Source organism: Argentina silus (assembly GCF_951799395.1).
Source record: "Argentina silus genome assembly, chromosome: 17".
NCBI lineage: Eukaryota > Metazoa > Chordata > Actinopteri > Argentiniformes > Argentinidae > Argentina > Argentina silus.
The window spans coordinates 9,084,207-9,228,385 of record NC_139671.1 but is presented as its reverse complement, the minus strand read 5'-3'; the positions used below and the strand labels follow the sequence as shown (position 1 = coordinate 9,228,385).

General features: G+C 41.6%; 8 protein-coding genes across 9 annotated transcripts in view; 4 read left to right on the top strand and 4 right to left on the bottom strand.

The window, feature by feature from the left end:
- The window catches only part of nkx2.2b (NK2 homeobox 2b), a gene marked incomplete at both ends in the record, with an annotated part of 1,286 nt that extends 741 nt beyond the window's left edge, over positions 1-545 (bottom strand). Inside the window, one exon of the mRNA XM_083689479.1 lies at positions 305-545. Within this exon, the coding sequence (XP_083545605.1) occupies positions 305-545 (241 nt within the window). The remainder of the gene's footprint in view (positions 1-304) is intronic.
- An 8,053-nt stretch (positions 546-8,598) lies between these two features.
- pax1b (paired box 1b) lies at positions 8,599-13,170 on the top strand. Its single transcript, XM_083689304.1, has 5 exons — positions 8,599-8,826; positions 9,154-9,777; positions 10,704-10,837; positions 11,137-11,347; positions 12,561-13,170. Exons 1-5 carry the CDS (start codon positions 8,823-8,825, stop codon positions 12,650-12,652), a joined length of 1,065 nt encoding a protein of 354 aa, XP_083545430.1. The 5' UTR covers positions 8,599-8,822; the 3' UTR covers positions 12,653-13,170.
- Positions 13,171-59,691: 46,521 nt separating this feature from the next.
- On the bottom strand, positions 59,692-61,829 carry LOC310817814 (forkhead box protein A2-like; the record flags this gene model as incomplete). Its single annotated transcript, XM_083688527.1, has 2 exons — positions 59,692-61,141; positions 61,761-61,829. 2 exons carry the CDS (start codon positions 61,827-61,829, stop codon positions 59,981-59,983), a joined length of 1,230 nt encoding a protein of 409 aa, XP_083544653.1. The 3' UTR covers positions 59,692-59,980.
- Positions 61,830-67,050: 5,221 nt separating this feature from the next.
- Positions 67,051-68,592, top strand: LOC310818231 (protein CEBPZOS-like). The gene is made up of 5 exons (XM_083689081.1): positions 67,051-67,075; positions 67,350-67,467; positions 67,569-67,613; positions 68,005-68,089; positions 68,215-68,592. The coding sequence occupies exons 2-4, from the start codon at positions 67,350-67,352 to the stop codon at positions 68,085-68,087; spliced, it is 246 nt and encodes an 81-aa protein (XP_083545207.1). The 5' UTR covers positions 67,051-67,075; the 3' UTR covers positions 68,088-68,089; positions 68,215-68,592.
- cebpz (CCAAT enhancer binding protein zeta) lies at positions 67,640-74,068 on the bottom strand (the record flags this gene model as incomplete). The annotated part of the gene is made up of 17 exons (XM_083689080.1): positions 67,640-68,279; positions 68,709-68,790; positions 69,049-69,113; positions 69,203-69,301; positions 69,410-69,442; positions 69,591-69,778; positions 69,934-69,994; positions 70,139-70,245; positions 70,427-70,493; positions 70,589-70,657; positions 70,777-70,879; positions 70,986-71,039; positions 71,201-71,289; positions 71,427-71,583; positions 71,701-71,932; positions 72,089-73,587; positions 73,889-74,068. The coding sequence occupies 17 exons, from the start codon at positions 74,066-74,068 to the stop codon at positions 68,131-68,133; spliced, it is 3,234 nt and encodes a 1,077-aa protein (XP_083545206.1). The 3' UTR covers positions 67,640-68,130.
- Positions 74,069-74,435: 367 nt separating this feature from the next.
- On the top strand, positions 74,436-79,386 carry ndufaf7 (NADH:ubiquinone oxidoreductase complex assembly factor 7). Its single transcript, XM_083689496.1, has 10 exons — positions 74,436-74,789; positions 74,958-75,118; positions 75,209-75,289; positions 75,725-75,835; positions 76,023-76,236; positions 76,366-76,424; positions 76,543-76,656; positions 77,441-77,584; positions 78,177-78,350; positions 78,538-79,386. Exons 1-10 carry the CDS (start codon positions 74,705-74,707, stop codon positions 78,751-78,753), a joined length of 1,359 nt encoding a protein of 452 aa, XP_083545622.1. The 5' UTR covers positions 74,436-74,704; the 3' UTR covers positions 78,754-79,386.
- A 1,518-nt stretch (positions 79,387-80,904) lies between these two features.
- On the bottom strand, positions 80,905-108,832 carry LOC310818207 (serine/threonine-protein kinase D3-like). Of its 2 annotated transcripts, none has more exons than XM_083689037.1 (19): positions 108,633-108,832; positions 107,320-108,141; positions 93,755-93,893; positions 90,607-90,738; positions 89,893-90,050; positions 88,657-88,849; positions 88,384-88,461; positions 87,792-87,975; positions 87,429-87,552; positions 87,092-87,169; positions 85,547-85,826; positions 84,624-84,676; positions 84,322-84,394; positions 83,951-84,057; positions 83,540-83,701; positions 83,325-83,423; positions 82,931-83,198; positions 82,206-82,291; positions 80,905-82,052 (listed from the first exon to the last, which is right to left on the bottom strand). In XM_083689037.1, the coding sequence occupies exons 2-19, from the start codon at positions 107,662-107,664 to the stop codon at positions 81,879-81,881; spliced, it is 2,733 nt and encodes a 910-aa protein (XP_083545163.1). In that variant the 5' UTR covers positions 107,665-108,141; positions 108,633-108,832; the 3' UTR covers positions 80,905-81,878. The 2 variants fall into 2 exon arrangements, with proteins under 2 accessions (XP_083545163.1, XP_083545164.1); XM_083689038.1 differs by having other exon boundaries at positions 88,657-88,846.
- Positions 108,833-113,342: 4,510 nt separating this feature from the next.
- On the top strand, positions 113,343-137,063 carry LOC310817944 (connector enhancer of kinase suppressor of ras 3-like). The gene is made up of 21 exons (XM_083688702.1): positions 113,343-113,500; positions 120,846-121,009; positions 123,736-123,938; positions 124,661-124,748; positions 125,406-125,447; positions 126,346-126,465; positions 126,585-126,644; positions 126,747-126,815; positions 127,062-127,211; positions 128,259-128,371; positions 128,559-128,740; positions 128,952-129,038; positions 129,397-129,708; positions 133,237-133,406; positions 133,705-133,778; positions 134,349-134,420; positions 134,717-134,772; positions 134,889-134,980; positions 135,267-135,507; positions 135,691-135,872; positions 136,077-137,063. Exons 1-21 carry the CDS (start codon positions 113,449-113,451, stop codon positions 136,272-136,274), a joined length of 2,727 nt encoding a protein of 908 aa, XP_083544828.1. The 5' UTR covers positions 113,343-113,448; the 3' UTR covers positions 136,275-137,063.
- Positions 137,064-144,179: the final 7,116 nt, after the last annotated feature.

Genomic DNA, 144,179 nt, shown 5'->3' with positions numbered 1-144,179 from the left:
GCTGTAGGCAATAATTCAGGCTACTTTTAGTCTACCATCACTGATTACGCATGGAAACGGCGTGGTATAGTTGACAGAAGGAGACTATAACGATTTTAACGATAAGTATTTTGGTTAACCATTATAGCAGTATAATACAGTATGAAAACATTTAATCCAATATTTGCACAATTACGCATGGAGGAGAACTGATAAATAATTCAAAACGAAGACACAATAAATGAACGAAATAATAATATTTTGGTGAAAATTATTTGGCAAATAAATTACCGAGTGTAAACAATGACTTTTTAGAGATACTTACATGAATATTGGATGTTGTTGGAGGACGCAAGCCATCTTGTGTAGGGCTTGCTACCGTTATCACACAAACGGCTCTTAAAGGGCACATTCACAGCGTTTTCTGATCTCTGATTTTGTACTAAAATCTCACTAGTGTCCTCTTCGTTTTCATCTTCAGTCTCTGTTCCAGTTTGCGCATTCGTGTCAGGAAGATCCAAAATGTCCTTTACAGAGAAGCCTGTCTTTGTGTTACTAAACGACATGATCTGAGAAAGTCGATAGGTTATAAACAGAGTTCGTTTTCCTTCCTTGAACAGATACTTGAACAATAACTATTTTGAGATGCAATTAAGATGATGATCAGGATGTGTACTCTGATTTAATTCAAATTAACTGAGACTATCCTGACGCGCAGTTATTTACCGTTGACTCGTCTAGAGGGCTCCAATGTTGGTCATGGAGGAGCGCAGGAGTTGGAGAGGCTCATGGATGCTGCACTATGAGCATTGGCATAAAGGAAACCATCGCCAGACGGATTGGTATATATGAGGTTACTAAACACACTAAACCTGCAATGGAAAATTAATCGGAAAACGCAGAAAAGACTAAACGCATGTAGGCGGGTCCTTGGAGTCAAGTGGATGAAGACCGTCAGTGGGTGTGAAATGGTGGAGTTTGTACACATCCGAACCTCTATCATTGGTTGTTCAGAAATGTGATGAGTGGTATTAAGGGACGGATAATTACAGGGATGGGGAGGGGCATTTGTTCTTGTCATTAACATAAACTATTCATCCTTTAAACACAATTCAATGAATGTGATTCAAGCATAGATCCTTATTTGAAATATATGTCGTTAAAATAGATACATCACTTTCAGAAGCTTTTGTTTATCAAGCAACTTTGTAGGCTACTAAGGGGTGATATAAAGTTTCACATTTCGTTGAGTGAATGGGGAGGCCAATTCACGAAACCCTTTTAGGTCAATATTTTGATTCGGGCTTAACTCAAGTAGCATGGATGAAACATGCAGGGACTCTTGTTTGCATTTTCAGCGTCTTATCTCTGAACGGTGTTGTAAAAAGCTAAATTAGGATTAACAACAAGTCCTGAGAATACATACAATGAATTCAAATACTTAATTGTGACAATCAAAACAAAAGTTGTAGGCCTAAGACCTATTGCATAATACGTTGCATACTTACAGATATACTTACAGATATACTTACAGATATACTTACAGATATACTTACAGATATACTTACAGATCATACTTACAGATATACTTACAGATATACTTACAGATCATACTTACAGATATACTTACAGATCATACTTACAGATCATACTTACAGATATACTTACAGATATACTTACAGATATACTTACAGATATACTTACAGATATACTTACAGATCATACTTACAGATCATACTTACAGATATACTTACAGATATACTTACAGATATACTTACAGATATACTTACAGATATATTTACAGATATACTTACAGATCATACTTACAGATATACTTACAGATCATACTTACAGATATACTTACAGATCATACTTACAGATATACTTACAGATCATACTTACAGATATACTTACAGATCATACTTACAGTATAATCATTATGATTACAATGAATAGCCGATCAATATGACAATAATAACCCTGTAGCATCCTAATGGTAGCCTGGTATAGGCCAAACTATTTATAATTGTATCCTCTATAAATGCATATTATTATTAGCATCATTATTACAAGATAGCCCACTATGCAGGTAAACCTATCACATATACACGTATTTATGCAAAATGTCAGGACACTAGGTCTATCAGAGGAAATATGACATTTCTCAAAGTAGTGGCAACGTTCATTTTATTGCACTGTTTCAGCCAATATGTATTATTTTCACATGTGCAATCGAACTATATATATAAAATCGCAATGGACAAGGCCTAATTGCTGTTCAGATTTTCTCCTTTTTAGATGTATTTATTCTGATGTGTCTCAACTTCTCTATGCTCCACTGCCCTCATCTCGAATGTGATGTGGGTGACAATGAATCCCGTTCTCAGCGAATCCTCCGAGCGTCCTGGGTGGTCGGACTAAGCAAACACACGTACAAACCGATTGCTAAGCTGCAGACAATGGGCAAATGTAGACAAATGTCCGGCTTCTTTTGGAAGTTTTTGTGCAGGCTGAGTTTTTGCATTTATTTCGTGGGCAAGATAATAGATGATTGACGCCCCCTCACAATGTGCCGTAACTGTTTGGAATAAATCCGAAGTTGCTCCTAGTTGTCATGGTATTCAACTGCTTTCAATGGACTATCTCTTCATTCACCCCCCCCCCCCTCCGCACATACACACACACACACACACACACACACACACACACACACACACACACACACACACACACACACCACAAAGCGGACTTCTGGTCTCCCTCGTTATATTTCGCGAGACCTATATGTCGGCTACTAAAATACTGGAATAATAATAAACACATACTCTAATAATAATCATCATCATTAGTAGGCCCAATTATCGTTGACTGGCACGTGAGTGTTACCACAACAAATTGCCGATTTGTTTGACCAAAGGGGTTCTCAAACGAATGTACACAAGCTGAGAGGCTATGTACTGCGAGACTACTTCACTGGTATTTACATGTTTACTCTCTCAATCCGTGAAGGGCCTAGAGAGCGCTGGTGCACGTCCTTGCTTACGCAATCACTTCAAAATGTTCAACCAAAATCACATTGGTATGAAAAAGGGTTTGGTTTCTCCAGGACAAATAGGCTATCTTAATGTAACTCATATCAATTAATGGATAATGAATAGGGCAACTATTCATAATCTAGTTGTGTGATGTCTAGGGCATCAGTCAGTGTTTGTATCTTACTGTAAGTAATATTAGCATCTTATAAGGTTTGGAATCAATATTTGAGTAGTTGGTTGTAAACAATGGTTGAGTATTTGGCAACCACTCAACAGTTTTCAGCATTGTAATAATGCTCAAAGGAGTTGTGAGAATGGAAATACAATAGAGACAGTACAAGAGTCATGATGGTCATGATATGACCAAACTGTCTCAAAAACAAAGTCTTATGCCATATTTGCATTCTAGGCAGGGTCTAAGACAATGGTGATGGTTTATTCCACTTAGGGTCCAGGTTCAGACATTTTAAAATTCATGGATGCCACGGGAGACGGCATTCTGAATGCTGGTGGATCCTTGTTTTAAAATCAAATCAGCCAAACCAGCCACCTGCCAATGAAATGTTATCAGGGTGTAAAGCACTACGATGTACCACCAGTTAAACACTGCAACTACACTACTGGTAAAGTATTCTCTTTTCACAGCCACTGACAATGTGTCTTACAACACAAAGTGTGTTCCACTTAAGAAAACAGCTACATACCAAATCAGGACGCTCCAATCATGGTCTCTGAGCCTATAGGGAAACTCCTCCCCCCCGGCCAAATTGGGGTGTATTCAGTGAGGTGAAACGTTGTTGCAAATGGAAATGTTATGTATAGAGCTGACATGACTCCCTCGTCTAGGTGTACATGGCAGACTCTCATATTTCCTCTACATAATAAATTTCTAGCTTAATGCTCCATCTACTGTATGTTACACCCTCACAAACAGGCCCCTGAATCTCCCTCCCTCCTCCTCCTCAACTCTGTGTTTTGAATATGTGATTAGTTTCACAATCTCTCAGTTATTTAATTGTGAACATCAATGGCTCGCCCACATTTGACTGCTCTACAGCCCCTCTACACATAAAGTTTGCCATATAGTATAGAGGCCATGAATGTTGTAAGCGGGACTACTGGTTAAGTGGTAGCATGAGAGAGGAGTAAGTTTTTCATTTAGAACTGCCTGACCCAGTGAACTCACACCTACATGTAAGCAGACACTCAAAGTCTCCCATCCCATCCAATCCAACCCGAGTTCCTCAGAAGCACTGCTTCATCAATACTAGGTAAAGAGTGCCACCTACTGGTTGACATGTTCAGTATCCTATATATTAAATCAAATTTCTAAATATCCATACACTTTTAAAACATTTTATGTTACAATTGTAAAATACAATCATCTCCCAACATTGTTATTTAGAAGGGCATCATGAGGTCCTTTTTTTACATTAAAATGCCTTTTTGGTGAGGGTAGCTGAAAGTCTAAAGAGCTTTTGCACCTCATTAGTAATCAAACAGTTAACCTATTTACTCTGCAGTGCAAAAAAGGTATGCAAACTGAGGCTCAAATGGCATATGGTAGGACTACCCTTTGATAAGAACTGTAATGCAAACTTTTGGCCAGGTGATGGCGCCTTTGCATCAATAATTCACTATAAAGATAGGTTACACACCAGCAGCCAGGTAGAAAAAAAAGAGTATTGCAATCAAGAGGGCTGCAGTCAGAGGTCTGAATCGGAACACTGCAGTAATTTGCTTTCAGATTGTATACTGGCTGGAGGTTGACATTCATAGCAGCCTGCGATGGCAGTATAGCCAGTTTGACCTGACCTACCTTGACATGTCCTTAGCAACCCGCATCGTATGACAGGTTGACAAGGGAAAAATGTTATCACTTTAGTCTACCTTATCGACATGATCTGAGTTCACCCCTCTCTAAACACCGTGATAAGAGCACACTGAAGGGAAAAATGGACATGAAGGTTTTTAAAGGTGAGGTGCCCTGTTCCTAGGCATAATTATAAGATTTATTTATAAATGGGAACTATTCATATATGCTGCTGTTGCCATGTAATCTACGTAGATATACGGTACCAGTCAACTTGCCAAGAGTGTCATCTGTCATCAAAGCAAAAGGTAGCTACTTTGAAGAATCTAAAATACAAACCATATTCTGGTTTGTTTAACACTTTTCTGTTAACTACATAATTCCATATGTGTTCCTTCATAGTTTTGATATCTTCAATATTAATCTACAATGTAGAAAATAATAAAAATAAAGAAAAACCATTGAATGAGAAGGTGTGTCCAAACTTTTGATTGGTACTGTACATTTAAATTATAACTAGAAGACCAATGCATGAGGTAAAGACTACTGATCTCTGACCGTCTTGGGTCCCAATTCAATCAAACGCAAATAACGGGTTTTCAGGATAACACAAACATATTATTATTATTTTGCAGCAATGAACATGTTCCATTTGAAATAGTTTGCTTTGGTTTCACACACACTGTAAATAGCATTTTGTCGCGGATATGAAGCCACACATTTATCATTGCCATGCAAGAATCATGTGTTTGCGGTATCTTCGGGACCCTGTTATCAGCAATTAATTCAATTGGGGTCTTGGCCTTCCCTGTGGATGCAAGAGTTAACTGAGTAATGAGCTGCTTTCCACCAGTAAATATTTCTATTTTAGGTGCAACTGTCAAAAATAAAATAGCAGTCTCTTCTGTATTTTGGATTAGGGTGGAATAGAGATTGATCGTGCACTGTCTCTGCCCAGCAGCTTCAGGTTAGGGGTTACTCACCGCCCGCCATGTCCCACAGTAGGCGAGGACAGCAGACACAATACTGCTGCTGAGAGGAGAGAAGAGGAAAAATCACACATCCATTTTAAAACCTTTTACCCTGGAAATTACCATGGTGTTTTTTGTGTTGTGCACAGAGAGCAACTAAGGTCATAATAGTGATAGAAAATTGAGTGTCTAAAAGTGGTCACGTGGTGCACTGAGAGTGAATCATATCACACCAAAGTAATTATGTAATGAAAAGTAATGACAGACCTACTGTTTATTATAGTGTAATTACTATTAAAGATCCAGTATGTCGATTAAATGGCCATGATAAATCGGTAGTCATCAAGGAATATGAAATGAAAAATGTTCAGAAAAAGCGCTGTATTCTTCCAAACAAAGCGTTTTCTAAAATCTGCTGTCGTAGTAGGCCTATGACACTAGCCTGTATGTGCCTATTTTACGTGTGGTTTGTTTAGAAGGATATGCACATGTTTATCTGTAATTTTGTGTATATTGAATGTTATGTGATATTATCCTAGTTTTATTATAAAACGCTTGGCACATAAAACGTAGGCAGAATATAGGTTACCAAAATGTCCATTGTGATGGCATGAAGCTCGAAAACCCGATCTCCGACCTCTTCATATGAAGGTCATTGATTGCATGCCAGTGTAATCACCATATCAATGACTGACAACTAAAAACCCATAAAGCATGTTGTGGCTTTGCATCATCTGAAATAGATTAAACTAGTTATCTATCAAATTATTATGAAGAGATCTGTTGTCCAGCAACTGGTAGAGCTATTTGGGCCCCAGGTGTGTGGATAGACCAATGATCTAATGATCAGTGGGCTATACTACCTTGCATCTCGTCTGACAGAGCGATGAGATCACCATCCTCACAAACTTTATACCAAAGAAGCATGCCAACTACTTTCTCAATGAAACAATAAAGAAAACATAAAAAAATCAAAATAAAACATAGCCTACCTGTTTAGCCGGTATATGAAGAGAAATATAGATAGATAGATAGATAGATAGATAGATAGATAGATAGATAGATAGATAGATAGATAGATAGATAGATAGATAGATAGGTAGGTACTTTATTGAACCCCGATGGGAAATTAAGGCGTTACAGCAGCTCACATCACAAACAACAACAACAAAATAAAGTGACAATAGAATAATAGAATAAAAAATAAAATAGACATCTGAAACATTCTATACAGTAAGAACAGTCCAGTATGATTTAACATCCCCCAGCCTGACTCTCATCACCCCGATCGAGCCAGCCGGAGGAGTTGTACAGTCTTATTGCGGCAGGCAGAAAATATCTCCTATAGCGCTCCTTAGTGCAACGCGGTTGTACGAATCTGTTGCTAAAGGAGCTTCTCTGCTCTGCCACAGTGTCATGTAGGGGATGGGAGGGATTGACCATGATGGCCAGGAGTTTGGTCCTTATCCTCCTATTGGCCACCTCCTCCACAGTGTCCAGGGTGACACCGAGGACAGAACCAGCTATAGTATTAACAAAAGCAAAATCTAGATTGCTACCTCGAAGTGGATGTCTCACAAATAAAATAAAAATAATAATAATAATGTACTATTCTTTAGCTAGCCTACAATTAAATTGAGAAACGTACGGAGACAGATACCAAATAAAGCCTAATTTGAAAGTCCGAGTAAATTTAAATACATAACCTAAAACGTTTTTGACTGATAGTGATTAAAACTAAACAAATACCAGCTAGTCTAGCCATCGAAGATAATAACACAACGAAACAAAATAAACAATTTAGGCTTTAAAAGCACAAAGCCTAAATGAATCGTGAAATTAAAAGTGATAACACAAGCAAACCAACAGTGATGAGCATTAGCTTATTAAGATTATTTGTAGTGAGCATTGAGAAAACATTTTTCACCAAAAATGGAGGTGGGAAATGACAGTGGGCCTATTTTTGTATTCCCTGGCACACTTTGGTTCAATACGGCAAGCCATGGACTAAATTAGTCAATCTTGCCTGTTTGTCAGATATCTTAATTACACGATAGGAGACCAAAGCCATCACTCGTTTGTTCAAGTGCATGATTATCTACAAGAGACCGCTCACATGTTTCTAACTATATTGACTATTGAAATTAGACAGCCAGCAGTGTTAACCGCTCTGCGCGTAATCAATTAATTGGGATAGAATCCTTAGCCTATGTGTTTTAGTCCAAAATGAAAGATATTCGTGCTTACAGAATATGCCTCGGCTATGTCAAACCATCTCGTTTCTAGAGGCTGTACGGGGTGATTTTCCGTGTGGATGCTTGTTTTGGGTAGCGTGCAGGGTAGAGACAGTTAGGCTACACTATTGAGAATAGGAGCCTACCAATGCAAATTATATCACGGCCGAAATTTGCAAAGACAATCATCGATGTACATGAAAAGGTGCGCTCAATAAATACAACAAATATCCATCACAATGACTTGCCAACAGACTTATAGCCATTTAATCAATAATATCAAAAAATCTTTAGGTTGTATACAGAGCCATCCTTGTCGTGGAGAGCAGCTTTAGTTTCATTTGGATTTCCAAGCGCATACTCCGAGTTCGAAGTGTGTAGCCCTATATGCGTAATTCTCCGTGCGACAAAGGCCCTCTTGACAGAAGTTGAACTCCAAAAGCCGGAAAAGATTCTGTGGAGTAGGCTTACATAAACACACCAAGTAGGAGACCAATGAGATGAGGAAAGAACCTTTAGCGCAGCCAACGAGATTGACGTATAGTGGACGCGTCAAATTAATCTGCGCGCACTTTAGCCTTCGGGATGGACACATTTCCTCTATGGGACAAAGATCGTTTTAGTCCCTTTGCCCAAACTCACCGTCTTAGATCACCTTAACAGAAATGCAAGAGTTGAGCTGAAGGAAAAACGAACAGCAAACCCATTTTCCTCATCTCGTGCACAGTGAGGAGTCAGCACTTTTCGGCCATTGGTAACTGGTGAAAGAAGGCATCTCGAACCAGAGGCAATGGGTAAGCACAAGTTTATTTCGCATGGATCATCTGCAGGAGGGAAGGCAGAGTGCTTGACGTGCTTGCAAGAACAGAGATGCGCTTTAGCCTTTAGCTACTATTGTGGTATCTGTACATTCATGTTTCATTTTTAGAAATTGCAGTCAGTTTTAGACCATCATAAACGGAATTTAACTTAATGGACAAAATGGGAGGAGAGTGAGCGTTATTTGTTGAATAATGCGTGCAGAGGCTATTGTAGTTATCATCAGTGTTTAAAACAGTGAACATCGCATGCGTGTACTTAACTTCAATATCGCCACTTAATTCATTATTTGTTTCCTACAGATCAAACATACGGTGAAGTAAACCAGCTTGGCGGGGTATTTGTCAATGGACGGCCACTCCCCAACGCAATTCGTATCAGAATTGTGGAATTAGCTCAACTTGGAATACGTCCCTGCGACATCAGTAGACAGCTTCGAGTCTCACATGGCTGTGTGAGCAAGATACTAGCGAGGTACAACGAGACGGGTTCGATATTGCCTGGTGCCATAGGAGGGAGTAAACCTCGGGTCACTACACCCAATGTAGTGAAGAGCATAAGGGATTATAAACAAGGAGACCCTGGAATATTTGCTTGGGAGATCCGAGACAGACTTCTCGCAGATGCAGTTTGTGACAAATATAACGTTCCCTCTGTTAGTTCCATAAGCCGCATTTTAAGAAACAAAATAGGAAATCTTTCCCAGCCAAGCCAATATGAGAACAGCAAGCAAACCCCTCCCCAGCTCTCTTATAACCACATGTACCCCTACTCATATCCAAGCGCAATGTCACCCACTGGGACTAAAATTGGCGGTGCTCCCGGAGTCCCCGTCACGGCAGGCCATGTCAGCCTCTCCCGGGCCTGGCCCTCGGTCCACACGGTCAGCAACATTTTAGGCATCCGAGCTTTCATGGACCACACAGGTTGGTGACCAAACGTCAAGTTTTACTATGCATGAATACTCTTGAATCCCAAAGGTTTATTTAGTGGCTGCAGCACTGTTTATTGAACACTTCTTAAAATTATAATATGCGTAATTGTTCGATATGTTGACATAATCAATGTGGCTCCTTAACCAAATAGATATTTATAATAATGTCATATGAGAAATAACCTATTACAGCAAATGCAGTAAGTATAGCAACATGGGGTAAATTCAATCACATTGTGTGACTATTGACATACTGTGACATTGTGTGTTTAGTTAAGCCTTTGTAAACATATCCTAGGCTACAATATTGTTTCTACATGTGCTAAATGACATTTAGGCTATATCCATCGATGCCAGGGTCAATATGAAGCCTCGTCTGGTTGATAGAGGCCTATTTAGCTTGTGTTTCTACAATTAACATTTTAGTCTTAAAAGTGTGTTTGTCGTCTTATGTTATGTCGGTCATTTTGTTAGTTATATTCCCCTTCTATAGATATAATGTAACGTTAAACAGGACTGAAAGACCAGATAGTCCAACCACCCAAGTCACAAACAGACTGGGGAAGGCTACAATAGCAAGCATGTTAAATATAAGTGGTCGTTCTAAATCTCAACTAAACTAATTTCAGTTAAGGCATGGTGACTATCACATTCAGATCGTATACGAATAAATAGGGTTTGATTTAGCGTCTACATAGCTAAGCATTTCGATAAGAATTAGCTTGAATCAAAAACATCTGTTTATCATAAAATTCCAGGCTAGCCTACACTGCACGCGTGTGTAGCATACACAAGGAATGTACTCCATAACAGAGCTTGAATCCAACGGTTATGGTATAGAATGTAGACTACATCGAATAGAGGCTTAAACGATTAGTGATCATTTATTGAAACTTTGTTACTGAAACCTTTTTACAGCCATGGCAGGAGCCGAGGGGTACCCACCAAAAATGGAGGACTGGGCGAGCGTAAACAGAACGACGTTTTCCTCTGCGCACTGTGTCAACGGAATAGAGAAATCTGCCATAGAAGCAGACATGAAATATCCTCAGGTAAATAAATATGTGTGAAGCGAAAACTATTTCAAACAAGTTGGGTATAAAGCATGCCAACAGGAAGGACTATTTGGGTAAACAACATATTTTAAGAAGATTCTAAAGTGATTCTAAAGAGTTTGATATTGCTAAACAGCCTGCATTAGTCTACTAGATCTACTAGGCCTGTGATTGTAAGGCCTGGCCTGTATTGTCGAAAAGAATAACAAATCAGAAACTCTTTCACCAACATTTTCACACTGAATTAAATGCGTAAATTCCGTATGGTTTAAATGTGTCCTTTTCTCTTTACACAGTCTTCATCAAACCTATCAAGTTATGTCCCCGCTTGTGCCTACTCTCCCCCAAATCAGTACGGGGTGTATGGTGGGCCAGCAGGTAACTACATGACAACTGGTCACCACTGGCAATCTCAGAGCGCAAGCCTGGCCCACCCGAACAGCGGTGCAACGATGCAAGGCGGAGACCTCCACACGGCAATGTCTTTCAAACATTCAGCACGAGAAGGTAGGTGCTCTTAGTTGTCAAATCGTGTGCTTTTATTGCAACAATTTGCATGAAGGTCAATGGCAGACGGTGTATCATAAACACATTTGTAGGCTAACATATTCGTCAAAAGACATTAAAGATCGAAACCTAGGCTAAAATTACCCAAATAGATTATGTCGACGATGATAATACGTGACAGCAAAGGCCGGACAAATAGCCTATGCCCAAAAACCAGAACAGCCTTTACTAATTCACTAGTCAACATTGCTGAAATGAAAATAGTGATTAACTCCTATAACCTCAGACCACTGTGAAGTTGATATTGTCTGCACAGTAGGCCTAGGCCTACCCTTACTGTTTTTTATTCGATGATAAGGTGATCTTGACGAACCCAAAACAAATGTAAATGCTAAAATCATTCATAATCTATAAATTCGTTTCTTTTGAAAACGTTTACGCATTCAATTCATACATCTAGATCCAATTAACATAGACCTAAGCTTGGTTTTGGAATAGCCAATCAAAACGGTTAACCTAGAATTAGAGCAAGGCCTGTTCGTGAAAATAATGTTGAAAGCATATGTCTATTGAAGACATGTTGAACCATATATCTACACAAGTTGCCGTAATGCATACAATTTTGCTTACTCATTTCACTATTCGTTAAATATTTATTTGGCAAATTAGACGAATAAGTTGACTGTCTACTTAAATCTAACTGCGAACAAGCCCTATAATTCGCTGTGTCCATTTATTACTAAACCCCCCTTAGTCAAAAAAGAAAAATGGCTGAGAAAACAGTGGGCTAGCCTACCAATCATCATTCAAATGTCTGAGTAAATGAGACCTGTTACAAATGGATGATATAATAAAGTGATAATATGATAATAATGATAATTGCCCTTTTGTGTGTATTTGTTTGTACATTACCTCTTTTAGCCCATGCATCATATGATATCTTCCAAGAGTCCAAATAGTATATGTAATATGTAATGGCCTTATTTGCTCGAATATATTTCAACGCGATGCACAAGCCGACACAACTTCCATATGCTTAACCATACAGCTCAATCTTGATCTTGAGCTCTGCCAGATGAGACCACTTATCATAACATCTTCAGGGCATTGGGACTTTGCAGACGCAACTTGTGTGTTCATTGTAGCCTACTGATGATCGAAAGAATTACGAGTTATTTGTTCTATAAAAATATCTTTTGTTTGTTTTTCGCAGGAGACAGAAAACCTCACACTCCCTTAAGCAAGCACCAGCACGAGGCGTTGAGCGGCGTCCACGGACACTCTCTCCCAACCTCAGCATCATAACCCGACGAACGGGACCATCAAGCTCACTTGAAAAATATGCAATGTACAAAAGTGCCTAAATTAAGTCAACATGTAAAGAATTTCACGAGTAAGTGACAAATCTACGCTTTTGTCTTTCAATGCATTGTATCGTGTGTCCATTCAAATATAAAAAGTATCGAATAACAATCGAATGTAGGCCCATGAGAATTTTGGATCCTCTCCACCTGCAACCTACGCAGTGGGGTTGGATGTTATAATGTGTTTATTACATTATACTGTGGCGTTTTCATATCAAGACTCATCCCATAATCGAAATTGTAATTGTCTGGAGACCACATTGTTCAGAGTGTCAAGAGATAGGCCTATTACCGAACTTCATTGACTCGTTATATTGCCTAAAGGGGAAAGTTCAAAATGTGAACAACAAACAGCCTATAGCATATGTATTTGTAATTTTGTAAATTATATCCGCAAAAGCTGTAATTATATATATATATTTTTATATCTGTGCTTAATAAAGGCATGCAAAACTAAAACGCCTCTTTTAATACCATCTGCTATGCATAATGAGTTGCATATTTCAACTCTTCAACGCAAAGAAAATATGGATGTTTCCACAAAGATCAGTAGATCAGACATATTACCCACCGTTGGATTCTTCCAATTATTGTCTATTGCTAAGATGATTGCTGATTTTCCTCATACAGTTCTTTTGGCGAACACCTCTTTTCGATGATGTGACACTCATCATTTCCCTTCAAATTTGAGCAAACCAAGCTTTCCTGGAGTTAATGATGCTGCGCACTTTTCGGCGCCTCTCGAGATGGTATCTTGGTGTACCTTTGGCCAGGTGCCACAAGGCCAGGGATCTCTCACTCGACTTGGAAAGGGAATAGAGTCTGGTCGCCAAATAATCAGTAAAAAATAAAGAGCTATGCCTACTCTTATTTGATATCACAGACCATAACAAAACCATAGTTTGAGGATTGTTAAAAGTAAGCGACTAACCAAGCAGTTTTCAACTATGTTTTTGTTTTTACAGTTCGTATTTTTAGTACTGTTGCAGGTATACTAATTCGTAAATTGCTCTCATTTTATGCCAAAACACAAACCAGGCCTCTGCATTCAGCTTTAAATGTTGTCAACTCCTTGACCTTAGCAAAAATGTGTGTGAAATGTGATAAACAGACAAGAAGCTAATATTGTTGTAAACTTGCAGCTCAAGAATGTTCTTTTGTATTAAAGAATCATCAGGTAATTGCTGTGGACCATTTTAACATATAATTTTAAGTCAATACCTAAAGAGCTAGGCTCGTGTAATTTAACAACAACAACAATACTAATATAATTTTGATAATTATGATAATTATAGTCAATGCAAAAATACATATATTTGTTCACTTCTGTACGAAGTCAGCCTTTTGATGATTGGATTAAATGTGCGAATAGGCCTACTCTTTCGAATAGCAGTCTCAGTTGAAATATACAAATTCTAAAAATATTACAAATATACAAATTCTATCTGTTGTAGAATTTGGTATGAGGTCCCTTCCTTTTTTACCTGTAAACTACGCATTTGTTAATTATCAAGGCTTAGTCCCAAATGTAGGTACATTTAAAGTAGGCCTATATCAATTTTAATGAATGATGCCCTCGGCGAACAGTAGCATTATTAACTTTAGCTTTACATTAAGTTTGCCTTGAATCGCTCTTTAATTATTGATGTAAACGGTGCGTAACCGCAGTTGCGCACGCATGATTTGTATCCCGGCGTGTTTGTATTGATCAGTCGCCCCAGACGACTGTGGATTGTTATTTTTGATGTGTTCATTTTTGGATTAATGGGTGTTTCATGTTTGTTTTAGACTATAAAATGAAGTGTAATTGTATTGGTTTGAGCGGTGGCTGTATCCCAGTCTAAAGCCTTGCCACAAGATTAGTGCACACAAGGTTAGTATGAGCACATGAAGGCCTAACAGGATATTCTACATAACATACATATACAGTACTAATACTGTACGAATAAATGCTGAACACAATTCACCTGGTTCACCTTAATTATTTGAGTTTGTTTATAGTTATTTTATCAATATTGTGTGCAACACATCTGAAATGCTCCCTGATTGCATGAAATACTATGATTCAAGATTGGATTTCATATGTACCGTTTGAGAACTGAGATTTAGAAAATGTTTGAAGGGTCTAACTTGAGTTGAGGAGGCTTAGGGGTACAACCAGGAACTTGACATCTTCAGTAGCAGAGGCTTGCAGAACTCAGAGCGTAATTCATGCGGTGTATTGGAAATCCTGATGGTAATTGACACAAAGGGATATGGCACATACATCTTAATCAGTCACACAGTCCTATATATCTCCTCTGCAATCAACACCACCATATCACACACACTACCTGAGATATTCCTGAGGCAGATGTACAGTAAGCCAAAATACTATATTCTGCTCATTTGTAATTTGAGCTATGGCGACTGTCCCACTTTTTTACATGTGCTTATCATTTGTGAACCAAAATATCTGACCCTGTACTACACAGAATTCATGCAGCTAACTTACAGACCAGTCTTAATGTTAGTGTTCAATGTCTTTTATGTACAGCTGTCCTCTGTGTTGAAGCTACTATGTGACATACTGTACAGGTGTAAATACATGGCATTATCTCTCTGGGAGCTCCCTGATTGCCTCATTGGCAAGAGAAAACTGTTTGGTTTTGGACCTACTCTAAGTTTTCTCACCATTCAAAGGTGTACTGTTTGTTTGCTGAGACAAGTCTAGTAGCCTCCTGCAGGTAATGGGAAACGTAAGGTGATCCAAGAGCAAACATCTACTGCTGAATGGAGTGATGCCATTACTGGGGCGAGTCTAAGCCTTACTGGCCTGAAGTCTGACAGAGCAAACATTGGTCCTGAGATGAAGCACTGCACCATTGTTTAGAATAGTCTCTGAGAGGGGCTTGAGTCATTGAGGATGTTGATAAAGCCCCTCTCTCTCAAGCACAGAACATTCCCATTATCTACTATGCGCTATGTCAAAAGTGAGTCAGCAGCTTTCAGTTTGACGAGACACAATGTGGACTAACTACCGGAAGAGGTCAAGACATAATCTCTGACGGTTATTATACACGTCAGCCTGCATACACACACGCGCAAACACACACGCGCACACGTACGCACACACACATACGCACGGCAAGCACACACACACACACACACACACACACACACACACACAAACACACACACACACACAACATGCAGACACACACGCAGACACACACACACACACACACTGACACGCAGACACACACACACACACACACACACAGATGTGTTTGTATTGCAGAAAATATCTATCATGTGAGAACATCTAAAAGCATGTCTCAAAGTGATTAATAGCCAGATAATAAGTGGGAGATAAAGATTGACTGGCTTGTGTAACAAATTGTTATGTTTTGGTTGCTGACATATCAATGATGATGTGCTTTTATGTACAATTGTAAAGAACTTGTTTTGACTTCCCCAATGATTGGTTTTTCTCCACACCCTGAGGCAGTGGCACATTAATCTCTGTCATGTCAGACATGTATTACTGTACAGTGCACACCTCCATTCCAAGACACAAGGTCTAAATGTCTCACTCTTAGAAGCACAGAATCAAGGCGCCATGGGTAAGACTGAAGGCAGAGCATGAAACCACAAGCGCCCTGCTCCACACTGGAGGACACCCAGTCACACTCACGCTACCTTAAATCTGCACTCATTGGCCAGGATTAAGTTATCATCAGTAAAACATTGGTAGAAAATGTACTTGGTCTTTAAACATAATTGTAAAATGGTTTTAAAATAAAAATGAATGTATATCTCTGTTTTAGTTCAATATACTGACAAAGAAATTTGGCAAATTGAGTTCAATACAGATTTACTTCGCTCACATATTTTTTTTTTAGAACATATTTCTATGCAGAGTGACCAGGCTCCAAGTCTATGTGCTTTAGCCAACTCCTCTGTCTTTGTCCCAGCCGTATGGCATGGCAACAATAATCCTAGAATTTGTTTAATGTATACGCAGATATGGAGCCAGGCAAGACGTAGCGTCCTTTGCATTAAGAAGTGTTTAATCTAAACTAGTATCCACGTGAGGGTTAAGAACTTTGAAGCAAACACACTAGAATGCAAATGAGGTTCTTCATGGGAAATGCTACCAACATTCCCTCAGCCCCCCCACCCTCTCAACTGACCCTACCCCAGCTAGGATTACCTCATCCATTTTCTACCCTCAACAAAAGGTGTGTGTCAGGTGTGCTGAGGAAGTGCTGTCCACATCATCCTGAGTCCTTTTCACGAAATGTCCAATGTTCAAATTTGACTTTGACAATCCCCTTTTTTCTTCCTTTCCTGCGGATATCTGAGAAGAGAGCAAATAAACACAGGTGAGTCTACCAAACATCCCAAAACCAGCGGTCAGTGTTCTGACTTTGAATATTGGGATAAATGCTAGCGTTGGTTTAAGTTGTGCTATTATGTGTAATGCCTACAGTGTTTTCCCAAGTAAGAACACAGCGCTTGCTGTATCTCATTTATTAGAACCAGAACCACATTGCTTGAGATAGCATGGTGATCCACTCCTTCTCCTTTCTTATAAATAATTTAAAAAAAAAGATAATCTGCACAGGTATTGTTATCCTACTGCTAGCATGAGCCAATAAAAAACACAACTCTATGGGACGACTGCACAATGTGCATTCATTCAACTGTGTGTATGTGTGTGTGTGTGTATGTGCACGCCTGTGTGTGTGTGTGTGTGTGTGTGTGTGTGTGTGTGTGTGTGTGTGTGTGTGTGTGTGTGTGTACATGCACAGACATATAAATGAGCTATCATCATCACTATATTCATCAGTAGAATTGCTAAATCTCTACATATATAGGCAAATAATAACCAGTTTGTCTGACTGTATGGGGTTGGTGTACTTGTTGTAGTGACTGTTAAATGCGTGACTAAATGGTACGTTGTTCTGTCTGAATGCATGACTGATCGTCAGAAATGGAATACCTCTCAAGAGATTAATCTACCCCAGTGTTCGGCACCCCATCCAATTACGGAATATATACCATTTTGTGTTGTATCCCCTGGGCATCAGGAATCAATTATGATGGCTTAACCTGTCAGACGAAAGAAAACTCTCTCACTTTTTTTCCACAGGCTGATGGCATCTTGGTTTTTGAAATATTGCATTGCCAACGTCATAATGTTCACCCATATACAGACATATACAAGGAGAAGACAAAGGCTCAAATCCTGTTTTAATTCGCGAGGAGATCCAGCGATATGTGTTGGATTTTCCTTTTGTTGAAATCTGCCCTGAAACTACCATGGCCGTGTATGTGAAGCAATGTGAGCCCCCTTATTCTCTCAGCCTTTTGTAACATACAGATGTTCAAGAGCTCACACCCAGTCTAGCACCACCCACTACACCTCCCTCTCTCTCCCTCCAACCACCCAGTCTAGCACCACCCACTACACCTCCCTCTCTCTCCCTCCAATGAATGCCTCCACTTCTGGGATTCATGTATGACATCATTTCCTTTCGACTCTGAAAGTTCTCTGATCTCCTGCTCAGATGCCAACATTTGTCCAGTAAAAGATGCACCGGGGTTAGTACTGCCCTATGTGAGTTTTTCCTTCTAATAAACATAAGAGGCCAAACTTAAGCAGTACTTTGTACCATGTTGAGAAAGAAGTTAACAATCCATTAAAACACGAGTGAAATGATACTGAATGAGTAGGGACAGAAGTTCCGAGACTATGTTATTTGACCAGGAATAACTCCAGTAAATAAGGTCTGAACATACATGTTACACATCGTGTATGCGTGATTGTGTGTGATGTTGGCATTTGCTTATTTCTGATCAGTTTAATTTTTCACTCAGTAGGACAATCAGTTAGGGTTAGCATATTGCATGACCAAACCAGGCCCAACTTGTTTTTCAGGCTGCCCAAATCACATTAAGCAGGGTTTGGGAGCTCGTCTGAAGTTACCGGTCTTGTGTGCAAACACAACAGGCTTGCAAAGGGCAAAGGCAGATTCGGAGATGGTGTCCATTGATCTTGCCTTGGTTACTGCCCCCGAAAACCCTCTCAAATACCTCTGCCGGCTGATATCATCTTTAATGAATAGCTGCATGTACACATGGGGCTGACTGATAGCCATCACACAAAAGGGAAAAGAGTTCAAGTTTTAAGGACAATCACAAATTCCATCTTAACTATCTGGATGTCTTCCACATTGCCACACGCCATGTGAATGCCCCTGTAATAGACCTCATACTCAAAAATAATTCCACGCCACCACCCAGGGTTGGCCCGCCAACATGTGAATGATCCTTGTTTTCTCCTATCAGCACCTCTTTGTTGCCATGCCGATGGCAGTTGGAGATAGTGCCGTGTGAGTGGCTTGCCCCCCATGGCTAGATCGCCATCGGGCCAACCCAGTTGCACAGCTGGCACATGAGTTATATGTCAAACTCAACAGTGTAAACCATTTACCAACTCCCAGGAGGACATTATCACTAACTGGAGCCACAATTAGCAACATACTACACTGATACTGTAAACTGGTGTAACAGCTGTGAGGTTTGGGTTCCTCTATTGTTTACGTTTGCAGGTAGAAAACCGGAGGTAGAATCAGCACTTTAAACTGCAGAATGGAATCACCAAGCAGCCTAGAACATGAGGGCATTGGAGGAGTTAATGTCGGAAGCACAAGAGGCACAACACCACAGAAACATATTAACAACCCACATGGTTATTTGAACATTCGATTTCATATAACGTGAGCTGTTCAGACTTAGAGCAGAAGGATTTGTCCAATCTCAGAGGACCGAGCGAGATAACCCCAGAGATCAGTCCACATCAGAGGGAGATCTCCTCATGCCGTATGACAGCGTGACCAGCTGCTACATGCCCGATGAGAATGAGCACCACAGTGATCACTCATCACGCTTGGTTTGGCCTGTAAGGAGTGCTTCACTGGAGGTGGCTGTCTTATCGGGCAGCAGGGAGGTTTGAGGGCTACAGTAGGCCCGACCATGTCCACGTCTAGCACATGCTCTGTAAAAAGCAGTTAAAGGAGGAGAATAATACAAAAAAAGTAGTATGTAAAGTACACAATTTTCATTAAAAAAAAAGTGGTACCGTATGTACATGATCGTGGGTAAATAATTTGATTACACTACGTGTCCTACAACTGATGTTTTTACATGGTAGTTACATGTGCACATGGTAGCCGGGTACAGAGTAACTAAGTATACATTGTTACTTTGTACATACTGACAGCAACTGATATGGGTTAAATCTTTCATACAGTACAGGTAGTGTAAGGAAAGATATGTAAGAGTGTCACTAAGGGGTTCATAGAGACCAGGGGGTCAAAGTTTACAGCATGTTAGCAGAGAACATACGGGTCTCCGGGGGGGGGGGGGTTCTACCTTACCTTTGTCATGAAACCTGAGAGCTTCACATGGCCAGAAGAGCCGATTCTCCTCGTCCCCTCATCCTCAGCACAAGTATTTTAAAAGCTTTGCACTCTTAATCCCTAAGCCAAATATTTTTAGAGTTTCTCTTGATGCTACAAAGCCCGGCTCCTCCAGTCGATCCAAGGGGGGATTAAAAGATCAACAGCCTGGAACAATGATCTGGTGGTCGCATTGGACAGAGGGCAAAGAGGTCAGGGACTAAAGACTAACCAATCCCATAGGCAAACCTAACCAGAAATGACAGGTTGGATCTAATTTGTTTACATTCATCTTTTGTTAAAGAGTGCTTAATTGCAGGTGCTGAGCTTCCTAATAGGCAGTGTGATAATGATATAGATCTCTATTGGTTGATCAAACTCTTGATGCCACACATTATGTTTGGTACTGTATTACCTGCACTGTAATAGTGAGCTGATGGAGATTCTAGATCTCCCCTGCAGATTTGATATCTAAACCACAAGCATCTCGTACCTGTGCCAAACCTGTTCTGTTGCACAGTCCACCCTCGTCATATTATGGCTACAATGCCACACATATCCTGTCCATCCCTCCTCTGTATTGACAGAGGTGTATAGCCACAGTGAATGTGGATGCAGCATTTCCTCCCAGATCGCCAGAACTGAATGGACTTTGTGGCTGGCAAAAGGAAGACTTATCTGAATGAGGGTCCATTTAAGATATGTGAAGGATTAGGATGTTTTCATCTTTGAACCATCCCACTTGGGTGGTACCGTGGAAAGCCCCTGATGAGATAGCATTGTGAGTGTGAAAAGGTAGCATGCTACAAAAATAAGGTTAGGAAGTAGGTACGGGTGGCTGGATGAAAACATAAAGGATTGGTTCTCTCTCCTCTTTCTAAGGCCTCAATCTGCTATTCCAAGGTAGTGCAATATGAGACCATTTGCGTAGTCACAGTCAAAGGTCAGAGGGAGAATTTTCGGAAAGCTTCTGCTTTCCATGGAAATTATGGCTAAAGAAAATAAATAAAAAATAGTTATGTGGTTAAGAAAATGAGAAGGTTGTCATGCTATGGGCTACCTTTCACCTAAATAAAAAATCTTTCGACCACACAGGTCAAAGCACGATGTCGTCAGCACAATTCTGTCAATCTCACTGTTAAACACTCCTCAAAGGAGGAGGGGTCATCAGGTCAGCCCTGGCAATAGAATAGAACACAGACTATCAATACAGTTTTTTCAAAATATGTGACAAGGTGATGGTGGTGTAATTGATGGCAAACAACAACAGTGTCTGTATGCTGCATCTTAAATCAGGTCTGTCTCAGATGAACACCAGTCAAAATAACCTGTAAAAAGGGGCTGTCAACCTGGAGATGATCAGTCAGTGTGTTTCAAAACACAGCTGTTTCAGCAGCATTGCTGCGTTTAAAGAAGGCAGCAAAGCTACTTTGGCATGAGAAGAAAACCATACCTTTTTTCTCTCTAGAACAGCTCAGCAGACAAGCTACTGTCGCCAAACAACTCATAGCAATAGACAAAATGGCCACTAGAGACAACGGAATCAACAGAGGGAAGACAACTAGGGTTTGGATCAGGCCTGCCTCCCTGCCCTCATCCATGTTGATCTTACTGTGTCATGGTGTGTGAAAGTGAGCAGGGTCATGGTGGCCAGAGCGATGGGTCATACCCTGGATATCCGCAGAGGGCAGCTCCCAACACGGCAGGGGAGACTTCCATGTGGATTCCACTGGTACTCTCACTGCCCTCCTAACTGACAGCAGATGGCCACAATAAACACCTCCGATCCACTGGGAATTCCACTATGCACTTGTGACAACTTCGCCACTGACAGCCCAGGATGTCTATGTGTCTAATTTGGCCAATTAATAAAGGCACAAATTGTTTTCTCAAAAATAAACTAACTTCACTAATCCATCACTTTTCCTCTACGGGTGGTCTCTTTTGAACGGCAGCAATGATCTGCTATTAAAGAACACCCGCATCAGATAAGAGTCCTAGTCAATGCAGAGCACAGGCAATGATTACAGTGGAGATCACACAGTGGAGAACATACATATGTTCTCGTGACTTGCTTCCTAAATGTTCTGACCATAGGTGTTTATCTATTTATCTTACCATAGATCAACTGCCTGAGCTTCCGCTGACATAAGGCCATGTTCCCGTTGGTGGTCTGGCATTGGTCACTGTCAGTAGGGCAAAGTTTTCCCCTCCAGATGACCTCTGGTCATGTCCACGGCCCTGGGGTGCCCTCTCTGGGGTCATTAGTGTAGAGGAAACAGATGTCACAGCCCTCTTGTGGATCCACTCCCTACTCCTGTTTAACACTGTCTGTTTGTTTTCAGAAGTAACTCAACATATGTACACAACTATGTCTGAGGTGTTAGGATGTCAATAGAGGGATACCTCAGCTCTACAGTCTCTAACTCCATGTGCAAAAGTGAAAAGGCTGTCCGTTTCATTCAACAGTTGCTTTTTTCAATTATATATTATTTTAATTAATGTGACAATCTGTCCATGAAAGTTCATACTGGAATGTATATCAAGAATGATCATTCTTGTACAAGCAGCTTTGCTCTCAGTAATTCATTCTTGCAACAGACTCAATATCTGGTCTTTTTAATCTGCCCCTTAATGCAAGAGCCCATAGTCCTCATCAGTATGTAATAACCTCTATTCATTGTTGCTCTAATACACACCAAACAAGAGCTGCAAATAAACAGATGAGGCACTCCCACAATGAGGAAGTGTTGTGTGTACACCAAGAATATATGTTCCTCTTCTTGAGCCCACAAAATGTTGTCATTTGATCAAAAGGTCTGGAAAGGTAGTAAAAATTCCTCACCTACAGTAAAAGGTACGGTGGCACTCATTAGCAGAAATAAAACAGATTAATGCAAGTGCAGTTAAATATGACCTGACGATATATATCCATCTGACTGACTACAGCATATCCCTCTTTGTTCTCTGATGCTATCAGTTCTGGGCTATGGGAGAATGGCTTCAATCAACACTTAAACCAGACAAGGTGTGTGAGTGAAGAATGTGGATGTTAAACTGTCTTTACAGCCTTTGCAGCCTTTAGACTGGATTCGATACTCCTCCTAATTGGACAAAATAAAGGAGACTTCCTTGAAAGAACTTCTTCAAGTTTCTCGTTGAACATGTCAGAACACGTCTGATTGCACACATTATAGATTGCCAGCCTCAGATTTAGGTAGGTCAGAGACAATGTTTTTTTATGTATTGGATTATAAAGATATTAAATAATAAAGAGAATATGACATACTGTACTGTAAAACGGTTAAGATTAATACTTTAAAGATTAGTTAAATAATCAAAGGAGAACTACTATAGTAGTAAATAGCTACATACGGTGAGAGACAGGTGAGACTAAATGTCTTATCACACGCATTAAGAGGGCATTTACAAACAGGTTTACAACCCAAATCCACCTGAACCTGACTCCCAGGGACTCTGCAGGAGGGAGGAGCAGTAAAACATACAGTCAGACATTAAAAGAGATGACTGATTAACAGCAGATGAAAAGAGTGACACTCTGATCCAATGTTGCATGTCACTGGTTTTAAATGGGTGGGTGAAGCCCAGAGATATGGCGCCATTTATGTCATAAACCAGCAGGACATTGATTAAACACTGGACGTGTGTGTAGCAATGTATGTACTGTAGGCATTTACAAAGAGAGAGACAGAAAAAAGTCAAACTGAACTGAACCATACTGATTGCCACAGAGTAAGAGTAATTACCTAAACAGGACAAATGTACAAATGTATCATGGTAAAACAAAACACAATTATACACAGTAGACAGATACCCTAATATATTATTAATAACATTACATTTTCATGTGTTGCTGTTTACAATGATTCCATCTTTGAAATATGCAAAATGACCTGAGATGGTGAGAATACACCAATAAAAGGCAAACTGATTTACAATCTGGCAACATGAATATGTTGCTCTTAGGAGAAAATATACAACGACAGTTTTGCTGCTGATATTTCTCTCCATTTATGATACACATTGCGCTCATTGTAATGATATGTATTGGAGAGTCGGGGGCAGACCACCCACCCCTGCAGTGTTGAAACAGGGTCCACAGAGGGCAATAAAGCCGTTTCCCTGGGTCACTCAAGTCCGACTTGTTAAAGTTGTGAACTTGGGGAAGAGGGGTGGACCCCACTGCCGAGGGTCCAAGAACACCAAGACGACACAGAGAAGCACGGGCCAATGATATTTCTTTCCGTAGACGACGGCTTCATACACCACATAGTGTCTCACTAATGAGGTAGAGAGTATTATTCAATCATCTCCTCTCATGTGTATGTTCCCTATGTGTGAAGGATCGCTGTGTGGATTCAGGATGAAGACTTTCAGGTAGGGAGGCCATTTGTCATTTAAAATGGATGGAAGTTTTGATACTTAATATAAATCATCCAAGTCTCTGAGAGGAAATTCAAGATTCACAAAGCTTCATTGTCCATCAAATTTGAAAACAACAGAGTTTGTATACTTGTAAAGCTGAAAATAAAAGCATGTATGATACATTTTTTCAGTCATTCTAATTTGCTGGGGTAATCCGATACAAACCCATACTGACTTTGAGAGTGACAGCACAGTCCCATAAATCTCCACTATGTAGAACACAAGAGATGAATTACTGCAGTTCAGGGACAAGGGATTGTTGGACGGAGCTGGCATGTGAAAATAGCCCAGATAACGACTCTCTCCCATCCTTTATGGAAAATAGCCAACATTTAACAGAAAACGGTCCCACTGAGTATTTTCTCTTCACTGACATCCCTAAAAACACATGACCTTCCCTTCATGAGAGAGGAGAGCAGTTTTAATGCCACCAAGACTAAAGGTGATTGCCGGCGATCCAAACTGCTGGACCTTCCGCAGTGTTGCAACACTGGAGCAGATGTAGACCGAAAGCTGTAATAACAAGATGGCTGCCAAACTTGCGTGGAGTCTCTTACATCAGCAGTTCTGGTCCTGTGTGTATTGAGCATGGAGCCAGAGGTGAGGGGGTGAGGCAGACAGTGACAGACCTGCAGGGCTGGCCTTGCGCTGAGGGGATTTTCTCACCCTCTTGTTTTGGCTATGATCTTCCTCAGACACAGACATCACTGACTGGCCACTCTGTGTTTGACGTCGATGGCACTGGTGTGGTCATGGACCGTGGAGATCAGCGGCACATTTATGTAACTGTGATCAAAGAGGCTATAGCAGTGTTCCTCTCACCCGCTGGGCCACTCCTCAGCAGACAGTAGTAACACACATGGGTGGAACTGTCTTCATTACATCACGTTGGAATACTGGTGACGCGAGTCATATTCTCCTCTTTCCCTTTATCTCCTTCCTTAGAAAGAATAAAAATTATTGCTTTGTCTTTTAAGGGTGTATGTAAACCCCACAGATGTGTGCAACAGTATTTCTATTTTTCTTTCAGATGCAGACTGTTCATGCAATACCATTTGGAAAGCTGTCTCAAACGTGTTTGTCTTCTGCCGATGGTTAATCCTGACAGAAAACACTTAGGAGCAGTAGCAGTGTTTCATTTCAGACAGCAGAACCTTCCAAAATGCCTACAACAATGGTGCGTAAAGTCTGTCAACATTTGCAGTGTCATTATCGGTCACCTCTGTCACAATGCAACCATTCCTGTGTGTCTTTGTCTCGCAGCGTGCGTGCGTCACACCCACACACTGAAAATACATGCAATATGAAAAAATACACAGAACTGTGCAACTGAAATATCAAGCATTGCATTCAATACGTCAATGATAACAAATAATTACAACATCACATTTCGAGTCGATGACTTGAAACACAGTGGAATGGCTTCTGAACGGTCCGGAGTGCTGTTGTAGCAAGACAATGGGTTTGGAACCGCAGAGCTCACTGCAGGACCTGTCTACTGCACACTGTGTTCAGTAGAGGCTTCCCACAGTCCCCAACCATTATCGAGGCACGCCATCTCCCACTTATCAACTCATCATGTGGCTGCAATGGCTGATAAGCATGTCGATGTAAGATTACTGTAGTATAGCGAGTAATGTTAACCTATTAACCTACGTACCTGTCATCTATTAACCTACGTATGTCCTCGTATTGAGCATACAGTCTCACAGGGAACCTGGGAACCTGTGTAACTGTGCTAATGCTCAATTGCAGGTGTGCTCAGTCTCATGAGCTAACAGTCCTGGTTTCACAGGTCTAAACCAGATGTTGAATATATATTATTCAACTGTGACATTCACCTACAACTCTGAGGCACTACTTAAAAAAATATGTCTTTGATAATTTGGAACAAACCCAATTCTTCAGCACATTCTAGTTTAGGTATTATTTGAGTGCTATGTTCCCTAGATACAGCCCGCACTAGGGGATGATGTGGTGACGTAAATGGCCCCTTTCCCTCCCTTTTTTCAGGTGGAAGTGAAAAAACATGCTACCAGCATCCCTCTCTTGTTTGTAAGCACAGAAGGGTAGACAGATAATCTGGCTCTGAGAGCTAGGGGCTGTTATAAATTACCTGCTGATGAGATTGATAAACCCTGTCAAAACCACCTCTGCTCCTCCTCTTGGAGGTGAGAAAGTCCTGCAAAGACACATCACGTACAGGTATGAAGAGATAAATCATCTGGATCTGGTTGACTTAAAGGTAAGACGATGCACCTAGATCTAATGAGCATTAGTTCACACAAAAACCACAAGGTTTCTCTGTTGGGAGACGATCCTTTATCAAAAGACTCTTGACTAACACAATCCACAAACTTCAATGGAATCAATCACTACTACTAAAAACAAGTTTATAGGCATTATAACTTCAAGCCTACATTAATCTTAATATAAGATCTAATGTAAATATATTTACTGAAAATACAGTACCACCACGTCTGGAGGTAAACTTCATTATTTCATGTCACTGAGGAAGAAAATATGTTTTTCAGAACCAAAATCAACAAATCCAAAATATCTCATACTCTGAAAGTCTCACCCTTTAGTTCATCAGCCCTTTTACACAGGCTAGAGCTCATAATTGACACTATGGTTACAGATGAAAGCAAATAGCTGATTCAAAATTGTTTCAATTGCTGCAATTAAATAACTGTGGCTAGATGATAGTATCTCCCCACCCCTCCACCCAGGAAAGACTCAGGCATTAAATAATCAGAAAGAGACTAACTTTGATGTTGTTGTTTTAGAAAACGGCAGAGCTCTATTAGGGGCAGAATTGCCATGGCAGTCTGTCTGGGTAGGCGCCGGTCCTCTAAAGCACAGGGCACAACTAACTGTGTGGGCAGGAGATTAGTGCCTGAAAAACACTGGTGAAAGCAAGGCAAGGTACAGAGAATTAACAGTGGTTTAAGTTATAAGTTAATGAATACATGTTTTGATAGACTTAACCCTAAAACAAATACACAAAAAAGAACACTAGTTCATATGGCATCTTAATGGAAAATAGGTTTGCTTCCATGAGTGTGTTTAAACATCTTATAAGTTGTGTGTAATTCCACATACTGCATAGCATTGGGACATGAGATGATACCTTGAAGTGAAAAAGTACAAACTTCAAACATGGGTGTGAGTTATCAAGATCTTTCAGGAAATCCCTCATTTAACATCTGCAAATTTGGCAGACTTGCAGCTAAACCCTTATGGCTTAGAGACGGTTGAAGAGGCAATGATGTACACCACACAGCACACACCAGATCAACTGGCCAAGTGCTGGAGAGTCGGTCAGAGTTAACAGGCTTAAGAGCCAGGACTAAATTCCAAACCAAACAATTGCCCCTTCGATCTGCCCTTGATGATTTGCCCTTGTTGATATGAAGGGACTGGATACTGTTGGTCAGAGCAAAAGAACATTGAGAGCTGTGAGTGGGAGTGAGTTATATGTCTATGATCAAACTCTGCATGATTTTAAGTCAGATTGGACAAGCAGCAGTTCAAGTTTATTATTGCTGAAGTCTGTGGCAGTAATCTTGTAATCTCACATTAGGATCCCTTGGGATTGGCTGCAGCTACTGTAAAGAGAGTGGTGGGGAGTTCCAGGGGTAATTTTCACGCTGTTTACATGACCAGGTCAGCTATTTGGATTGTTTATTTCAGAGCTAACATGTGGGTCACAGCACTTCACTAATTCAGTCCACTTAATTGTGTAATGGGGGTTATTTGTTAGTTTATTTTCATTGAAGCAATATCAAAAGCGTTGAAAATTATCTGGGTAAATGTACATATTAGCGTTTACAAGAAAGAAGCATATCGGACAAATATCAGAGAAAATAGGTTTGAAAATATAACAAGGTGGCAAAAATATTTATAAGAGCTAGTGAACAGTTTCCATCAATAATACATAAAACCAAGATATGAAAGTTACAAACAACTACAATATTGAGATGAAGGCTGTATTTTCACATACAGAAAATAAGTTATACTGCTTTAGAAGAGATGATTGTGACAAAGACATAGGCCTGTTGAGAAAATAGGACTCACTATAGTTGACTCAATTATGATCCCCATGTGCACATGTTCCAGATCTGTCCAAATTTAAAACATTCCATTTCTTTTTAGTAGCACATAAAAAAACATACAGTATATCAAGGCTGGATCCTAGTGCTCATTTGAGTCAGGTGAGTATATGGTGCATCCACCTGGTTCTCATTGCCATGTAGTGGTGTGTTTAGGTACAGTAAGAGCTGGATTAAATATATATATATTTTTTAAAAGAGTCATAAGTGATGCTGTCAAGTCAAACTGTACCTCTATCCTGACCACTGCTGTTTTACAGCTCTCCTACTGTACCACTGAAATACAATAGGAGTAGCTCCAGAAGGTGATTTTACAAAGTCAACCTTGTGAACAATTAGCGAAGGAAGCTGCTGCAAATGAATACTTCTGCTGCACCCACATTGTGTGGTCTTGTTTTGACTATTTTGTCTATACGGGGTACAACAAATTGTGGACTCTAATGCCTGATTCAACATTTATATTCTGCAAATGATTGCTTTTAAATTAGCATGAATTTGACAGAAAAAGAGAGGTTTCCTGTACAATAGGGAGGGACTGTTCACTCCTAAACGCCTGGGATTTCATATCTCAGTCTTTCATTGTGACAGTATGGAGCCCCATATTTTTCAGGCTGAAAACTTTCAGGGTCTGCTGAGCTTTTGGAGTTGCATTTTACTGTGAATGCATGCCTTTTGCCTATGCTTTGAAGATGTCATTAAATAAGGGATACGTCTGGAGCTCTTTTGAGTGTGGAGATCACAAAGCCAAAAGAAACATAGGAAAAAGGTAATGTTTTACAGTATAAGCCTGTTCAGAAAGAACAGCTTCACCCCGTGATGCAATCTCATAACACATATTCCTTGAATACAGTATATTCATACCCTAATAGGATGACAGGCATTTAAGAGTCATTCATTTTGCATCTGCAATTAAGAAATATCCAGCACGACCAAAAGCAAAGCTTCGCAAGCAAAGCTGGCACTGTATTTCTATTCCTAATGGATTTAAGATGAACTCTTCTTTTAATAGGCAAACATTATTTGCCAGTCCAGTTAAAGCAAACATACATCTGCTCTTGCAGAGTTACTGATAGAGATCATAGGAGTCACACAGAGTCAGTTAACCTAGTGGGAACACAGCCAGAGCAAAAGGCATGAGTGTGACTGGCAAGCAGCTGGCCACAGAGCAGGACACATACAACATCAATGGCACGTCTAGAAGCAATATACTATGGGTTTGTTATAAAATACATATTCAATTTACTTTAGACTAGAGAAAGGACGTCTGTGTGCCTAGGTGGAGAAAATGCACTTTTTAAAATGAAGAACAGACAATGATCTCATCCATAAAGAAGTGGTCTTTTTAGTTTAATTGGCCAAAACAACATGGATGAAAAAAAGCTTTATTGTTATTCTTAATTAACAGTAAAATCAATCTATATCTAAGGTGTATTAGTACACTGGTATTAGTACACTGGTGTTGCTATGCCGTGACTAATAGACAGTGCCAGGTTTAGTCAGACCATCAAATCAAGCACTTGTCTTTAGGCAGCTTGTCTTTTCAGACAGCCTGTCATTCGTGACAATGAATCAACGATCAAGGAAACCACCTTTAAAAACAATGGCAGAGACAGCTAGTGTTGCTCATCTCTACGCATGGCTACCAGTGAATGGCCACATTTCCCTGTGCTAAAAGACTCCTCCTTGCCAAGGAGCTGCTGAGCAGGAGGAGGATTGGCGCCTGCTCTCACCCAACTCCACACCATCGTCTCGCCTAGCTTGCCTCTCACCTACAGAAATATGGAACAAATACATTTGTGGGTGTTCCATTAAGGTGCTTTATAAGACTTGTATACCTGCATTTCCTGAAAAGTTTAACATGAATAGAAAGGTTTAAAGGAGTGAAAATCTGAATGATCCTCCTCTCTATTCTTGGATATCAAAATGCTTTAAATTCTTATTTTTTATTTTCTTCCTTTAGATTACAGTCACATCTTGAAATAACCACACAAGTTATTTTAAGTTTAAAGCACAAATTAAAAAAATATATAGTGAATTTATAATCAGCAAACATTTTGTACACAAAATGATGAAATTGACAGGCCAAACAACTTAAATTTCTGTGGTCTCAATCTTTAACAATATATCATAAAAGTCCAACAAAAAATAAATCACTATTAGATCCTTACCTTACACAGTGTGGCTTTGTTTATTTTCAATAGGCTGGATAAGAAGAGCATTTTGTTGTAAAGGACGGAATTTATCTCTTATAAGGGTTTGATTCCGAAGAATTCGGTCTGGACACGTACAGCTTTTGTTTGTGGTGTGGAAATGCTTTTTCCATTTTTCAGGAGGAATTCAGGGACAGTCATGCATGGAGAATTTCACTCTATGTGGATAATCTGATCCTTTCCCCTGAGCCAAACCTCACACATCTTACAGGCAAAGATAGGAGGGGCTTTTAGTGTCTTTAATGTGAAAAAGGACATTACAAATGTTGTCAAGCATAATTAGTCTTTTACACTTAAATTGTGCTTTTCCCACAGAAAATAATTGTTCACATGCCCTATACATTTTTTGCCAATACTGTGATAGTATCAGCATAATTATTGGTATCAATCATCTTTTAAAGCATACACTTTCAAAACGTAATAATTCATAACTAATCAAGATACACGTTATTTATTTATTATTTAAGCCATACATTATAATATCAGTACACAGACAGCACATTTTGTTTTCAGTGAAATACAATGCGTTTTTTTAGCAGATATTTTTACAGTGACATTTATTTTAGAATCCACAAATCAAAGTCACCGACTGACTTATGTTTCCTGAAAAAATATATTTCTAAAAGGGTTGTTTCTCTAGTCCCTCAACAACAAACACCTTACTTCACAGGAGAGGGGGTGAAGCTCCTTTTTCCACATATAAATCTACGCAGAGGCCTGCAGGTGAGACGGCCCTGCCAACAGCAACATGACCACGGAGCAGCTACTGCAGTCCTGCGGCTTAGTTAAGGAAGACCGACCCCAGCTCCAGACGCCCGCAGGCTGCTGACGACACTTCAGACAACCCCACAACCAGGCCTGAATATGAACGGTCTGTAGGATTTCAAGAATAATCATGTAATACATTCTCAAACCGTCACTTGTATCATCAAGGTAGTGAGAGTGTCAGGCTAATTTAAATGAAACAGTAATGATCTCTACAAGGTAATGTGCTAACAGTGCTTATTCCACAGCAACACTGCCACCTACTGCCTAAGAGATGGTTTCAGAATGGCCATCTCATATTGGGCAATTAAGCACAATATGAGATGGTATATGGTAATGTGTATATGGTACAAAGGTATTTTCTACATTACATCAAATTATGTTGAGGCAGACTGGAATACAACAACATCATAAAACCATTAGAATATTTACAGCTAATAGTAAAATATATGATAACAATGGTATAGTGTTGATAATAGAACTCCAAAATAATGTAGCTGGTCCTCACTCAAAACAGAGATTTAAGGTTTCTTTTTAGTATTTCTTTCATTCAGGGATAGATAAACAAACATTTTGGCCTAAGCCTTTGTCAGTGTCATCCATATTTGGAGTTCTATTACATTTTGGTCGCACCTGTTCTGAGCGCAGTGGTCACACAAACTTCCATAGTGTTGATAATATTCAGCATATTATGAACAGCATGTTCATAATATTGAATAGAGTTTATATTTGGGAACACCGTGATGGGACCCTAGATGTGTCAATGGGATGCCTCTGTCTTTGACAATCTAACTATTTGCCCAGAGCTGATGACCACCGGCAGTAATACATTAGAGTTCCTGATGCTTTACAAGGCATGGCTAGACTCCCAAGGGACCTGATGCTTGGCCGGTTTGAACTCTCCCAGGCAAATGCACAATTAACTCAGGTAAGCTCCTGGAAAATCACTTAATGTTCCACTGGCCAGGATAAAGACCACTATGCTCATACTATTCATTCCCATTTCTTCCCATTGATTAAGCTTGGAGAGACTGGAGAGATTGAAAGCAAAAATGTGTAAACAATGATTTAACATATTGATTCCACAATTATCATTTACCAAGTACTATTACATAGAAAATGGTAGGTGACAGGTATTTGTTATCCCTCTTTAAGACGTCCGCATGAATGATTACCAAGCTTGTTAAGAACATATATTGAAACACAAAGACATGTACTCTTGTTAACATGTTTCACAGTTTCATTTATGACACAATATAGTGTGAGATTTGACAAAGGCACCTGCAGCAATGGCAGAGAGACATATTCAGGGGAACATCTTGTGAGGGCTGAGCGGGCTTTCTTCACATGCAGCCAAACGATCCGTGAGGGAATTAAATGGAAGTTGTAAAAATAGATGAAAAAAAGTCCCTGTTCAGCTGTTGCGGTGGTCTCTACTTCTCCCGGGTGAATAGTCTACAGCTGAAAACACTGAAGATGTTTGTGTTTAGAGGAAAAATTTCACATCTATCATTCATTTGGGGGGTAACCGGCGGTCCTGCTTCCACAATTGACATACCACTCAGTAGAGCACGAACAACAGGGGGAAAAGGGAATCCTAGAAGGTACTCATCTTACAAAGTATTTTCTGTATCTGTTCTTATTGATTTTCCATACTCATACTCTCATTTTACACTATTATTCATACCATCTTTTCACTTCGCTTCCACAAGTGCTCTTCAGCATACTAGTGCCCTCTAGTCAAAGCTTGAGAACACCAGATCAGGTTTGGCACAACAGGTTGTAAGTGAATAATCACCCCCACCAACAAATAGGAATGAATTGAAGAACAATGAATTGAGGCATTCAAAAAGAATAACAACATGTCTCATCCTTTAAACTCTGCCGTTATGGACCTGCAATATAATTTCCAGAGTGAGTAGGCTAAGAAATAGCCTACAGTAAGCACCAATATCCTAGGCACCTTCATCATGGGCCAAATCCACAAGCTCAGCTTGTTTTTAGACAATTCAGGCCTGTGATGAATATGCGGTGCTCATCTGAAAAGGCATAACATTTCACAAAGCTGGAGTGTACAGTCATCTACACAAATATCTCGCCTGAAACTCATGGGCGACACCCATTGTATATTTTACTTGGCCACAAAATGTGCCCAGGGTGTAATACGTTGTGTGTCCTTTGGTACTATTTAATGTAGAAACTCCAAAACTCACAAATGCAGTATAACCAAATGGAATGTTCCAAATACAAACCAATATAGCAAACACACCATATATCTTCCCTCTTCTCCGAACACAGATCGACCTCATTGGATTGATGAGTAAATTCAGGCCCAGATTTTCTGTTGGAGCTTGGTAGGGTTCCTACTGTTTTTCTGTCTGTTGGTGGCCAAGGCCCTAATCACCTTGGCCTCCCTTAGAGACCATAAATTGTTCAGATGAGATGAAGTCCTTGTGTTCCTCACACAGGCAGCAAGACAAAATCTGCCGGGCCATGTTTTGACAGCCCCGGACTTTAAATCATGGTTTTATGACGGCTGGGGAAAACGTGTCCATGTTCCTGGTGCTGATTTATGCTCATTGGAGTCTGGAGGATATGATAATTTGGCCTCAAACAGATGGATAGAGAGATACCAAAGGGCATTCTATTCCAGACATTCTCACCACTGAACACAAATGGAAGCCACATGCTTCAGAACATGCCTGGGTAACAACTCTGTTCATACTATAAGTGCTCATCAAATGAAAAAGGCACACTTTAGGGATGGGGAGGGGTGCTTCAATAAACATATTCATGGGCAATCCTGTTAAACACATGAACTTTCCTAAATGAGGCCATAAATGGCCAGCGAAATATTCCATGCAAAAAAATTCTATGAAATATTTTATCGCAATGGCGAGTGTGGTCTGTGGTCCATCATGTTCACGTCGCTCTCTGTGATGAGAGTTACACTAGGAGATGCTGTGATTCACTCAGGACCGCATTACCCATAAATCTAATTGAAGCATGGAATGTGACAAATCACTGCATACCACCAAAGCACAAATCATGTAACAAAAAAAAAAATAGATCAGCAGCCATGAAATACATGAATGCTGAATAGTCCAAAATGTCATTGAACAGTGCTCTATAGTCTCCACCTTGTGCGTCTACACCTGGAACATGTTGGCAGTGCTTAAAGCCAAGCATGCTTCAGTAGTGTGACATAATCATATACACCACCATGTGAGCCTCCTGAATGATTTACAATAGCTCTGTGGGATGATCTCAGTGAATATGTGGGGTTGGCAGCCATTTTTGTTTCTTTTCCATCCCTCCCTTTTTTTTCGTCTGCATGGGTCCCTGAACATTATGAGGTCAGTTGGATTGAAGGCCAAGCAGTTTGAATTTGGAGTGCAAAAGCCTTGGTCTTCAACAAAAGAAAGAGAGAAAGAGAGAGTTGGTGTGTGTGTGTGTGTGTGTGTGTGTGTGTGTGTGTGTGTGTGTGTGTGTGTGTGTGTGTGTGTGTGTGTGTGTGTGTGTGTGTGTGTGTGTGTGTGTGTGTTTGACCACAGCTACACCCAATTAGAATTACATTGATATGATCTTTTACTGAAAACATTTACTGTATGGACACATATTCCATATTAATCATGAGGCTAATACATTAGATACCTTAACGCAAAGTTTAGACACTTGTGTTGTTTTACTGTGTGAAAGGTCATAGCCTATCTGAAGGGAGGACAGCGGTATGACCCAAAAGACCCAATTCACACTGGCACTAATTTTCTTTTCTAAAAAGCTCCACCACATTGTGTTGCTAAATATAGAAAGGTGGGACGGGAAGTAACAGCAATGGGTCATGTGTCAGGTGACAAATAATAAGAGATAATCATTTTAGTTCACACACAACACATTTGACTAAATACAGGTTTTAATGTATCACATGTCAGTCAGAGATAGTTCTCGTGCAGGCAGGCATGGTAGGGGAAGTTTTTTGTTCTTTTACTTGCTTACCTGACACAAATTAGTGGCTTGTTGAGCCTCAAATTACACGTCTTCAAAGTTGTCTCAGGTATTGAAGACTATGATGGATGACTCGCATCGGCAAAGGTTAGAAGCTTTTGTAACTGGTCCTCTGTGGCTCAGTTAGCGCATGGCGCTAACAACGCTTAGGTTGTGGGTTTGATTCCTGCTGGGACCATCCATATATACTGAAATGTATGCCTTCACTGTAATGTAAGTCGCTTTGGATAAAAGCGTCAGCTAAATTGCATATAGATATACACTCATCATACAGTGTATAGAGGGTTTACTTAACCACCCCCTTCCACTGGTAACGCTAGTTGAATGGATTCTCGTGGCGCACACATTACTATTTTTTGTTTCATGTTTCATCCAATTACCGTCGTTCGTAAGAAAAAGGCGAAACTTAACTGGTTTTGTGATTTGATTGCCGATTTCATGTAGTAAGTAGGAAACGTATAAAAAAAATTGCATTATCTATCTTTTCGAATATTTATTTGGTTATTTTCAATGAATGCATGCTTAACAAGGAGACAGTAACAACCACAACCAGCCACGTGGCCATGTATTAGCCCCTGGACTATGTTCCTTTAACGTATTTTTGGTTACAACTTCCAATATGCTTACTGCCTCTGTCTTCTATAACAGCAAAAGTCAGACAAACATTTCCCTGAAGTACCACCCACCTGTTTAACTCTCAACAGAAAAGTGGCACTTTGTGAGGATTTTTCCTTCTCTGTAGACCAGCAATACAGTGGGCCCTCACATCATGGAAAAGCATTAGGAGTAAGCCTAGGCCCCGTTGGTGGCCACCCATATCTGGCTGGGGCCCTCTGGCCGGCTTCTGCAGATGCGTTTTCCTCATCAGTGGCCAACAGACAGCACAGGCCAGCTTACTACAGAGACCAGGGAAAATCTTGCTCGCCCCTGCTTGTGTGGCCCCTCTGACTCACTAGATCTGACATCTATTGATGGGGTCAAAGGTGAAGGAAATGGGGATCCCAGCTGAGAGCGTGGATATAATCTATTATGGCTCAGAGACACTGACACTCTGTGAGGAAGAGAACAGAGCCCAGAGCTGCTTTTAGGGAGCTTTCCTCCTCTGCTCTCCTTCCAGGGTGGGTGGGATGCTAGGGGACCTCTCTGTTATTGTTAACTATTGATGTATTTCAAATGGAGTGAGGAATAGTACAGACTGTCTTGTGGAAAAGGGGGAATGGTGCGGATTGAAGAGGAAGTGATTTGACTGTTAGAAGGTCTGTGATTTTGAGCAATGCTTATATATGTCACCACCACATTTGCTGTATTTTTTTCCCCTGCAATATGTTACAGTGAAACTCTGATCATGAACGGGTCGAATGTCACATCTTTGCAAAGAGGAGTTTGTGTCCCTTCACCTCAGAATCAACTCAGAAAACAAGGTCTTTCCTGTAAGGTTAGTACAGTATATCTGTTAAGGACCCCTGCACACATTTGTTAGCCCATGGTACAGTATATAATGAATCAAATGGCCTGAACATATTAGGTTACCGTGTTTGACATATTTGTTATTGTCTCTCTTTACCGATACACTCAATTGGAATTAGTCACTTTGGCTACGCAGTTGATATAGTCCCACCAGACCTACAGTAAAGCATACACTGTATATCCTGAGGGAAATTATGATGTTATATTAATAGACATGTATCCACAATGGCTCTTTGTTCTTTTCTTAGCTTTAAGTAAAGTACTAATAAGCAAGTACTCCACATTTCAAATAAAATGATTTCCTTCCCTGGAAAAGTTGGAAATAATGAGAGACTGAGCAGTGACTTTTTCTACAAGGGAACTGTCTCTTTCCATGAGCAAGATATTTATTAGCAATCTGTAAAAAAAAAAATGTTGACCTCCCCCATCAAATAACTAGGCAATTACCGTCTCAGTGCGTGAGAGAGAGAATTATGTATGTCCCTGTGTTGTACTGTGGGACAAATACCAATATCCATTAGAAATGATAATGCACAAAAAACCTGTGGGTAATGTTACAATAAAGCTTCCCCTGAGGATGTGGCAACCAACAAGAATAAGTGATAAAAAATACTTTAGATTATGAAACATTTATGACCAGATTATACTCAAGCAATGTATGCAATTTATGGCTGATGTGCTTTCATAAAGAGGAGAGGTTATTATGTTATTAACAAGTCAGTCAGGTTGTTGAGGTGATAAAACCTATTGGATTCCCCACAAGGCCATGCCTCTGTTAATACACACAATCATTGAGGTGTGCTGGTAAATATTTTGTCTCTAGGAGCCTGGTGACCTCTTGTGTTTGCCCTGTGTGGAATATCTTCAGAGTCATGAGATATTGATGTGAAAACTGAGCCGGGATTTATTGGCAGAGACAATGCTGTCCCCTCCATGTCGAGATATTTTGGCAAGAGTATTCAGTGATGTCTCGGCTGGGGCAACAGTATCTGCTCTCTTGCTAGTTTTCTGTCTGTTGTAGTGCCCTTGTTTGCTCCATTTGGAATTATTATGTACCTATGTATTATTATGTAATTCATATTTTGAAGGGATCAAAAGACTGCAAAGTGAGAGATTGTATTACACATACAGTACATGGTATGTATATGACTGATATTTAACTGTGAAATGCCTCTCATAAGGGCACAGTTATGCTAGTGCCTACAATCTGAATATCATGAAGAGTATTTTTTACTTCTGCACAGAAAACACCAGATGGCACTATGCACTTAAAATCAATTGTCCCTACGACATGCAGTGTTATCGTATATGTAATATCAATGAGTGTTATTCAGACATAATATGAGTAATTAAAGACAATGCATGGAACACCTTAAAATACATAAGGTGTATATATATATTTTTTTTTGAAAATGTTCTATTCTAATGTTTAGGGGTATAATGAAAATTAGAAAGCTGAAATAGCTTTTACCCACACAGGAATTGACTCAGTCAAAACACAAGGGGGTGCTCTGGTAATGTAGATGTGATGGACGTTGTATTACCATAGTTACAAAGCATAATGTATGTTTTCACGACCAAAACATTTTAAAGAAGTCACTTGCTCTTTTATGCTGTGAAAAATAAAAAACGAGTCACACTCTCACATATAAGGGATAAAACACCCCTGCCATGGTTTTAACATAATCAATCTTCCTTGAAATTCCTAGTCTTGTTTTAGTGGCTCATTGAGTTTTTTGTCTCTGAATCAGACTTGTCTTCCGCAAGGTCTAGTGAGAGTAGGTGAGAGTAAACTTGAAAACTGATGGTGAGAAAAATATGACTATAGGAATTCAGAACGCTCCTAGTTGAGTATAGACAGCTGTATATCGGTTGTAAAATCAGCATAGAGTTTATCAGTTTGATAGGTCTTTCAGTCACGTAGTTCTCATGGCTGAGTGTCTTTTCCCTTGGCTGTCTTGCTCAGGTTGAAAATATGCAGGTCAACTCCGTGACCTTTTGTCAGCATCATCTCTTATCAGGTTAATCTCTTGTTAACAGATTACTTTCATCTTTATACAGATGCTAAAACTGTCAACATCCCACTTAACATACCAGTATGTCAGATGATACTGTATGTTTACTCTGACTACGCATGACCCTTTTTAGGTTGATTAGTTATGGATAAATGAAGTGCCACTGGCACTGAGTTTCCTGTAGATGATGTCACACTCCCAAATTTTGGTGCATGGCCCATATGAGCACAATGGCTTAGTACATAGAGCAGAAAAGAGAATAACAGCCTTTGCATGGCTTTATGAAGCTTTACTCTTTCTGGCAGAAAATGCCTCTGTGGCTTTGAACATTAAGGCATGATTTGGATGGGTGACATAGCAGCTGGCAGTAATAAAAAGCTGCCTAACCCATGATCACTGCAGGGTTACAGACTTAAAGGATTTTTCATCCAGATTCTCATTTGGCGGACATTTTGAAAAGTTCAGTGCTCCTGAACTATGTTGCGTGAATACCAAATGTAGTGTGAGAAGTAGCATGCTACCTTGTGTAGCACTAAATGTTTCATTTATTTGTATAAAAGTGGTAAAGAATTAATGAATCAGCTTGCACTGTTTTTTATGGAAGGAATGTACATTGTTGTCTGTAGGTTTAACTTAACTTTTAAAAAAAACACCAGATATTGTTGACAGAAATATACTACAAACGCTCTTAATTCCTCTTTTTCTTTGAATTTTCAAGCCTATGAATATGGCAGTGCTGCAAGAGATCACTCAACAGGTAATATGTTTTCTGGCATGGCATGAAAAATCACTTAAAGCATTTTTCCATTTTCTATCCAACTAGTGAAACAAAAAGGCACACAAACCTGAGCTGACAACATATGTGTTGAGAGAGGGCTAGGTCAGGAATGATTGATAGTTTTCGCAGGTAGTGTAGTTCTCCTTTCAGCTGTGGTTTTCCTTTCTATGTCATTCAGTGTTCTTTTGAAACACCATTAAGGCATTACAATATTTTAATAACTTATTCTCTGCTAGCCATTGAACTAAGACCAGGTACAGATATGCCATTAAGTAACCTAAAGTAAAAATCGGACCTAGTACTGATGTACTAAATTAATTCATATTAATAAAAAAAAAAAATCTAGAATATTTCCCTGTCATAAATTATAGATATGTCATAACATGATGGCCCACAGTTCATAAAGAGAAGTGTAACTTTGTCAACTTCCCACCTCAGCTATTCATCTAAGCATGATGAAAGGAACTCAACCTGAATCAGTCATACATTAACATGTATGTTCCGCTTCACAGTTAGCGGTTCTCTCACTAAAGACTACGGTTGAAATTTTTTGGCGTACTTTGGCGGTTGACTAACTATTTCATTGTGATTGAATACTGTCAGTGTTTATCTAAATTCCAACTTGCATTTTTGTGTTGCTGTATACTGACCCATAGATGGCAGCACCAGTTTATTCTCAATTCAACTCTATTTCATCAGTATTTGAGAAAGCAAGTTACTCATTAATTCTAATCTTAGCTACGACAACATTTTGTCTTTATCAAGTTTGCCTTTTTATTACAGGAACATTCAAATTCAGAGCCAAAATTCAAGAAACAATAACACAATTAGTTTATTAACCTTCATACCGTGCTGCACATTGCACCCTGATCAAAATGAAATTGCAAGGTTTTTTTCACTCTGTGTTTTTATTTATTGAAATGATAATGGAGTTCACTGAGGCATGTATAGATCCATTTTGGGGTATAAGAAGAGTCGTTAGCAAAATTCAAGCTAAAATATATATCCTCATAATTTGTATTTTTATTTCATTTGAATTCAATGTTGAATTTCAATTTGATGATAGGAATTTGGTTATTTATATTTGGATAATGATAATAAAGCAGCCCAATAAGCATTATGTGATCAATTTCTAAAAGTGAATAAATGTTTACTATTTTAAAAACAATATATGCACTATATTATGGCCCTCTAATGCATTTTCTCTTACTAATGCATTTTTTCCTCTGCAGCATCAGAGTATTTAACCCTGTTTGCTACGTTACAGAGGCTTTGTTTACAAGTTCTACTTGTGCAAATTGTATACAAAACAGTATATTTCATTTTAGCATCGGCTTCGGTCAGGCTGGTTTTATATTCTGCGGAAATCATAAAGTGACACTCGAGATAAACAGAATGTTTACTCTGCCCGTGTGAGCTGAAGCTGATATGTAAATCCAATCTTATTCTTTCGTCACATTTGCATTCACCCTCTTAACCAAACACCATGGGGCTCCAATCCAAACAACTTGAATGATGGTCACCTCTTTATGGCTGACTGCTATGGCGAGGAAAGGGGAAGGGCAAATTAGATCGGGATAAAAAGGAAAGAATCATGAAACCTCTTGTTGCACTGTTCACAATAATTGCATCAAGGTTTTTCTATGCCTGAATGGGCACTGTTTTGATTCTCCAGTGCCTAACGTACGATTGCACAGCTTTTCCGCTATTTATCGTCACCTTTTTATCTTCCACCTCCAGCCCTTGCCTTGACGGTGGCGGCTGCTGTTGCAGGTCCTGCGTTCCAAACAAGTTTAATAACTAAATAGCCCAGAATCTTCGCAGGCCCACAGTATATGTGGAGCACCTTTGTTTGAAGGGTGACTTTTAATTTTTATTCCATTTTAGAATTTGAAAGTTAGAATATATGAACGAGCATTGTTTATTACAACGGCTTTCTTATTTGATTTAAATCATGCAAGAATAGTTTAATATTCATCCACTTGCAGCTCATCTGCATGTGTTTGTACAGTTATTGATTGATTTGATATAAAGTGAGCTTGTTTATTGTTTCATCCTCTTCTTGCTGTATTGTGTATCACATCTATCAAAGATAGGTCATACATTTCAAAGGTTATTTTTCAACTGGTGAGTAACGCCCAGTAATATGTCCTTGCTAAGACCATACAGCAACTGGCAAAATGACTTTCTTGCATCCTTGAAATACATCAACCTTTTTGAGCTTATCACTGAGTGTCTGAGTGCCTAATAAGTGTTCAGATAACACAGTTTGAACGGGCCAGCGTATTTACAGTCCTAATAGGTTCATGCAATAACAATCTGCCCATGGCCATAGTGTTCATTAAGTATGTATTTCTTATGTTAGTAATTCTGTGATTATTTGAGCATTATAAAAACCACCCCAGCCGTCTGATGGGAATCTACTAATATTGACATCTAACACTGAGAGTTAGCCTGAGGCTCATGGGAGGGCAACAGGAGCAAGTGTGAAATGAGAGAAGACACGAGAACAGAAAGAGGGCAGAGAATGGGTAAAGGACAGGAGAATGGCTATCCCAGATCCTATAAATCCTCAGTGAAAAGGAGAAGAGAGGGAGATGTTGGTCCTCACAGGGTCACAGATGTTTACTGGAATGTAATGTTCCTCACCGCTCCATCCTGTCCTCGTTCTCTGTCTACACTGTCATTCACAGGTTGGTCTTAGAACACCAAGCTCATGTTATATATTCAAAATCTTGCAAAATAACCCCAGCTTTTCTCCGGAATAGCTCTTAAATCTAACGGTTGCAGGGTTGCAGCGAGAGTGAATCTGGTTTCCTCCCCCTTCCTGCTTCCCCAGCAAAGGTTCCTGCCATTCAGAGAGCCGCGCCATGCCACACACATTCTGTTTGTTCTCCATGAGCAAACAGATTGTAAACTGGCTGATAATTTTTGCACTGACAATGTCATTTACGGCTGTCAGCCCCTCTCGTCTGGCCTGTTTGCTTTATTCAAATATGAGGGGAGTGGACCTCCCTCTGAATTAAAATCACATCAGGCCACTTCCATTCGGCGTTATCTAAAATTCATTGCAGGCAATCACTTGGTTGACTGCTTAGCTGTTGTCATGGAAACAAAAAGTCTCGCTGTGGACTTCAGAAGAGGACAGACAACTTGGAGTCTTGGAGTGCAGAGTTTCTTTTTGTCTCTCAACCGGCTTGAAACAGTGATGATGGCCTAATTTCATTTAAAAAATAATAATTTCCTTTGTATATTCAAAGATCTATCCCATACATGATAGTTGTTTGAGAGCCGCAATGTTTTTGTTTGCTTTGAATTGAATATTGTCTATATTTTTAGTACTGCATATTCAGCCCTCTTCTATTAATAGTTTAGAATAGAGATTGACATGCAGGTGTACAATTAACACAAATAGTTGTCTATGTAGTGGCTGTTTACAGCAAAGCCTAATGCTGAGGAGCATGCTGCTACATGCTGATGTAGTGCCGCATATAGGCTTCACTGTATACCGGTATCTAGGAGGCAACTAAACCACTGCTGAATGCAGAAATGTCTTGTTGTTTTTTTAGGTACAGGTGAGGAGGCTTTCTGATTCCACGCTCCCTGCATTGTGTCATCATGCTTTGAATTCGGCTTCCCCTGGATTCTGCTCATAATATATCACTGTCATTGTGCTCAGGTTGCTTTCATTGTGTCGCACTGTGTAAGATGGTCCATTTTGATGGGATTAACTGTAGCTAGGATCTCTGTCATAGAAGACTTAGTTCACTAAATGAAAGCTTTATGGTGTTAGTGGGAGGGGGCTTAGATAGCTGTGGCCACCCAGGTTTGGTTGAGTGTGGTGACTGCCTGCCACACGCACAAGGCTGCAAATGAGACCTCAGAGTCTGCCAGAGCCAGGGCTTTCAAGCCATGAACTCATACCTGGGTTGAATGGTGGTAACCACTGGTGCCAAATGGCCTAATTAACAGGCATTTGACTTAATAAATAGCTGCCAAATAGAATTCTTGACATAACACTGACATAACTTGTTCTTGTTAGATTTTTTACTTGAAATTATTCTCAGTCTCAGCATTTGCTAAAACGCTGTCTGTTAGTAAGAGTTCACTCCCGAGCACCCTATAGTATTGTGTATTTTTGTTTGGGTATTTGCATTTCACAAATATCCATTCACATGTGATTTTGAACACCCTCATTGAACCAGGTTATCTGCTTGGATCAGATGCATTGTTCATGACGACAGCTTAAGCACTGATCATTGTGGTCTAATTACAATTGTGCCATTTATCTCATGATAAGATATAGATTAGATAGAACACTCCTTCATCTAGTTTAACATTGAATAGCCTGTTATCTTGTGTTAGTTAAGTGGAGGTTGGCAGGGTGAGATGATGCTTTTGGGGGGGCTGTGCATCAGGGGCTCTTTGTATGCAGAAAGGGGCTTTATCTCCAAGGTTTCTGCTGAGCCCTGGACCTGACGTCCCAGACCCTACCCCCACCTCTATCCCAGCCCCTCTTCTGAGGGAGGGAGATGCGGAGGGGGGGTGGAGGATAGGATCACTACCACTGGGCCTCCTGCTCTGCTGTTTGTTTAAGGAGCGATCACTAATTTATGAATAATAATGCCTCTCTCTGACCAAGACTAATGGAACTGCTGCATGCCTCTCAGGCAAAGGGGAAGCTTTGCGGGAGAGCCTAGCCGTCAATGCCTTGTTTGGACAAGGAGCATTTACCATCATTGATCAAGGGCTACACACACACACACAGACACACAGACACACACAGACACACAGACACACACAGACACACACACACACACACACACACACACAAGCATGCTGCAGATACCTAAAAGTAGGGGGGAAGAGGAAATTTGCTTACAGTTATCTCAGTCAGGCGTTACATTTTAGGGCACCGGGTCTTTGCATGATGAGCATTATTGTTAATTTTGTGAAGGAGTGAGGGAGGTCATTCAGATTATCTGGTAACCTCTACGGACCCTGTTTAGTAATCCAACCCCCAGGTACACACACAGTGAGCACCTTTTCTAGTCACGGGTGTCCTTACCATGAATGAAGAGTTTTGTATCTTTTACCTGATTCTCTGTGACTGTTTTTGTTTTCCTCCGCCGTAATCACTCCATCTCCCCACTGCTCTGCCAAGCTCAGCCCCCTCTCCTGCCTTCAAAGCATATATACACTCGCTCACACTGAGCAAACCTTGACATGTGGATGGCGATCTTCCTCATATTTGCAGTTGGCTTTATCAAGCCCTGATTGTTTTCCAGGACAAACTTTAGGAAAGGAAAACATTGCGGACAGGGTGTAAGCCAACAGACACGGCGTGTTTCTAGTTGAGGTATTTACATGGACATGGACTGTTTTGCTAAGGCTCATTTGAAGTGATAGGAAGAATGAGACCATGCCCATAGCGGTCAAGATGCAAAGGTCCTATGAAGGTCCTGACCGAGGCGTTTTAACCTGCCTCGGTTACTGTGCTGCTCTCTCAGACTGTTTGTATTCAACGTGTAGGGGGCATAGTGTAATAAACACTGTTGCTTGTATTTCACAATGTACAGTATGTCAATGATGACAGTCCAGGGACCCACATTATTTGCCTGAAACAAATACTATGACCAAACAAGTTTAGATAACTGTACATTTGACTGTGGTCAATCTGGGACATGCACAGACAGACACAGACACTCTCTCACACCCACACACGTGTGCACGCGCACACACACACACACACACACACACACACACACACACACACACACAGTAATTACTCTGCACCTGTTCACTTTATTTCATAATGCTCTCAATTACTCCCCCTCTCTCCTCTGCCCTGACATGCAGCCACTTGACACGTAGGGAACACAGTGTACTGCCCTTTGTGCATATCTGCATGTGTGTGCATGTGTGTTCAGTATTTGTCTAAATATCCAAGTAGAGAAAAATGGATAGACACTTACTGGTAAAGACAACTCCCTTTGTGAAAACTGTAGGAGACCCTAACACTGCAGTGAATGTAGGCGAGGAGTCATTGAAAGGGGGCTTTTGTGTGCCAGTTAAGAGAGATCATACATTTCTTCCAAATAGCCCTCCTTTTGTGAGTAGACATCCAACAAGGCTCAACAACTTATTCTTGCTATTGTGAGAGTGTATTCTGTCATTGTGCTGCCGGCTTGGTGTCAGAGTTATTTTTACAGCCGGTTGTGTTGTTCATTTTGTGGCCATGGTTGTAGTCAACCACCTCTACAATGACCTGGAAAAAGTGCCTCCTCATTACCTGTCTTTACGGGGGCCTAACAAACTTATCTGGGCCGGTGTGGGTGCTGTTTGCGTGCTTTACGTGCCTGTCTTATCTTATCTCCATCGTTATCTCACAGTCTGGGTCCTGACCCCATACCTCTCCTGGTTAATCAGTCATGTTGGGGTTCTCTCCCCAAAGACTGTATCTGGAGACCTTTATGGATCTATACTTCTAGCCACATTTGGGCACATTCTATCCTTTGGTGATCCTTTTCTTCAAAGCGTTTTTCACGTTGCACTCATTCTGCCTCCACCCTCAAACCCCTTGAATGGTTTCTGCAACATTACCTTACCTGGAGGTTGCGATAGTGCTCATTTTTTGAGGAGCGTGAGGACACGCTGCAATGTGTTTGTCTTATATCATCAGGCCCTATTGTGTCACATACACAGACAGCTCCCAGACAAGTAGATTGGCATTGAGAGCATTTCCTCTTTGTTCTGCTCCACTCTGCTCCAGCCCAGGGCTCTGCAGCACTGCAGCAGCTGGCCCCGGGATGGCGGGGAAGGACAGGCCATGTTTACCTGGGAGACAGGTGATTCCCAGCAGCTGCCTGCCTCTGCCTACGCACACTCCCCCCCTAGACCAGCTGTTTCCCTTTCACTTCAGCACTACACCTCTCTGTTGGGATGAATGGGATGAATCCACATAGGGCTGTGCATCTGTATAATATGAGGGCACATTCTTTCGGCTCTCTAGTATTCTCAGAGACAAGGCAGGCCATCATAAGTTAAGCTCCTAGTTGAGCTCCTAGTCTTCTAAGTGTGTGTTTGTGTTATGTTATGCCTGGGAGGCTTCTCTCCATTGAGCACCCATCATTGGCTAGAGCTCGAGCATGACCATCACATCTGTCATGTCTACCTATACCCAGACTTCTGGCACTCTCTCTTTGTTTCTGTGCAGATGTATTTCAAACCCTAACTGTGTTCCTGACTATATCCTGCTGGGTTACAGTGGTAATCCCTCTGGTGAGGAACTCTTTATCCCGGTGTCCTAGTTGCAGTGACCCTTGGGGACGGACACACTGGCTGCCTCAGCCCTAATGCACTCAGAACATGGAGAGGTCTTGTTAGAGGTCTTGTTAGAGGTTAATGCAGACTAAGAGGGTGAGACCACACACAGGTGAGGGCAATGAGAACTTGCTCATGAATGCTCTGCTTACAAAGTCTTATCAAAGTGTCCAGCTTCTATGCTGAATAGAATTGGTTCAAATCAGACACATCGCTTCTGTATTCATTCGATATTAAGCTAGCTAGTGAACCATTTTATCTGTGAGAAAATGCCACATTGATGAACAGTTAAACACAACATCATAGTAGAATAACAACAGTAATCATTCATAAATGAAAAATATTCTTTATTCATCAAAATTGTGTATTGCCTATTGGAGACAACAATGACTTGCATTTTAGTACAGTTATTGTAACTTTGAATCAACTTTTTGCTTGGTATCCTGTCCTTCCTGGGAGCCCCCATTTAATTACTATCTCCGTCCCAAATTAAGTCAGACCAGTTTTTGCTGGCGACTCAATGAGTTAATAACAAACCTGTTATCTTTTGTCCTCACCCTACAAATGGCTGTCAATCTGCTGGTCATTCCATGCTGCAAGATCTCCCCACAGCCAAGCAAGGCTCAGAAACCACCATTCATGGGAGTCTATTCCAATCATGCTTCTTCTTGGCAAAAATCGGCGCATTTCTCTTTGATTGGTCTTTGATTTCATATGACCATCTTAAGAAATACAAAAACACCTCTTCAAAAACGTCACTCACTACTGTGCAAAACTCATGTATTCGGTGATAAACTAAATTCTTGATAGTCTTTAAGGTGTTGGTTAACACCAGCGATAATGTGAGTGTGGAGACTGTCCTCATTCTAGCAGACCACCATGGCCCTGCTTACTTCCTCTTTCTCCTTCTTTATAACTTTACACCCTCTCTTCTGTTTATGTCAAACACCTTTATCATCTTTTTACTGATAATTCACTGATTTATAGCAACTGTGATTGCTGTCAATTTGAACATGGATGGTAGAAGTACAAACATTAGTATTTGAACAAAACAGATAGCCAGACTGTTTTGTATGCGTGACAAAAAAAATTGTGTGTTAAACAAAATCAATAGAGCCCGTTCCCTAATACATGGCCACAAATCTTTTATTCGGAGTGAAATTATGAAAAGCAGACATTTGCAATTCTGAAAATGTACATTATGGTATGGTATTTCTTATGTAATGTTTATTGTTTTAATGTTTTGTTTGTATTCAAATGGTGTATGTGTTTGTATTAAGCTGTGAACAGTGTTGGTGCAAACCATGTGGGTGGCTCTGGGGACTGAAAGGAATATAGATATGGATATCGCCCCACTTGAGTAGAATACATTTGTTTTATGTATTTGAAAGCGAGGGCTTTTACACCATAAATGAGTTTGTTCAACCCCATCGTTTGGCCATCCAATGCTCCTGTTCTAAAGCATTAACGTGCCTGTGCCTGTGCCTGATCCTTCCCAATGCTCTTTTCTATTTTCGAACGTGCCGTGTGAATAGTTGCAAATGGGGGGCAGAGGCAAAGCGGTTGGACTTGAAATGTTGGATCACCAGGAAGCACCACGCAGGCAAACACTGTGTCTCATTGGAGCAGGCATTATGGCTCATGTTTGCGGTTGTCCCTGACAGCGCCACTGACTCCAAAACACCTGTGTTTGCTCACTGGCTTTCCCCAATCTACTAGAAAAAGGCCCTGGCATGTCACATGGCAGCCAGATAACCCAGGCACCAGGGGAATACAAAGGACCAGGCTTTTAGTACAGTTAATGATTAATGGACACCTTCCCTTTTGCTTTGTCCCATTCAGTTCCACTGATGAGAGCTCTGATATTTCATATCAGCTTTAGATGATGCATGTTTTCCCCACATGTTCCAGATAGACAATGATAACATTCATAGTGTAATAGAATTGACCCTATCAGCTCATACAAGGAAAGTTGACAACTGTATATAACTATAAATGTATGTCCTCATAGTGAATGAATCCCATCCCATTGCGTCAGCTAGTCCATTTTGTTGTCCGCTTCCAGCCTCTTCTACTGTTCAGCAGGATCAGCATACAAGCCTGTAAGACAATAGATATTAACCAATCAAGCAGTAGTCACTCTGCTGGCCCACCAATCATACACCTCAGAAACAAGGTGAACGGAATATTCTTGAATAAAAAATAATAATAAACCACATAAACACATTACTTTGGTTTCTTAAAAGTAATAAGGTCATTTACAATGACAATCCTTTCCATATGTGGTCCAGCCCCTCACTTCATGTGTGCCATGATTGAAATGGGTGATAGTTCATTCTACAGTGAGTGTGTGTTAATTAAAAGGGGCCCTCAAACTCTCTTAATTCATGCTGTGAATGAGAACTCTGATGCTCATTTCCTTGCTGCCAAGTGCTTTTATTGGATGGAGGAAATGAAGCTCGTAGAAAAGGCCCCATTCATCTGCAGAGAATCCACATTCTCAGTTTCTGTGTGTCTTTGTCGCTGTGGCAGCAATCATCCTTTCTTATGTCCCGGCTGAACTTAACGTTTGTTTTTGTTTTCCCAGCAGAGGCAGTTTGAGTGGTATGTTGTGGAACTTGAAGAGGGGAGAAGTTAAAAACATGGTGAAACTCCGCTGAGTAAATACACCCTGCCAAACACTGCAGGACTCTAGTGGGTGGGAGTGTCAGGTCAATCATTTACCACAGTGATCTGAATGGCCCACCCTCGGAGGGTGGAGGGACAGAGAGTGGCAGTAGGAGCAGTGTCGGTTCATACTGAGGAATATGAAGTGCTGAAATACATCTGAAATACAGTTGTTGTATTTGTCTTCCTGAAAAAACATGTTGGCTAAGTGTGCAGCTCTTGCCTGAGATCTCCATTAATTTCCATTAACTATGTGTGTAAGGTGGCAACATGTAGCCATGGATACCACGACTCATCGGATATTTTATTAGATAGTTAGTATCAGTTTTAATAAGTTATGGTGAAATAGTGTTGACACAGACAGGGAGACACCTGTCTGGTTTGGTTTATAGGTCTTGGATCTTTATGAGAGCACACCCTTCCTTATCAAAGAGCACCTGGCCATCCGTGCTCCATGAAACTACTGTATGTTCTTGTAAATAAAGCCTCTAGGACAGTAAATGTTGTCAGCTCGCTTTAAACGCATGCATCCTGCCTGTTAGCTTCTTGTGTTGTCTCCCAACACCAAAGAAACAGAGGGTACTCGCTCGCCTGTATATCTGCAGCAATGTTCCGTTTATTAGGTTTAACAGTCTATCAGCAGTGGCCTGGGTCCAGAGTCATTGGCACAATGACAATGAGTCAATGAATCAACATTTCTAAAATGTGGAACCACTGAAATCAACAACTACGCCAGACTTCAAATCACCCTGATAATTTCTACCCCTGTTCAATATTGTGTCTACATTGTTACAGAACTGCAACTCATCGGAATAAAAAGTCTGTCGTTTGTCAAACCGCAGCCCCATCCTTTTCGTAGTGCCTTATTTGCATGTGCATAACTTCATGTTTGTGAAAAGCACATAATGCACAAATCAAACAAACACATGACAAAAGAGTCACATAAATCCCATTCCCTGTGAGTGGCATCTAAGGTGAGTTAAAAATAGAACCCTAATGACTGTATGGTCCAAACAAAGGTTCTTGTTTAAGAGGCTCAGGTAAGATGGATGTCTTGTTAAACATTGCCCACATACCTTGCTGGTGCCATTGGGTGGTCATAACCTAGTGGGCCTTAGGCATTGTCTAAGGGTTTCTTTCACACACAGAGGTCTGTACCTTTCTCTCTTTTTCTCATACTCTCTCTCTCTTTTATGCTCTGGGAGTATAGGCTCTTTTTTTATACATCTGTCTTATCTTACTCCAACATTCTCTCTGACTGCATAACCCCTGGGTGTACGGGGATGAAACCTGCTTTGGGGAAAAGAGCGCTCTTAAGACCTGGTGTTTAATCTTTCATAAGCGCGTCCCATCTTCTATCCTCTGAGAGTACCCACTGCAATAACATTCACATCCGCTCGAGGTGCAGGTAAATATAAATAGCAATACGCTATTTTGCCATTTTAAAAGCATCACACCCTTTTGTCTGGCCTGATCCTAGAATGACTTTCCTCAGTAAATACATTTCCTCAGCTGCATTAAGTGCCTTGCAGGGAATGTAAGTAAACGCTGAGACCTTATATCTTGAGAGAACATTAACTATAACATTTTAATTTTGTCTAATATTGCCCAGTTTTACAAGGCTCCCGTGAGGCCTGTACATTTGAGCTAAAATGGTCAGTCAGTCCTATTAGGCTGGAAACCTCCACTCAGTAAAGCCCAGGAATGTTTGAATCATCTGCCCCTCACACCCAAGACATTGTGCACAATAAGCTGTTTACAGAGACCCCACACTCACAACTCAAGAGTGGAAAATTCCAGAATGGAAAGCCATATCAGTAAATCACTGAAAGCTAGTGACAGAAGATTGTAGGCTATATTGGGTCCTATATTTGTCAGTAAATTATCCCATACTGATTCAGCCTCACAATAGAGAACTACTATTATCCAGTTAAAATCCTCTTCTGTCTCATGAACTAGTTGTTGGTAACTGTCACGCTGAGCACAGATTCTTTGTGAATGTTCTAGATTCTTTGGCACCACCAAGCTTTTGGTCCCAATTAATGTCATGACAGTGAGGACTGTGAATGAGTGGTGTGGTCTTGTGAACAGAGCTGTGTTTCAGCACTAGTGAGGCATGAAGCAGGAGTCCTGCACCACCTCCCAGTAGCCTAGCTCACTCATGCAGCCGAGAGAATACACCTACTGGTATGGGTCTCCTTTTACCACAGGTTGAACTGGTACACAATTATCCCAGAATTATCAATGAGTGTTTTAAAAACATATCATACACATCATACATGTACTGTACCTGACAAGACATTGTCTCCAAATGTTTTGTTAAAAAACATTTTACAGATTTAGTGATGAAATTGTTTTGGATAGCTGTACAGTTGGTGTGTCTATGCTTATGATTAGCACGATTATCTTTGGTCAGTTTTTATTATATACACAGTACGTGTACAAATGTATTCAGAATACCCATTTATATTCAACTGACATCATTTTTTCTCCACTAATATTAACCTCTGCTATTTACCATTATTATTGATTGATGATAGACTGAGTAGAGATGCATAGCCTTTGTATCACAAGCAGTCACTCCTTTAATCTAGAGCACTCTATCTTGTGTTTTCCCCTTATGTAGTTTGCCGTTAACACAATCTTTAAAGGCCTGATAAGAGTCTTACAACCCTATTTTATATTGGGTTAATCAGTCATCAGTTATGTTTCAAATGATGGCTTATCATAAAGCCTTCCTGCCAGTTAATTAAAATAGCCAAGCAAGTAATGGGCCAACATCAAACAATACAGCACCCCAGAGCCTGTAGAATCAGCAAGATTTCTTCAAAGCATTTACCTGCTTTTACCTCTGTGACTTCATCAAAGACAGTGCACCTTTTTGTATGCTGGCAAAAATTGATAGAAAATTAGTAAAATGGGTTTTGTATAGAGGAAAGGTAGCCTCAAATAGGCACTGAGATCTTTTTGCAGTATCTGTATATTCCCAAACTCTGTAGAGTTCTCTCTAGATAAACAGCTGTTGGCCATTCATTGGGATGTACAATGTCGCTTTTTAAGGCAAAAAGAGCTTAGACGGCGATCTGTATGCTTTTCAGACCTCAGGTCTGGCCACCCAGAGTGATCTGGGCTGGGGGGCTTTGGTGGGGATGAGCGGGTGGATAGGGCTTCCACTGTTAAAAAAGTCAGGTTGGGTACACAGATATGCATCTATACTACAGGTACACATGCATGCTGTGCATTTGCTTGGTGCACTTTCAGAAAGACTCGCACTGCTTCTGGTGCTTGGGAAGGCTAGATCAGCGGAAAATCCAATATCATTCACAACACTTGGCACATCGAAAACCAACTATAGCTCATGTTAAACCACGGCACGTGCAGGGCTCAACTCAGCTAATAAAACAATGGGTCAGTTTGCCAATGTTCCAATGGAACAGAATTAGGGCAGATAATGCAGATGTGGTCACATGACCATACAGTTTTACAGAGAAAGGGTTTTAAAGGCATAAGGCATCTGTAGTCTTATTAAACCGAGGGGACGCAAACCCACTGCAACAAAAGGAGGCTAAGACACCGCGCTTGATTCATGGGAAAGCCATCGGCCGGCCTTTGTGGCTGCCCTTCTGCTGAGCAAATAGTCCAAACTGTTCATTCGCCGTCTCCCATTCTCTTCCCCGGCACATTGTTTGTGTCCTTGCATTTCATTCTGCCTGGGGAAGATTGCTCTCAGGGCCAGTGAGCAAACAGTCTAGAAAGGAGCCTGCCATCTTCCTCTGTTCCCAAGAGAACTAGCATTTTTATTTCAGCTCCAAGCTGTCAAAGGAGCCGAGAGTTTATGTCAGGATACTGAATTAATTGCTTTAAGCCGGAGGGCTGGCCACCTTTATCACCAAATGTTCCCTTAAATGTTGCTTAGAGATTATATGCCTCCTCCCCTACATCATTCATCCGCTGCACAGATTATCCAAACATTTGTTATTCGATACAAACTGAATGAATGCATCAAACAATGATTATTATTTTCATGTGCGTTATTGTCACGATATTAATGATTGTTTCAGTATGGCTTTCATGGATTTAAAAGGCAAATAATTCACTTGATTATTTGTTGTTTTGTGCATCATTTGCTGGTTGTGATGCAAAGAAATGTCGAAAATATGGACAATCTGCCATTTCTGAAATGGCGTCTAAACTCCAAGAGAAGCAAGAACAAATCCCCAATCACATTGATACGTTTGTATTGCATGAACATCTTTGGAGTGCTTTCTTGTACTGCACCTGATTGCGTAAATCTATCTACAAAATATAGACATGAGTAACAGACATGCAATATCCCTGCCTCAAGGCCTATGAACGAGAGCTATCGATCCTGTCTGGGGTCCAATAGAGGGCTGGAGTTAATGAGTAACTCACTGTGTCTGTACTCACCCTTAACTGACCATTCTCTAAGGCAGGTCAAAACCTGTTCCCTGTCCTTTTACTGCACTTACAATTTCTCTCAGGCAGGTAGCTACCGCCCAGTATGCCAGGATGCTGGGCCTTATCAGGTAGTCTATATTCCAGGCATTTGAAATGTGTTTCATGCATTCTTGCTGAAATTGCTTCATTGTTCAAATATCTAGTTCCTTTTCTCACATTTTGCCTTTGAGAAATTGGAGATTAGGAGGTCCCCATATATGGCCTCCAATCTCTTATCCTCAGCATCTCTATCTGGATCAGGCCGTTTGTGTATTGGCAAGGTCTCTCCACTCAGCAAGGGTCCCCTGTGATCCATACAGTGAGAAACTGAGCTGGTCTTCTGTGGGGAACACCACCTCTTTACATGGAGAACACTGTTAATTCTCCCTCTTATGACAGCCTTGTCATTGTCTCAATGTCTCCTCTGGGGGTCTTTCTGTTGCTAATGGTAAAACAAGCTCAAATCACATCAGATAAATCTGGATTTGGGTGCTATGGGTGGTAGCATTACAATAGCCTATTCCTTTAATCTTACAGATAATTAAAATGCCCTCGACACCCTTTAATTGTGAACCTCTGGAACATTGTGGGTATCAGGGGAGTTGTCTGAGGGGCACCTGTGGCCTTTCACCCTTTAATACAGCACAATACACATCTCCAGGCTTTGAAAATTATGCCTGACTTTAGTGACTTAAACACCAACCATAACTCATTCCTTCTTCTAGGCAAGGAGTGAGTGAGGCAATGCAAGACAGACTAATGAGTGACACGGGAATTGCTGATCTGTTGTTAAATGCTATGGAAATATAGCATTTCTTGTAGCTTCTCTGATCTTGATTGGGCTACACTTACAATATTACAGCAGCCAGAGATCACTCATTAATGACCAAAGTTGAATGTACCAGCTGGCATTTGTTCCCCCTTACTTTACAAAGCATAAGGTTCCCAGGGTTTATTGCACACAGCCTCTTGACTGGAGCACTCTCAGCAGCTTGAGGACAGGCATCCCTGTCCCGTGATTGATAGATGGATAGATTTATTGATGGATTGATTGACTGTTTACCCAGTGTAAGAGCCATGAGGAGGACGTGAAGGGGAGCTGAGGGGGTCAGGGCCGGTTCAGCCTGTAGGCCTCTCAGCCTAGTCAATGGGGTAGTGTTGACACAGAGCGCTTTGAGAGGGGTCCATCCCCGGGTGTAAACGCCACTGTGCCGCCTGCCTATGAAAGGCTCCCCCACAGCAGGAATTTCGCACCAGGCTGCAAGAAAGATCAACCTGGCAAATCAAGGCCTCCAACCCAGCGCCGAGCCATCCAACTTCTCCAGACCTCGGTTTGCCCTTCTCAGTCATTTCAAAAAGGAAGAGATGCCTTTTCACTCTAAGCAATAAGAAATTAAATGATCATTGGAGCAATGTTTTGATAATAACATTGTGAGAATATGGGCAATCATGGGACTGATTTTGTGCTTGATCAACCACTATGATAAGTTTGAAGTTGAAAATGTTACTGAATGAAGTAAGGACCCATGAAGCAACAAAATTGAGCAACAAGCTTCCAGATATTCAATTTTCCCCCACAAATCATACTGTAAATGTAAGAAGTATGAAGTCATGAAGAGTAGGCTACCTTTACGAGCAACTGTCCCTTTGGTCCTAAAGATTGCTATCAGAGAGGATAGTGCACTTACCAGTATCTCCTCTCCCTGGACAGTCTGATAGGAATCAGATTAGGTTTCACACACACTAATAGGGAGAGGACATCCAACCAACCTAGACAACTCTATATCTATGATAGACTAAGCAAAATACAACTACAATTTTCCGTTGTCGACTGTCCTTCAATTTTGGAATTCAGATACAGTTGGTGACAATATGATAGCATCCAGTCCAAGAGGTGTGCTTGTACATCAAGCTGCCTAACATTTCTGGCTAACACAAAGATAGGTTCCTGCCCTATAGGCCGTTCTGGCTCATCTAGCTCGCGCACAAGGCTTACTTACTTACTGGCCCGGCCCATAGGCTGAATAGTGCCTCAGAATGTCAAAAGGGCCCCCAAATGTGACATAAAAATATGTTTTAAATTTATAAAAATGTTATATTAAAATGTTATAATTTTTGGGGTTCAGATCACATCAAGGTACCTTCACACAACCTGCATACAGATGTGGTGTTATGTAATGGGGTTATATGCAGGTTACCTGCAATATTTCAATTGTTTGAGTTTTTGTTCTCAACTGTTAATAATACAGATCTATGTGTTTATTGTTATTGTGGGGAAGGTAGTGGAGTCTAGATTGCAGGAAAAGGGTGTTTAAGAAAAGGTTTCAGGTGTTCAAAAAAGAAATTCAAAAACCTCAAGCTTCTGGCAGACCTCCCCCTCCATCCTCAAGAACTTTGTGGGGTGGGCCTTTCAACCAAGTTCTCACCTTGGGCCCCCAGGACTACGGCCGGCCCTGTTACTTATTATTGTTAGTTTATAGGATCAGTTGTAGTTGCAATATAGCTCCCTGGGCAATATTGGATTTCAACCTGCTATGGGGTGATGATTTCACTGGCCAAAATATGGGATTAGGACTATATCTCTGATAAAGGGAGATTTAAATGAGAGTGAAGTGTGTAGTCCCACCCCTCCAATTGGCCAAAGCAGTATTACAGTGTGTAAAACTGGTAGGCCTATCAGAAATCACCCGGGAAACCGCTACTTGGGTGTTCTAAGTCCCGCCAAAATATCCTACGAGGGCATCATCGGGTAGTGTCCTTCATGGAATCTCCATGGAAATTGACATATGAATTTCCATAGCCACGTAAAACAGAAATCTATGTGTGGCCATGCAATGTTCCTTGCAATAGGCCTAGGCCTGTAAGTTATATTTTTTGTTTGTCGAAGTAAGATGATCTATCTGAAAGCTATCGTCTTGCCATTAAAACAAAGAGCAGCGAATATTTATCACATGGCAAATGTACGATAGCCTGCCATTATTTTAAACTCATTGATTTAGTCCTTCACGCTTCATCCAGGTGTCAGTTAAATGCAATTGTTAGGGCTATTTTAAAAGGTTTCGTTCAATTAAATGGATGGTAAATATAATCGTGCTAATGAAAAAAAGACTTGACATTGGATCTATAGGACCTATATTTTCATCTCAGCTCAATCGTAGATTATGAAAATATGAGTCCTAAATTTCACAGGTCCGAGTAACTTATTCCTATTTCATGTCGAGAACCCATTCAAACGGCTATATTTATCGCCTTGGGGTGAATTATTCCAGCCAAGGCTCTGAGATGAAGTTCGTGAGCATACACTTTTAAAACCAAGTGATTTACAACTCCAGGACCTGCATTACCAGTGAAATGGGAGTGAATTAATAATAAATTATTTAAAGACGATTATCCGGTATAGCCTATGCCATCTCATGCTGGAGATAAATTCAACCAGAAAAATCCTGACAGTATAGCAGGTAGGAGATCAGGAGAGCCTCACTTTTACATTAAAACGTGCCAGTAAGCTTCTAACATTAGGCATACATATATTTTGTTTTCTAACATAGGCTTATTGTTAATATTCATATTGATAATGATGATGATAATAATCATTAATTAATAATACTACTACTACTACTACTACTACTACTAATAATAATAATAATAATAATAATAATAATATCAATCCTATAGGCCCCTATCAATATGCTATACATGTTTTTATCCAAGCAAAATTTTAAGAATTGTACATGTTTTTAAAACTACAGTCTCGCGGTGGGAGGCCCTTTGGGCCGGGGCATATAGCAGCCGAATGTCTCTGCACCAATACAATTCGAATGACTGCACCTCTCTCGTCAGCCTCTTGAGTCAATGCAATTCTATATGATATTATATATATGTACAGTATATTATAACTTATTATAACTCTTCTTCGCCCTGACTCTTGTATTTTCATTTCACGGCAATAATTCAATCGCAGTCTACTAAAAGACCGACAGCTAGTGAAACATCGGGGAGTGGAATGTATCATTGGTAGCCTACCTCTGATCAGAAGCCGCAGTGTCGAGATCCTGTGAGGCTATATCCAACAAACTGCTGCTGCCGCTGCTGCTGCTGCTGCTGCTGAGTGAGGACTGAAGTCAACACAGCATTTATTTGAACACAAACTCTGTCACTGTTGACTCAGACACAAAGCAAAGATTTCACTCCCCTACTAGTTTAAAAAATGATTGTTTTACACTGATATCGATTTTAAAAATCAGCTTTGCACCATGACTAGAGAGACAATAGAATTGCCTGAGCAAATTTACTGAGACACACTAAAGATCGCATTTGACCTTGCGTTTACTGTACATGCCCGTGTCTCTGTGACCCACTGTTTGCAGATGATTATCGTATTATGCACCGATCGTTGATGATGATGGGTCACAGGGATGCTGTTAAATTAAAGTGTATGTGAGTGTGGACATGATAGGCCTTCAGATGGAGCCCTTTTGACAGACAGACGCTCTTTGTGTTTTCGGGGAAAGTGCATGGGCTAACATCTTGAAGGTGTTGATGCAGGCCTATTCGGAGGGGGTATGACATGACATCATCGTTCATCGTATCAGTTATAGGATCAGTGGTGAGTCAGGCGTTAAGTGGTAACCCCATGACAGAGATGTGCGATTCACAACAAGGCAGGTTAAAGCGTCACATTCGTTGCCCATTGTTCTCTCTCATACGTATTCATTTAGCAGTCCAACGGGGAGCTATTAGGCCATGCGATAATGAAAAAGATGTTCCACGTTAAGAGCACAATTAAGTTCCATTCAGGAAAGAATTGGTGGGGAACCTGACAAACCGTGAAAACAAAATACACTAAATATAATAATAATAATAATAATAATAATAATAATAATAATAATAATAATAATAATACATAGTAGTAATAATAATAATAATACAAGTAGACCTAATTGCTATTAGCCTATTACTATTTTGGTGTTGGTTGATAAGACCAACACGAAATAAGACCACAGTAGGCCTAGGCCTAATTGCTCTTGTATATTGGTCGATGGACTTCCGAGCTGCAATTAAATGATGCTACATTCTTAGATTAGTTCGTCTAAAAAAACGTATTCATTCTTACTATGTTCTTAGTAAAACCATACATGTTCTATGTTTTCGATTGATTGCACAATAATACCACGTAGTTTCACATGTTTATGCCTAGTGATGATACAGAGAAATAGTAAAAAAACAAAACAAAAAAAAACAATCAAATAATACTTTAATATAGATTTTCGTCTGGTACACGAATAGGCCTACACATTATACGAAGTTATAAATAAGGGATACACAAACGATATAGGCAGGAGCGCGGATGTCTCACAATGTCCAAAGCAATTCCGTCGTGAATCCCTCAGTTTTGCATGTGAAAGTATGGAAGAGGTCAAATCATTTAGTTCCATACCAACATTCTTCGAATGAAGCTGAATGAGTCACTTTAATTCAGTAATGTCCATAAAACATGGTGGTGCATAAAACCAAACTACCTATTTACAAATGTACAAATTGTAATTTCTGGAAAATGTCCATTGTAGGAAATTCAAGATGAGTTCATTATTGGCCTAGAATATACGCCTTGGTAGTAAGACGTGTCTGTTGGTGTCGAAGTATCTATCCCCGTTTTAGACATTGAGCCCATCGACAGTGCACCTGTCATCGGTGAGCCATAGCCGTACTGCATCACCTGTTCGTATGTTTTCAAGTCCATTTTGTGATGATGATGCTGCTGCTCCGACGACATAAGATTGTTGATGGAAAATGGGTGATTGAAAGAATAGTGGTGTTCAGGCTTCAGGTGCGCCTCGTGCACGAGCACTGAGTGATGCTGAGACATGAGATGATGCGTCTGTGGGATAGGAGATGGTGCGTGCTCGGGGCTCATTGCTTGCCGGGGTTTCAGATCGGAGACGGACCTTTTCATCTCTTTAACGGTGGGGGTTGAGTGGGGTGACTCGTTGCCGTTGCAGCTCTCTGAGCTGCTGTTAGATCCACCCTCGGACGTTTTCTTGCGCGACTCCTTTGCTAGCTCCTTCTCGCACTTGAAACGCTTTTGCCTCCTCAGATAGCAGCCGTTCTCGAACATATTGCCTGAGTCCGGATGAAGGATCCAAAAAGAGCCTTTGCCTGGTTTATCTGGGGACCTGGGCACTTTGAGGAAACAGTCATTGAAGGACAGAGAGTGGCGGATAGAGTTCTGCCAGCGCTGCTGGTTCTGACGGTAAAAGGGGAAAAGGTCCATGATCCACTGGTATATTTCATTCAACGTGAGCATCTTTGTGGTCGACTGTTGTATGGCCATGGTGATGAGAGAGATATATGAATATGGCGGCTTGGCATGCGTGTAGCTTCTCCGGTAAGTTTTGGGGTCTCTCGACCTAATGTTGGACTGTCCATACATGGGGCTCATAACGCCCATATTGCTGTAAGACGTCAGGGAATTCATCGATGGCTGTGTGCTTATTGGGCTCATGCTTTGGTTGAGCGCAGCGCTCATGCCCGCCATCCCTGCTCCCATACCGTGCATGGCCCCGGAGCCCGGTGACATTCCAGCCATCGAGTGGTTCACTCCCGTGTTCACGTAAGACATGTTCATGGGGCTGCCTGTCATGTTGCTCGTTGATGTCATTCCAGGCATACTCATGTAGGTGCTCATCGAGTTCATTCCCAGACCGGAGTTCATGTTCCCGACTGTGGTGTAGCACTGAAACATAAAGAAAGTGTAGGACGTCAACAATTACTTTATTATAGGCTAATATATATGGAATATTTTGTAATACACTATCGAAATAATTCGTTTGTAATTCGTTCTCACAAAAAGGAAAATGTGTTTTTAATAAAGGCTGTGTTGGTCTATTATAGCCTATTCATTCGATTCATCACTTAATAATTGGGCCAAATACATACATACAACGTACATAAATCAAAAGAACCTATGATAAAGCATAGGCCTTTTCTAAACATCGGCCTTTTTCATATTCGGTCTGATTATAGCAAAACCAACGAAAACGATTCTGTGGAAAAGGGGAAACAATGAGTCAACGAACAAGGCAGATATAGCAGCCTTTGCATTCGATAGAAATAAAAGTCTAGGCTACACTGAGACAATACACATGACATTTAAGAATAAGTAGCAAACAATTTTCTAAATAATAAAGGCAATTAATTTGGTATGGTTGCAAATGTTCTTACGTGAAATTGTTCAGTAGAGCAAAGAGATCGTGGAAGTGTCTCAAGTCAATATTTGATCACAAAGTTAATATTATCTCAAGGCTAATATTGAGTTGTATAGACAGCAAAATACATATATAAACTCTACCCACCTCAGGCTCTGCGTAGTAGGCGCTCCAGTCAGAATGATCGTGTCCTTCCATTTTAACAGCGCTCAGCATTGTGGACGATCCAAAACAAATTTCCTTAACAGCCTCTCACCAGAAGATAAACTGAGAAAGCGCCCTATATCGATGTAGGACTACGGACAACTCAGCAGCGTCAGTCTACTGGCTTCCAGGGACTGGTGGTTCATGGGTATCTTTCTGTCCGGTGTGCCTCCACACGCTGTAAAGTGACTGACGATGACAGGAGTTGTAATGACGTTAGCTCCTCGCCTTGCTGTGGTATAGCGCTGTGTTCTCCGCGAACCTCCAATCCTCACTCCTTCACTGCCCTATTTGAATAATCTGCTCACACCTAGGCACGAGACTCCTCCGTTGGCCCTCTATTGTAGGCCTACACCTGCTCTCGCTGAAGAAGAAAAAAACATTTGAAAGGATTCAATAAGTCAAATCTGATTGTTTGCACCACAAAAAAGACAGGGAATTTTCAAATCCATTATACCCTTTCCCCTTTCTCTATTCATTGTGTTAGCCGTTAGGAATGTGATTTGTGGTCTTTTGAGTAGGCCATCATTTCCCCCAAGGAGTGTGGTCCGCTTTTTACAGTTTTAGCATGCAATAGCCTACAACAAATATGTCAAAACAAATGAGGAAACTGGATATGTTTATACCACTTTTTGCACAGAAACAAGATACAATGCTATACACCTACTGTATGTAATAAATATAAGGCCCATTGAGATTCTGTCGACAATCGACAATAGTCCTATTAGTCAATAGCGGTGTAGAATGCATCATGGAACAGTTTATATTTGAGCAGTAGCCTAAGTCCAGGGGTCGATCGATTACATTCTGCAGTGAGGGGGCGATAAGGGCACACGGTGACAGCAAAGCAGAAATTCGCAGAACGTTGTGTTCCAGCATTTCGACACATTGCAAAAATGTTAGGGTCAACTCAACTCGAAGAACGTTTTTTAGTATTGGATCTCTTAGTGTTTTGACTTTATAATTGCTTTACATATACAGCCGAAATCGGATCACAAAAACGTAGCCCTTTGTGTGCAATTAATGATAAATTAGTTCTATTTCAAGAAATATCATACACATATTTTCACATGATACGTGTAGGCTATCCAACTATATAAATATTTTGATTTCCTCTTATTTCGACATTTGTTTGGAGAATAGAGATTACTCAAACATAGAATTGTGGCTATACACAGACTCTTTTTATTGACTTAAGTGGGGGCCTGCCCTATGTTTGATATCATGGCGAAGTAAAGTTTATCTAACGTGTTTGATCACCAGAGATGTAATGGATATCCACAGCAATTGCTGATATACTCAGTCTCGGAAAACAAAGGAGATTCTGTTTAGGGTGATATTAATGAGGATGTTTAGCTCCTAATGCATTTGCCTCATACAAACTCGCGCTCGCGCACACCTAGACCTATACCCATACATGACGAAGGAACTACATCGCGGCGTAATTTGAGGAATGTGCCACTGGTATATTATTATACTCCTGATATATTGTTGCGATAATAACAACTCTAGTAATAACATTATAATAATGTAGTCAAAATGGTATAACGAAAATCTGTCTACAGCAGTTTGTGTGGAATTAATGGAGTCGCAGACATACCGTGTATTTAATGTTAGATAGGCCGATAGACATTTCCTTTAATATTATATTGTTAATGGGACATCTTTGACACCTGAGATACTGTAGGTGAAGCAGCACATTCTCACAAGCTGATCGCTTACCCAATTTAGCTGGTAGTAAATGCACATGAGCTGAGGTTGATCACAGTCACGATTAGTTCTGATGAAGCCACATATTACTGCCTTAAAGCCAATTATATGTTTAAGGAATAAACCATACAATTAGAAATCCTGATAATGTTATTGACCAAATGTCCCCTTACAATGTTCCTATCATGTATTTGATTCCCTGTCTGTGAATTTGAACGAGCGTAAGTGTAAGTGGGTGAGAGAATTCATTATTAGTAGGCAAGATGTCGGATGTGTTGCATTCAAAAGAACAGCAAAATCTAACATCCATTTAAATATCCAAAGAGTGGAAACAGGAATGTTTCATTTCATTACAACGTTTTCCACTGTGGCATTAGGAGGTTGCCAGTTACCCCTGTTTCTGAACAACATTTCTAAAAACAAGGGCAAGAGGTTAAGCTTGTAATACATCAAAGCAAAATTAATAAAGAGTCTTTTCAGTGTCTCACCAAAAGTGTTTGCTGCCAATTGCCTATAGTGACAGCAAACATACCAGAGTGAGGCTTGGGTTGGGGCCTTTATCCTGTACAGCTGTGACAACGCCTCCTGGCTCCAGGTTTGCGGCCTGCCACAACACACAACAGTGTGTTTACCTGGAGATGAATCTGAAAGGAGGCGGGACAGGGAGGACACACAACCAAGGTGAAAAGAACAAGGGACTGTCTGTGTCAGATCTGTTGAGAGCAGTTATTGCACTGGACCACCGTGCTCTCTGCACACACCAGACCCCAAAGAAGTAAAGGATCTCAATCAATACACATCTTTTCATATTGAGAGCATAGCAGGTTGAAATGCAATACAATTTACAGTTCACAGTATCCAAGACCATGCAATTCTTGTCTGCTGAAATTGATCCTTATCATGTAAATACCTGCTGATTCAAATGGCTAGATACAGTGTAACTGATACAGTTATACAGACATAACTGAAACAGTTATACAGACATAACAGTTTTTTTTTGCTCATTATGTTTCAGCAAATGGAAATTACTGATGTGACAATGCAATTACAAGTCTGATGGTTTTTGTCCTTGACATTAATTTAGTTTCATTCTCATTCATCTCTGTGAATCAGGGAAATGGCTTACACCACAACTATTCCAGTAACATCTTTCTCCCTTGGTCTACCAACTTGTAAACTGGAATTTATAGTGTTTACTAAGAAACAGTGTGGGGTGCTTGGTAAAAACCAGTGAACTCAGTGAGCGCATGTCACTCTTGGGTCCATGACAAAGCACCCTGCCAGCAAACAACACAAGTGTCCAATCTGTGTTTGTCTACCCGAGAACGCCCCTTCCAGATCCTAATAAATCGGGCTCTTTACAGGCTCTGACAGCTAAACAGGCTAACCACAGTGGAGACCAATGGCACGGCCACTCTTCACATTAGCACCTCATCAGCCTCCTGCAGCTTCAGACAAACATTTCCCTCCCTCACATGAAGCACAATGGGTTGCAGGGTGAGAAACAGTTGCCTAGCGGGGGAGCCCTTGCAAAACTTCCTGGCCATTCTCATCTACCCAACCAGATGTGGGTAGCACGTCTCAGGTGAGCAAATATTGTCACTTAGTTAAGACTTCTATGGTCCCCTCCTTCGGAAGCTGTGTATTCCAGAGGTCTGCAGGAAGTGCAAGTGGCCCAATGCACTGTGAAGTTCCATGCCATGACAATTTAGAAGATGCACAGCAGGGACCAGCTAATTAAGATGGAGGATGCTCCATTGCTCCCCTCCTTAAATCTCCTGTCTCACTCATGCCCGTCATATATTCAGTTTAGTGCAACTTATACATGACTACTGGCTCAACAGATCAGGTTAGCCTCTTCCTGTTCTGCAGGTGCATATGAAGACTACCTACCATCAATATGAAGTGGGCTGTTATTTTGCTTTGCACACAATTTGCTTGAATAGTGTAAGCTGTGCTGAGGTTAAACTTGCCTCCACTGGCAGAAACAAAGCTTTTTTTAACCTTATAAAAAAGGTCTCCTTATAAACTTCTTACATATGTATTATTTGATACATTTTGATACATAACTCATAGACAAGGCAAGGGTTTCAAATATGTAGAAATGATTCATATCTATGAGTGCAGTGGGTGGTCTGTGACCTCTTCGGGGAAATGGAGCATGGATCTGAAGTGCAAACAAGATCTGTTCTCTCTGAACAGCGCCTCTGACGCATAGGAATCGTGTTCACCTGAGACATCTTGTTTGCTTAGTGTGTTACCTGGGACATTGTAACAGAGGTGGGCTGGAGACCTCACTCACATGATGAGTAAGCTTGCCTGAAACCTGAACACTTGAACCTGAACTGAAACCTGAACACACATTTGTTCCCCATAATACCTAGACTTTAGCAGGCTAAGGCAGTTTTGTGATGCACGGACACCCTGGTTCAGACCTCAACAGTTACACTTGCTAAGGGGAGGATCAGCACAGACTCCTCTTTGATCCCTATGCTTGATCCCACTACCTTTTGTCTAAGCCTTTTTTCAACAAAAGGATCCATCTCTCTATGCTGGTCACCCCAGATCAGTTTGAGCTACACAGCCAACTCCCATCACGTGTTTGGCATAACAACAGTAGGAGTTGGCTATAGGCTACAGCACAAACAGATCTGGGGATACAAGGCTTCTACCTGGTCTGTTGCCAAATACATTACTAGGAATATCAATGTTGTTTTTCAAGCATTCATGTTCATTCTTGGAATCGAATGACAGGTTTCTCATAGCGAGAAAGCTATAGTGACCCCTGCTGGTGAGTTCTCAGAGCAGCCTGGTAATGAATTGGTCACTTTTTACAATAAATTGCCCCTATTCCTGTGTGGTAACCCTGCAATTACTTGAGTAACATTGTATTAATATGTTGCTACATACCAAAGTTATTGCTTTTTTTTGCTTAGCAATAATCAGTTTGTTATTACACATGAGCGACAAACGACTATTACACAATCTATCAATCAATAAGACTTTATTTGTATAGCACATTTCATAAACAAATGCAACACAATCCAATTTACAGGAGAAATCAAAACAAAGGGAGATATTAAAATCACAACATAAAAAAGGAAGATAATAAAAGGATTGCAGCCATAGAAATTCAAACGGTAAAAACAAAGATCAAGTCGAATATAAAGGTATTCCACTTATGCGATAACACAAACCGCTCACTCCATAAAGGCTACCAATTACCATTAGACCTACTTTATAGAAACATAATAAAATAGTGTTACTAGAGTAATTAGGCTGCAGCTTTACCACAAAGGTGCAAATTATTGTAGTTACCAAATAATTTCATGATTTTTCCACTGTTTAACAAAAAAAAAATGCACATTGAACATTTTATCATGGTTAGTATACCATAAAAATCTATATAATATGCACGTTATGGAGTGGCGAAATACACTGAAGAAATTATAAATATTTTTTTCTTTCCCCTTGCTGTTTGTCACAGCCGGGCCTCCGTATTGAGGAAGTGAGGTTGTACAAGGGCACGAGAGGACCGAGGAAGCAAGGTAAGTTTGATCAGAATTACACATGTATCTGGCCAGCGACACCGTTCTGTGCCCTGTTGAATCTATATTTAAATCAAATTGGCAGGCGCACTTATATATACCATACAGACTGACTTAAACGTTTGCGTTATCTAATGACTGCTTTTTGTTGTCTGTGAGCAGAACAGAGATTCATGTAACCTCTGCTTGCAGTGAATTAGGTGAGTAGGCTAGCTTATACATGCCTCTACGTACAAATAAAATATAAATCCTCCTTTCCTTTCTCTCCCTCTAGATGGCCCCTAAAACATTTCAGCCGTTAGCCAAGAAAATCTTCAAGGGAATTATACTTTTGGAGGTGGCTGGTTTTCTTGGTGCTTATGGTCTTTTTTACAAGATGAATACAAGTCAAGGTACCATTAAAACTTTATATAGAATGGAAAATGTTAAACATTTGTCATTTACATTGGAGTACGCATACACACTAATTAATGTTAACTTTTTTTTTTTTAAGATTTCAGGAACAGTATGAACAGGAGGTTACCCTCAGTTCTGGAAGGTAAGGGTTGCTGTGTAGATACTACAACATCTGGATGAATTGATTCAAAAACTCACAACTGCATAAGCTTGGTATAGTTATTGCAATAGAATGTCATCAGCAACAACAACAATTGTTACTGTCTTCAGTTACAGACAGGTATGACAAACCAGAAATGTTATACCTTATTATGCAAATGTTCCCATTGTGTATCTTTAGTACAAAATATGAAACGTATTTAGAAATTGAGAATTCTTGATTTCACACAAGCTTGGAGCTTCAATGTTAATACCATGATTGCTTCAAACCAGAAAAAAATTACAGCATTAAATAGAGGCAATATGTTGCCCACTGAACCACTTAATAGTGTGTTGAATGCTGTCTTACAAACCATCACTTTGTTTCCCGAAAGCGTATTACAAGTCCAATGAATTGGCAGGGGTTCATGGAATTCGGGAGAAAGACCTTGAGATGTGGTCCATCAAGAACGAGTAGAGGTGTGTTTATTACAAACATTCATAACCTGAAGTCCCAGTTGTTACTTCTTCTTGAAAGTCTTTTTGCCCAGCTTTGCTTTACCAAACTGTTTCTTCTTGTTAAACATGGCCTTTTTCTTCCGTAGGGTCTTGACGTCTCTGCCTTGGACCCAGTCGTCCCTCTGGACCTCCCACTTGAGCTGCCTGACACCTGGAGGAGCAGAGCAGAGGAAAGGGAGCAATGAGACCAATGAGCCTGTACTGGCAGAAACCACACAATTTCATTTTCTACTGAAGCTTGACTGCCTTGGGAGTATTAAGTGCAAACGAACATGAATTGAGTTGTGTGTGGCTGTCCATTTCTTCAATATTGGGAGAGAATAAAAAAAACATACTGGGCCACATCTCGTGGAATACTGCAATATGACTGGATGCATGCTGCAGCTGTCATACTGCCCCTCCATGAAGGACATGTAGTGTTTCTGGCTAGCATCTAGCCAACTGATTAAAGTAATTCATTTGAATGGGTTGGCTTTGTGTATTTCTTTTTCTCCTTTACTGTCAGATGGCACTTAATATATGGACACATTCACTAGATCTTTCTTACTGCTAGGATAAAATGACTGCATTGAAGACTCACCTGCTTTGTCTTTGTTGGCCATAGCATTCATGCCGATGTTATCAAACACAGAGCCAGCATTTTCATCCAGCAGATATCCAAACTAAAAAATAATAAAACATTTGGCATTAGCAGTGGTATCATTTTGTTTCATAGAAGAAACTCACTCTTCAACAGACTGGTGGATTGCCATATCAGCACACCCCAAATCACTTGTTAACATTGCATGTGCCCTGTGAAGAATTGTGAAACCAGACATTTCTCAGATATTGCAGTTCCCCGAGAGGTGATGTTATATACAGTAAATATCATCTTGTCTATTCTATTCCTCAGAGTAATATGATAAGCTTGACAATCCCACCTCTTCAGCAGAAGCAAACATGGCTGCATCCTTCTTTCCTTTCTTTTTCTTCCCTGGTACTGAACCTACAAAGAAAGAATGTAGACACATCAAACTCTACATTTCACATATAATGGAGCAGTTTCATGGCACCAACAGAGGACCCACTACCAACCTGAGGAGCCAGTGAAATCAAGCTTCTCTGATGACTTCCTCTTTCCCTTTTTAGAAACTGGAGTGATATCTGGGACCTCATCCATCTCATCTCCGGAGTCTTTAAGGCAAAATTATTTGTTTAATATCACACATCTTGGAAACAGATTTCATATCTTGTTCTGTAGTCTATTCTAAAATTATGCAGATAATATTTCAATATACCTACCATCAAATGCAATATCATCTTCCAGTTCAGGTACTGAAAGAGAAATGTTAAGTTAATTAACTTTCTTTTGTGACAATATACTCAGACAATGCCACAACAACAAATTGAGGGATAAACTAAATATTCCTTGCATTCCTGGAATGCAATATGCAGAGAACAGAGATTTAACGGTTAGCCATACCATCTTCGTCCTCGTCCTCTCCACCAGGGTCCATGAATGCCCCTCCCTCCTCTTTCAGTTCATCTCCAAAGTCCTCCTCATCCATACTGCCCAGGGACACCTCCTCATCATCCAGGTCATCAACATCAGAGCCAAGGTCTGATTCTGACTCCTCTTCACCCTTCTTGCCCTTCTTTGACTTAACATTACTGTAACACAGAAGCACAATATCCTTTGGTTAAGAAAAATACTGTTTATGCAAATCAAACCATTGGGAACCATTTCAATGCAATGTTTGTGTTGTCCAAAAAATGAATGAATTAATGTACTGATGATCTCTGACTGCAAAGCTATATGTGCTTACCCTGCAAAGTCTAGACCGTCATCGGTCAAGTCTGTGAAGTAACTGTCTTCCTCGAGTGAATCTGGATGGGGAGAGAGAAAGGTAACAAGGAGATGACTTATGTTGAGTTACACCTGTAGTTTAGCAGATAGTAGCCTATTTGTTGAATTACTGCCTTTAATAGTTAAATTCCCATTCGTTATCATTGGCAGTGTTATGCACTTACTGAGGGCCTTCTCAAACTCATCATCATCCACGTCATCCACACTCTCATTATCTCCATCCCTTCGAGGCTTACGCAGCTGCTTCTCCTTCTCTCGTTTCTTAAAGAATCTAGCATGAGATGAGCACAGGGCATATAAAGTATCACATAAAAAGCAAACAACTAAATGCAATCAAACAAGAGATTCAAGGAGCATTACTATCACACCTCAATCATTCCAAATGAACACATCTTAAACAGTTGGTCAGCCTCGAGTCACAAAGGTGAACTTTTTTTCTTGTTGGCTCTTACCGATAGAAGAAGACCTCATCCACAGGAATCTGGCTCTCCTCTTTGGACAGGAACTCCTCACAGTTCACTAATGGAGAGATGTGAGACAGTCAAGGTTATGTTACTTTAACTCAATATAGAGTAGCCCAACTATTCTTCAAAATCATTCCGAAGGAAACTCACCAGGTAAAGAACGGATGTTGTTCATAGTTAGCTTCTGTTTTGGCTGCATCACAGTGGCGTCTGTATTTTCTGTGAATGATTAAGAATACGCAAATGAGGAAAAGAGGTGTGGAGAATTGAGTAGGGAACTGTACTAAGACCAGACAGTTGATTCAGAATGTAAAGTCAGAAATATGAATATGTATTACGTTTTCCCTTCATTTGTTTGGGATTCCTGAAGACGAAGCGATCCAAGAACCTGATGAGAGTGAAGTCCTGGAGAGGGTCTCCTGTGTACTTGATGAATTCTCCCTAAGGGAAGAGGGTAAAGAGGCAATACATTTATGAATACAAAACATGTTCTGTAATGAGTATTCTATTTTTCAATGCAAATTAAATTGTAAAAAAGAACTCTTACCTCTAAGATTGTCTTGGCAAACAGTGACACTGAGGGGTGGAAATGTGCTGAGAGCTGAGGGGATAAGAAAACAGATAAGATTGATAACTGATAACAAGCAGTTTATCCTCAGGTACATTGTACAAATACATTGTACATTGTCTAAATGGAGGCCCAGTTAAGAGAGATACATAACAACTTTGTCTTATCGTTGAGTACAGTCATGAAACTCTTACCCTTTGCAGCTCCCATAAGGTGGTGTGGTCAGCCCCACAGAATAAGGGGTTTCTGTGTAAGGGATCATATGTATTCATGGTCTTCCCACCTAAAGAACATAGAAGTGAAGTGCATGAGGAGGGAAAGATGGCTGGTGAATGTGGTGTGAATGATTAATGTGGAGGATGACAAGTAATTGAGTGTGTAATATCGCAAAAAGGGCATGGTTTTAATAGTAAAACTGACCTTGCACGTTCTGATGATGTACCCACGATGCTGCAGGCTTGGGCTGTTCTGGTTTCTCAATCTGTCCTTCCTCCACTTTATCAGCATCTACAAACCGCTCCACCTCATCGTCATCATCTTCTTCAGCAAGATCTTTGAAATTCTCCTCCTCAGCATCCTATCAAAAAAAACAAAAAAACAATAATGGAATCATGACAAATCAACGGAAGGATTTATGTGCATCAGCCTGGGAATGTGAAAACGTTACTGATGTTGATGTGTAATGTGGCCTCACCCCATTCTCCTGTAGGATCAGTTTGAGGCCTGGTTTGGCCTTGATGACCTCTGACACCAGGAAGAGTGCCCCACAGGCAAAGGTGGGGTTCTGCTCACAGCTGACCTGGAGCAGCCTCTTCACAAAGGCTTTGACACGCCGCAGGACAATGTCCGCCTTCAGAGACTTATACAGAAGGTTGAGGAACATACTCTGCTTGGAGCACAAGGACAGACCTGGGTCCAGGAGCTTCCTGTAAATCAGAGAGAACATACATGTGTTAAACATGATAATGCTCATTATAATTAAAGGCATGTTAACATTTATTTGATTAGGAAAGTACAAAATGAACTGGCTGACTTGATCAACCACAACTTGATCATCAATAAAACCAGGGAGTGCAGCTTACCTGTAAAGAGCCACATAGTAGCGGTCTGAGATTGTCTGCTGAGAGTCCATCACCTGGAAAAGCAGCATGAGAGCCTGGATGGCTGTGTTGAATTTAACAATGTGCACGACTTTAAACAGAGTGTCCAGCTGCTCTTTGACCTTCTCGTCCCCAGCCTTGGCATACGGGTAGGCCCTGTTCACACCTGACAGCAGACCGCTGAGCATCTTGGACTCCACGTCCTTTTTCTTGACACAGGCTCGGAAAAAGGAGAAGTAGATGGTGATGAGCTTGGTGGCCAGGTCAGTCTCCTCATGGCTCAGTAGCACCTGGTTGAGAAAGCAGACGGCATAGTACTGAGCCTTTGGGTTGATGTTGGGCCTGAACATGAGGCGCTCCACCTCACTGCACACCACCGCCTTCATGTTGGAATGCTTGTGCAGCAGGGTCTCCAGCAGGTAGGAGGCCTTGGCTGCAGTCTTATACTCTGGGTCTCCCAGCTTGTTGACCACCTGGATGAGCAAGGCCCTCTCCTGTTCAGGCCGGCTGCACAGAAGCTCATGTGCCGTGGCCAGAGCCTTGGACTTGGTTGCCGCCACTGTGTCATGGGCGAGTGCGTCAAGAGCCACCACAAACTCAGCGATGTGGTGCTTCAGGTGGTGCTCAAAGTACCAGAGGATGAGACGGCGGTCACGGGCATCCTTGTTTCCGCTCGCCTTCTCTTCCAGCTGGTCAAAGGGATGCTGGGCAAACGTCCTGAGCTTACGGTTCATTGGGAGCAAGTCAGACATCAGGAGCTCTCGGAGCGTGTCCAGGGCCATGAGGCTCAGTCTGCGGCCACCTTTCTTCTTGACCATGGAGACAAGGTTCTCCACATGCTCCAGGCTCTGCACCGGGGCATCCTGTATAAGGACTGTCATGGCTGCCATCCTGTCAGCAAGTGTTCCTGTGGATACCACAGTTTTCATCCAGGCAGAGTTGGCCCCCTTCTGCATATTCTTCTTACTCTTGTAGAGCCCTGTCTCAGCCTCGAACAGCTTCTGGGCCAGGGCCTTATACTGGGTGACAAGAGACTCATCCTGTGGGGTAGAGGTACCCTCTGTGGTGTAATCTAAGTCAAACCATTTACCACCTGGTTTGATCAGCAGCAGCTGCCTTGGCTGAAACTCAAACAGGTTGACATTTTGTTTAGCCTTCTTACTAGCATTTCCTGTCACATCAGATTTTTTGGTCTTCTTCTTCTCTGTGCCCTGCTTCTCCTTTGGCTCGGGCTTGATTTTCGGAGCATCTGACTTATCTGTCTCAGCTTGAGCCTTTTTGCTCTCCTTCTCACTTGCCTCTGCAGTGTCTTCATCTGAGGGCTCATCTGCTACAATCTGGTGTCCAATGTATGCACGGATACCGAGTTTTGTGATGAATTTATCCAACTCTCCCTCCTCCAGGTCATCTATGGCTCCCTTCTTACCACCATCTATGAGCTCATTCGAATCGTTGACGTTTTCGAGCAGAATGTAGTCAGCCTGCACAACACAAAAAGGACAATGAGAAAAAGGATTATTTAATTTGGGTGTATCTCGCTTGCTTTTATGACAATGACATGTTGACTAGCTACCAAATGACATACCTAGGCTACATCACAGCGCAAGCAAATCAATAAACGGTAGCAAACACAAACAAAGAACGCTATTTAGTTCAATCATATCTTAGTTCATGGAACCTAAGCCTGTATTTAGAGATCAAAACCCACGTGTCTACACCAGAAGAAGCAGTTGTGGATGTGGTTGTGTAGCTAACATAGCTACCTAGCTCTGGAAAACTTACTCGAGTTCCACCCAAACGTAAAACTTCCTCCAAATTAAATTCATCTTCATCAGGTTTAGACTTTTTTCCTTTTATTGTTGGTTCTTCGTTTCCTTCGTCGGAATCATTTTCAAATTCTTCCTTTTCGTGTTGATCATTTGTTGTGGCTTCTGCCTTACGGTGCTTCCCTTTCGGTGCCATGCTGAAAGCAGCATGTAAAACGACAGAGGACTTGGAAGGCAACTGTACAGTAAAACCAGCGATGTTAGATGTTAAAGGACGAATTATTCAGATAACAACATGACCGAATGATAATAATTCACGCTATAATTTAAAAATATAATGAGACTATAAAATATTTATTTTAACGATTGCATTAGCTATCATGTCAAGAAATGCATTTATTTTATTAATCTGACAGGACTGTACAGAAGAGTTCAAAGTTCAGAGGTTCATACGATCCAATGAAAAGCCTTTGTTACCAACTACCCAATTCATGTTGGCCAATCAAATTGTTTGTTGCCGTATTGCACAACCAATACGGAACTCGTGGGTTCAGATTGAGAAATGACCAGATGCACTTAGGCAGCTGTCATATCAGAGATTCCTCTCTGGTCATGTCTCTCGATTCTAAAATGTTATTGTGAGTTTGACACGCAGTTAGCACAATCTCGGGGATATGTTTTCAGTTTTCTCTCCTGCCAGAGGTACAGAAAGATACCAGAGACACCCAGGAGACATAGCTTGCTAGCTAGCTACTTTACTATCTGGCAAACAAAGTCATCACTTTGTGTGCAAGTACTGTCACAGTTGAGCCTTATTATCTTAGTATTGTAGATGCAAAAATGTACAATGAGGGCACTGAAAACACTGAATAGTTTTAGAAGAGCTCTTGTCTGCCCTTGTCCACAACCATCTTCAGGTAAGGGCAAGTAATCTACTACTTAGTATGTCTTGTCGACTATATCTTGTACTAGATACTTTGCAGCGGCAAATTAGAATAAGAGATGGATCCATCACGTATTTAAAGATTCCTAAGTTGTCTTCATTTGTTATACGCCCTGCCCTAATGTTTACTGCGTGTTCATAGTGAGATGGAGCGCGGCACAGAGCAGAACCTGCTCCAGCAGCGCAACAGAGGAACGAATGCCAAGGCACTCAATGCTCCGACACCTGACCTCTAAAATGAAAGCCACAGGTCCCATCCCAGTGGCAGAGTACATGAGAGAGGTTCTCACTAACCCAGTCATGGTAACAACCAGTTAAAAATAACAGTAAATAGAACATTGTCAATCACTGTCATTTATTTGTTTAATATTCTCTATGCCATTTACTTTACAGGGTTATTATGTGAGGAATGATATGCTTGGGGCAGATGGGGATTTTATCACATCACCTGAAATTAGTCAGATCTTTGGAGAGGTAAGCGTCTTATTCCAATTCCAACATACTTCGTTCAAGTGGGCCTATGTTGTCGTTCAACTAGTAAAAATCACTTTATGCAATGCAGATGCACTGTGTAGATGTTGCATGTACTCACTCGACCAATACTCATCATTCCGGTCTTGACCATATCAAAGGTCTATTGATGTTCTTGTTTTTCTTCTCAATGGCTTGAGTGATGAGAATAGGTTAAACCAGGACACCAGAAGGCCAGTGTGGGTGCAAGCTTTTGTTCCAACCCAGGAGTAACACACCTGATTCAGCCGATCAAAGTCTTGATCGAAGACTATGCTGATTAGTTGAACCAGATGCATTTCTGCTTGGTTGGACTAAAGCATGCAACCACACTAGCCGCTTGCACACACGATGGCCACCCCTGGGTTGAACATCTGTTTACCCCTACTCTGCCTGTAGCTGCTGGGGATCTGGTGTCTGAGTGAGTGGTTGGGAGCAGGAAAGCCCAGCCAGTTCCAGCTGGTGGAGCTTGGCCCAGGAAGAGGCTCCCTGGCCAATGATATTCTCAGAGTATGTATATCCAGCCCAGTGTATGTGCACACTGCAGTATTTCTTTCCGTTTGATTAATGACCAGTAGATGGAGCCATTTCCCTATTTGTGTGTGTGTGTGTGTGTGTCTGTGTGTCTGTGTGTGTGTGTGTGTGTGTGTGTGTGTGTGTGTGTGTGTGTGTGTGTGTGTGTGTTTTTTCTCTCCAGGTGTTCAGTCAGCTACGCTCAGCCCTGGGTGATGCTACAGTATCGGTCCACCTGGTGGAGGTGAGTCCCAAGCTCAGCGAGGTGCAGGCCCAGTGTCTGACCGGTGAGCAGAGCCAGGTCTCAGCCAGCGAGGATGAGCCTGTGTACCGCTGTGGGACCACCACCACAGGCCTCCCCATCTCCTGGTACCGCAACATAGATGATGTCCCCAGAGGTATACAGGAATAAACCTATCCTCAGCATACTAATAATACATGTTAATTGTTTTAGCTTTGATATGTTTGAGAAACTCAATACGATACTGTTTGGGAACTTGCTCATGGTTGTATTGTTCTTTACCTAGGTTTTAGTCTCTACCTCGCTCATGAGTTCTTCGATGCCTTGCCCATCCACAAATTCCAGGTAAGTAAAACAAAAAAAATACCAGTTGTTTTAATTCTATGATCATAAATAATTTATTGGCATTGTTGTCATTTGATTTAACCATGTGTTGAACTGTGGACTGTTCTGAATGGCTTAGAGAACAGAGAAGGGCTGGAGGGAGGTGATGGTGGATATTGACCCAGAGGAGCCAGATAAGCTGAGGTTTGTCATAGTGCCATCTCCCACTCTGGCCTCCTCTACACTCATACAGGTGAGTGCTGTGTTTTCATGATTTTGGGAGATTTTGCATGTATTCTAGAATACATTTTGTATTTTGTATTCTAAGACTTTTTTTATCCACTTTTTTTTATATTCTAAGACTAATTTATCCAAATAAAAGCAGTCTTACAGTCTTTAAGTCTTTGTTATAGTTCAAATATACATACACAGATTGCTTAACAACTCCTTTCCTTAAAACTGAACGTCTGCGGAGCATCTGGCTTTTATTACCCATGTTTATGCAATATATACAGTACCAACCTATTTGATCTGGCTTCTCTGCAAGAGTGCAGAGACTTTGAACAGTCTGCCAAAAGGCTTACATCATAAGTGAGCTTGGGTGAAGCCCCCTGGTTTTAAATCCTGGCTAATGGCTGGTGTGCAAGCCTGTGCATCTCAGGTTCCACATAGTGTTTATTAACCTTAACGTACCCTACAAGTTTAAAGCCATTCATAATCTTATCTGCTGCTCTGTCGTCTCTTAGACTAATGGAGTTTCCATTAGAGGTAGGTCTAGGTTTTAATAACGCTACAGCCTTTTGCACAGAGACTCTGAACATGTGTTCCCTGATAGTCTAACCCATTCAGGCAAGCCCCTCCTCATTTGTTCCCTGTTGCCTGAGGGCTTGGAGCCGGTGCTAAGGAGAGATGAATTGGAAGTGTAGTCATGTATGATTGATGATGTGTGTGTGCTCAGCCTCTGTGTGTTGGCCTCCACACAGACAGAGGTAAGCAGAGCCTCTTTTGTTTTTGTTCTGAAACCCCTCGCCTCCTAGGCAGATGAAAAGAGACGGCACGTGGAGGTCTGCCCGGAGGGAGGGGTCATCATCCAGCGGATAGCCAATCGAATCGCAGAGGACGGGGGCGCGGCACTGATTGCAGACTACGGCCATGACGGGAACAAGACGGACACATTTCGAGTGGGTGTCTCAAATATTGCCCATTTATCAGCGAGTTTGAACACTAGCTGTGCATGCATGTGTGTGGTAAAGTAATAAGCAGAGACGGCACAGCTCAAGGAAACAGATGCAGGAAGCAGGCATGCCTCGTTTGCCCTGAGCTGCTGACACGCGGAAATCAGGGTCAACTGCCCTCCAGTTCTCTTCCTGGGCTCCACCCTAACCCAACCCCATCTGTCACTTATTAGGAGTGGTGGGCTCTGCCTGGCTCTCTAGCTCTGGCACTCACTGATGTATATGATGAAAGCGCACTGGAGGAGATCAAACAAGCACCCCCCACCTCAAAAGACACGTGTGGCAGGGAACCACACAGACACATCTGTGAACAAGGCAGCCATGTCTCACACAGACCCACAACGTGTGATGTCATAATAAGGCAGTAAATTAAGATATGTTCAGCCATTCACCAATTTTACTATTCATGCATGAGGCAAAAATGTAATGTAAATGTATTGTTGCATGAATAAACAAATAACTGTTATCGTTGATAACATTCGGTAACAATCATTACTGCCATTGCTGCTGTAAGAACCCCTCCATTGTTTCGCCCCAGGGTTTTCGAGGTCATAAGATCCATGATGTCTTAGCTGCCCCAGGCTCTGCTGACTTGACCGCTGATGTGGACTTCAGTTACCTAAGAAACAAAGCGGGAGATACGGTGGCCTGTATGGGCCCTGTGTCTCAAAGAAACTTCCTGAAAAACATGGGCATTGACACACGCCTACAGGTAAGAACCCTGTATGCACATTGTACCATATCTCTTACTCATGGTGCTATGGTAATAGTTGTATCACGGTAACATCGGTCAATACTAAAAGAAGCAATGAGTTAGGTGCATGTGCATCATGATGAAAGATTTTTGTAACTTACTCATAACTCATATTTAAACCCTTTGTCTCTTGAAATCTCTTTAGGTACTCCTGAGGAACTGTGCAGACCCCTCCACGAAGGCCCAGTTGATCAAGGGCTATGACATGCTGACCAACCCAGAGAAGATGGGTGAGAGGTTTCAGTTCTTCAGCCTGCTGAATCCCAGTCGGCTGACCAGGCCTGAGCAGCCTGAGGGGGTGAAGAAGAAGGCCCCGGCCCCCCTGCCTGTGGCTGGCTTCAGTGAGCTTAGTTTCTCATAAAGACAAAGAAGATGCACCATTGGCTCCTCCAAAGACTGTCCAGAGACTGTGAACACTGGGAACATCTGTAAAAGCACTGAAACGTTGCACACATGTATCAAGTGCTGTACCTTGTTCGTACATGACTATCAGAAGGGTTTGCATTTGGTGTAAAAACTAAAAAAAAAACTAAAAAAAAACGCTGCTGAATGATGATGTCATACTCTGTAATGTATGGTCATTAGATCTGATTCCGAGCGATAATGTAACTTGGCTAAGGCAGAACGTCACGCAAGGTCACAGTGTTCAGAGCTAAGGAATAAGATTTGCTCCTCTCACTCTCTTATGGGTGGAAACCATTAATGGGCCACGTGGTGCCTCCACATCTTGAAGCAATTTTGTGAGTGTGGAGTTGTAGAATAGCCACTCACAGCATGCTCTGTTTTCCTCTGACAGGCACTCCCTCACTGTTCAAGTAGTAATTAAAAGATACAATTACACAGGCCAATTACCATAGCTAAAATAACCAGCCTTCTTACTGAGGGGCACTAATGTGAAGATATAATTTGAGGACATAGATTAAAAAATCATTACAAAACCTTCTCTTGTCTTTATTGTTCTCCCTTTGTCTTGGAATAAAACATGGTGTTGGTGTTTTCCTTTTCTTTAATGTATTCGATCAAGCTTCAAGATGTTATGGTATTACAATGCAGTACATTGAATGGAAGGCAGTTGCCCTGTTAACCTACTCTTCCTTTTCTCTTATGATTTCTTAGAGAAAGGCATTCATGATGGACCTTTTAGAGAAGTCGGTTGCATTTGCTGGGGACTGGGCCTCAACATGTGGCGCTATCATTACACAGCAGAAGTTAGGCATTTTCTTACCCACAAACTGCTATGTTCATCTAACATACGGCACAATGAAATCTGAAAGGCTCCCTCCTGGCACTGGTGACATTTGGATATAACTGCACAGATTATGGAGCCATAAAGAGAGCTCTTTACTCGAGCTCTAACTCTCCTGAGGCCTTGCCCTTAGTCGGCCAATTTAAATGATCAAGAAGCAGTTCTCATTTTAAAATGAATTCATCATGACAATATTATTGTTATGAGTTTTTGTTTGGCTGTTGTTGGAATAGTTTACTGTATATCTCTTGAATATAGGCAGGGCTTGTGTGCTTTTGACCCAAACAAGATGAAGAGGACCCATGCTACACAAATAATCAATTCTGCAATACCGTCCAAGGAGCAGTTTTTATTAGATATGTGAATATTGAAATATAGAAAACACTGACATCTGCCAATCCAGTGGCAACACAGACTCAAAATGATTCTCAGGATTACGTCATCATCACCCTTCTTAATGTGCTTTGTATGTTGTATGGCAAACTTCATACCAGAATGTTTCGCAGTCCAAAAGAATGAATAGAGACTGAAAAACAGGGACAGGGAGTAGAAGTAAGCATGTTGACGTTTGGTGGTTTCACAGAATCAAATGACTACTATCATGATAACTAGGTATCCCCTTGAGTCTTTCCAAGGAAACACAGTAGCAGTGGTACAGTACAGCAGCAAACACACCATTTAGGGCCATTCTTATGTGAGGAGCCAGCATTGAGAAACTTGGCCAGGGACATGCTGCCTGTGAACATGTTGAATTGCCACCCGAACTAGCAAACTATAAGGCCATCATTCACTTACATACACCAAACTACTGTACACCCCAAAAAGCACTTTTGCCAAACATCATAAGTGAGCTTGATATTTTTCAAGCAGCCATACAGAAGCACACACACAATCAGACTTTATGAAAAAACATAAATGTGCCACAGTATCCCTCTGCTACATCTTAAACAAACCTGTTGGCTTCTTTGACATACATAACATATTATATATGTATGACAAATATTGGTAACTGTTGCTGCTTTATATCTATTGAAAAGAATCAGCAGTAACTATTAGACTATTCTCATGCTTTCTTGTTTTCTTGTGTTGTAGCCCCATAACCAGAGCAGTGCTGCCATGAACACAGAACACCATACTCTAACATGATGACAAAAAAAAAACATCCATGTGATGGACTGTAACACAACCAAGAGGGAGAGGAAATAAGGCAGAGTTTGGAGAAGGTCACATCAGTTCTCGAACAGTATTGTAACAGTTTGGTACTACATTTCTAACATTCATAAGCTTTGGCTTAAAGCAGAGAATCTACATTAACCTAGGATTCTTTATCATCTGTCCATCATCTATTTAACGTTTTAGCAACACTTACCACTATCTCCATTCAGCTGACAGACACCCACATGTTCATGAAAAAATAATTTGTTGGGTCAGTCACACTCCTTTGCTGTTTTGCTTTCGTTTTGTTTTTCATTTTTCTAAGGAGAAACGTTAAGACTGTAGCAGCTGCTGATTCCCAACTTGTCTTCATTCAAGGCATCCAATGGAGCCAGAGATTAAAGGAGTTAACCAATAGTGCAAAAACATCCCAACGAATAAGCAAAAGAAATATATACTCAAGACATTAGCATATTTTTGTAGTAAGTGTTCCAGTTCAACAGCGTTACATGAAACCATTTGAAAGAACATATCTTTCAAAAATAGCACTCTCATAGTAAATCAATGATTCAATGTAGTTGTGAGGAGACATTGAATACACATAATAACATTAGAAAAATATGCTATAGACGCTGAAAAGCTCAAATATCTCTCGGATTTAATTGGTCCAAACCTTAAGCCCTTCTCTGGGTTGAATGGCAGTGCAAATGTTTATTTCAATTGATGGGAGAGAATTCCCAAACGCCCAGGGTGAGTCTTTCACGCTCATGAGACAACGTGTATATTATGGCTTGTAGAAAAGGCAGTCAGTGGAAAGGAAAAGCCACGTAAGGTCTCTGGAATGTTTAGGAAAACAATACAACCTGAAGATACTTGTCTACCCCCCACGGTGTGTTCCCACATCATGGGGCCACCACACAGACGTCTTTTCCGTGTGGTAGTGCATGGTGACGCCGTCGTGCACATACATGTATACCTACACGTGTCTCCCAACAATAGCAGTTTCCAGGGAGAAAAGCACCACTCGTGGGATGTGGGTGCCATGTGAACTCCTGAAACACAGGCAGTCAGTGGCCTCCCTGCCACTAGGGGTCCTCCTCCATGTCATCCAGGTTAGGTGCCATGATGAAGTGCTTGGGGTAGTGCAGGCATCTCTCGTCAGCGTGCTCCTCCCAGCGTGCGTCGTCACTCTCGTGGGTGATGTAGCGCTCCCCTCTGCGTGTCTCAAACTCTCTGAGGTCCATCCAGGTCTGATAGTCCTACAGGTAGAAGTGGATTGGGTGTGATCAACTACCCAATTGGACAAAAGAAGCCACATACCAAAAACGCTCTACAAAGCTATTTGAGTGGTGTAATTTCCATTTCCATCAGTGTTATTCCTTATAGTTATTGTGACTGATTGTGTTCTGTACCTGGAGCCAGGGGTGACTGAGAGACTTATCCACACTGTAGCGCTTCCTCATCTTCACTTGCAGGAGATTGGTAATCAAGTCTGTGGCTGTGGGTGTGGATAATAAGAGAGAGACAAAATCAACATGGGAAATGAGGAATATCTCCATCAAGCCACGGTTCCCTCCACTCTGTCCAGTGGCCACTCCAGACTAGTATTGAATATATGCTTATTCTAAGTCTAGCCAAGTATGATTACAAAAACATTAAGCTACACTCAATCTCAAATTTGAGATGAGCAGTACGGTGTTTTTTTTTTCGGATGCAAGAAACTCCTAAAAAAAGACCACACCCAGAGAGGTCAAGACCACCCGTTGAAACCACAGCGACCCTGGGAAACAGATACGTAGGTGGTCTACTGGCCGGCCCACTGGGAGCGCAGGCTTGTTTTGAAAGGTAGTCTGAGGTAACCGCACAATTCATACAGTGAACATACTGTACACTGAGTCAACAACCTACTCTGCTGTAATGTGAAATGGTAAATTACATGGTGGTTAGATAGTTGTTTAAAAAGTGGCTATAGATGGCACTCAAGGAAATTATCCAATTTGTGAAATTTTACTTGTCATGCAATTATCTGACAATCGATGTCTATGTTTATGCTCACTCACTGACTCTCATACACTTCTATTACAGTAACTCTCATTCATTCACTAACCGACTCACACACAAATACGCTCCCTCTTACCTTCTGAAGAGATCTCTTTCCATGGGTTGGGGGGGTACATGAAGGCAGCGTTCTGGATCTGGTCGTTGATGTCCTCGTCCTCGTTGAAGGGGAAGGTGCCACTCAGGCTGACGTAAACGATGACGCCCACAGACCACATGTCCAGGGAGCGGTTGTAGCCTTTGCTGCGCAGCACCTCAGGCGCCAGGTAGGCGGGGGTGCCCACCACCGAGCGCCTGAACGACTTCTCCCCAATGATGCGAGCGAAGCCAAAGTCACACAGCTTCACCTGTGAACACAGATAGGGACTGTGGTCATTATTGAGGTTTCATACCTCATAGGTAAGACAACAGTACAATAAGGCAGATAAAGTAAGGTTTTCAGTTTGCATGTTGTGGTGGACAAGACAGCTCACCTGAGGAAAGGGTTCTGCAGAGGCCAGGAGCACGTTCTCAGGCTTCAGGTCACAGTGGACTATGTTCTTAAAGTGGAGGTGTCTCAGAGCCACCAGGATCTGTGGGCCAGGATACAGGAAGTGATTTACTATTGATTATTTACTATGGTGATTAATGATCTGTCACTCAGTGGGGTAGCGAGTATTTATTATAAAGGAGATGCAGCCTTACTGACCTGGGTGACCAGGAACTTGGTCAGTCGTTCAGGGAGTCGACTCTTCTCACTGGACAAGATCGTCTCCAGCATGTCACCGTGGAGCTTCTCCATGACGACGAAGACCCGTTCGGGGGTCTCAAACATGCACTCCAGGTTAACAATCCCAGGATGGTGAAGGTTCTGACAGGGAGACAGAGTAGAGGGACTTTAGATATCCAGATACCATAGATGTGTTCACTATGGCTGAGCAACAGATGACTCAACTATGAAGCTCAAAGTGCAGCATGATACTACTAAGGTTTTTCATGAACTAACACAACACGCTGCACGGTAAGAGCATGGGGATATGCTATCTCAGTGTCCACAGATGCTTTTTGAAATCGGAATAATTAAAACATTCATTCAGAGTAGCTCTCTTTCCTCTCTTACCTGCAATATGGCCACTTCGTTCCTCAGCTGGCTCTCCTGCTTGGTGGGGAACCTCATTTTGTCAATGATTTTGATTGCCACATCTCTCCCAGTCTTTCTGTGTTTACCTACAAGTGAAAACAATGAGTGAAATCTCAGACAATTTGTTGCAGACTGTGGCTATTTAACTGTCTGTATTTTTTCCTCTGTCTCAAGCTATAGAACAGACAGACAGCGAGGAATTCCACTAATAAAAGATTTATTTGCATAGCATAGAAAGAAAAACAAGCAGTCTTCCCCTCCCAGTGGAACACACTATAAAGGGAGGAAACCGTTGATGTACAGGAGGAGCTCAACAGTACCGTTCCAATGGAGGAAAAGCCGTCTCTTACCTCCATACACAATACCAAACTGCCCTGATCCCAGGACCTCATCAGCAAAGATCTGGTAGACTGAACTGATATCCTGAATAAGAAACAAGCACATACTTTAGAAAAAGTAATTGAAGAGCTTCATAGCATAAAACTTTCCAATGGACATGAACCTATAATTGTAGACCTTCAGTAGATTTGACATTTTTGAAGATATGAGTAACTGTTAGTCTCTACGTCAACTGTGGATGAATTGAATCCCTGGAGTACAGTATTCATATTGAATGTATTGGATACACTACAGCTGTATTGGATACACTTACCACATTCTCTGTTATCTGTGAGTTAGAGACTGATATACTGAGAGACAGGTCCTCTGAAATGACAAAAAAATAAAATAATTATGTGAAGCACTTCAAACTGTAAATGATCAGGCATCAGGCATTGTTTGAAGCAAGGCCCAGGACACACGGTGAAGTAGTGTAAATACCTTGTTGTACTTCAAAAGAATAACTATTCAGAGTGAAATCCAGAAATCAATGTGAAAGCACAGCCGTTCAGTATATTTCCATTGAGGTGCTATTGATTCAGAAGCGGGGTCATGGCGGTCACACTCAGTGATCTATATGAACAGTCTGGTCTCAGAATTGGGGCACCAAATGCCAATCGGCTGGGTCACCAGAGAGTGGCTTTATGTAACATAATCAATCAAGAGTATTATATCTAATTATTTGTATGCACAGGCCAGTGGAACAAAAACGTTCATGCAAAATTGAGCCCGATACATCTCACCCGATAGAGCCTGATACTGTAGATCTCACTCTAAATGACCTTTGGAGGGGAGTGAGGACACTGCCTTTGTAAAACACCACTGACCCACATTGTACTTTGGTTACAGTGTGACTACGGATTGTTTTATTTCAACGTGATTATGTTCTGTCACTTTGTAATTGTTCAGTGATGTGCATTTCATATCAGAGGCCACTTCAGCCTGAGAGAAATCAAAAAGAGCTAGACCAGAAAATCCCCTGAAATCCCTTAAATCACCACCATTTCATTTTCTAGTAATACATTTTAGGCAGGCTGCAGGTTACAGCGCAGTCCCTCTTATTGTTATTATAAAATAATGTCTCTCCGTATTCCAACATTCTGCCAGCGTCTCCACTGACATACCCATAAAAACATAAACATTGCGTAACATTACATTTGAGTGAGCATCGCAATCGTATTATAGCAGGGGACTCACTGTGGTCTTTGCCCTGGTGTCCTGGGCCAGTGCAGATGCTGGGCTGGGGAGTGACGGGCATCAGGGCCTGCCGGATAGCCTTCTCCCAGCCCTGGGACACCTCCAGTCCGACGCCGGAGGCTGCCAGCGCAGGGCTGTGGTAGTGGCCCCCATTGTTCTCCCCAACGTAGTACACCATGGTGGAAGAGACGATAACAAAGCAGTGTGGGTTGCTGCCCTGGGCCAGGCTGCTGAAGTCCTGGGCCTGCTCCACCTGTAGGATCTCTGACAAGGGGATCTCCTGTGGAGGAGTCACACAAGCAGGGTCAAAGGTCACAGGAGGTGACAATGGATGGCAAGCCAATCAGACTGCCCATTAGGCCAAGGCTATCCATTCAGCTGCCAAACAGCAGATTTCCAGGAGCTAGCGCACATATAGTTCTAACTCTCCCACTACCACTACTCTCTCAGCTCCACCAGTTTCTCCTCTCTCCGCTCCTCTCCTCTCCTCTCCTCTCCTCTCCTCTCCTCTCTCGAAGGCCTCTCCTCTCCTCAATCCCTGACAGCCTTTGAGAAATGAAGTGTGTGTGTGTGTGTGTGTGGGGCTTTTCAAGTCTACTTTAAAATTCCGCCTTCCTTCCTCTGGTAGTGGAGTGGGCCAACACACCCACGAGGAGAAAAAACATATGAAAGAGAGGGAGCTGCTTGGCCAGCCAATAGGCTCTCAGTCAGCCAGTCTGCGCGGCGGGCCCCTCCACGCCTCTGTCGCCAGTATCAGATGAACTGCTTGTGGTTTGCCGAGCGCACCACATCACAGGGTGCTCCGCCGGGGGAAGCGCTCGCCTGATTAAAAGGCAGGACGTGCCTCCCCATTCTGGGCACGAGGCACCCTGGCAACCATCAGGGAGGACCATCGAGAGACACCACAGGGAAGCCCCCCAGTCCTGACACACACACACACACACACACACACACACACACACACACACACACACACACACACACACACGCACACGCACACGCACACACACACGCACACGCACACACTCACACACAGCCAAAGAGGCAGGCTGAACCACAGGTCTCTCTCTACCTCGCTCTCGCTCTCGCTCTCTCCCCCTCTCTCACTCTCTCACTCTCCCAACCTCTGTGAGCTTCAAAGGAGATGTGACATTCTGAAACACTTGTTAAGTCACATGCAAAAACAACATGAAGGGAGGAGTGATTTACAAGAAAAAAGACAGACATCCACCCAAAGCCTTGCCTGTCTGTGGGAGGAAGATGACAACACCTTATAGACAGCGGTAAGCTACTGTCTTAGAATAACAACATGGAGGTGTTCAAATATGGGTTACTAAAATATTCACCACTGAAATAGATGATAATGACTGGAATAACCAGACTTTTTTGGTCACAGAGACACCATGAAATCCATCCCAAATAGTTCTCTAGTTTCTATCTTTAATAAAAGAAAAAAAGTACCAAACTATTTATCTATACAGTACTGTGTAATTGCTATACTTGGACAGAGACGTGCAATGAGAGACGCAGTGACTAGTCTGGTACCTTGTAAAATTTGGCTCCAGTTTCATTCTGAAACAGGGTCAGACACTTGCTGTCCAACCTCCAGTAATGCCTCTTCCTCTGAAAAATGAAACAAAAACAGCAATTTATTACCACAAATCCACATCACATCTCATTTCACTTTGCATTTAGCAGACGCCTCAATAAGTACATTAGTCTAAAGAAAGCAAATCAACTATACATCACAGTCGTCGCAAGTAAGACTTTCTGTAAGAATAAGTGCTACAAGCAGTCACAGTGTCTATTATATACACAACATGCCCATTGAGGAACTAGACAGGTCCTCCAGACGTATACTGTAGTACGGTAGGTTTCTCACCAGGTTGTCTCTGCTGGTGTAGTGCACCATCCAGCCCTCCCGCACCATGGTGGAGCTCCTCCTCTTGGTGTGTTTGATGGACTGGACCACACGCATCAGGGGGATGTTAGTGCTGGTGCAGGGGCTAGAACACAACGACAGAATGGCATGTTAACCACAGAAAGTCTACCCTTAACAACGCAAATGATCAGAAGCCCAAAGCAATGAAGTACCCTTAGAAACTTGATGGGACATTCGCAGCAAACTCCCAACTATTTTTATGCACAAAACGTAAACCCAACGCAGTATAAAATGTACACAGGCAACGTATGATGAGACACATGGGAAATTCATGAAAACATAAACATAAGAGTCCGGTGGTACCTGATAGCCTTTACTGTCTCCTCATCCTTCTCTCCGTCCAGGCAGGGCCCCTCTATGAAGAAGATCTTATCCTCTGGGGTGGAGGGCTCCTCTGGGTCCTCCATACTCTGGCCTCCCTCGCTGTTCACGTCACTGTTGTCCACCTCCATGGTGGCCTCAGAGTCAGGGCCCGGGCTGGCTGGCTCTGAGGAGGAAGGGGGATATTACACACAACACATACAGTACTGCTTATTGTAGGGAGAAGCATTCCTCCACATCAACTGATATTTAGCTTGCATCATAACAAATATTTGACTTATTGCCTTATATGGATTACTGTGGGTGAGAGGGAGGTCATTATGCACATAAATCTACTGTAGACCATCGGAGTAGCTTAAATTCTTAGTTCTTTGATAAGTTCAGGTGTGCCTCAGAATCTCGGTGTGCATTGCAACAGTTCAATAAGTTTGCGAACCATTGCTCAACATACCTTGCTTTACATATCTTATGAGAGTCTAAAGCTCTTTACACTGGGTTGCAAAATACTTTTGACTAAACAGTTGCGACAGTTTAGACAGAGGCAATGTTAGGTACACACTTGAAGCAAGCTTACCTCCATTAAAGACAACCTCACCAAGACAATCTCTTGGTATCTTGGCCGCACATCTCTTGTGGCAGTTAAATTTACAATCTGAAAACATGGATGTTCAACATTCAATGTCATGTTCATTGATTCAACAATCAACATGCTGTATGATGAAGTGTTTTCATTTAATTTAATTCCGATTATAATAAAACACTTGGCTTCAACTGTTCCTCATCTCACAATGAATCGTTTTACTTGATTCCATCGACACAACATCTGCCAGTCTTTGAAGTCCCTTACCTTTGCACTGCATGCCTTGGCGGAACAGACCCTTGAGCAGGCGTTTGCAGTACTGGCACATAGTGGGCCGGGTGTAGGTGTGCACTGAGAATGTATGTGGCACCTTGACTCGCCCCAACACCATCTTCTCCATCCAGATAGGTCTGCCACTCAACAAAGAGTTACGTTTCCCAGCTCCCAGGAGAGGGCGCTGCTGAGGTGATCAGGTCAGAGAGGGGGAGCACAGGGAGAAAAGAGAGGAAGAGAAAGGGGTGGTGGGGAGAGGGATATGCACAATGGGAGAGAGGGAAGGAAAAGGATATGGGAGTGCATAAGTTAGGGAAAGAGAATAATCAGAATAACGGGAAATCATACTTGGACATATGTTACATTTTCACAGACTGTCAAGTTCTACATAAATTCTCAGCACAGATAGTATTTTGTGGTACAGTGTGTCATGCCTCCTTTAGAAAAAGTAGTACTGAAAACATAAATAGATCTAGAAAAAAGTTGCCAATGTCAAACTGAGTGACCTTGAGAAATGAACACAAAAGAACAGCTCTGATTCATGAACGGTGAACAGAGGATTTGTTTCATAAGCTTTCAATGGGAGCCAAGTCAACAAGCTGGCTGTCTTTGTGAAACTCACTTGACTGTATCTTGTTGATATTAAACATTACTGTCAACATAACTGACTAGAACAAAAGTCTACATTCATATTTTCAGACAAAACTTGTAGGGGAAGGGAAATGATAATCAAGGTAATAAGCATTATTGTTTTAGCAGATAACACAGGGGACACTACAGTAGTTATTGAATGACCGTTAATTCAGTCATCCATACAATTGTAATCCTTTGTATGTTTGGATGGTTCAATATAGTGTGAGGAAGGATAGAAAAGGTTTTAAGAAAATTATTAATTCTATGATCTTTGTTCCTTCAGTGAAAATGTCCTGGGATTTCGGTATGTATACAGAGCATTTTGACATAAACACTCTCCTCAGGCTCTCAACTATTAATTGGCCAGACTGAATGGAAAAACCATTGGTTTGCCTCAAGCTATTGCTCCTGAGTGAGTTTAACTTGTGCTCTGTTCTGTCCGTATGCAGTGTGTGTGTATGTGTGTGTGTGTGTGTGTGTGTGTGTGTGTGTGTGTGTGTGTGTGTTGAAAAAAGCTGTTTAACAAAGTCCCTTATACTACATAGTGGGACGACAACGAGTAGTAGAAAGTCCAGCAGGAACAGACAAGCCCCCTACCTCTTCCTGGGGCAGGGACACATGCTCGATGGGGGCTGGGCGAGGGACTGAGAGCACGGCTCCAGGCAGGGACACATTGGACAGGCGTCTCTTCCTCACTCCGCTGCAGTTGTTAGGGATCTTAAAGGCGCAGCGTTTGTGGTAGTTCAGCCCACATCCTATGGAAGAGGCACAGCACAGCTGAGAAACCATACATAACATAGCTTTCTGTCTGTCTGTCTGTCTGTCTGTCTGTGTCTGTCTGTCTGTATCTGTGTCTGTTCGTCTGTGTCTGTCTGTCTCTCTTTGTTCCTTTTATGTGATCATCAATAAGAGTTGGACAGTGTAGTCCACGTTGCGTTCATGTTCAGGTAAGCAGTCAATGCCATTTCACTCTTTCATCACAGGTTACATAAGCTATTTCAGAAATGTTTCTACTGCACTGACAATCATCCTGCTCCACAAAAGCACTTAGACTCCATACACTGCTTGGCATCACTACAATAAGATCCACTCAGAGGCTGTGATCAGGACTTGAAAGCTGTCCTTTCTGAAAAAGCAGGAAGCCACACAATCAAGACATCCTGCTCTACAGTTCGCCAGGCTTTGATTCAGGCCCTAAAACAGGGGGGGTCACAGATATGTGCCTCGGCCTTGACTTGAGGTGAAGCCCAGTTCATGAGTGACGTGACGGGGATCAAAGCAGGCCTGGGCTGGGGCAGAGTCCAGACTTACCTTCACATTTGAGGCCCTGTCGGACCAGCCCCCACAGCATCTCCCCACAATCATCACAGAAGGCTGGAGCCTTGTACGAGTGCACGTACAGAGCATGAGGCCGGATCTGAAAGTCCTCAACAGTGGCTAGAGCTGAAAAACACAGACACACACACACACACACACACACACACACACACACACACACACGCACACACATTGGGTTACATACAGTAGATCCAAAGGCATCAGAGAGAAGCATGAGCACCAAAACAAACTGGAGGTAATGAAAAGAAGAAAACCTTGCTTGAAAATGTCAGCATTTATATAGGTACATTGCATTTAACAGATTCAGAGTTTTACATTAAACCCACATAAGCACTCACATCACGATGTCTATCAAATAAGAAGGACACTGTAGCTTGGATTTAGATTGGAGATGACTCACAATCAACCCATTCATATCTAAAACGAAGTATTAATTTAGCAAATAGCCGGTAGAAATCAACCTTCATGTTGTGGTAATTGTTTGGCTGATAAAAATAGCTGTGACATCCATGAAACCCATTTAGCACTGCTCACATCACTCTTCTCCTTGACATGCTTCATTCTGCAAAGAGCCATCATAAGTACCAGTGATTCAGATTGCTTTTAAGTTAGATGTTTAAACTGCTTTAATTTGTTCGTACTTAGATTGATGTCAAATTGACGTCATCATGTAGGCGCCTGACTATTCGTCCTAGCACATGACAAGTCACAGAGCAGCTATTTGGTTGTTGTGACATAATTGAGGGCATTAATGACTCACTTTAGTGTCAATTTATTAGGAACTGTTGAGTGATGACTACCTGATAGCCTTAAAGTTACTTACTCTGAAGCGCACAGATTTTCTTTCAGGTTTCTGAGTGAATGTTGTTACTCTTTCTCCGTCCTCAATTCTCTGTCTTCAATTTCATGTCAGGGTTTTTTGGTCTCTTTTTTTGTTTCCAAGTAAAAATTATGGAGTCCTCATAAGCCTCTCTTTTATCAATCATCTAAAATTAAGGCCATCATCAAACCAAGGGGTTGTAATGAAAAACAGCACCATGGCAACCACATTCCCTAAGACTACACAATCCACACAGAGCATTCAAAGTAGAGGGGGAATGTTCCCTTTTACTTCAGAGAGAGGTGAGTGTTTGTACTGAGAGAAATTTGTCAAACTCTTAGAAACTCAAAAACAAAAACTGAACTGGACAGGACACCAACAATAATGAAGTAAAAAAAAAAAAAAGATATAATACCTACATTTTCATTTGAGTATATACACTCACCGAACACTGTATTAGGAACACCTGTACACCTTCTCATGGTGGAGGTGGTGTAATGGTGTGGGGAATGTTTTCTTGGCACACACTTCTTTTTTAATACCAATCAATCATCACTTGAATGTCACAGCCTATCAAAGTTTGTACTTACAGTACAAATGCAATGAATAAAATGGTCAAATCTTGAACTCATCCCATTAATATAAAAGTCCATAAAACAGATGATGAGAAGGAGTGAGGCAGCAGAAGGGTGTGTGTGTGTGAGGGTGAGAGGTTTGGAGCCTGGGAGGGAGAGGGAGCGATAGGTGTTAGGGCATGAGCAACATTCAACAGCTCACAATCACCACCATCAATCACAGAGAATCACCCATTGCAAAAATAATAAGCGCACAGCTTTGAGCTCTGAGCCAAGAGGGATCTGCCTTGGCCTCCCTCTGGGAGAAGCTCTGACAGAGCCCTGACGTTTGGGACCAGGGCCCAACAGCTACAAAACAAAGGGGAGGTGTCAATGAAAGGTGAGAGAGATCTGAGCCGCCAGAGAGGAACTCGGCATGCCTGTCTGGCTCTGGAAGATGAGACAGGAAACATTACTTTTTATCCAGAGCACAGCAGTGTGGAACGACGAGTCGTAAGACTCAAACAGCTTCTCAACAGTCGCTGGGGCCCTGCATTAAAAACAAACAGAGACTAGGAAGTGGTCTGGGGTTTGAGTGTTGTGTGGTTGGGCTTCGAGTTCATTCTCTTCAACTCAATGTGTGGAATTCTACAATATGGCTCTCTGGGGTATGCAGCCATTCAGGTGTTGGTTGAGTTCCACACCCAAACCTGTCAACAAAGGATCACAAGACACTGCCAGCGGATATGAGAATCCCATGAAGAAATATGATGTCTGGGATGCATAGAGTGATACTAGTATACATAGAGCCTACACAGGAGAGACTCAGGAACTTCATAGGGGCTACGAAAGATATCCACACCTGATAGAGGATGAACAAAGGGCCTACTGTACAATAACAATATCTCTTCATAGCAGAGCATGACATTTACTGATCCTCTCTGTCTAATTATCTTCCATGTACAGTAGCTGTGACCATGACTGCATGGAATCACATAAAGGATCTTCCACCCTGGCCAGCACCACAAGGGGGCTTGAGCGGGCAATGCCCCCCTCAGTTAGAATATTGTGCCCCTTCATGTTTGTGCCCCAAAAGATGTTGATGAATTTTGAAACGTCTTTTGTCAAGTCATTTGATCAGCTCCACAAAGGGTTAACTGTTTCAAGATCAGCTCGTTGCTCCTCCCGGCCCCAAAAAACACGCTAATTTGATTGGCTTACTATAGGCTGGACGTCCAACCCAGAGTGGTATATTACTCTGGTCCAGCCTATAAACCACCATCTGAAGTTGCGGCTGGTCTGTCAGCCCGATAGGAGTGTGAGCCAGTCGCTGACTGCATGAAAGCCAGGTGCCTGGGTTGAAGGTATTGTCAGGTTGCTGAGTAAATAAACCTACCTAACTAAAGAACTAGCCAGCTAACTATAACCTATATATTTTGGTATACATTAGAGCATAACAGTTTGAATTGTTTATTTGCAAAGTCGTTGAAATGCGCATTCTCTTTGTAAAGCGGCACAGTGGCCCGCTCTCCGCTGGCAAGGCAGCTGCCTATGGGCCGCAAACACATTGTATGTTGTTGTTTGAGCAATTATCCAACCTGTGTTATGACCTAGCTTAAATTGTTTTTTTTCTTTGCTCAAATGGTCGTGCCCCTTCAGAAATGTCATGTGCCTCAGTTACTTTCCCCTGGCGCCAGGCCTGCTTCCACCACATATACAGTCCCCCATATAATATCCCAGTGCTCACCAGAGAGGACAACCTCGATCAAGTCTCCCTCGTGGATGTCTTCTGCCGAAGTCAGCCGCTGCAGGATGTTCTCAGAGGTCAGGTCATGGCGGAAGAGCAGGATCTTGTCGTACATGCCAAAAAATCCACACTCAGGGAACTGAAAGGAAGGTAAGAAAGAACAAGGACAAGAGGTGTTATGTTGACATAATGTGCTTATTTGCAGTGCTACCAATATCCTGCTGTTTGTAGCACTCAGGCAAAAAGGTGAGTGAGTTCAAGGCCTGATACAGAATGTATGGAACATGTGACAATAGAGTATGGATTGTGGATGTCTCTTCAGCAGCTTTAGCAGGAAGCTAGCGATGTGCAGTTTGCATGGAGTGTGCAGCACAGAGTGACAGCAGGAAATCGAACCCACAGGCTCCGCAGCGGAAGCTGCACAGCTCTCATTAGGAACAGAGCAGTTAATCTCCCCCAGTCATGAATTATGCCTGAGGCTCTGTCACTGACACCCAGCAACCATTAGCTGTCCAGCTACACGCCACAGTCCAAACAATATGACATTGAGCTGACAGGTTATAACGCATCACAGACCAAACAAGCTGCCACCAATTGACATTGTGGCGCACCGCCAGACACACACAATATGCCACACGCATTAACAAAAACTATTGTGACACCAACTGATACACAACTCACCACAGCCAAAATAATATGCCACTAACTGACACACAACACAACACAACACACCAGATCCCAATAAACTGTCAAACCCAACAACACCCAGAGGCTTAAGCAATAAGCCAGCAATTGACATACTGTACCACAAAACACTGTGACCCAAGAATTATATCAACATGGAATACAGGTATGTATGCAGTCCCAAGAAAGACAAATACAAATCATATCCAAAACAACAGCAGCATGGAGTTAAACTTGCAAAATACGACTGCTGTGTTATTCATACATATGCAAAAGACATTCAGTAACAAACAGACATTCATCCAGATGACCAGATTATCTGACTTCATCTACCTCCGCTAGGACTTCAGGTCAATGTGGATTCATGCAAATAATCACAATCTGAGACGAGACATACAAGGAAGTCATATGTCCTCAAACCATATTGTCAGAGATAAGCATTTTACACCACCTGCCTTCTATTTGATGGAGCCTGAATAATGGTTAGATAAAAAAAACAAAGATGTAGCATACAAGAGGGTAGATAACTGTTTGTATTTGATATGACAATGTGCCTCCATGTCTTTACTGGGTTAAAAAAAAAAAAGGCCAAACCGTATCCTCTCTGTCTCGTGTTAGGCTTTAGGATAAAGCAATGCTGACGTTTCAATATCATAAAAAAAGGAAAGATTATCATCTTGGGCTGCTAGAAAAACAAATCTCCGAATCTATCTAATCAACCCCACCATCACACGGCACATCGCTCCTTTTTTTCAGACCCTCAGTGTGGATCAAGACCGGATCAGGACTTTCAAATCATTATACAAATAGCCTCATAACACTTAACCCGACTAGACATAATCCAAATAACACAATAACCATCAGCAACAATGGCTGCTTCGGTGAGCAGAGACACAAAAGCAATGGTCTGTTACCGGAAAAAAATGTTGCAATATGAACTTGTGCAAGAACAGCGGATCCCTCTCTTTGTGTTAAACCACCATTAACCTGGCTTAACTCATCCCTCCTCCACACTCTCACTATTTATTATGACACTCTTAACGAACCTAAAGCAGACTCTGTCCCATGCCAGTAAGACGGATAACAGGATCTGGTCACTGAGGGGGGACAGAGAGAGAGAGAGAGAGAGAGAGAGAGAGAGAGAGAGAGAGAGAGAAAGAGAGAGAGAGAGAGAGAGAGAGAGAGAGAGAGAAAGAGAGGTAATGTGACAAAGCCTCACCCTTTCCACACCCAACCTGACCCCTCTACCCAGGAGCGATGATCAGCAGTGGCCCATAGCAGGATGCCTCTTACATCATTCCATCTAAACATCTGGCCCCCCACCTCTAATCTGCACAGCACTCATGCCATTATCTGAGCCCATTGAGTGCATCTCTATCGAGGGGAAATAATCCAAGTCCTATAGAGCAGAACTGGAGTAGAGTCGCCTCATGCCTGGCCTATGACGGTCAGGCTTGTATGTGTGTTGGCTACTGTGTGTTCCAAGCTTCAGAGGAGGTCAAGGATTTCAGTATGAGCACTATATAAAAATACACCTCAAGCACAAGCAATGTGATGCTATCTTTAATGTTAGTGTGTAAAGGGGGTGATTTTCGTTTGCTCTGCACGGATATTGTACAGCTGATGCTGCAAATGCAGAACCAATGAACTAGCCGTGGTTTCAAGAGAGCAAGGAAATCGGTGCGCTGTAGGTCTACATCTAAAAGCTTTAATCTGACACATTTTGTTTTACCCCTAAATGCCTCTTATGGAGCCATTAAAGATGTTTGTTTCCATGCACCTCACTGATCTGTTACCTCATTCAAGCACTTAGCAAAGAACAACAGGAAGCAGGCCTGAGTAGGCTAAGGTCGCCATGACGCCCACAGCCCTGTCATCCGGCAGTGGGCTCCATTCATAGAGAATCTACATGGTCAAGACTAAAGGACTCTCCTCAGTCATCTCCTTGCTTACCTCTAAAAAAACTATCTTAGCCACTGTTTTCAAGCACATTGCTACCAACAAACATTTTCCTTGAAAATGAACTTAAATTCACCACTTACCATGAAGCGATTTAGGTAGAGAGATCCACCCACACAGTCAAACAATGATTCCATCCATTCATTCACTATGTCCACAGAGGTAGAAGGGGGCTTTCATTGCTGTGTTATGGAAGCATGTGATGGTAGTGAATGAGCACAAACCAAGCCTCCTGAGAGACGGGTAATTGAGGTTATATGCTGATCAGGGTCACATTAATTCTCTCCATAGGTATTACTTGTAATCTGTAAACTCTATGGAGTAGCATTAGAACAGTACCATCCATCTGGATAATGGCAACTATTAGTCCTGCCTGCACATGCTGAGTAATGTCTGTGTTGTATAACAGTAATCATCACAAGGACGTCTTGTGTCTTCAGCTACCTTCATCTACGAGGGCACCAAAATGATGCCATGTGATAATCTGCTGAGAAGAGTGAGTCTGTGTGTGTGTGTGTGTGTGTGTGTGTGTGTGTGTGTGTGTGTGTGTGTGTGTGTGTGTGTGTGTGTGTGTGTGTGTGTGCGTGTGTGCGTGTGTGTGTGCGTGCGTGTGTGTGTCATCCACACAGGGCACACACACAAGCCAAATGCACAGCAACAACCTTTCAGGAATGCAGAGAATACATACATCGGTAGAGCCCATACTTACCATCAGGCCCTATGCCATACAGCTGGGTTTCAACAGCCATGTATCTAACCTCTCCAACAATTGAACTCCCTTCAACATTCCTATAAAACAGACTCATTACCCTTCATTAAACAGACTCACTAAATCTACCCAAAACACAGTATGTTGTTACCAAGCGACAGAGGAAGTCATGAAGGTAGCTCTGAGTATTCACAGCCCAACAGCCAAGAGATAAAAGTGTATTTTTGATTCTCTGAAAGGATCTTTATATAAAAGAAAACTGTTTGCGCATTCCATTCTTCTGCTCGGAAATGCTACCTCAAACAAGTCTAGGATAGAAACTGGAGAAGAAAATAGTCTTCCATTTGTTTCATTATACCTAATTATGCCTTTCATTATCACTAATATTTCAGACCTGTGACCATCTCACAATTTGCAAACAACCTACATACTCTACAAACAGACAAAAAGCATATATAATGTAGAAACATAAATGAAATACCAATGTGTAAGACAATACCGTCAGCCAGCCCTCTGAGTCACATTGTTTTGCAGTTTACCTGACCATTCAGAGACAGTTTGACGGTGGAGAATATGTAAACACACAATGCTGAATGTGAATGTGTGTACGATGGGGGCCTGATTGAAAGGCAACAGTGAGAAAATGCAGTGCTCAACAAAAGGAAGCATGCACATCAACTTTGAGCATACTGCTGCTAACTTTTACACAGTGTGGTGGACTGACTCTGTATAAAGACAGTCCCTCAGGGACCAATGATTTGAGTATGTGTTTTAGCATGAATGCATGACCTGTTTATGACCCTGCATTCTTTTCACATGACAGAGCTCTTCCTGTGCCCCTCAGTCAGTTATCTCTCCATAATGTTCTTCGGCTAAACCGTTCTCAGATTCTGAGAAATAATAACAATGTTCTTCAGACTGTTCCTAGCGCTTATTCTGAGTCAAAAGCATGTGAGCCGCCCCTCCGCCCCTCCGCCCCTCCGCCCCTGCGCTCCTATCACTCTTTATTCTCACCCCTCAGGAGGAGTCTTGTTGGGTGACTCCAGGAAGTTGATCTGTCAGAGCGAGGGAGGCAGCTTAGCCTCCAGCCATACACACTTCAGACTCGTAGAGGAGAGGGGGTGCACAGACCCATAGAGGAGAGGGGGTGCACAGCCCCGTCACATTCACAGAAACCCAACACCGTCTCCTCCAACGGATATTAACTCTCATCCCCCCTTTTCTACAGAGAAGAGGAAGAGAAACACCCATTCATCAGGAGGTAGTTGAGGAGTGTTTTTCAACCTAACTACAGGAGAGAGATGGTGCTGGGTTGCTAAAAAAACAAAAGAAGTCTACAGCACAGTAAAAAAAAAAAAAAAAAAAAAACACTGTGATGCTGCTTATCTGTGTGTGAGTAATCATCCAAGTATCTTTGAAATGAAAAACGTTTAACCCACAAATCTGTGTTCTGACAATAAACCAAAAACACAGATAAAAAGCGCTTTGATTTGCTTACTAAGGACTTGCACTTCCTTATTACCTGGCTATCATCATTACTCATCATCAGGCTAAGAAAACACACACTTACATAGACAAGCAAGACTCCAGGAAATGACTCCAGCTGGTCAGTATGCAAGGAACATGTGTAGTCAATGCTCAACAAGCCACAAACTTGTTGAAGTGCGTTAGTCACAGATCATGATGAATTTTCACAGCGAATGGGGGTGGACTGTAGAACTGTTGTATCTGTAATATCAGTGACATCACCAGCACAAGCTTGCTGTGGCTGGTGAGTGGATGAGGTGGCAACAAGATGTTTAATAGACCATTACTCAGACTCATTCAGTAGCAGTAGAGGGCAGGGACCTACAGCTGTCTCATCCAGTGCCACAGAGGGAGAGGTTCAACCATTGAGATTGCCTTAATGCAATCACTCATTCCTACACAACAGAGTATAACCATGAGTGAGCTTTACGATGCAAATTGGACTTCAAAGCTTCAGATATCCCTGTCAAGTTCTGACCATTAAACAGCTCAGAATAAACATTAATATAGGGAAAATCAGCGACCCATTTCCTGTTTCCTTTGTGTGACATATTAGGATAACATCACTATGACAGATCTCTCTCTCCACTTCCTCCTCTTTATCTAAGAGCACAGCAGGTATTTAGGCAGGTGAGGATCAGTGGGTGATGGGAGGTGACTAAAAGAAATCACCCCCATTTACAAAATTACATTTACTCTCCAATATTACCATAGCACTATGGTGAGCAGTGGGCACTTTAATATAATAATCATTTAAAGCCCAGTGGATGAAACTCAGCCATTCTTAATGGGGATTGTATAATCATGCCCTTGGTGGCCCGGGATAATCCCAGTGCAGAAGCCCATGTTTCCGGAACGCACAGCCAGCTTTTAAACAGGTCTGTCGGCTGCAGGGTTACAGCACATGGCCTGGCTCACTTGGAACTCAACCCTGGACCTCCAGGGAAATAAGGAACCACTGTGTGTGTTCTGATGCTTTAAAACACATACGGAAACACACACACACACACACACACACACACACGCACACTTGCATGCGTGTGAGCATGTGTGCGCGCAGGCAGGCAGGCACACACACACACAGCCATACAAAAACAGATAAACACATAAGAATCAATGTATGCAAAAATACAAACATGTGATCATATGATTTGTATAGTAAGTCAATCCAAATACTATAAAACCTTTAAACATGATTAAAGTTGGAATTATAGGTCATGACATCCATTATGAAAAAAAACTATCTTCCCTGGAAGTAACTTGGTTTTCCATTAACTTGTTTATGAAAATCTGCACTGATGTGATGGGTCAACAGAGAGCTACTATTTTCTACTGTAAGTAGAAAAGACCCATTGAGTGTGTGACAGATGTGTTTTCCGGGCTTTGTGAATCACAGTAGATCTCAGGGACGTGTTAATGTTTCCTGGTGGGTAGTAGGAGGAGGAGAGTGAAGAGCACAGTCCCCATGTCCACATGGCAGCTGTGGCAGCTCTTTCTCCCTGGATACCGCCGCTGCTCTACCTGATCCCTGGCCTTCGTTACCGTGGCAATGCCGAGCACGCTAAAGTGATACCCAGAAGGGCCTTTAGGAGAGTGGGAGAATGGTAGAGCTGGGTGGTTGGTTGTGGCCCTCTCTCTACTGTACTGTAGATGAAAATATGTTTTTTTCTATCTGCCCTTGGGGGAGATAAACAAGCTTTTCAGAAAGGAAAGATGCCACAAAAAAATACATATTTTTTCCATGATTAAATGCTGTTATAAGGAACAAAACATACAAGCTGGAGGAGTTAGAAAAATCATGAAACTCACAAGGTTCAATTGATTTGATTAAGGCAAGAAGCATTCCCCAATTACAGTCTGTTACTCTGCATTGCAGTAACCAGGAGGGGTATGTGGGCCACACATTCAAACTACTGCCATAAGACCTCAACAAACACTGCGCTTCCAGGTGCTCACCATCAACTGGGAGAAGCCGTGATCCCAGCTGGTTGAGACTCGGTAAACTACTCATTAAGCTGCTCTTGGAACAATTTGTGCAGCTTTTTTCCCCCAAATTCATAAGCCAAAAAAAACATATCTCCCTCCACGCAAATAAGAAGCTCTTGTAACTTTGTAGGTCATGGAAAACAGATCTCAAATTGTTGGTTTATGTATAATCAAATCTCAATGACGTTGCTCACTAATGGGCTGTTCATCTTTTATTATGACATGAATATGAAATATCAATGCATGATAAGATCGCTTCCTCTGAACTGGTAGAGGTACGGCTGCCGTGCAACTCCACCTCCACCCCCAGCCCCAGCCGCCTTCGCCAACACCTAATGAACCTGAGGAGACATGTTTTCTGCGGTAGCTATGTATGCCCATATTGTCCTTTAATGAGGGTATTTTCATTCAGAGAGGGTTCTCCTAAGCTTGATCACACGCACAGCATCGTCATATGTTTGGCCTTAAATGGACTGATCATATACAGAGGAGTGATCGCACATCGAAATGCTCTATTAAAGAGATAAGTGTGCTAGAGAGGCTGGTAAACCGTATTAGAGTGAGATAAGCAGAGTTTGCACTCTATGCCTCTCTCTCTCTCTCATTGTGTGAGATAAGGAGAGAACAAGGTCTGGTGCATCCTGTATAAAGCAATTGATTTAAAATAATATTATTTCAAACAGGGAGGAGGGGTTGACACAACAGGCCTGTTGTCAAACTATGGCTCTGAGCATTCAACATTCTGAGGTCTGTTAAGACACACACAAAGAGTGCATAGTGTATAGAATGTCCTAGCACTACACTGGGCTTGGGTCAAATCACGGCCAGGCTCTGAGGACCTGGTGTGTCCTATTTGAGTTAAGTAAACAAACCTAAGGAAAACAGCATTATAAGGTCATATGAGTGGAAATATTGTGTTAGAAATGAAAGACAACAGCAGGGCAATGTTCTTCAGGGCAATGTTTGTCCTCAAAGCCAGTTGACAGGGTTGACATTGATGCCAGTCAAATCATGTTATCCTTCCTTGTGTGGAAAGATATCGTTAAGCTAAGCTGACATTTCCTCATGTGCGATAATACCATCCTTAGCCTTATGCCAAGGGCAACAGGTCATCAGGGTCGGTGTATTTACTTAACATTACATACACAACAATTTCTATGTAGCTTACAGGAGCGATAGTAAGGCAGAGGCTACTTTATCCTGAATAAACCCCTGATAGCTACAGTAATGGAGAACATGGGTTTTGAGAGATGTATTCTACACATCTCATTCAGTGTAAGAGACGCTGTTCATTCAATGAGGAAGAACTGTGGGTCCTTGGTGTACATTATGTTCTTCTTCTACAAGAAGCTATTTGGTAATGTCCCAGTTTCACATGAACATGCAGCAGAACCCACATGCAGATTTCCTATTGGACAATGATTGGACATCAGTAGATCTGACCTTCCTTGTTCCGTATTGGTCCTCCCAACTGTATGTATCAGTATGCTTGAAGATAAGGAGCACATGATGGTGATCACCTTTGCCTTGGGGAACGACAGATTGAATATGTGATATTGACTACAAGAAGATAATACAATTCCAAGTGCTTGCGTGAAACCCAGAAACTAGCTATTATATAACTCAAAGGCCCTTGGTCCTTGATTATTTTTACTTTGTATTGTACGGAAGACTATTCCTGTCAATTGCGCAGGGACAAATGGGGGGGGGGGGGGGGCACACTAAGAAAGATAGCACACTAAGAAAGATTGACTTCAGGACCTGTGTTTGTTTTACACAGATGAAGTTGATGTCCATACAATCATTAACATGGCAGCCAGGCATGTGGTTGCGTGCTGAGGAGAGAGTACAGAGAAAGCTGGACAGAGAGAGAGGAGATGGATGTCATGATGGCTGGTCTCACTGGCAATATTTAACCAGCCCGGAATGCAGTGGAAAGATCCAGTCAAATTAGCCAGTGGCCCAAACACCTTGTCAGTGCTTGCCTACTGTACACTTCACCCATGAGCTGAACACTGAGTGTGCCCAGTCCGCAACACAATGTCAGCGTTACTGACAATCGTGGAAGGCCTCCAGAATACAGAGTGAGACACGCATCAACGTAACTTTTCTTCTCTCTAGAAATACTGAGGGACACAAGCTCAGTAAAAGGAAGTGATCTTTGCAGACAGGAACTGAAAATTTAGGAACAATCAGCATAACGTAGATCTTTCTTCAAATTTTCTGTTAAAGACAGAGTATTTCCCGAAAGAACTATTCATCGAAAATAACAAGAAGTAGAGGTAATACACACAATGCATACGCTGTGACTGGGCACATGCCCTCAGTCCACCTATCTGGTAAAATAGGTTTGAATAAATACATTTAAGCAGAGAACAGCATATTCTCAGAGCTAATAAATTAAATTGAATCATTCAGCCTTCAGTATGTGTGCAAGTATTTAATCTGAAAATTACTTTGTTGAGAAAACACACTGACATTTAGATAATGGCTTATGCACGTCAATGCCCTTATTAGGCCTTAGATAATGCATATACTGAACGTCAAAATGTCATTACTCATCACCGTCACAATTAACTTAGATTCCAACCCAGAGATCCCACTGCCTGTCTGACACAGTTCAACATAACACACGGTTCACATTACTTTTTCTTAATAGCATGGGATTTGAGACGTGTTCCAAGCTTCTCAGACAAATGTTTTATCCATTAAACAGGTCACAGGGATGTTATGCAAGCCCGAGGCTCCTACAGAGATCGAAGCACTTAAAGCTTAACACATTCTACAGGAATGTGATAATGACCTTCGCCTTTCCAATAAAGATTGAGCATGCCAACACTATCTGAGCATCCCACAGAGCACACTCATCCATTCGGGGGATCCTTTTAAGTACAGGAACAACGCAAGGACCGGAAACCTACTCTGCTGATTTAATAAAAATCCCCACCGGGCTTATAGAAGATGATTTGTGGAGATTACAAAATAAAATTGCCTTCCTCGACTCTGTAATAGGCCTGGTTTATCAATACAAATGCAATGATAAAAGTCCATATTAACCATTAGGAGTGCCATAGAACTAAACAACATGCTCAAAGTAATGTAGACATAAGGTAGACATAAGTAAGTTAGACATACTGTACCACATTCCACTGTGTCTCTACTAAATATCTACAAATCTGAATGTTCACTCTCATTCTTGCATTAAACTAAGAGGGATTCAGGATTACCCCCATTTAACCTGCTAAAATTCAGGCTCAGTTGTAACCACTAAGTAATCACTATCAGATTCCATTTACATGTACCAACTGTTGATATGCTTGAGACCAATGTTATTCCCTAAAAGCCACCACTGAATTCCTCCATTGAGTATGGCTATGGTCTGCAAAATGGAATGTGTCTTTCTATCTCCGGCAGTATCTCGAATCTGCAATCCACCAGAACCCATTGAAAGACTTATACTGAGTTATACTGAAAAGAGACCAGTCATAATCACACCACAACCACACCACAACCACACATGCAACTGACCACGGTCAAATAGGACACACCACGTCCCCAGAGCCTGGCCGTGATTTGACCCAAGCCCAGTGGTAGTGCTAGGACATTCTACACGTCTCTTTTCAGTATGACTACAGTATGATGTATAGTTATGGCCGTGAATGTCATGGAGAGAGTAAACAAGTCGACTGAGTTGACTGAGTCCTCCCTGGTGTTCCAGTGTTGTCCTGTGCACTGGCTGAAACTAATTGTTAGCCTTTGGCACTTTGGAGCAGGAAACACAGACTCCACAAACACGACACAGTTCCACAACAGAGGGGGAGGGTGGTCACACACCATCAGGATAGTAATATAGCTTCAGTCACCTTGATTTGACATTGATGTCACACAGTGAATGCTATTGAATAGTGGCCAGCAGATGCCTATAGTTTCCTATAACATATCAATGACACAAGCTTTGTTGAACCTTTGTCAAAAAGACAAAGGACTTCCACTCTGCAATGATCAGGCGTAGGGAAATATCAGTGAGATATTGTAACTAACATCTCGACAACATTGTTAAGTGAGCATCATCAATACTATAGTGGCACGTTTATATAATCATCTGTTGAGCATTGACCTGGATTGAGAGAAAGTATATCTAAATGACACATTTTACAAAGTGGAATCATTTCCCCAAGGGTCCACCCCTCTATCGCTACAGCCATTAGGCTTTTGGGACTGACCTCTGTAAAACTTCAACAGCAGTGGTGGCAACACTGGGTTATAGTTACCAATACAAACTCCATTATTAGAGCAAAGTACATAGTAGGCTTTCAGAAAATACAAATCAGCCCCTTTGCCCTACTTAACACGGTTTATTGCTAGCACATGTAAATGCAGCGAAAGACTAAATCTGTAATTCATTAATGACAATTATACAACAGGTTGATGAAAACAAGCATTGTGATTGGCACAGAGGTGTTCGAAGCTGTGATTTAATAACGATAATGTGATGGTTAAATCACCTATTATGATATTCTTACACCGCAGTAGATTTGTGTATCACAACATTTGTAGTTTTGCAAACTACTATATTTCTCAGCACAGCATGACAATATTGGCAATAAATCACGGCCTCTCTGGCATTGCTTAAATAATCAGGTTAAATGCTCTGAATAGGTTATACTATGTTATGCTCTTTTACCTTGTTGTTGCATTTCGATGACTGATGATTAAACTAAATGTTACCTCGCTCAATGGGGTTACAACTATCAGTTGATTTAACAGTTGTAGCATCAAGGAAATTCCACAACATACTATAGAAACCCCTCAGTTTCTTCCAGCTTGGATGTACATATTGTACACCATGCCATTCAATTGACCTCTTACAGGTGAAGAAAGACCCTAGCTACAAACTGATCACAGGTAATCCTGCAAACCCAAAGAACCTTTAGGAAGAACCTTTAGCTGGAACCCTTTGCACCCCCTCAGCACCTCTATGGCTGTAACCTAGGGCCCTGTGTGTGACAGGGCGGGGGTGCTAGGCGGGGGAGCCAGGCAGCCTGGGACAGTATGGCGGCCTGTAGGGGAGGGGAACTTCCCTACTGGCTTCCTAGACACCCCAGGGACTGTTCCCCTCCTACAAGAGCAGAAACATTACATAGCAGCCGTAAATATGGGCCCGGAGCTTCCATACTACCACACAGGGACAGCGGGGTAGAGGGAGTGTGTGTCAACGCCTCCTTATGGTGTAAACCACCATCAGTGATGTTGCCTTACCCAAATACACAGACTTCACAGTGAAATGATATTGGATATTCTCCCACAGTAGATATAAGGACAATACTTTGTGCAAGACTGAAGGCCAAATAAGCTCACTGGCAGAAGCCAAGCTTTCACCATGACCATGTTATACAATGTAACAAATGTGGAAATTGAGGAAGAAAAAAAGAGCTGATGTTGCACTATACTATGTCTAATACATTGTATGCAATCTGGTGCAACCCTTTTCCTTTGGTTTCCCTTGTACATTTTAACAGTGAATAAACACAATGATTTGCAAGTAAGCAGTGTTACACAGAGGTTATTTTTTACAGTTTAACATTGCCAGTAAAAACAGAAAGCCTGTGAATGTGAACTAGCCTGTAAATGCATGACAGTTGTCTCATTGCTGCTGCCTCACCCATCAGCATAACAGAAGTGGGTTTTACTATGTTCTGTACAGCCACGTAAGGAGAATTGTGTAAGTCTCTGGCCTGTGCATTGTCAAACAAAGAGAAACAGTATGTGATGCAGTCTCTTTTTAGTTGTAGCTTACAGGAACAAGTAAACGTATTGTTCGGAAACATTAAGGCCTTCTCTGTCTGCCATGTCCCCTTCAAAATTAATTAGCAGCTGATAACACTAACATCCACATCTTATATTACTGAAACTCTATAAAGCTGTAACAATTCCGAACTACTTGTCTAATATGCCAGTGGATTTAAACATATTTCTTTTTTTTTTTTGCATTAACCTGAAAGGCAAGCGTTGATAGAAGGAGTGAAAATGTTTTCTTGCTCTATCAATACAGTTTTTTTGTACATCATTTTGTGGAGAGTGTCTACACTTATTTCCATGTGGTGCAAAGTGCAGGGATATAAACTACAACAAGAGGAACTTAATGTGAAAAACACAGGTGCCACATTTATTGCAAAAACCAAAACAGGAGGTGGCACAGATGCAAAAACCACAACTATCTACCGTGTTTTCAAACCCCTTTTGTCTCTGACATAACATATTGTTTTCTTTTTGACTGTGTTTTATGACATACAGTAGTTCTCACTTCATGGTTAAAACAGTCAACAACTATCAGCACTAACTATCAAAACAGTGCATGTTTTTAAATGACTGTTTAAATTATGCCATAAGGTAACATCACCCTACTATCAAAAGAATAACCTGCAATTTTAAGAAATTAAGAGTATGCCATTGACGCAAAACATTTTATGACAAATCAGCTGTGAAATCATTTTAGGAGAATCCTCCACTCAAGTTGCAGTTATCCATACAGATGAACATTCCACGTGTCAGTGTGTTTCTAATGATTTTGGTGGGCATGACACAGTTGAATCCAATGGAGTTTGATTGGCACTAGTAAGACATAGGCTGATGCTAAGGCAGAATGATGTTCTATATGAACATATCCTACACTAAATAGCCCAAAATAATAAGTTATTACCTTTTGATCCACTATCGAACACACGAGCTCTTTCACTGCAGAGAGGGACAAGTCGCTCCCGTCCAGACTCACAGTTTCCCTGGTGAGGCCGATCTGGAGGAGAAAAGAGACCCCGTGGAAAGAGCACCGAGAGTTAGTGGGGCTCGGGGCGCTAAGGCTCCCATTGGACAGCCGACTATAGAGTGTGGCCGGTGGACTTGGGGATGGCGAGGGAGTCGGAGGGGCCACTGGATGTTGAGAGAGGGGGTACAGTCTAGGTAAGGGTGGAGGAGACGAGCTGCTGCAGGTAGACATTGGCTGGCGTATGGCTTCTCGTCGGGTGAAAGAGACAAAGTTGACCAACATCGAATGTATTATTCAGAATAGCACCTCTCAGGTTCTTTCAACAGCATCGGGTATGAAGCATCTTGGTCAGCCTCATTAGAACATCCAGTGTGCTGAATAGGTGATACATCATGCGCAACCATCTAAATTCTAGCGGCACCGTTAAATGCCACGAAGAAACATATCTTTAACTTAATATTGAATCGGTTAAACCTTGAAAAAATAAACAATTACTCCTAAGTTGGTGCGCAGTAGCTTTTACAAGCTTCCTCTTCGACAGCCTGTTGATTCTGACTTCATTCTCACTAGTCACTACCTAGCCACGCTCTACCATTGAGGACAAAAGTGCCTCTGCCGTCCAGCTGCCAAAACTCCGCAAACCCCGACCACTGGAGAATTTTCAACCCGGGACAGCAATACGCAATTCTAATGATGAATACAAGACGCCCATTGCTCTCTCAGTTGGTCCTTAGGCTTGAATGTGTTTCATCCGGAAATCTGAAAAGAAAAAAGAAAACGCTTAAATAACTGAAAACTAAATATTTGTTTCACCACAACACTGTTGGCAGATCATGAGGATATGCGCATTGATTATCCATCTGTAGCGCAAGATAAATACAGCACATGCATAGCTCCAGTTTCTTTTTCATTATAGGCCTACCCTTAAAAAGAGATATATAGAGAAGTTCATAATAATATAAATATACTACTACTCATAATAACAATAACATTATTATTATTATTATTATTATTATTATTATTATTATCATTATTATTATTGTGTTCCTTTATTTGGCATTTCGACTAACACATCTGGAACCTCGACACATCTGGATCTTTTGCACACTCATTGAGATATATGGGAGAAGTAGCCTAAAACATGATGCAATTGCTTACATTTCTAGGCCCATTAAAATGCAAATGTCTGAATTTGAAAATACCCTGTATACGTGTACATTTAAAGTGAATCAAAGCTTTCAATACGTTACCTTTCTAAAAGGGCGGTTTTCTTTATCCAGAGATGCAAAAATGTGTGTAATTCCTATCTTTCAAGAAGTTCGAACGCTGGATTTGGGGAACAACAATCGTTGTAGATTCGTCTCCAAACTCTGTACTTTATCCTTGAGTGAAAACACTAAGTAACATTTGCCAACTACACTTTCCTTTCAAAAACTTTCTTGTCGTAGCCAGATCGCATTCGCAACTAGTTCATGCGTATCCTATTATCGCATCGTAGTAACCCTCCCGGCCCCAGTCATTCGGTAACAACAGAGCACAGAGGGGTTCTGGGACTGGAAGTTCGAGCTTTTTCCTCCGCGCCATCTGCTAATGAAGAACTAGACGAGAAAAACCACACTACCCAATATGCAATGGGTGTGTGACGAGATTAAATTATAAAATATTTTCAAAGCCATTTATCCCCGTTATTTGTCTGAAAGCTGGATGATGGCTGTAGTGTCTGCGACCTCTAACGGCGCAGATGAAAACTCAGTTGAGATAAAAGAGGACAAAAAAGGATGGTTATCTAAGCGCACTCATTTCACTCACCGCTGGAAACCAGCATGGTTTCAATTGAAAGAAACTCAACTGTTGTATGGTGAAAATGAAAAGGTAAGACAGTATGGGGACTTCAACTTCTGTTTCCAAGGCAACTCATCAAGCTAATATCAAAACATTTAGCTACATTGTTGTACAGTATTTATTTAGAGTGCAACAAAGTCACCCGAACGTACATTGTACAGTAACTTTCAGCGCAATGTAGTTCCCCAACGAGCTACATTGTTGTCCTGTTTCCATAGCAGCCTGCGCCTACAGTGGTATCTACAGGTCTTACCCGTCTTGATATTAGAAGCATACATTCAAGGCTGTGAATATTACACATTTGGTATTTCTATATATCAGCTAATTAACACATTCACTAGTATGATATTGCAAGACAACAAAGAGCATGATTAGTAATTCCTGCCATCTGTAAATCCCTTCATTCACTTTCATCCAGAAGCCTCTGAAGATAATCAACCTGGTTGGTGCGGTGGTGGAGTCTGTTGAAGGAGATGGCACATTTGGATGGACTATTACCCCCAAGGATGGGAGCCGGACCTTCTTCCTCCGAGCTCACACTACAGCAGAGCAACAGGGATGGATGTTGGCTATATGTGAAGCACAGTTGAGCTCTAGGGAACATGCTTCTAATGCATGTGTGGTGCAGTAGCCTGTTGGATTTTGCATACCGGTTGATAGTTTTCTATTTTCTATGACTCATGTAGGCCTACTGGACTTACTGGTGGACCTACTGGTGCAAAAATAATATACTGTATAGCCTTGTTGTAAATAGGAGACTTGGCCTTTTATATAACTGATACTTTAAAACACAAATGTTCCCCAAACATGGCATGCCTTCAAGTCTTCCATATATAATCAGAGCTGCTAAAATAATTTAGGCATATATTATGATAATGCGTTTCAGGAAAAAACACTACTGCCTGTTATGCTTAGTTTATGTGCATGACACAAATTTTAGGGGTGAAAATCTTCTTTCCATACATTGTAATCCAAACATGATTGATAGGAGTCTTAATATGCAACATCTGAAATTAACCCTGTATGTAATCCTTTGTGCTCTGACTCCATTTCCTGTTCTACATATATAATACATATTGTTCTGATCACAATCCCTTTCATAACCATCTACTGTATATACAAATGCACAGTAGTGCTGCTGGACCTGGCCACAGTGTAAATATTAGTGTGGAAAGACCTCTTTTGAGGAAACACAATATAAATTGGGGTTAAAGATTAAATGTAGGAAAGAAAATACTCAGAAGCGAGAGATTAAATCACTAATGAAATGGAAGTGAGTGTTGAAAGAACAATACAGATCTGTGCCAAACCACAGGGTCAGTTGGAAAATGAGGAAAGGTCATTCCTCCATGGATATTCCTCTTAGTCAAGCTCTCCATCTTGGTGCCAGACCCAGACCACCCTCTGAGCGTCATTACCCAGGCTACATACACACCTTCAGACATGCTCACAAAAAAGAGAGAGAGAAAGAGCAATAAAACCAAGGTCCACTTGTCAGAAGACAAAATAACTTCAATGTCCAGACTATAAGTGCACATTTAGCTTTAAAAGCGGGTTTTGGTATGGATTTCCAGTGTGTGTCATGCCCACATTTCTATAAAGAAGAAACAGCACGATATGTCAAACATCCAGTTCAACAAAGTGCCTTGGCTCCAGTCTCAGTGTATGTTTGTGCCAGATTACATAACAAGGCTCTCTGGAGCCAGTGCTCACAGCGCCGAGGAAGAAGAATGCATCATTCACACAGGAAGTCTCATCTGAACACTGACACTACCTACTACAGTACATGATATGCCTCAACAGAACTCCACTGAAACAATATAATGCAAGCACAGTAATGGACATTATATTGTAAAGACAGGACAGGTCAAGGACCAAAGTCACTTGATTTGTAAATTTGTATTTTTTTGGCTATTATCTTGTGCACAAATATAAATGCAATTGTTTATTTAAGCAACTCTACACACAGACACATTGTTACCAATACTTTTATTGTTCCTATTGGTGCAGTATTTTCATGCTAGCATGTTTTTCCTTTCAGATCCACAACAAAGACAACTGAAGGACAAACTGCTGCTTTGATAAACCTGAGCAAAATGTCTTGTAACTTTTCTTCACTCTCCTGACCTTCAGTGTATTTCATCCATGTAGATAGCTCTTAGAGCTGAACTGGCTTGTCATGTGTGAATATGTGTGATTAAAGCTCTGCTCCGTTATAAGGCTCTTTTGGGAGCTGCTGTTGTGCTGAGGGACTAGACCAAGCCTTCTATTCGACACACAAAGAAATGGCTGTTTTAAAGGAACAGTATATGCAGCTAATCTTAGCAGATTAACTTTCCATATTTTTTGTGCAACTCAAATACGATTTGGTAAATCAACAGTCAGTTTACTCTAATTGATGATGTCAAATGACTATGAGTTGCATACATAGAAGGTCTTGTCACCCAGCAGTTGAGATTACCTATCGGAGTAGCAGAAAATTCCCCACTGTTGTCAGGAGAGGGCAGTCTTTCCTTACAATAAAACAGTCACTTCTCAATATTATGAAGTTGCTGCCAAAACCAATGTGTGTAACGATTAGGTATAGTAAGCGGACCCAGGTGTGGTGCAGATACAGGGAGGCAGACGAGTAGGTATCGGTACCAAACGAAAGGATTTTTACTTAAAGAAGTGCAGACAAAACAGGATACAAACACGCTCAAGGTGACAAATCAGTGACAAATACACACAGGTGCAGGTTCTTGATGAGGTGGCACAGTACACAACCGGAGGGAGAAACCTAGGAACCTCACTGGGGAGTTCGGCCAATGCCCCCCCCCCCCCGACGAACAGCACTTGCCGTTTCACCGTGGCGCCTCAGGGTGGAGGCGACGGAAGGCAGTGATGAGACCCGGGTCCAAGATGGAGAACGGCTGGAGGGAGACACCTAGGGACCGCACTGCGACCCCCATCAGTAACAAATGTGCAAACATGACAAGAAGTTTTTGTATAACCCTGCCGTAAAATGCAGATATTTTCAGGAGGTGGTGGCAAAGCTCGCCTGACATATATCTATCTATCTATATCTATATCTATATCTATATCTATATCTATCTATCTATCTATCTATATACCGTATAGATATAGATATTTTAAATAAATCTGTTCCTATGTTAAACCTATATTTATGAAAGATGACAGCCAACCACAAAAAAGGTATTGGTTTTTGTAGCTGCTTCTTAATCCTTGCTGAACCATTCCATTACACAATTTCAAATTGAAGAGGTTTTCTCTCTAGTTACACCCTCATGATGACGCTAGATCAAGAGGAATTTTGTAGTTGTATTTTTTGTATTTCACCTTTTTTGTTACAGAACTTGTGGCTACAGTTCTAAGATATGTGTATCCATTCTCTACATATACATATGGCACTCTCTGTTAGGACATCATTCCTTGCTTAACCCACTCAACTATAATCCCTGTTCCTTTATTTATTGGGTGGCAATAGAACCACTGCTCTCACACTGCTGTTGCCTCTCTGCAACCTTCCCATGGGAAACTTTTGGGGACCTTTAAAGTCAAAATAGGCAACACCCAACACATGAATAGAAATAGTTGGAGTCTCTGAAAAGATGAGAGGTCTAATTAGAAGGGGCAAACAGATCAAACTGTGTGAACATGTCTTGTGAAAGTTGTGTGAGAAATCTAAGGACACATTGGTAAACATTGGGAATTTCCCAATTAGACCAGAATAGTTTTGTATTTGTCTCTTATTGCACATACTAGTTGATTAACATGTTGTGCATATTTAAACAGTTTATAACTGATGATTAAACTCATCATGGAATGTATATCTATTGTAAACTTAAATTGCGTGTATGAATTAATTCTCTCTATCCATTAACTTTGCAAAGTTATTATCGTTTCTGATTCAATGCAGCAAAATCGATGAACCTCTAACGGTTTCAGTTCAGTGGGGTTGATGACCTGTCTGTAACTGTAATCTGATCCTCCCGCCCCCTACTTTGCTCATGTTTGCTCTGCTGTACTGTCAACTTGTTGTTTTCACCCATGCGACCATTCTGAGTCGGAGGCGGTAGCGGGAGAGACGTACAGAACTATTTGCATGTAACAGTGGTCGTAGTTACATGTGTATTACTATGAGGATTTATTGAGTTTTCATAACGGCAATCCCTGAAAGAAAAATAAAGAAACGGTTCGATTTAATAGAAGACATTTCAAGAAATGGATCCGATAACGAAGTGGTCACCTAAACAGGTTGTCGATTGGATGAGAGGTAGGAATAAAGTTGATCAATCCCATGTCTAGTAAATTGTTCATCATCAGGAGCGCTATCAACTTGATTTTTTGTTTTTATCTGATTATTTATTATAGTGTATTTGTTTGTTTTAATCAACACTTGCCCGCATGACATTTTTGGAAGAATATATATGCTTTCCCTTATTGATAAAGGGGAATTTTAAATTAGTGAAATTGAATTAGTGAAATTGAAATTGAACAATTTGCAACAAAAGTTCCATTCAATTGACTTTGAAGTTGTCGATCTAGCCAGTATGCTGATGTTTTGTTCAGTAATTACAACTAGGTAATGTATCCTGCTGTCTATGAGAGGTTTTAAGCAAATGTAATGATAGGAAATTGATTGTGCCTATGCTTAGTTGCGCAGTAGACAACAGCAAAGTTGCTGAATTGGTCGGTATTGAGACACAATGCGTACTCAAGCAGTTGATGTACAGTGGGCTATGATTTCACAGGTAGGAAGACCTTATCTAGTAAACCAGCACACTCCATAGCATATTCCATTACTTTACTTGGCCCTATTGAATAGTGCACCCAAATAACCATGACCATGGATAAGAAATGAACCTGATGTCACTTACTACAAAAGACATTCCTTAAATGCCCAATCCAACAATTCTGCTCAATGTTGCTCATTCCAAATAACACAGAGCTGTGGAACGTCTCTCTTGTCTTGTGTAGTAACAGTTTCTACACGTTTAGTGTTAACTACTATTGCCATATCATTGATTATATCCACAGCTAGGCCTATGTTTTGTATTTACCAAATACTTCTCCTGTTCTATGCTTTCCTTCAATTTCACATTGGTTATATAGATGATTTTTAAGTCAATTTTACTGTGAGAGAATTAAGCATCTCTTACATTGGTGGCATCAGTGATAGATCTACCACACACAAGCAGTGGCCATTGTGTATGCAAATACACCACATTCATATTCAATGCCATGTATTATTTAGCTATCAGTGATAACAGCATGATACGCTTGACCTAACAACAGTTCATCCCATTAAGAAGAGTGGAGCGTTGGAGCTCCATGAATTAGCATTCAGCCATGAGATGACAATGAAGAGGTCCTTATTCAGTTGCAACTGCTGTATTTAATTGGGAACTGTTTTTGGATGTCCAGGAGGTTTACGCAATTAAATGACCCAAGCTGTAAACTGTAAGCCACAATCTGTTCCATGTTATGGATGCCATATGATGCTTGTTTGCGTGCACTTAACATAATATTTTAATTATTCACATCTCACATGAGTTGGCTTGATGGGGTACATTGGCTGAACAGCTAATGCATAACATACAAAGTTGATTATCATGACTTGCTTTCTAAAACACTTGTACAGTACACAGGGCTGTATAGAAGTTAAATTCTTCATGTAAAAATACCTAGTTTGTTCATGGGCCTTCAGTCTCTCTGCAATCTAGGTAAAATTTACAGTTCACGACTGTCAATAGGTGCCTAACCATGCTTAACAGCAGCCCCATAGACACTGCTCCGTTATTACTGACCACACATATCCCTTTTAAAGTAGAGACAATGGATGGCCAAGCAGTAATGCCAGACAATAAAGGGCCTACTGAACAAGAGCTCTCTACAAAGGGTCAGCAACATGCTGTGAGCAGGGGTCAATAGGTTACAGCAGAAACTCACCATGCTTGTCTGTATTAAACAGGGACCTGAGCTTACCACAGATGTTACCATCAGGCTTTGGGCTGTTTGTATCCCTGTGGAAAACATGCTTGTGAACTGGTTACATAGATCATGATTCCTGCTCAGTGTTTACAATAGTTTCTGTGAAGCCCTCGGCTACAGCTGAGGCTTTACATGTTTACACCACCGGACTGACTCAACCTTAGATTCTTTCATGAGAAGTACTCTTTACATTAGAATACTACTGTTTGACTTGGCATAGGCATACTCTACCATGCCTGTAGAGTGACACCATTTAATGAAATGTCTTCAACTGTAAACTAAAATTGATTTTTCTTTTAGAATACAAATATGCCTATACGCCTGAAAATTACCTGAACAGAGGGATACAGTAGAAGTTAATACATACATACTGAAGTTGTGTACATACTGCATTAGTGAGACAACATGTTCAGACAAGTCCACACTTTCCCCTGGTATTTTGGCAGGTGCAATTACAGAGGAGGATTGTGATTGGTTGTAAATACAAATTAAATGCACCATCAAGATTAAACCAAGTGTCACGATTAAACACACGACTCTAAAGAGCACGGGACACTTCATTCTGTTGAGTAGTTAGATCTTATAGACTGAGGTACGTTATACGGTAAATGGATTAGAAAGAAACTGTTTAAATGTTATCAGGTACTAATTCCCATCTCAAGGAATGCACAGCAAGAAGATTAAATTCACCTTTTATCAATGAGCAGTGATTAGTCTCATAAGACAAGGCACAAACATCAGACAGGCCCCTTCATATTTTTTATTTGTACATTACATGACATTACACCCTCAAGTGTCATAATCCATATTTTCCCACAGGACAGGAGCTTCCAGTTCATTTGCATGATAAGAGGAAGGAAAACATTCATCTTGGAGACACCTCACTGTTAGTCATAAGCTTCTCACCCCGCCCCCACTCCCACCATTGGATGAGATTATCAGGAGTGAAACCAAGCTCACTGCCTGTGCGTCCTACACAGAAGGAAACCGTTTCCCTCTCCCGACCTTCTCTTCCTGTTTCTTTTCAAACGGTTCCTTATTATTACAGGCAACCTTTGACCATTCAACAAGACAGGGTGACTTACCTCTTACATGCAAGGGTGCCAGTGTGCTCAAAAAACTTTTTTTAATTGAAAAAAGGTCAAGCGATATGGAGCTGCATTTAGCAGGTGCTGTATTAGTTATTGGCATGGTGCTATCAAAACCTGCAGGTGCTGATAAGCTGTGTGATGTCACAATAACGCCCTGAGTCCTGGTGTGACTCAGAGCGACGTCGTCACCTGTGTGTGACCGCCAGTTTCTCTTACGTCATTCCTGGGGGAACACAGACAGGAGAGGCTGTGAATTTCCATCCCTATTATTCAGGATTATTATCATGACTCATGAGTATTGTGTTTAATACAGAAGTTAGTCAAAATAGCGACGTTGGAAAGTTACCCCCGTTTGTCTCCATCCAGGTTACATCAGTATTTCCATGGGAACAATAATGCAATGCATTGAAGGTGTAATGTGTAACATTCAAGCTTTCTAAAAGCTTCCTAACGGTTGTAATGATTATGTGTAATCAGTAGTGATCAGGGAATGACATCCCTTGAAAGAAATATTTAATTTACAAACGCTATTTCTGTTTTAGCAGTGTCCTACCTGACATTTGGTTTGTATACAAACATGTTGTTACTGGGCAGTGGTGTTCTAGGAGAGTGGACTCAGCGATTTCTGTGTTTCTGTCATTGGTGGCTGCCTCTTTGAATCGTGCATACAAGCAGAAACACAACAGCTAATGTCGGACACTGCAAGTCCTTTTCAGGGGGTTATATTATTATTAGAGAGGATGTTGTTGTTTGGAATTTCATACAGAATTTCGCCACAGTGGCCAGATGGGCAGATTTCCAATGGACTTAAGCCCTACTCCTTTAACCACGCTACCCAAAACACTAACCAATGGTCCCTAAAGTATGACAGTTAATATATATGGATTTAGCCCAGCAACAACACATGTAGCAACAACACAGTATTTTGTTGAAATTCCACAAAGCGATGTGAGCACAATAGTACAGAATGGTCAAGGAAATCCTTGTTCCTCATGAAACTGTTTGTTTTGAGATAGGGTGTGTTTCCTCCTTTTCCCTGTCCCACTCAGATGAATCGCCTGTGTGTGTGTGTGTGTGTGTGTGTGTGTGTGTGTGTGTGTGTGTGTGTGTGTGTGTGTGTGTGTGTGTGTGTGTGTGTGTGTGTGTGTGTGTGTGTGTGTGTGTGTGTGAGTGTGTGTGTGTGTGTGTGTGTGCACGTGTGTGTGTGTGTGTGTGTGTGTGTGCGCGTGTGTGTGTGTGTGCGCGTGTGTGTGTGTGTGTGTGTGTGTGTGTGTGTGTGTGTGTGTGTGTGTGTGAGAGAGAGATTGACAGGAGTGGCAGAGACAGAGTGAGGCTATGAATAGTCTGAATACTTATGCTCTTCCTTTCGATTGACCACCCTTGCTCTGTTGTGAGGGCTGAGGTAAACATTCCCTTTGTTGACGCCGGCTCTGGAATGCAGGTCCAAACTCCACTCATTCATGGCCCGTCTACCCCCAGACAGCGCAACACGTGCCTTTGTGTGATGAGCAGGCCCAATCCAATGTTCAGATCAGTTAATCATTCTATCAAACAACATTAATTTAAGGAGGAAACTGCCAACTTGTTTACCACCACAGGTGCAATTTATAATTTTGAGGTATTAAGTGGTGGACTTGAGGAAGAAACCTTTCATGTGCATGTCATACAGCACCACAGGTTCTGTTTTATCTTTCTGACAAATGATTAACAGGTAGTTTTTTTGTGTGTGAGAGTGGAATTTGATTGCAGCCCTGCTATGTTCAGTTTACTGACCGCTTAACATATTTCACACTAACCCGCTTTTTCCATTGCAGAAACCTCCATAATCTGGTGAAGAGTGTGGTGGTTAATGTCCTAGTCCATGCTTTACAAGAAGAGGCAATCAGTTCCTCCCATGGTTTATGACTCCATTGCATCAGTCTTTTTGAGAAGTGCATTGAGATGAAAAATGAGAATTCAAAACATTATCTGTCAGAGAATATCAGATAATATGATTTGTCTGCATATTGAGAGGGGAGTTCTCATAGTTATCTGTCTCAACTTGGGAGCCAATGAATATTGGAATTGTCTCAATAGAGCTCTGAAAACAAAACAGTATTCTGCTGTTATTTAAAGGTTGGTCAATGTAAAAGCTTTAGAGAGGTACAGTGCCGTGCTACTGCCTTTTGTACACAATTATTTCCCCACTGTCAGTCTGTTGGCAGCGAGGGCAGAGGGCCAGAGTTGTGAATACAAGTCTGCTCTGTGAGAAATTAAGTGAGAAAGAGAGGCAAATAATTGAAAGAAGGGCTTGCACTATTCTCTCTTTTGGAACAAAACCCGTAATAGTTTGCTGTATGCTTAGTTATCCACTGGATTTGAGTGGAGATTGGGGAACGATCGGTGTCCACAGTCTAGATTAGTAGGCTTTTCATGGGTTGTTTTCTGGCATGTTTTCATGTGTGAAATGTAATGTTAAGGGCTTCTCAAGACAGGATGTGTTGATGATATAATGTTGCTGTGCATTGAGATATGATTAGATAATGGTGCACATTACAGGAAAGAATGATGCTATTGTACATATTCCAATTGATTGAGCAACAAGACAGCTAGTGCGTGAAAAATATTTTCATCTAATCAAAAGATTAACATTTTAGACTATTACATCACAACCTCAATAACTGAATGGTGGATGTCCATCTTACGTAATTATGTGGTTTGGCTCTTCTAAATAATGCAATGGCAGCTGTCTGCATCACTTGTGTCCATTTCTTCCTTTGTTGGTGGCATTTAAAAGGTAACTGATAGCAACAAACACTCCCAGTTTCTAGGACTCCATGTAAATATTTAATCTGTGGAGATGCTTCAGTATTTAACCATAGTATAACAGTCATTAAAGCCCAGATGGCATTGTAAACATGTATTTCATTTCACCCACTTTTTGAGCAGAGTTCCTAAAGCCAAAAAGACATGGATGTTTAAAGATATTTCACCATGGTTATCCTCTGCCAAAGATGAACTTTGAAGTTAGTTCCAAGAAGGGGCAGAGCCAAACCCAAAGAAGGCGTTGACATGGGAATTCTTGTTGAAGAATGACAAAAATGTTTTGACTGTAAATTAATTCACTCATTTGATTTCTCAAGAGAGCAAGGTTGATAGAGTGGGTGCACTGTAAAGTTGGAGACATTACCCCGTTGTATGTTATCATTAGCAGGTGATTGTCTGTTGCGTGACATTAGCTGGCTCTTGTGCTGTTAAGAGAGATTATTACCCTCCTCAGGTGTCTGAAATATGATCCTGCATGCCACTTCGCAATTCATGATAACACAACATATGCAGTTCCAGTGCAAGTCTCAATCAAACATTTTCAAAAACACAAAAGTCAACTATTATCATTGATGACTTTTTGATTGCTGAAATGAATCTTGGAAAAAAAAAAAAGTTAGTTTCAGTTTCAGTCCTCACATTGCAAGCCATACTGTTAAGTCCTTGCTGTCATCATCTGCCTCTGATATCTGTTTTGCCTGTTAACCAGAGTGAGAATGCAGCTGTTCCTTCATTTAGAGGGACATTGTCTGACAGCTCCCCTTACCCTCTCAGTACTCCTTCTCACTGTCATCCTTGGATGTTTTGAAGTGTCCACCCCCTCTGTGAATCTCCTCACTCAGTGCTGCCACTACAAAGTGATCATCAAGATCTATTACCCCAGCCCCTATACATCTCCACCCTATGGCCACTTGGTTTCAGCAAAGTTTGCTATTTAGCATTTAGAATGAGCGTTCCACCTAGTATGGAGCAGTTCTATCTCCATGAAAGGTTAGAACATTTGTAAGCATTTGGGCTGTTAATAGATTAACCAAAGTGCCTTGTGTAACAGTCATTAGCTTGTTCTAACATAAAGGTGGCAGGCAGCACATTAATGGCTAGTTAAGAGGCGTCTCTCCTCTACAAACTCTGAGCCATCTGTCGCCGACCGCAGCATTCCATGCCAACAGGAGCTAGGGTTGTCTTGTGTGATTTTAATGACCCCATGCGGTGGCAGTTGCTTTTTTCCTCCACTATTTACACAAACATGTGCATTTGGGGACCAGTTGCTAATCCAGTTTGGTGCAGAAGGTCTCAGCAGACGAGAGCACATATGTGATGGATTAGCTCTTGGTCATAACTGTTGCTATGTGCGCTGTGGTATTCTGCATGGCTTAGATGTGTGATCAGAAATCAGTGATATTCTACTTCTTGCTGGACAGTGCTATCCAGAGAAATGCCAGTGATGGACTTGTATGGAAGAGTAAATAGTCTGTATTGACTCACTACCACTTTGTTTGCTTCAACACTTGTGTGTGGTGTCATAACAGGACTCACTGCTTGCCTGAAAGGAGTTCTTTGTATTAAACCTCTCTCGCTCTCTCTCTCTCTCTCTCTCTCTCTCTCTCTCTCTCTCTCTCTCTCTCTCTCTCTCTCTCTCTTCTCTCTCTCTCTCTCTCTCTCTCGCTCTTTCTCTCTCTCTCTCCCCTCCCTCCTCCCACCCGCTCTCTCTCCCGTCTCTCTTTCTCTCAGGACTAGACGATAGCCTTCAGCAGTATGTCCCCTACTTTGAGAGGGAGAAGATTGATGGGGAGCAGCTGCTGAAGATCTCCCACCAGGACCTGGAGGAGCTGGGTGTGTCCAGGATTGGACACCAGGAGCTGGTGCTGGAAGCTGTGGACATGCTATGTGCTCTGGTTCGTACTTTAGTGGTCCCTCCTCTCCTTCCTGGCCATATCTAATCAGAGTAAAATGCTTTTATATCAAACCCAGTCATAGTGTGCGCAGTAACCACATATCAACAGATGTTTCACCCCAATGTCCCTGTAGCAATGTCATTTACTCACTCATAACATTATGCAGGCAATAGAACAAAGGGCCACATTCCAGTTTGATAACATTCATGCCACTCTCACTTTAAATGACCCTGGGTAAGTAGAAGTGGAGTCGTAATGAGTTGGTCTGTGCTAGTGTCTTGGTGGCCAGTGTCTTGTTTTGAATTTTCACTGACAAGATAGCAGTCATAAACAAAAACATCTTGTGCCTCGGCAAAAGTGATTCCGATCGAGTGAGCCCAGCTTGAGCGTGTCAGAGCGCCCCATTGGATGGGAGAGGCTGGCATTGGTCAGGAAACAGGGATTAGAGAGGAATGTCCGGTCAGCTGCCTCTCTCTCTCTCTCTCTCTCTCTCTCTCTCTCTCTCTCTCTCTCTCTCTCTCTCTCTCTCTCTCTCTTTCTCTCTCTCTCTCTCTCTCTGTCTCTCTCTCTCTCTCTCTCTCTTACTCTGGCCCTGCCCTGCCCTCCTGCTGCCTGGGGCCTCAGAGGGGAGCTCAGGACAGGGCCTCAGGGCCCCCTGACACCAGGAAGGCTCTGCACTCCATTAGATCCATACACAACATGGCCCTGACATGAGTTATGGACAGCAGGCCCACTGCGAACATGGCGGAGAGAGGAGAGAATGTTCTCTCTCTCTCTATGGATATCACATGACCTAGTAGTAGGAGTGCTCTTTGTCACAGTTCACACTAGACAATGTGCTGATGTCAGAACATTGTACTGGGTTAAACTATCTGATCTGGATAGCATGAAAACAATGTGTGTTAGTGCTTTGTGTTTCTTTCTCTGCACTGTGCATAGACTAGTGTGTGATACAGAGCCTTTCTATGGCAAATTTGATTGGAGAAGCATAATCAGTGCTTGACTCCATTGTGACGTCCGAGTGAATGGGGTCTACAGGCTGGAGAATGGGTCCTGATATGTACTTCCTAGTGTGAACAGTACGTGAACAGTGGCACGTACTGTACATTTGGACAGAGGGCAAAAGACAGGGAGTAACAGGGAGTGGAACTGGGGGGTGGTGACTGTCAATTATGATGCACATGTCCACAAAGCAAATAAGTGTCTGTAACAACAAAAACAGTGAGATAACAGTGTATAGTCCAGTAGAATCTTTTTACAGTTTACAGCCCCTTTTCAGAGACCAACAGATAGATTTGTAACATGACCCCCTCATTCACTTAACCTCCTGCAGTTTCAGATCCCCCCTTTTCCTACTTTATGGCCACATAGTGTTCTTCTTTGATCCACAGGAGGTAAAGTTAGAGTTCTGTGGAGAGGAAATTAACTAGGATCTTGACCATGTCCGGAATGAGATGGAATAGACATGTTCTGCCTAATATAGAGTACTGTTGGTTGGGGGTTGGTTGTGGGTGACTTTCTGGGCAGAATTTAATGGTCTAAAGAAGAAATCTTCCGGTGTGCAGGAAACAGATGTGACCCTCCCACCTGTCAAAGAACCCTCCACCCATCCCATACACAGACACACACACGCACACATACACACACACACACACACACACACACACACACACACACACACACACACACACACACACACACACACACACACACACACACACACACACACACACGCATACTGTAACATGCTCAGGAAAAGCCATTACTCCATTGTTCCTGCCGTTTCCGTCCGGTGGTGTCAGATGATTCGTTATTCCCCTGCCTGCCCTCTCCTACTGTGTCCCATTCATCAGAACAGTTGTATGCATCAGCAGAACACTTTCTCCTCCTCTCTTTCTTTCTCCTCCTCACTTCCTCCTCCTCTCTTCCTCCTTCTTTCTCTCTCCCCCTTGTCTCTCCTCAGTGCTTGGGCAGGCATTCCATTGGATGTTTCCACTACTTCAGTGCCTTAGGACAGAAACTCGCAGAACATCTGTCTAGCCAGGGGCGTGCGTGTGTGCTTCTATGATCATGCTAATGATTAGGAGAACGAGGAGTGTTTGATCTCAATCTGATCTCGATCTCCCCTGGTCCCCTGAGCTAGATTTAGGCCATTCTCCTAACAGCCCAGATAGATACCTCAGTCTGCCATTGCTGTTGGACAGGGCCATTGATAGACAGGTGCTATCATACTGGAAAAAGTCCTAGAGCTGTGTATAGATATATCAATATCCTATTAGATGAAACGTCTTTCAGGTAGGTTATCTACGAAAGGCTTCATCACTCCCCCTATCTATCGCCCTCCACTCACACTCCCAGCATAAACTCAGCATTGGAGTTAATTGAGGTTGACATGGTGGGGATTTTTGTTGTAGTCAGATGATGTTCCATGCTTAGGCTGCCATGGTGACTGGTCTTCTGGAATGCAGGGTGACTTTTCATTTGGGGGGGTTCATGAGAATAACCCCAGTGTCCCTTATCCCCTGTCACTCCAAATTAGGTTATAATGGAAAGGTAATGTTTGCTGGTCTCTTGTGGTTTTGAATAGATAATAGCGTACCAATTAAGACTGTGATAGGAGTGGTATGGTAATGAACTATGATTACATTTCTCAAGATATCTGAAAATATGTGGGGGGGTTTTCGCTTGATGTTGTGTTGATGAGTATATTCCCTTTTGTTTGTCAGAATTATGGGGTGGAGACAGACAACCTGAAGACCCTCGTGGGTCGTATGAGGGCTGCGTCCAACAACCTCCACAACTCAGTGTCTGAGCGCAGGAAGAACCCGTCCTACGAGGGCAAGAACTCCCACAAGCCCCCCAACGACTTCCTCACTGCTGTGGTGGAGCTCATCGGAGCTGCCAAGAGTCTCCTAACCTGGCTCGACAGGTAGGCCTACACACACACACACACACACACACACACACACACACACACACACACACACATACACACACACACACACACACACACACACACACACACACACACACACACACACAGGAATGCAGGTAATTGTCCTCTTAAGTGAGACCCATGTTAACACCTAGGTCTTCTTGTAAGGGTCGTGACTTGAAGAAAGTTTTTCTGTTGAGTCTTTCCAAGTGAAGCAATGTGTCATTTCCTGAGCTTGTATCAGCTTGAGATGCATTCCAGAGGACTGAACGTACAAAGTGTAACATTTGCATTGACAGATCCCAGCAGCTGCTGTCACAACCTCTGACATCTGAGGGTGTGTCTGTGAAGAATTAAAAACAAAATTCATCTTATCAGGAACAGTAATTACTGTAGAACATTGCTAGCTCAACCTGTTTGCCTCCCAAGCCTGGGTTGGATACAGTGTTGGATATCTTTAGAGATTCTCTATGGTGACGTTCCAAGGCTTTCTTTAATTAGGGGCCATGCAAGGTGGAAACTGTTTACAGTGCCAATCTTGATTGCTATTTCAGTATTTGACATGCAGTAATTATTGTATCTACCTATGCATTATTATTTGTCTTCTACTCAGTACGTAGCCTACGCTGTGGGCTGTATTGCTGCAGTTTAACTGCCTCTGGTGTATGTTAAGGATGTGACTAAGCTCGTCTCTCCTCTGGTCTCTCTCCTGACAGAACCCCACTCACAGGGATCAGTGACTTCACAGCCACCAAGAACAGGATCATTCAGCTGTGTCTGGAACTCACCTCCACTGTCCAGAAGGTGTGTACTGTACAACTCCATCTTCATGTGTTTTCAAAGGACTAGTGATGACTTTACTGAGAGGGAATTGCTTTTTGTGGGTTTGTTTGACACACAATAAGTGTTCTCTCTAACCTATCAGGAACGTTCTGGAAACCGTGTTTCATTTGATCTTGAGGTGGAGCTCAAATGGGAAGTATGAGCTGAAGGTGTGTCCCCATAGAGCTAACATTCCTGATACAATAAGAGCGGGGCCATCATTGTTATACACACATGTATCCACTGAAGACCTCCCCTCAGCATGTGGGAGTGAAATGATAAAAACATGCCCAGTAGCACAGTTCTGGTGTCTCCCACTAAACACATAGCTAAGACAGCAGTGGAAGCAGTGTCCTCTCCACCTCACTGCTCCTCTGTAGTTAAGCGACATCCCACAGACCTGTCATGCAATCATCTTGTCACGGTATTTACAAGGAGTTGTTATTTAAATGCCCACAAGACGCATCATCCTGTATACTTGGAGGACTTTTGCATTCCCATTTGGTTTCACTCAGGGGTATTTCATTTCTGAAATATTTGTCCGCCACTGCTGTTTTGTCCTTGTTTATCATTCCTGCTATGCTTCAGAGCGACAGAGTTTGAGGGTAGCATCTCAAGTATATTTCTTTCCTTCTGCAGGATTGCACTGTTTATGAGATGGAAGAGAAGATACTGGAAGTTGTAAGTGAAGATTCCCCTTTTTTATCTCTTGTTTGGGTGTTCAGTTCATCCCTGGAGATTCATAATAAACATTTAAGCACGCACCTGTGCACGTGCGTGCACACACACACACACACACACACACACACACACACACACACACACACACACACACACACACACACATACACACACACATACACAAACATGCACTTCCCTTTCCTGTCCTGTGTAGAGACTCCCATGGTCCATTATGTGCTCTCTCCCTGGGTGCAAGGCAGTTTGTTTATGCAGCTCAGTGCTGTGATGGTCCACAGAAGCCCTGCTTCCATATCCACTGTTAGATAACACTGCATTTTTAGGCCGCTCACACAGTCAGCTGAAAACTTAATTAAGTGATAACATAAGTTTGGATTAGCAGTTTCCCTCAGAGCCCAGCCTATAGTATCACCTCAACCTCCTATGTTTATTGGCAAGTTGTATAATACTTATAAAAGGCTGTGTCTGGCTTTTACAGGCCTCAGAGTCCTATCGAGTTCTCTTGTACTACAAACAACCCTTTGTTTTGACAATCCCTAACTACAGCCTCACCTAATAATGACAAAGCTATGACATCAGGTCTATCCGTCTGCCTAATTTATGACTTAGAATTAGTGGTACTTTGTGGTGCAATTCTTGTTGCCTGCGGTGCAATTCTTGTTGGTTTATTACAAATGCATACCAACGGAATATGCAGTAGATGTAGACACCAGAGCTTCATTTTCTGTGGAAGAAACAAATGTATTTTAATGAGCACAGAGCTAAAAGCAGAGTGACACACATGCTTGAATGTTAGACATTTAGAAATGTCAATTAATTATCAGTCATTTGTGTTAGGTCATTGTAACTTAGCATATGTTCTACTGTATGTGAATTTCAGTCGCGGTCTCTGAATGGCATATGTGACCAGACGGTGAGGACGACCTCTGACCCTCTGAAGTGTCAGGTGGCCTGTCTGGAGGAGGTGCACATCACCAACATCAGAGCTGGAGAAGGACTGGTGAGAGGAGTTACAAGTGAATTTGGAGAAAAAATCTTGAAAGCATGATTTGACTGAGATAGATGGTACAGTATGGTAAATCAGACATGAAGCTTGATTCTTCCCAATGTGTCTCTCAGGGGATGTACATCAAATCCACTTATGACGGGCTTCACGTCATCACCGGAACCACAGAGAACGTGAGTATTCCTCTAGCATGAGTCCTAGATAGTCTGGAGTGAGCAGAGTTACAGTAACCCACTCCTGTCATCTCTCTATACTCATCCTCTTCCTCTCCTCAGTCTCCAGCAGACAGAACACACAGGATCCACGCTGGAGATGAGGTCATCCAGGTTAACAAGCAGACAGTGGTAGGTGCCTCCTATAATACCTTCCTTACTCTTCCATCACCTGACTCAGAGAGAGCTATCACGGAATTTGGTTGAACCTTGAACCAACACATAAAATACGGAGTGTGTGTGTATTGTAAATGGAGAAAGCAGATGATAGGTAATGTCATTGCACCATTAGTGCAGTCACAGGCAGAAGGTATTGAGATAGGTGGGTGATGATGCGTGTGATGATCTGTCTGAAGAGGGATCCTGTTGTTGGTCCAGGTTGGCTGGCAGCTGAAGAACTTGGTGGGTAAACTGAAAGCGGACCCACAGGGCGTGGCGTTGGTGGTGAAAAAGAGACCCTCTGGCACGTCCTGCAGCTTCACCCCTGCCCCCCTGAAGAACATGCGCTGGAGGCCCCCGCTAGTACAGGTAGAGCTGGCATCCCTTATCCCAGTGTTGATCTCATACAGGATCTATTTTCATCTGTCATTGATGCGTGAAATGCTTTTTGTGGTTTTTGGAGGGGGTCTGACAAGAGAGGACAAGTTTCTCAGCCTCCCAGGCTGCTTTAGTGGGTGTGTTGCTGGGTGAACAATGGATCCCTTCTTTACCTCATTAAAACAAATAATAGAAAGAATAGTCCAAGTACTAGCTTTCATTGATGTTGAACATGTTTTGACGGTGACTCATGTTTACTGACAATGGGTCTAATGCCACAGAATACGTGTTGGGTCTCTGTTTAGGAGCAGGTACAGGATGTGTGTTTTAAACTGATTGCGTAGAGTGGAGTTCCTAAATGTCACTAGACGGCTAAGTTGTTGTGCCCTCCAATCTCCAGAGAGGTCTCCAGTCAAAGGGCCTTGCCAGTCCCTGACTGTCTAGACTCTTCACCTCACCCTTCAGTTTACTGTTGACTGCTTCACTCTAGAGGTCATTGGTTCTCAACAGGGTTTGAGAGTGAGGGACAAAAAATGGGTGTTCCATACGTAGGCCCTGAAAAGCCTTTTAGATCTGTTTATGCAATAACAGTAATCCAAAAATAACTTTATCCCAGTGTTTTGGAAAATATTGGTCTTGAGAAAGAGCTAGGAGGCTCTGAAGTGTTCAGGAAGCCATTGGAAACAAAAGAGGCGTTGTGCTCTAAGTCCCGATGGTGTGTTTGTCCTCGCCAGGTCTTAGTTCCTTATAAAGTTGTGCTGTAGGCAGCACACAACACCAGGCCACAATAGCCTCCTGTTATGAGATATAAAGCACCATGTTTCATTCTGGTACTATTGTGGGATTATGATGAAAGTTATAATTGATTGATTGATTTATTATTGGTCTAAGCAGTTACGCAGATTTCTGCCTAGTTTTACAGTACATTATTTTTCTATATATTTTGACAATGTTTAGTTATGTAATGTACAGTAGACGAAGGACCATGGTACTGATCTCTACCATTACTAACAAGTATGTTGTTGTTTTGTGTGATAGAGTCAGAAGGCCCACTCTCCTAAAAGTGCCTCTGACATCCCAATGAAGAAGGAGAAACCGGCCATTCTGGACCTGTATATCCCTCCTCCTCCAGCAGTCCCCTATACCCCACGGTGAGTGCCTGTCTGGCCACCAAGCCGGGTTTTGATAGTCCCATAGAGGCTGTGTGTTTATTTACAGGACGAAACTTACTTCTGTTGAAATGTGTGGCTTTATGCCCAACGATTGAATATTGAGCTTGATTTGCTAATATGATTTTAACACTTCTCTTTTCCTTCTCTCCTCCCTCTCTCTACTAAGAGATGGGAAGATGAATGTGAGTTCAAGTGTCAAAATGAGACCAAAGTCCCCAAACTCATTTCTGGACCTTGAAGGCAGACGGCGCTTCACCATCGCAGACTATGACAACAAGATCACCGTCTGCACCCCAGAACCCAACATCCAGCCAGCCCCAGCCCGCATGAGGCCATGCTCCACACGTGGTCAGTACCCTAATACACACACACACACACACACACACACACACACACACACACACACACACACACACACACACACACACTCTAAACCACCTCTCCAGTTAATCACCATCATATGATCAATATTTTATAGATTATATTGCATTAAAAAGATTGATGAGACTGATGTTGTTATGGGTTGTAGTTAACTATGGAATATTTGAATCCCTCGCAGGTAAACCTCGGCCCATATCCATGCCTGTAGACACATGCTTGGGCTTGTCTGATTCATCCTCCAGGCCTTGGGCTCAGGGGAGGAAAGGTAAGCGTGCAACACCTGCCTGGATGAAACACAGCCAAAACAAAGCAGCACTGTAACCTACCCAGGCGAATCTAATGTTATCAGAATGGGCATTTCACAGGCTCATTAACGCAACAGAACAAACTGAGGCAGGATCTAACTGCGTGCTTTGAATTTTTACCTTGTTGATCATTAACTTTGGGGTAAGCCCTGGCAAAACCACTGTTGATTTTTGTCATGATTCTGTCTTGAGACTAAGATAACCTTGAACAGTAAAGGTTCTGCATGTATACACACTGTACATGTGAACATTCAATGATGTTAGTCTCTCTGTATATGGAATGTTGCCTGCTAAGATGCCTGTCTGTGCTCCCTATAGGAGAGGACGTTCTGCACAGATACCTGAGTAATGAGCGGATCCACACCATCTCAGAGGAGGCCCCATGCTTCCCTCTGCCCTACAGGCCTATGGGGGAGCGTCAGCTGGTCCGTGGTGTCGACCACATCCGGGGCAGCCAGTGCTTCATCAACGCTGACCTGCACAACAGCGCCACCATCCCCTATCAGGAGGCCTCGGCCAAAAAGTCCCCCGCCCCTGCCACCACTGCTGCTGCTGCTGCTTCGTCCAAACACGGCCCCTCAGAACCCTCTTCTCTCCTGGGGGGCTGGCTGGCCCGTCTCAGGCTGCTGAGTCACTGACGAGTGCCTCTAGTGGACAGTGTCCCAGTGCCTTTACTTTGCCATCACACAGTGGTCTGGCATCTCTCCACTCAGTGTTATGATATCTACTGCACCCGGACTGTTCTGTTAGAGCTCCAAGCAGCTGTTGGAAGCTCTGATGAAACGCCTTACTTAATTTCAATACCACATAGTGGTAGACCATTTGGCTGGAACTTTAATGCAGTTCAATTTCTTTGGGTGACAAATGTTATTTTGAGATTCAATATTCTGATATATATACAGTACTGACAGTGTTAAGCCTCCTTCATTGAGGGATTGGAGAAACATCTGATCTTTTCCATTACAAGAATTAAGTATTATAGAAAACAAAAGAGTTTCTGTTTCTTCTCGTCCTATTCTTCCACAAGAGGCGGACAATAATTCAGGTTTAGGAAACATTTGCCTTGCTTTTGTAAGTGAACTTTCCTATGTGTAATTATTAAGTTATTTAGTTTGTGTTGATAGATTCCTTGTAAATATGTTCAAATCCTTTTAAGAACTTTATTACATGTCTTTGTTGACCATTTTATTTTGTATTTCATTTTGGTAGTAATGCCAGTAACTTTTCATTGTGTGCTTTTCTTCATACTGTTTCATGTTACAATAGTTTGGAGAAAACTGCCAGAGGTGGCCTTTTAAGCTGTGTATGAGGAAAGACCTGTATCTGGTGCTGTTACCAACAGTGTATGTATGTGCATGTGTGAGTGTGTATGTTTTTTTGGTGAAGTTCAGGTAACATTTCCAAAATGTATGTGTGACTACTTTATCTCACTAACAGATCTTAAGTGATTCAGGTGTGACTTACTCTGAAACCATAACATGATGTCAAGGCCAGTATGCTGACAAAAACATACTGCAATATAGTGCCTTTTGCAACTCAGTAACCATACATAATAAACATATGCAAGAACTGTGAAGCTTGTCTGAAAAGGACTGAATCAGCGTCTTCACTCCAACCCATTGGAAATTGAGATATTTACCACAGGATAGGATATAGTAATAGTTTTATGCAGAAATGTTTGATAATGAAACCGTTTTCACATTGTCTATAATCAAGGATTCTTTTTGATGAAGACCAAGTACTTTGCAATATGATACCTCTGTGATATTTTAAACATTGTCAATACTATTAAAGGTGCAATTGACTTTGTTGGCCTCTTTCGTGTTTTTATACAATGGTATGGTGTGTAACAATAATGAAATATGTTAGAAATAAGTATTTAGGACACTTTCAATGTGAGTAATATTTCAGGTGCTTGCAGCCATTATTACAAGTGCCAGTTTTGTAATACAAATCGTAGGCATCCCCCCAGGTTTGAGCAGGGGGATATACTTAGGATATTTCACAACCAGTCTGGATAAAGTACCAACCAACCCACCTCCCAGGTCTGTCGGCCAGTGTCTGAAAGGGGATTTAACTATGAATTGGAGTTCAAATCCAAGATAAAGCACCTGATGAAAAAATGTGTTATGTAATGTGATAATTGTCTTCCTAACCAGTAAAGTCGGGTGTTTGAGCCGAACTATTATATGTTTCTCAGTCGTTATATAAACAACTCACTGGGCTTGATTCTTACGGCCCAATTGTTTGTACTGTACATGAATACCTGTATCTTCCAGCTCTACGGCGACACTTAGTGGCCAATTAGAGTACACCTCCTTAACCACTACATTGAGAGAACAATTCAAGATAGAAAAATGTTCAGCCACTCGAGCATTTACTGATAATAAAAAATAAATAAGGGCACTTGAACACATGATATGTCATAGCAAAATGTCTTTGATTTAACGTTCTAACCACATCAATAAGGGTGTGAGGAAGTAAAACCAACGTGACAGGAAATAGTTTTTAATTAGTAAGAACACAGGCGTGTATTGAATCTAGCTACATTGTCGTCCTACTTGCTGTAAAGTGAATGTATGATGGTGTTTTTAATCACAAGTTCAAGGTGATTGGCCTCTAGGCTAGGTGACTGTGTGTGACGAACTACAACAAGGGGTTTGTAAATGCCTTAGACTAGAGAATAGAACAGTGTTCTATACTGTATCTCCATGGTTTATGCCTTTCTAGTCCTTGCAGTTAGATCCTCTGACATTCCCAGTCAATGTATATTTCCTACCCTTTCTCTTGCCTCGTTGTCTTGTCTCTTTTGATCTCCTGCATGCAGGTTGATAAACAATTGATGAAGTCTTTATTTGATCCCCTACATGCAGGCTGAGTGAAATCTATTGAATCTAAACTTTTGGTTATTTAATGCTCACTTGGTCACATGTTATTTTCTTATTCTTGTCACATGTGAAACAGGATGTTCTAGTCAATGTGAGAGAGTGGTGGTAACAGTGTGTGTGTGTGTGTGTGTGCGTGTGTGTGTGCGTGCGTGCGTGCGTGTGTGTGTGTGTGTGTGTGTGTGTGTGTGTGTGTGTGTGTGTGTGTGTGTGTGTGTGTCTATGTTGGGTGTGTGGTGGGGCTGTCACCATTGTGGGGCTGTGATGTTGTTTGGGCTATATGTGCCATTAACAGGAAAGCTTTCTGTGTGAGACCTGTCTTGGCAGAATGCTGCTGAGAAACAGCTGTGTGACTGATTTTGTCCTGTACCTCTCTCCTCTCTCTGAATCAAGCTCTCCTGCTGCCATACATTTAGGACAGGGGTTGAAGGTAAGATAGAGAAAACATCTAAATATAATTATCTCTTGATGATGGTTATCTACTGAAGAGAATGTATTTGATCTGGTTAATGACTTGGCTTTAAAAAATTCTTCGGATTTCATAATATATGAATAGGTAGTAGGCTAATTAGGATATACAGTGCCCTCCATATCTATTGGAAAGAGGAATCATGTTGTCTTCTTTTAGCTCTATACTCCAACAGTTTGGATTTTAAATCAAATAATGGCTACGGCATCAAAGTAGAGATTCTCAGCTTTAATTCAATGTTGTTGTTTTTTTTCAGAATGTGTTCACCATTTAGAAAGTACAACATACATGCAGCCCTATTTCAGGGCTTCAAAAGTATTTTGAAAAAAATAGTATTTGGTCGACAATTTGGTCAACAATCCTTTGCATGCAATAACTGCCTGAAGTGTGCGACCCATTGATTGCACCAAACGCTGGGTATCTTCTCTGGTGATGTTCTGCCAGGCCTGTACTGCAGCATCTTCAGTTCTGAGGTCTTTTTGCCTAAAATCTTATCATCAGGATATGAAATGCATGTTCAATTAGAATTAAATCTGAAGATTCACTTGGTCAGTCAAGAACTTTCCATGTTTTGACTGTGAAAAACTCCCCAGCTGTTATGGCGGTATGTTTTGGGTCATTGTCTGACTGTACTGTATGATGAAGTGCCATCCAATGACTGATGGTTCGATAATTCACTTACTAAGTCAAATGTATTTGTTGTAAGTCGCTTTGGATAAAGGCGTCTGCTATATGCCATAAATGTAAAATGTAAATGTAACCTCTTATATCTTATATAGTCTTGTTGGTCTGTATGTGCCCAAGCTAATGCAGCCATGAGCAGGCGGAAAGTCTCTGTGAAGGAACTGGGTGCGTTGGACTGCCAGGGCTGGCTCTACAGGAAGAAGGGGTCTAAAGGCTTCCTTGGAATCAAATGGAAAAAGTACTGGTTTGTTCTGAAGGGGACCTCTCTGTACTGGTACACGTGTCAGACGGTGAGTCTGTCAGTTATGTTGCTGACTAAAGATGGCAGACATTGTATTTTAGGTACTGTACATCACAGGATGCTGATTAAGATGCTACAATGTAAAGGCTCTGTAAGTTTGCTATAAGGTCTTAAGATTCAAGCATTGTTAATAAATGGCTCTGTGGTATTTAATGTATACAACTGAAATGTGTACTCTTCCCAGAGAATGTTTCAACCTAGCATTTCTTCACTCTTGTCTTGTCATGTCAGCATAGAATAAATAAGGCACGTTATTTTTTATTTCTCCGTCACTTCTTTTTCTGTAGGCTGAGAAAGCAGAGGGATACATCAACCTATCGGACTTCACGGTCGACCAAGCCAAAGAGTGCAAGAAGAAGCAGTAAGATTTTTTTCAGGGCAATGATCCAGTTTAAGTTTCCATGTGGGGTGGTCAGAACGAGAACATGGTATGGAGCTAACCACTGATCCTGTCATGTGTTTTCTCTGTACATCTCTTTTCCATATTCATGTTCATGACCACGTCACCCTTTCACGATTATGGGCCCCGCTGAAACCCTCATTTTCACACACTTCGTCACCGGTCACAGGAAATGGTTTGGCTTTTGCTGTTTCATGTTGTACATGAGAGTAGTCTTCAGTACAGTAACTTCCCTTACTGTCCTTTTACAGTATTTTTTAAACAGTGCCATGAATTATCACATTTATTGTCTAGTATAGTCCATTAATCCCTAGCAGTGTAACTTTTTATTTGAGCATAATGTGATAACTGCAGGCCTGCTGCTGACCCCATTTTGGTTTCGCTGTGGTATCTTTAAAAAACAAAACTACAGTATACATGTGTCCTATATCATAGAGCTGTGTGTTCCTGCTTTACTGCCCTAGTCTGTGAATGCTCCATGAGCTGTGTGTTGATCTGACAGCCATGGTGTTGTGCCTGGGACTCTTTCAGTGCTATGAAGGCCAGCCACCCACAGGTTGTGACGCTCTACTTTGCAGCGGAGAGTGTGAAAGACCTGAATAAGTAAGTGTGAAAGAGGCAAGAGATAATAGAGAGCCATGGGGGCCAGAGGTGGTAATGTGTACGTACCGAGGCTGGTTGAGGATGTGGAAGATTTTTTTACTGTTCACATTGCCTGAATGTAACATGTTGTCCTGTATCATCTTAGCAACCTTGGGCTCATTAGGCCATATCAAAGTGGCATTGCAGTTACCAATCCTGAGCAACGGATTTGCCTCTTCTTCAGTTGTTCTATATTTCGGTATAGCATGACTAATAACATCTTACTGCTTTTAAAACGTTGCTTTTCCTTATTAAAGATGGTTGGCTAAACTCACGGGAGCTACACAGACTGAGTCGTCAGTCAGGAACAGTGGTAATGACCTTTTCCGGATTAAATGGGTCTTTCAAACTAATGGGACATCGTACCTATCTTCATTGTGTGTGTGTGTGTGTGTGTGTGTGTGCGCGTGCGCGCGTCTGTCCGTCTAGAGTGCTACAGTGAGGATAGTGAACAGGACGTGGTGGAGACAATGGTGACCTCCAGTCCTCTCTACTCTGAGCAGATGACCACAGACGTATATGTGAGTGCTCTATGACTGCGTTATTGCGTTAGACTGCGTTAGACTAACTGCGTTAGACTGCGTTATTGATACTGCTTTGTATGCATTATCTGCTTTCCTTGGGTATGATAGACTGCAATGCTTTTTTTATAGAAGTATTAGCATTTAAATTGTTGTGTAAGTGTTTGTTAGTTTATATCTTTAGACACTAAGCAAACTCAGCCTCTGTTGTTGGTGAGAAATGATCATCCAGAAGTGTGAATGCTGTGATCTGTGATTCTGTTGTCATTGTGCTGTGTGTACCCAGGAAGATGGCCCTCCACCTTGCTCCACGTCGTCCCCCTGCCACAGCACTGACCCTGTGCCTGTTCCTGCCAGCATCATGACAGAGAGCTGTGAGGCCCTGGCCACAGGTCAGAGTGAGAATATCACCTCTCCAGAGTGGCCAGGAGGAGGCCAGGATCCCCTCCACCCTGCAGACCTCCCATGGCTCATGGTGAGTGGGGAGGAGGATGGACCGGAGGTAGAGGCCCAGGGTGGAGAAGAGGGTGAGTTGTGTTTGCTTTCCCACATACAGAACCCATCAGCCTATCCTTGGCTGTAAATCTTCTTGTGGATGACATTAAAGATACCAAATGGTCAACACATTGAATGTATACTGTATGTTCGCTTGCTAGTGGTAATGAACATGAATCTTGTGATGCCAATCTTGATATTATTGTTATCTTTAGAGGGGACATCTGACGAGATGGAGAGACTGTACATCCATCTAAAGAATATGAGACTGTCTCCAACTGGTGAGCTCAAGCCCTCTACCCAAAAGGACTTCAGAACATCCTTCGTCAGACGCTGCAAAAATGAGAACATCAATGAAAAGCTGCACCTCATCAGGATCCTTAACAGCACTTTAAAGGTTAGTCAACTCTTAGATAATGATCTCAGTGTTCGCTGATACAATTTTGGGCTGCAGCACCCTATATATGCTCACAATTGTTTCTTGTTTAGAGTTGAGCACACCTGTCTCTTAAATTTAATGATTGAGTAAATGACTATATGAGATGAAACAGTCAAAATGGAGAAAGGAGTTAATTAGTAACAACATCCTCATCTTTTATAGGCAAAAGAAACAGACCTGTTGGCTATTGAACAGGTACTGGCAGACCCCACACTCACTGCACACAATTATCGACAGTGGAGGATTGGCAACATGCTGCTGTTGCAGGAGATCACTCAATGCAAGGGTCCACCAGGAGGCAGTAGAGAGCTGCCCCTCCTAGCTCCCAGGGTGCCCTCTGTCGCTGAAGCCAGTCTGTGAGCTGAGACCTGTGGTTTAGGGAGGCATCAGAGAAGATTCTTTAGACATGAAGAAAGAATTTAAAGAGAAAAGCCTATTGTTAGTAATCCTAATAATAATTAATCCTAATTAATCATCCTAATTTTATTTAGTATATTCCTGAAATTGTCCCTTGGACATTCCTGTGCTTTCTTGTGGAGAATGTTGTCTGTGGACTTTTTGTACTCTTTACATTTTATTTCATTTTATGACATGTTTTTAAGTGTTTTCTACTTGTGCAATAAAGCACCACGGAGTGATGTTAAGATGCCTCCTCTGGAGAAAAGAAACTTTTTGGTCTCAATCATCCCAACATTTTAAATTTCTGACATTCAGTTAGAAATTAATCTGGTCAATCACAGGGTTAACAAGGTATTATACACATTTTCTGGTCCTCTAATTCATCACTGTTAGTTGGGTTGTGAAATGGGTTGGTTTAAATGGTACACACATTTTTAAGTAGCCTACACACCAAGTTGAATTTATCACATCACTGAGTTTTGACTAGTACTAGAAGAAAAAGGCTATACTGGCCAAGATAATTTGACCAGTGTTCCTTCTAATTTCTATTGTTGGTTTGATTTAAGCGGACATGAGGAGGTAATTCTGTGAACTGTTATTTTACCATGATTGTTATGGCACTGCATGTATTTTATCATTTTACCATTGTAAATGCCTTGTATATTGTATGTATATGGTTTTGTAAAACTTGTACTGTTATTTTATTTTTGCAACAAATTATATGCATTGCAAAACAAAGGGAATAAACATTTGGGCAAAATATTTATCAGTCAAAGACTATCAACTGTATTGACTTATTGGTAGACCCTGTTGTGTCATACAGAGTACGTATGGCATGCATTAGACCTTCTGATCTGTTCTGTAAAGTAGCATTCACACTCTGAAATGAGTATTAAAGCACGCCATCTGCGGTGGTGACCATGAAATGCTGAGTATTGTAAAGAAACTGCATATGAATGCACAGAAATGTCTCAAAAAGTTTTGTGAATGAAGTTGACAGAAAGTAGCTGGAAGATGCAGATGATATCTTGCCATCTGTTGCCGCTTTTGTGTCAAAGCACAAAGACAACTTCGCTGGCTGCCTCCCAGTCAACCTCAACCCTGACACCCGCTCATTTGAATGAGAATTGAGGATTGGGGTATTTATCTCTGTTTCACCAGTAGAGGTCCCTGTGAGGCCTGCTGGGGGGGTCAGTGAGGAGATAGAATGTTGTTAGACACAAGCATCACTCCTTGCCTTAGGCCTCAGGGGAACTAAGCTTGCAATGTTTCTAAGGTAAACAAAACATAACTGCATTTACTAGGAAACTAAACTATGTTTTCTGAGAAGGGTTAGGGTTAAAAAAAAAAAAAACCTTGGGCCAACACACTGTAAACTCAGGTCAAACAGAAGGCAACAAAGGGAAAGTCTGCAACAGGCTAGCCAGTATATCACTGCACTATGCTATGTTTAAGTTTTTCAACCTGACTGTAAATCTGAGTATTTGCACATGTGTGGTCTTGGTAGTATAAGTAAGTATGAGCAAGGAGCTGTTGGATATATAGCCACAACTGAACCAAATACACCAGGTAGTGAAGGTTAAATGTAAAAAACAGAGAATGCCCTAGCATCATAGGGCAACATGTCAAATACATAATTAGATTTAAGTTCAGAGTGCAGGTGTTGTCAACCAACAGGTTAGATAACACTGACTCTTTTCTGGGGACACAAAGAAGGCTATTGTATCTCCTGAAGTGTGGAAATTGAAGCTTGTTTATCCATTCCCAACTATGGCTCTGCTTACAAAGTGAAAGAAGCTCTCAAACATGATTTAGTATTGAGAATATTTTAGTAGATGGCTGTCTCTTAACCACCAGTTCTATTAACAGAGAATCCCAGGGCAATGCATATCTACCAGTCCCAGAGCTTCTCCATTCAAGTGTACAGAAACCAGTGTCAACAGCATGCCTAATGTTGTCAATCTTATTAATCCTGATCAGAGCTGCTCTGTCACACACGCACACACACATACACACACACACTGGTGATGGGGTATATATTATACACTGGCCCGTTAGTGTACTTGGTTTAACGATGTATGTTTTTAATTTACCCACACAGACATTATTTTATATCATGGTTGACTAAATCACAGGGGTAATACTCACTTTCCTCAAGCTTCTCATTATATCAACATTATTTCATGCTTTTGAATAAGTATCAAACCACTTTGGACTATAAATGTGATTAAAATGAAATTATACACTGTGAGAGAACGTGTAGGCTCAAGTAAAGTGTAAAGCCATGACGATGTGAGGAAAATCTCTATTGGCATATGGCTTGTCTCCGGCCCTTATAATGCCTCCAGCCAGTATAGTAAAAGGCTGGGATAAGAAGGGGTATTTTTCTGTCTGCTATGTTCATGTTTTAAGAAACTGTTGACCTTTATCTCTCCTCATTCACATCATCATGTGACTTTGAACGAATGATTAACACTCTTTGTTCAATAATGATATGCCTTGTTATGGACACCAGCTAGTCCTCTTGGAGCTGATGCAGAATATACATAGTTTGACGTTGACAGACGATAATGCCACACATTCCAAAGAGTGCTTGTGGTTTAGACTTGCGCTATGGTACCGGGTGTGGGGTCAGACAAACTAACCACAGAGAGAAACAGCAACAAAAGGACTCTTCATTCTTATGTACTAAACTCATTTTACTACTCTGAACAAACAACCAACAACAACATTCCTGCACTCATTTTGTCCCATCTAAAAATAAAAGAGAAGAATATGTTTTTTCCTGGAAGGGTACAATCTTGGGTAATTTGTCAGGCTGTGTTGCTTCAGTTTCGACTGAAACATGCAATGGCAGATACAATACGTTGGTCAAGTGTGATCAAAACGCACATCTTTTGTGGGGTGCAGGGCTGAAAAAAGTCTGTATAAAATGAAATAGACCCTGCACACTGAAATGTTCCATCACTTACCTGCATTTACAAACGAGACAACGTTTAGATCCAGCAAGGATCTTTGTCAGATCACGAAGATCCTTGCAGGATCGAAATGTTGTCTACAGTAGTTTGTGAATAAAGATATGTGGTGGAGCATTTGAGTGTGCAGGCTCTATTTCCTTTTTATATAGATTTATATATAAAAGATTTATATGTACAATACAGTACATTGACCACATGATAAGACAGTCAACAATGACTGTGGGACACTACTAAATGTGATCATCACAAAGTAAACAGTCTGCCTCTGTCACTGTAGCTCAGCCGGTCCTTTATGCAAATGAAGATCATCACACATGCAAACATTTGCAAAAACATCCACGAGTAAAAACACTTCTCTGAATCTCCCTCCTGAGATACCGTCTGCCTCTCCAGAGACACATCCTCAATCTGCCCTCATCCTCTCAGTCAATATCCTTGGTGATGATGTTTCTGCCTCACTGGACATCGATGAATATTGATGCTGATTGTTCCTGTATGCTGTCTGCCTGCCGGCTGGTTGTCCAGATCCCCTGTGAGCCACACAGGCTCCTCTCTCACTATTTCTGTATCTGAAATGATTACATTTCTCACTCTGTTAGGGGCCTTGTGTCTGATGCCCTTTGGCAGTGATTAAGTGGTGTGGATGTTGCCATTAAAACAAGGTTATCGTGTTAGAGGCTGTGTAGAATCCTCCAAAGGGTACAGATAATAAAAGTGAGCTCCAGTGATATTCATAACAGGCCCTGTGGCCCACTTACCAGGTTTCTACTGAAATATACATATAGCTGTGTGAATAGGATAGCTTACCAGGGCCAAGGGAACCTCACCTTATGGCTGTAGGCTGTAAAGAGAAAAATATTACACACCTATCACTGACAACTGTCTTGGGGCAAAAACAACATGCATGAAATGTATCCATCAAACACCGGAATTGTCCCGTCTCTTGGGTGGATGCTTTAGAACAAAGAGTATATGAAGGATGGATAAACCACAGTACACAGCAGATTACAAATTCTCTGTGCATAGGGCTTTTGCTTTCTGGTCCCCTGGAGCTGGGATGGGACCAGTGAAGGTAAGTAATCCCAGTCATGAGTGAACCACTCTCTGGGTCCATGCCCGTTGCCTCTCACCACTCACTATCCCTGGGGGAACACCAGTGAAAATGAGAAACTTGAGCCCAAGTGGACCCCTACATGGATTCATTTCACAGCCCAGGAGAACAGAACGGTGTTGGAGGAGGGTGTGAGGCTGAAGTGAGGGGCATGAGAAAGAAATGCCAGGCATTGGACAGATGGAGTTTTGTTGTACAGTACCTGGTAGAGAGCAGGACACTACCTGAGAGTGGAGCCATTGCCCAGTCTCAGGAGGGAAAAAGGTCCCAGCAGCATTTCAATAGGGTCTAAAAGAACAATCTTTGATTGTTTAAAAGAAACAATCTCTGATTGTTTATATTGGATAGAAAATAACAGCCAGGAAGGTTCTATTTGGCCTCTCGGTCTGCATTGTTGAAAGGAACTGTTGGGAGGACCAAGCCTAGATTGAGATCATGCTTCACTACTTAGTAGATTACTAAAGGTTCATGACTTAATTTGTGTTTACAAGGCTAGTGTGGACTTCCCCTGCTTTTCTTAGCCAATACCAAATAAATACATTCCTATGTAACACACTTAAATTGATATGGTGCACAACCGGTTGTGTTCATTTCATTGCATACACAAGTAGACTAAGCTAGTGCAATTAGTTGAAAGTATTTATCTTTTTAAATGTAGTGATGATGTGAACAATTTCACAGGCTTTCACTCAAACCTTTTGCTACTTTAACTGCAATCAATTCTGACATAAATGGGACATATGGGACAAATGTTTTAACATGTCCATGTTGAATAAGGTGTCTTTCACCCTTATAATTATTACTTGAATTATTAAGTTCATTTTAAAAATGTGTCCATGATAAAGAAAGTGTTGCATTATGGCTTTGTCATAAACTGGTCTGTGGGAAAATGACGAGAGTGCCCGTCAGACGGAGGTGGGGTTTCCACCGATACAACTCCTCAACTGCTTGAACTACTCCGCCCTCAATGTGATGAGCATGATGTTTGTTGGAAGATATTATTCATTGAATTGCCAACATTTTAGCGGTTTAGTTTAGGTCCAAGAGCTCAGCTTTGTGGATCAAAACACTAGCTGCAATTGCTTTATTGGTTGAAGATGATGGAGCATCGCTATTGAACAAGTATCTGGACTTTCCTTGGTGAGTTGGATGACATTATTTATTGGGAAATTATGTTGATTTACAATTATAGATACTGTACATTGTAGGTACAAATTAGATCAATGGACATTTGAATCAGGAAAACAATATTTTCTCTGCACGTCTCTCCTACACCAACTCTCTCCCGATTTATTTCGGACATCTTAATGTCGTACACTGTTTTTATTGTTCTTACTCAATTTTCGACACATTTTCTAGTTACGAATGAGCAGTCATCTCACTGTTCTAGTATATCATCCCGAAAGTTTTTCCGTAAGAGCTACTATTTCCCCATGCGCGGTAGGCTCGTGCACGTGACCGCTCTGTTGCGCCTTACTGACAGCTGTTTCATAATTCAAGATGTGGATCATTCATTTGCTGGAAGTTACCTGTTACATTATTTCCTGAAAACTATATGACTTTTTTTATATTTAACAATTCAGAGTAGGCTATACTTTACACTCATATGTGCCTGGGCAAGATTTAATCATTCATTGCTGAAGACTATCTTTTATGTAACCATAGATCCACCTAAATATGGCCCACTGTTCTATTGTCTAGTGGAAATACTGCTGATGACTGTTCTTTGCTCCATTGCTGCTACAGTACCTTTAGGCAGAGGTCTAACCTGATTGCAATTGAAGCAGATTTTGGTCATTTGGATTACAGTCATTGTTGTGGTGTAGCCTAATCTTTGTCTCTCACACAGACCTCAGACATTCTATTGCAGCCCAAACACCTGCTGTCCTTTGATTGACAACACCCACTTAACCATGGATAGAAAGTGGAGCTTGACTATTATTACCTCATACACTTTCACCCTCATCTTTATCTTTGTGGACTGTCATGAGGGGAAATAACATGCTTGTCGCCACCCTCTTCTCTTTATTGATTTATGCAGCAAGAAATTCAGCAAGAAATCCACCTCATGTTGGCTATTAAAATGTCTCTTTTTAGCCTCTATTAAGTGCTTTGAATCCCAACGCCCCCCCAATGTGGCTTTGTTGTGGTGGAAGTGATGCAGCTGACTGTGTGGGGCTGTGTGGGCCCACTAAAGAGCACACAAAAGATCCACTGGAGTCCTGGAGTGCGGCGGTGGGCAGAGCAAACACCGCTCCGCCACAGGAAGGCTGTGGCATGCTGACGGGCACAAAGAGAGCTCTGTCGTAGTAACCCAACCCCATAGTAACCACCCCACCGCCTCTCTCCATCTGAAGAGCTGCATCTGCACACATGTCCTTTTATTAATGATGCTGGTGGCCACGCCATGCTGTGTTATAGTTTCAGGATCGATGGAGTGTGACTGTGTATGATTAAAGTGTGAATTGGTCATTGATATATATTGAGAGAAAATAAACTGCTATGAATAATGATTCTGTGCTTGTTTTGTCAGAGAAGTCTGATGCCAGTGCTACTTTAATCTAGCAAATTTGCCTTGTGAATTGGTTGATGTTATCTCCTGATTGCGACCAATTGCTCCCAGTGTTTGACTTCAATTGAGCATGAGTAGAGTATTTACATGTGGTTATCTGGAAGCATACCTGGCTGGCCCTGCATGGCCTGGTCTGGTTAATGACGTTGGTTCACCTGATTATTGTTGTAAGATTGTAAGCATATGTTGGTCTACCATAGCCGTGGAATGCTGCACACGGTCCAACATCCCTGTCTTTGACTTGTGTCCAGGACCATGGACTAGGACAAGGTCTTTGTTTGCTTTGGGTCTAACTGGGTTCAGCTTTCAGCAGGGATTAAATGCAGTAGTTTAGTTTTCAACTTCTAATGTGTGGAGGAGAAGGGAACACTGTCAATGGTTGTTATTGTTGTGCAAAAATTAGACCTTGTTTTGTTATGTCTGCGTTTTGCTCCAGAACAAACAAATATTATGATGAAACTTGACCCAAAGGCTAGGATTTTCTCTGCAGCTAGGATGCCTTCAACCACAATTGTAGTCCAACAACCATTCAAGATTTCACATTTTGTGTTTAAGCGGTCCAACGAAATTAGATTGGACAATGGACAAACACTTATGGATGCCACAGAAACTTTACACTCTTAGAAAAGAGGGTTCCAAAATGTTTTTTCATTTGTCCCTGTAGGGGAACCTTTTGAAGGATCCATTTTGGTGCCATGTAGAACCTTTTGGGATCCATTTAGAACCCTTTTGGGTTAAATTTAGAACTCTCTGTGGATATGGTTCGACATGGAACCCAAAAGGGTTCTACATGGTGCCAAAAGGGGTTCCCCTACAGGGACAAATTGAGAACCCTTTTTGGTACTAACAAGCACCTTTTTTCTGAGAGTGTAAGAGACAGTGTTCTGAATAGTCATTACCTAGCCACATAAGGTTGCACATGAAGACTCCCCTTTCTTTTGCTTGATTATTTGTTAGCCCTTAGCAGCCCCTCCAAGGGGTCATAACCTCAATGACCATATGGCCAATGGCCATAGCTATTACAGTCCTATTAGAGTGGCAGCCCAGATCTAGTGTATCTAGTGTACCTGTTGTTTTGTTTTGTTTTGTAGCTACTAGCTACTAAACACAACTTACCATAGATGCATACTAATCATTAGTTATTCCTCTGACGGACAATGGCAGCTTCTCATAGGTGACCAGTGAGGAGATGATGGACCTTCAGT

Bases quoted from the DNA above. Each gene is read 5' to 3' on its own strand.
- pax1b (XM_083689304.1), top strand. The intron at 9,778-10,703 runs GTTGGTGACCAA...ACCTTTTTACAG, and splicing joins AGCTTTCATGGACCACACAG to CCATGGCAGGAGCCGAGGGG. The intron at 10,838-11,136 runs GTAAATAAATAT...CTCTTTACACAG, and splicing joins CAGACATGAAATATCCTCAG to TCTTCATCAAACCTATCAAG.
- LOC310818231 (XM_083689081.1), top strand. From the start codon at position 67,350: ATGGCCCCTAAAACATTTCAGCCGTTAGCCAAGAAAATCTTCAAGGGA. The intron at 67,468-67,568 runs GTACCATTAAAA...TTTTTTTTTAAG, and splicing joins CAAGATGAATACAAGTCAAG to ATTTCAGGAACAGTATGAAC. The intron at 67,614-68,004 runs GTAAGGGTTGCT...GTTTCCCGAAAG, and splicing joins GTTACCCTCAGTTCTGGAAG to CGTATTACAAGTCCAATGAA.
- ndufaf7 (XM_083689496.1), top strand. From the start codon at position 74,705: ATGCAAAAATGTACAATGAGGGCACTGAAAACACTGAATAGTTTTAGA. The intron at 74,790-74,957 runs GTAAGGGCAAGT...GCGTGTTCATAG, and splicing joins TTGTCCACAACCATCTTCAG to TGAGATGGAGCGCGGCACAG. The intron at 78,351-78,537 runs GTAAGAACCCTG...AAATCTCTTTAG, and splicing joins GCATTGACACACGCCTACAG to GTACTCCTGAGGAACTGTGC.
- LOC310818207 (XM_083689037.1), bottom strand. From the start codon at position 107,664: ATGTTGGTCAACTTTGTCTCTTTCACCCGACGAGAAGCCATACGCCAG. The intron at 90,051-90,606 runs GTAAGTCTGGAC...CCTCTTCCATAG, and splicing joins ACAGGGCCTCAAATGTGAAG to GATGTGGGCTGAACTACCAC. The intron at 82,053-82,205 runs GTACAGAACACA...TTCTACCTGTAG, and splicing joins TCAGTCACCCCTGGCTCCAG to GACTATCAGACCTGGATGGA.
- LOC310817944 (XM_083688702.1), top strand. From the start codon at position 113,449: ATGGATCCGATAACGAAGTGGTCACCTAAACAGGTTGTCGATTGGATG. The intron at 123,939-124,660 runs GTAGGCCTACAC...CTCTCCTGACAG, and splicing joins CTCCTAACCTGGCTCGACAG to AACCCCACTCACAGGGATCA. The intron at 126,645-126,746 runs GTGAGTATTCCT...TCCTCTCCTCAG, and splicing joins TCACCGGAACCACAGAGAAC to TCTCCAGCAGACAGAACACA.